The 144,179-nt window shown below is 39.6% G+C and overlaps 2 protein-coding genes across 2 annotated transcripts; both read right to left on the bottom strand.

Annotated features, from left to right (window-relative positions):
* Positions 1 to 31,386: 31,386 nt before the first annotated feature.
* Positions 31,387 to 42,893, bottom strand: LOC132392286 (cytotoxic T-lymphocyte protein 4-like). Its single transcript, XM_059966108.1, has 5 exons — positions 42,754 to 42,893; positions 35,985 to 36,341; positions 33,673 to 33,761; positions 32,309 to 32,370; positions 31,387 to 31,782 (listed from the first exon to the last, which is right to left on the bottom strand). Exons 1-5 carry the CDS (start codon positions 42,818 to 42,820, stop codon positions 31,776 to 31,778), a joined length of 582 nt encoding a protein of 193 aa, XP_059822091.1. The 5' UTR covers positions 42,821 to 42,893; the 3' UTR covers positions 31,387 to 31,775.
* Positions 42,894 to 61,710: 18,817 nt separating this feature from the next.
* LOC132392124 (RNA-binding protein 44-like) lies at positions 61,711 to 142,014 on the bottom strand. Its single transcript, XM_059965973.1, has 14 exons — positions 140,560 to 142,014; positions 137,695 to 137,774; positions 125,433 to 125,633; positions 123,316 to 123,496; positions 122,388 to 122,437; positions 118,392 to 118,485; positions 117,517 to 117,586; positions 94,700 to 94,840; positions 92,782 to 92,867; positions 92,498 to 92,571; positions 80,622 to 80,895; positions 71,545 to 71,690; positions 66,023 to 66,161; positions 61,711 to 62,099 (listed from the first exon to the last, which is right to left on the bottom strand). The coding sequence occupies exons 1-13, from the start codon at positions 142,012 to 142,014 to the stop codon at positions 66,026 to 66,028; spliced, it is 2,988 nt and encodes a 995-aa protein (XP_059821956.1). The 3' UTR covers positions 61,711 to 62,099; positions 66,023 to 66,025.
* Between the last annotated feature and the right edge of the window lie 2,165 nt (positions 142,015 to 144,179).

The raw sequence follows: 144,179 nt of genomic DNA, 5'->3' as shown, positions 1-144,179 counted from the left end.
GATGTTCTTGCATCTTTTTCATCTCATGAGCAGCATAGCAACAGTAATGGCTTGTGATTCTCAGGGGGGGATGGGTAACTCTGAACCCCATTGTCCATCAGATCTGTTCATCACTCATAACAGTTAATTTGCAGGTTGAGTTGGTTAAATTGCCAGTCGAGTCGGTGGTAAGGAGGACAAATGCAATGTTAGCATTCATATCAAGAGGACTAGACTACAACAGCAAGGATATAATGCTGAGGCATTATAAGGCATTATTCAGACCACACTTGGAGTATTATGAGCAGTTTTGGGGCCCCTTATCTAAGAAAAGATGTGCTGACATTGGAGAGCGTACATGAGAACGATTCTGGGAATGAAAGAGTTAATGTATGAGGTGCGTTGATCGCTTTGGGCTTGTACTCACTGGAGTTTAGAAGAATGGGAGTGGGGAATCTCATTAAAATCTATCAAATATTGAAAGGCCTAGAATGAGTGGATATGGAGAGGATGTTTCCTGTAGTAGGTGAATCAAGAACCAGAGGGCACAGCCTCAGAATATAGAGATGTCCTTTTAGGACACAGATGAGATGGAATTTCTTTAGCCAGAGTGTGGTGAATCTGTGGAATTCATTGCCTCATACGGGTGTGGAGACAAAATCATTGGATATATATGAAGTGAAGGTTCTTGATTAGTCAGGGCATGAAAGATGATGGGGAAAAGGCAGGAGAATGAGGTTGAGAGGGATAATACATCAGTCATGATGGAATGACCGAGTAGATTTGATGAGCCAAGTAGCTTAATTCTGCTCTGGTATCTTCACAAATAGCAGTATTTTTGAAGATGTAACATGCGAGAGGAGGTGTATTATTTCAGGAGTTTTGAAAGGCACATGGATTATAGAATAAATGGAAAGTTATGTGGGAGGGAGAGGTTGGATTGATCTTAAAGTAGGATAAGAAGGTTGGTACAACATCCTTGCAACTATATAGGTTTCCTCGAAACGGTCTGGTTTCCTCCAACAATCCAAAGACATACCAATTAACCTTCTTAACTGTCATGTGGGTGGTGGGATGGACATACATCTCTACCAAAGGAGGTGTAAGGAGTTCCTTCACTTTGCTAGCCTGCAGATTGCCCTTGGGAAAGGTGTAACATCTGCTTAGCTACCCAATCAGGGTTACATAAGCCATGTGAGCAGGTGGTAGATGGTTGAAAACAGCTGGTGCATATTTCAAGTCCTTGTTACGCAACCACTGACACCAGGCAGACAATGTCTGAAGAGTATTGATGATGGCTGGGGTCACCTGTCTTGTAACTACACTGCCCAGACGAAGAAGGCAATGACAAACTGCTTCTGTAGAAAAATATACCAAGAACAATCATGGCTCTGAGACCACGATCGCCCATGACATATGATGATGATGATTATGTACATAATGATGATGGGTGTAATTAGGTGGCATGGGCTTGTTGGACCAGAGGAACTCGTTACTGTGCTTTCTCTCTAAATAAATATATAACAGAAATAAACATTGTGGGCCAAAGGGCGTCTACTGTTCTATGTTCTAAAGGGTTCTTGTGTACCTTTCGATAAAGGGGTGTAAACAGCAATGAGGAACAGAGTGGTTTTACCAGGAAAAGGGAACTGAAAACTAGACGGTTCAGGCTTGAGATGAGAAGGAAAAGCTTTAAAATTGATAACTGGTTTATTATTGCCACATGCACCGAGATACAGTGTAAAACTTGGTTTTGCATGCTATCCAGACAGATTAATCCATACATAAGTGTATCATGGTTGTACAAAGGGAAAAAGCAATAGCAGAATGCAGAACATAGTTTTACAGTTACTGTGAAAATGTAGTGCATGTAGACAACTAAGGTACAAGGGACAGGACAATGTAGATTGGGAGATCAAGAGTTCAACTTTATTCTACATGAGGTCCATTCAAGTCATATAAAATTGGGATAGAAGCTGTTGTTGAGCCTGGTGGTGCATGTGGGATTTTCTGCCTGATGGGAGAAAGGGTTCTAGAGGGGATCGGAGGAAGAATTTTTTTCCACCCAGAGAGTGAGTTGGAATCTGAGACACGCTGCTTGAGTGGGTCGTGAAGGAAGAGACATTCTCCACATTTGAGATTTAGACAAGCACTTGAATTGTCATATTGATGAAGGCTACGAACCAAGTACTGGTAAATATTATCAGTACAGGTAAGTTTGATGCCAAGCACAAATATGGTTCAATGATTGACCTGCTTACATGTTGTATGAATCTTTGACTGAACTGGAACATAAAAGGCTGGAAATAACTGCCTCTTCCTGAAATGGAAGGATTCTGCTTACCCTCTGCCATTCACCTACCACCACAATAGGCCCACAGTGGATGCAATTTCCCTGGCTCTCCATTTTGTTTTGGAGCTCTTTGATGACTGCAAGTCATAAATCAGGCTACTGTTCATCAATTACAGATTGGCATTCAATGCCGTCATTCCTTCAGTATAATCACCAAACTCTCTAAACTTGGGCTGCTATAGCTTCTGCAACTGAATGCTCAGCTTTCTTTTTGGGAGGTCACAGTCAGTGCAGATCAGCAATAATATCTCCTTCTCAGTGATAATCAACACCGGTACACCTCAAGGATGCATGCTTAGCCCATTGCTCTACACTCGCTACACCCATCACTGTGCGGCTAAATGAAGCTCAGATGCCATCTATAAACTTGTGGATGGCACCGTTGTTGTGGGCAGAACCTCAGTTGTGACAAGGAGACACACAGGAGTGAGATTGATCAGCTGGTTGAGTGATGTCGTAGCAACAAGCTCGGAGTCAATGTCAGCAAGACCAAGGAACTGATTGTGGATGTCAGCAAGGGGAAGTCAGGAGCTCACATGCCAATCCTCATTGAAGGCCAGAAGTGGAATAGGTGAGCAGCTTAAAGTTCCTGGGTGTCAACATCTCAGAGGATCAATCCTGGGCCCAACATATTAATGCAAACATGAAAAAGGCATGCTAGGAGTTGTTAGAAGTTTGAGGAGATTCAGTGTGCTGCTAAAGACCCATACAAACTTCTAAATGGAGAGCATTTAGCATTTTGACTAGTATGGAACCTCCAATGCACAGAATCACAAGAGGTTGTAGAGGGTTGTACATTTAGCCACCTCCATCACAGGCACAATCCTCCCCACCATCAAGAACATTTCCTAGGGTGGTGGCGCAAGAAATTGGCATCCATCATTAAGGTCTTTCACTATCCAGGACATGACCACTTCTTGTTACTATCATCAGGAAGAGGTACAATAGCTTAAAGATCAACACTCAATGATTTAGGAACATCTTCATCTCTGCCATTAGATTTCTGAATGGTTCATGAACCCATAAACAGTATCTCATTATTCCTCCTTCTTTGCTGTATTTATTTGTTTTTGGAATTTAGAGATTTTTTAATGTCCTGCACCTGTACTGTTGCATCAAAACAACAAATGTCATATCATATGACCCCAGTCTTTCCAACCCTGATCTCCCATGCATCTCACTTCTACATGCCCAGATAGAGACCTTTACTCATTACAAGAACAGATTTCTTTGCCATGGTTTCTCTAAGTTCAAAGTTAAGAGGGAGGAGGAACTCGGTGAATAATTCCCGGTGGATTAGACCCATCTGTTTGGTTGCTTCTTGTGGCTTCTATTCTCCCCTGCTCTACCACACTATCATTTTTGTCTGCTTCAAGTCTTAGTAATGGTTTTGATGTTTCTTCCATCTTCTCCTACCTGGATCATTATAATTGTAGGATCTGTCTCTGGGTCTCACATTTTTGCACTAAACTGCTAATCACCTCAGTGCTCAGAGTTCAGATAATCAAAGTACAAATACACTCAGTGGCCATTTAGCTTGTTAATGCAAAAGCTAATCAGCCAATCAAGTGGCAGCAACTCAATGCATAGAGCATGCAGGCATAGTCAAGAGGTTCAGCTGTTGTTCAGACTAACCATCAGAATGATTGTTTGTGCCAGACAGAGTTGTTTGAGTATCTCAGAAACTGCTGATCACTTGGGATTTTCACACAGAAGTCTCTAGAGTTCACAGAGAATGGTATGAAAAACAGAAACACCCAGTTAGCAGCAGTTCTGTGGGAAAAATGGCCTTGTTAATGAGAGAAGTCAGAGGAGAATGGCCAGACTGGTTTGAGCTGAAAGGAAGGTAAGAGTAATTCAAATAAACAGGTTGTCCTCTACTTCCTTAGGAGTTTGCGATCATTGGCATGACATGTAAAACTTTGACAAACTTCTATCGATATGTAGTGGAGAATATATTGATAGCTGCATCACAGCCTGGTATGGAAACACCAATGCCCTTGAATAGAATATCCTACAAAAAGTAGTAGATATGGCCCAGTCCATCACAGGTAAAGCCCTTCCCATGACTGAGCAAATCTATACGAAGCTTCGTCGCAGGAAAGCAGCATCCATCATCAGGGACTCCCAGCATCCAAATAATGCTCTCTTATTGTTGTTGCCATTAGGGAGAAGGTACAAGAACCTCAGGACTCACACCATCAGGTTCAGGAGTAGTTATTATCCCTCAGTCATCAGGCTTTTGAACCAAAGGGGATAACCACTTCATCATAGAAATGTTCCGACAACCTATGGATTCACTTTCAAGGACTCTTCATCTCATGTTCTCGATATTTATTGCTTATTTATTTATTATTATTTCTTTCTATTTGTAGTTGCAGTTTGTTGTCTTTTGCACACTAGTTGATCACCCAAATTGGGGTGGTCTTTCATTGATTCTATTGTGGTTATTATTCTATTATGGATTTACTGAGTATGCCTGCAAGAAAATATATTTCAGGATTGTATATGGTAACAAATATGTACCTTGATTAACTTTAATTTTCTTGCAGGCATTCACAGTAGAACAAAGAAATACAATAGATCAATGTATTTCTTTGCTCCATTGTGAATGCCTGCAAGAAAATGAATTCCTTCCCTTGCTGTCCAGCTGTCATTGTTCTCTGTCCCAAGTACTCCTGAACTTCAGGTCTGATACTATCAGTCACCTGTGGCCTGTGAGCATGTAAACTGAGGCTTCGAACCATCTGTCCCTTTGGATGTGAGAATCACCTGTCTCCTCCTCATTCATCCAGCAACAGTGACCTCAAGGGTTTCACATGTTATCTACAATCTTTCTCCTGTTTCTTGCCTACCTTCCACCCCTTGGTAACACAGGAATCCTGACAATACCCAGTTGTACTTCATCATCACACTTTCAGGCTCTTTTGCTGTTTTGCTCCCCGTCATCTTCAAGATTCAAGATTGCTTATTGTCATCTTTCAGTGTACAGGTGTAAAGGGGAATGAAATGATTGTTATTCCAGGTCTGATGCAGTGTCAAAAACACAATAACCATAAAAACACAATAAATATAATGTAAAAGCAATTCCGTAAAACACAATGTTCAGGTAATTGTTACATACTGATTGTTATTGCTAAAGACTGTGCAATATATAAAATGATGCTAGGTGATGTGAAAGTAGTGATGGTGGTGGGGGGTTTAATAATAATACTTCATTGATCCTGAGTGTGAAATTATTTTGTTATAGCAGCAACATTTAAAAACACACTTAGCAATAATAATAACTATTTTTATTCATTACTAATTATTAATAATAATAACTAATAATAAAATACAGAATAGTAATATACACAATGGTAATGTGCCTATAATGTGCAATAATAATGTACAAAATAATAAAACAGAGACTACTGTACTATGAAGTGTGTTTTCCTGTCGTACAGAGATGAATTGTTGTATGTGCTTATTGCATTTGGCAGAAAAGAATTTCTGTAACGATCCTGGTGACAGTGGAGCTGAATGAGAGTATTCAAAAGGGTGCTCCACTGCTTATTCAGTAGGTCATGGAAGATGTGCCTGCTTGTCCATAATGGAAACAGTTTGTTTAGTGACACGAACTCAGAAGAGTCCGGGTTGTAGCCAAGGACAGATTCAGCCTTTTTTATTGAGTTTATTTGGTCTTTTTGCATCACCAGCACCGATGCTTCCCCAACATGAAGCCACAAAGAAGACTACACTCGGTACAACAGACTGGGAGAAGATTGCCAACATCTTGCTGCACATATTAATGGGTGGAGGTGTTGATCAGCATGACAGCTTAGGGGAAGTAACTGTGTTTGAGTCTGATGATCTTGATGTGAATGCCGCATAGCCTCTTTCCTGACAGGAATGGGGCAAGCAGACTATTGGCAGGGTGGGTGGATCCTTCATGATATTACTGGCCATTTCCTGCACTTTTCTGTATATACAGTGCCCATAAAAAGTATTCACTCTCCTTGGAGGTTTTCATGTTTTATTGTTTTACAACATTGGATCACAGTGGATTTAATTTAGCTTTTTTGACACTGATCAACAGAAAAATGCTTGTTCATATCAAGGTGGAATCACACCTCTACAAAGTGATCCAAATTGATTACAAATATAAAACTCAAAATAATTGATTGTGCGAGTATTCATCCCCCCCCCCCAAGATGACACACCAAATCATCACAGGTGCAGCCAATTAGTTTTAGTCATAATTAGTTAAATAGAGATCACCTGTGTACAGTCAAGGTGTTTGAATTGATTGCAGTAAAAATACACCTGTATCTGGAAGCTCCAACACTGGTGAGTCAGTATCCTGGCAAAAACTACACCATGAAGACAAAGGAACTTTCCAAAAAGGTTATTGGAAAGCACAAGCCAGGAGATGGATACAAGAAAATTTCCTTTCTTTCTTTCTTTCTTTCTTTCTTTCTTTCTTTCTTTCTTTCTTTCTTTCTTTCTTTCTTTCTTTCTTTCTTTCTTTCTTTCTTTCTTTCTTTCTTTCTTTCTTTCTTTCTCTCTTTCTCTCTTTCTCTCTTTCTCTCTTTCTCTCTTTCTCTCTTTCTTTCTTTCTCTCTTTCTCTCTTTCTTTCTTTCTTTCTTTCTTTCTTTCTTTCTTTCTTTCTTTCTTTCTTTCTTTCTCTCTCTCTCTTTCTTTCTTTCTTTCTTTCTTTCTTTCTCTCTCTCTCTTTCTTTCTTTCTTTCTTAATCTTTTTTATTGAGTTTTGAGTAGATAAACATAACAATAATAATGATACAAAGAGATAGGGATTACATCAATAACGGTTAATGTGTACAGATACTGACTCCAAGTAACATGTTTAATCTAAGCCTCCCAGTCTCTTAGTAACTAAATATGAAAAAGATTCAAAGAAAGAAGTACTTAACAAGAGAAAAAAAGTCCCCCTAAACTAAAGAAAACAAAATAAAAACAAAACAAAACAAAAGCTGGGCTGCCATGTTTCATTGGTTAAAATCATTATTTGTCATTAACTCCGCTCCTATATACATGAACAAAAAGTTATTGAGAAGGATTCGGAGAAGGACAGTTTACATCATATGAAAATGTTGAATAAATGGGGTCCAAGTTTCTTCAAATTTAACTGAAGGGTCAATAGTGCCACTGCTAATTTTTTCCAAGTTTAAACATATTATAGTTTGGGAAAACCATTGAAATGTAGTAGGGGGAGTAGAATATTTCCTTCTAAATAAAATGGATCTTCTGGCTATTAATGTAACAAATGCAATCAAACAGCAAGCTGAAGGGGATAATTGACTAGAGTCCATCACTGGTAATCCAAAAGTTTTAGTAATAGGATGAGGCTGTAAATCAACACACAAAACTGCTGAAATAATATCAAAACTATCTTTCCAATATTTTTCCAAAAGAGGGCAAGACCAGAACATATGTGTCAAGGAAGCTACCTCAGAATTACATCTGTCACAGACAGGATTTATATGGCAATAAAAATGAGCTAACTTATCCTTGGACACATGGGCCCTATGAACCACCTTAAATTGTATCAAAACATGTCTGGCACACATTGAAGAAGCGTTAACTAGTTGGAGAATTTTCTCCCATTTCTCTATAGGTAAAAATACCTGAAGTTCTCTTTGCCATTCATTCTTAATTTTATCAGATGTACCTAGACATATTTTCATAGTTAGATCATAAATAATTGCTATTAAACATCTTCTGATAGTGTTTTAAACCTAAATTTTTTCTATAATTTCAGTTTGATGTGATACCGGAAAAGTAGGTAAAATAATATTCAAGAAGTTTCTAATCTGTAAATATCTGAAAAAATGTGATCTAGGCAAATTATATTTATTAGACAACTGTTCAAAAGACATGAGACAGTTATCCATGAATAAGTCATGCAGACATGTTATTCCCTTCATTTTCCATAAAAGAAAAGCTTGATCAGTTCTAGATGGTTGGAAGAAAAAAATAGATGTAATAGGACTTGATTGGATAAATTTATTCAATCCAAAAATTTACGAAATTGAAACCATATTTGTATTGTATGTTTAGTTATTGGATTAGCTGTTTGTTTATTCCGTTTAGTAAATGCAAAGGGAAGCGAGGCCCCTAAGATGGAAGCCAATGAGAACCCCTGTACGGACTTGCGCTTGAGGTTCACCCATCGTGGACATTGAATTTCATCCCGATCTTGTGTCCAGAACATTAAATATCGAATATTAATTGCCCAATAATAGAATCTTAAATTCAGCAATGCCAAATCGCCATCCTTTTTTAATTTCTGTAAATATTTCTTACTTAACCTAGGAGTTTTATTTTGCCATATATATGAGGAAATTTTAGAATCATTAATATGAAAAAAGGATTTAGAAAAGAAAATTGGTACCACCTGAAATAGATACAGAAATTTAAGTATTAATAGTATTAATTCTACCAATGAACTATAAGGACAATGGGGATCATTGAGTAAGCAGTTGTTTAACATGATCAATTAAGGGTAAAAAGTTAACTTTAAATAGATCCTTATGCTTTTTAGTAATTTTAACACCCAAATAAGTAAAGTAATCAGTAGCCAGTCTGAATGGTGATTTTCTATAGATTGGAACTTGCATATTTAATGGAAAAGCTTATTAAGATTCAATTTATAACCAGAAAAAATACTAAACTGAGCAAGTAGTGATATTATTGCAGGGATAGATTTCTCTGGGTTAGAGATATATAGTAACAGGTCATTTGCATATAGTGCAGATATAGATATAGACATATAGATGCATAACCTTATGCATCTCATTCCTGATGCATACCTTATGCATCCCATTCCCTTGAATAATGCCAAATATATTGGGTGAATCACGACGAGCGATTGCCAAAGGCTCCAAGGCAATATCAAATAGTAAGGGACTTAAAGGACAGCCCTGTTTAGTACTTTGAAAAAGCCTGAAAAATTGGGATCTCTGATTATTGGTAAGTACAGAAGCCAAAGGTATATGATATATCATTTTAATCCAAGATATAAACTTTGGGCTAAAATTAAATATCTCAAGCATGTTAAATAAATATTCCCATTCAACTCTATCAAACACCTTCTCGGCATCAAGCGAAATAACACATTCTGGAATTTTAGATGAAGAAGTATATACAATGTTCATTAACCTCCTAACAATAAAATACGAGTGACACTTTTTAATAAATCCTGTCTGGTCATCAGAGACAATTTGTGGCAATACATTTTCCAAACTAATTGCCAATATTTTGGAAATGATTTTGGAGTCCACATTCAACAAGGATATAGTCTATATGATGCACATTCAGTGGGGTCTTTATCTTTTTTAGGATTTAAAGAAATAGATGCTTTATAAAAGGATTGTGATAATTTACCCACAAATAAGGCATCCTAGAAGATTCTACATAACCAAGGAGAAAGTAGATTAGAAAAAGATTTTTAAAATTCTACTGTATACCCACCCAAAGCAGGTGCTTTACCAGAATTCATCAAAAATTGCTTTCTTTATTTCTTCTTCCATGATGGGTGCATCTAATGCTAAATGTTCATTAAGTGGCAATTTTGGAATGTTCAATTTTCTTAACAATTCATGCATTATGGTAGAATCATCAGGAAATTCTGATTGGTATAAAGAGGTATAGAATTCTTCAAAAGATATATTAATTTTGTCATGGTCAACCATCAAGCTACCATCCAGTTTATGAACTTTAATAATCTTACATTTAGCCGAAGCAATTTTCAATTGGTTGGCCAATAATTTACCCGATTTATCACCATGCATAGAAAATTTACTCTTAGTTTTAAGTAATTGACTTTCAATCGGGGATGTTAATAACAAACTGTGTTACATCTGCAGTTCAACTCTCTTTTTATAAAACTCCAGATTAAAAGCAGCAGAATATTTTTATCAATTTCTTTAATCTTATCAACCCGGCCCGAAACATCGACAGCACTTCTCCCTATAGATGCTGCCTAGCCTGCTGTGTTCTACCAGCATTTTGTGTGTGTTTTTGTTTGAATTTCCAGCATTTGCAGATTTTCTTGTGTTTGCTCTATGTATTTCATTATTAATTTGTTTTTTCAATCCAGCAGAATATGAAATAATTTGCCCATGGATGTATACTTTAAAAGTATCCCATAATATCCCACTGGAAATTTCTTTCGTAAACTTAGTTGAAAAGAAAAAGGCAATCTGTTCTTCAATAAAGTTAACTAAGTTTAAGTCTTGAAGTAGAGTAGAATTGAACCACCATTGTCTAGTGCTAAAAGTTATATCAGTTAATTTGATTGATAGTTTCTAGGGCATATGATCGGAAATGGCGATTGCATCGTACGCACAGGCAGTAACAGATGGAACTAATCTATAGAGTCAATAAAAAAGTAATCAATTCTAGAGTAATTATGATATACATGAGAAAAGAATGAAAATTTTTTGTCATTATGATGTAAAAACCTCCAAATTTCTAAAATTCCGGAGTCAACTAAAAAGGAATTAATATGAATAGTGAATTTGTTTGGAGGTACCTGATTGGATGCAGACCTGTCCATCGAGGGAGTCAGGCAACAGTTAAAATCTCCTCCTATATTCAACATATATTCATTTAAATTAGGAAGAGAAGCAAATAGATGTTTAAAGAATTCAGGATAGTCGGCATTTGGTGCATAGATATTAACCATGACAACTTTTTGGTTATAAAGTAAACCAGTAATTAATAGAAATCTACCATTCAGGTCTGAGATTGTTTCATAGTGAACAAATGAAATCGAGGAGTCTATAAAAATAGATATAGGTTTCCCCCACAATCCAAAGGTAGAGCATTCCTATGAAACAGTTTGTAAGCCGAAATGTCATAAAGCGAAGAAGCAATTGCCATTAATTTATTTGGGAAAAATTTTTGAGCATACCAGACCCAATAAATAACCTAACAAATCATACCAATTACACATGACACCTAAAATAGCACTAACATATAGTAAAAGCAGGAATGATATGATAAATATACACCTTATATAAAGTAGAAATATTGTATGTACAGTGTAGTTTCACTTATCAAAATTGAGAAGACAGCGAGCCAAAGTTGATTTGGAGAAAAAATTCAGCACGTACATGTGTGCACAAACAAATACCTGCACAAAGTTTCATGGTCATTGTAGTCTTTCTCGGGGTAAACACGTATAAAGCGGGCATCTTTTTATCGTAAAAGCGAAACTCCTCTTTGGTTAGCGAAAACAGGTACTAATGTAAGTCTTTCGTAACAGTGAGTTGTCGTAAAGCCAACATTCGAAAAATGGGGGAAACACCTGTACACCTCTCAACTTTGCCTGTGAATTAGAATGAATTTTTTGACCTTTCCAAAACCTAAAAAAATGCTGATTATCCTCCTTCCTCACACGAGTTTCCTGGGCAAAGGTAATCTAAGCATTCTATCTATGAAAAACTTTAAAAATCTTCTTCCATTTAATCAGATGGTTCAAAACAATTTGTATTCCATGAGACAAAGTTAGTAATATTATCCATTTTATTTAAATAAACCATATGGTTTGTAAAGGGTTAATCTTTCAGCATAGGAAACTCATGAATCAGGAAGAGGGAAAAAGGTTTAAAGGGGAGCCAGAAGTTACGACAATTCAGACATATTTGTAGTTTCAGTTCAGCCGAGATGAAAAGAACTAAACTAAGGACAGTCCCACCCCTCACCCACAAAAGCCTGAAAACTGGCTAATAGACAGCCAGAAAGCTAACTAGAAACTCAGTTAACCCCACTCTCTTGAAGGCAAATCTCCAAAATTGAAAAAAAAGTTGCAAAATACCACCCAGTCAAAACACTGAAAGAGGAATGTCATATTTGCAAAACATTTTGCAAAGGACGATCTTGAAAAGTGAAACAGAATGCAATCTTATTAATATTTCAGGAACAAAACAATCAATCACCAAATCAGAAAAAACTTCAAACTTTAACAGTCCAAATCTATAAACTGGTTATTAATTTATAAACTAAATGAATACAGACATGAAAAAAACTGGAAAAAATGCGAACTTCTATCCATAGTCAACACATTGAGAAGGGAATGTTATAAACAACACCAAACCAGTGTTAAAAAAAGATCGGCCATTTGCAAAACATTTTGAAAGATGAGTTCTTGAAAAATGAAAGAGAATACAATCTTATTAATATTTCTGGGAAAAACAGTCAATCACCAGATGAAATTCTTAAGTATTTTCAAAAATGAACAATTGAAAATAATAAAGTAACAAAGGAAAAAAAAGAAACTTAAACACAGAAGCATAATAAACATCCATACTCCGAAACAGAAAATGAGTGTTATCAAACCAATGGCAAAACTCTTCAAACTTCAAAAGTCTAGATCTATGAACTGATTATTAACTTATAAACCAAATGAATACAGACACAAAGAAACAGTAAATTTATTAGACAGCTGGGATGGAACGTTGATCCTCAAGGAATTGTTGAGCTTCTTCCACGGATTTAAACCATTTACATGATTTGTCAGGCAGAACAACCCTTTTACAAGCTGGAAATAACAGAGCTGGTTGAAATTCTTTTTGATAAAACTCAGACATCACTGGTTTAAAAAGCGATCTTTCTCGCATTACCTTGGGACTGTAGTCTTCAACCAGTCAAAACTTGAGGTCCCTGTGTTCAATAACCCCTTTCCAAAGGGCAATTTGAATTAAATGCTCCTTGGTTTGCACATAGTGGAATCAGAGTATAACGGGTTGGGGCTTCAGCACTTTAGGAGACTTGGCTCTTAAAGCCCAATGGGCATGGTCAAGTATAGGAGTTGTAGAGAGAGCTTCAGAGCCAAACACGTCCATTAAAAATTGAGAATAGAATTTAGTAAGGTCACCACTCTCAATGTCTTCATTATTCGCAGGTTCTGTCTACAACTGTGACTTTCCAGGTCAATAATCTTGAGTTTATACTGTTCCAGTGTTTGAGTAGTCAAAGTTAATTTCTTTTCCAGCACATCCAATCTATGATCTCTCTGTCTTCCAGCTTCATCAAGTTCAGACATTTGTCGCTGTTCTTTTTCACTCTCCTGCTTAAGAGCTCCCAGTCTGCTTTCGATCTCCTTTAACAATGCTTCCAAAGTAGAATTTTTTTTAATTGAATTTATCATCCAGGAGCTTCAACATAGCTTCCAAAGTGAGTGGAGACTGCTTAAGTTGTTTAGAATCTCCTTCTCTCCTTCCACTTCCATTACTGGATTCCTTGCCTTTGGCTGATGCCATTTGTCCTCTGGTATTCATTTTGAGTGATTAAAAATCAAAGTTCAGGCATATAAAAGTGTTATAAACACTTTAATATAGATAGTGAAAGGGTGGTAAAAAAATTGAAAAATGAACGGAGCAAAGCCAAAATGCAACTTCCTCCATCTAGTGCCCCAAGAGAACCTCTAGAAAATTTCCTATTCACTGAATATCCCTTGGACTACAGTTAAGTCAATCATCAAAAAATGGAAAGAATATGGCACAGCTGTAAATCTGCCTAGAGCAGGCCATCTTCAGAAACTGAGTGGCCATGCAAGGAGGGGACTAGTGAGGGAGGCCACAAAGAGACTTATGATGGCTCTGGAGGTGTTACAAGCTTCAGCAACTGAGATGGGAGACTGTGCAAACACCAACTGTTGCCCGGGTGCTTCACCAGTCGCAGCTTCATGGGAGAGTGGCAAAGAGAAAGCCATTGTTGGAAAAAAAACTCACATGAAATCTCGGCTAGAGCTTGCCAGAAGGACTCCAGACTCTGGGTCTTCTGGCTGTCCCTTGTCTCATTTGGGGCTTAATCGTCAGCACCTGATTCTTGTCTTGGGGCCGGGAATATAAGTGGCCCTGGGTTCGAGCGTAGGCGCTGGTTCGTCTTGTCAGTATCCTGTCCTTGTCTCTGTGGGGTTCGTCTTGTCAGTCTCCTGTCCTTGCCTCCGTGTGGGTTTCATCCCTTTGGTATCTTTGCCTCTGTAGGGTAATTCAGGCTGTCCTTGCCATTACCCCACAGTGGGATCTGTCCCTCCCGGTCCTTCCCTCCATTGGGTAAGTCAGGCCATCATTGCAGTTACCTTGAGGCTGGACAGTTCCCTTCCTTCCCTGTGCCTGGAGCCCCACCCTGCCTCGCCTCCACCTGGAACCCTGGCCCGCCTCACCTCCGCATGGAGCCCTGCCCCGCCTCTTCTCCACATGGAGCCCTGCCCCGCCTTGCCTCTGCCATGAGCACCACCCCGCCTCGACTGTGTCTGGAGCTTTGCCCTGTTTGGAACTGTTACTTTATGTCCACGCCTCCGCTAGGTAGGTCTGGCCATTTTGTTGTTACTTAGCATTGGGAACTGCCTCTCTGTGTCCACGCCTCCGCTAGGTAGGTCCGGCCATTTTGCCGCTACCTAGTGTTGAGAACTGTCTCATTGTGTTCAGCGTTTTGTGTAATGAGTCCCAGCCCTACATCCTATATCCAAGGAGGGGTCCTGGCTCGGTGTTCTGTGTAATGAGTCCTGGCCCTAGATCCTGTATCCAAGGAGGGGTCCCGGCTCGGTGTTCCATGTTCCGGTCTCTCCCTCAGCTCTGTGTTCTGTGTTCCTGTCTCTTCCTCAACCAAGTCAAGGCTTCGGGGTCTCATACAGTCCCAGTCACGTCCAAGGTTCTTGTCCTGTCCAAGCCACGGCTTTGTGTTCTCGTCTTGTCATGTGCCTCACCCAGCTCAGGAGTACCTTGCCCAGCCCGGTGCTGGGGTTTCCTCGTCCTGTCCAGGAGTCTCACGTCCAGTCTTGTGCCTCTCCTCGTCCTATAGCCACGTCTTGTCCTCGCCTGGTTCTGGAGTCCGAGGCCGAGTCAAGACCCAGGTTCGGGTCCTTGTCCAGTCTCTGGCTCGGAGTCCAAGCCCAGGCTCCTGGTTCCCAGTTATCTGTCCTGGTTCCGCTATCCTCGTCAAGTCCTAGCCCAGGCCCAGAGCCCTTGTCTCATCCAGGCCCTGTATCCTAGTCGAGTCCAGTGTTGTTTCTTCCCCACTTTCCTTGCTTCCTTCTCACGCCTAGTCCTGTTCCTGGTAGTTTAGTGTCTGTGTCTTGCTTTTGGTCCACTCCCAACGCCCACCTTATGACAATGTGAGAGACTCTGAAGTCAGCTGGAAGGAGGTTCTATGCTCTGATGAAACCAAAATTGAGGTTTCTGGCCATCAGACTAAAAGCTTTGTTTAGCGTTACCCAAACACCACATGTCATCAAAAACACCCCATGCCCACTGTGAAGCATGGTGGTGTCTGTATCATGCTGTGGGAATACTTCACTGCAGCAAGCCCCTGGAAGGCTTGCGAAGGTAGAGGGTAAAATGGATACAGCAAAATACAGGGAAATCCTGGAGGAAAACCTGATGCAAGAGAACTGCGACTAGGGAGAAGATTTGTTTTCCAGCAAGACAATGACCCCAAGCGTAAAACCATAGTTACACACAGCTTAAAAACAACAAACTTAATGTCCCACAGTGGCCATATCAGAGTCCAGACCTCAATCCAATTGAGAATGTGTGGCTGGACTTGAAAAGGGCTGTTCAATCATGATCCCCATGCTTGTGCAGATTTGTAATAAAGGACGGGGAAAAATTGCAGTGTCCAGATGTGCAAATCTGCCAGAGACCTATCCATACAGACTCAAGGCTGCAATTGCTGTCAAAGATGCATCTACTAAATACTGACTTGAAGGGCATGAATACTTATGTAATCAATTATTTTCTGTTTTATATTTGTAATTAATTTTCATCACTTTGTAGAGATCTGTTTTCACGTTGACAAGGAAGAGTCTTTTTCTGTTGATCAGTGTCAAAAGAGTCAAATGAAATCCAATGTGATTGAATGCTGTAAAACAACAAAACATGAAAACCGCCAAGGAGTGAATACTTTTGATAGGCACTGGTATGTCCTGGACGCTGGGTAGACTGGTGCCAGTGAAATATTGGGCAGTTTTAACTGTCCGTTGTAGAGTCCTCCTGTCCAATGCGGTGCAGTTTCCATTCCACACAGTGAAGCAACGTGCAAGGATGCTCTCTGCTGCACATCTGTTGAAGCTCGCAAGTATTGATGTAGGCTCTCTTGCTCTGTGAGAAGCTTCATCCTCAATTTTGATTACAATCCTGATGGCCTTATTCAAATCTCCATTGGACTTGCAATGTTCGTCGATTCATTGAGTTGTTCAGCATGGAATCAGGCATTTTTGACCCAACTCATACATGCTGACCAAGATGCCTATCTAAATGAACTAGTTCTATTTTCCTGCATATTCTCCCTCTTTTTCTTTCCAATCCATGTAACTGTGCAAATGTTTTTTTAATATTATTAATGATGCTTAATGCTATTAGCTCTTATATAACCATATAACAATTACAGCATGGAAACAGGCCATCTCGGCCCTTCTAGTCCGTGCCGAATGCTTACTTTCACCTAGTCCCACCAACCTACACTCAGCCCATAACCCTCCATTCCTTTCCTGCCCATATACCTATCCAATTATTTTTTAAATGACAATATCGAACCTGCCTCTACCACTTCTACTGGAAGCTTGTTCCACAAGCTACCACTCTCTGAGTAAAGAAGTTCCCCCTCGTGTTACCCCTAAACTTTTGCCCCTTAACTCTCAACTCATGTTTGAATCTCCCCTACTCTCAATGGAAAAAACCTATCCATGTCAACTCTATCTATCCCCCTCATAATTTTAAATACCTCTATCAAGTCCCCCCTCAACCTTCTGCACTCCAAAGAATAAAGACCTAACTTGTTCAATCTTTCTCTGTAACTTAGGTGCCGAAATCCAGGTAACATTCTAGTAAATCTCCTCTGTACTCTCTCTATTTTGTTGACATCAACAAAATGTTGATTTTGGCAGTTCACCCTCTCTTTTTAGTGTCCCTAAAGTTGTATTAAAAACGTCCCATGGCCTCATTCACTCTTCTACCTTTGTAACGTTCACCACACCTTTAAGTCACCAAGAAGAGATGGAAGCTTTTTAGGAATGTGGAGGGTTTTTAGGAAGCTGCTTAGACTCGAGACCATGTCTTGGGAAGATAGGTTGAGTGAGCTGAGGCTTTTCTCTTTGGAGTGAAAAAGGATGAGAAGTGACTTGATAGAGGTCAAGAGGCATAGATCGAGTGGACAGCCAGAGACATTTTCCCAGGACAGAGATGGCTAATACAAGGGGTGCATAATAATAAAGTCTTTGGAGGAAAGGATCGTAGGATGTTTATACAGAGTGATGGGTGTGTGGAACACCCTGCAATAAGACCATAAGATAATAAGACATAGGAGCAGAATTAAGCAATTTGGCCCATTGAGTCTGCTCCAACATTCCATCATGGTTAACTTATTATTCCTCTCAACCCCATTCTCCGGCCTTCTCCTCGTCATCTTTCACACCCTTGCTAATCAACAACCTCCACTTCATATCTATCCAATGACTTTGACTCCACAACTGTATGAGGCAATGAATCCACAGATTCACCACCCTCTGTGAAAGAAATTCCTCCTCGTATCTGTTCTAACATCATGGTGAAAGGCGGAAATGTAGACATCCCTCTATTCTGAGGTAGTGCCATCTGGTCCTAGACTTCCCTACTACTGGAAACATCCTTTCCACATCCACTCTATCTAAGCCTTTCAATATTCAAAAGGTTTCAATGAGATAACCCCCCCCTGCCTCAACATTCTTCTAAACTCCAGTGAGTACAGGCCCACACACCATCAAATGCTCCTCTTATGTTAACTCTTTCATTCCCGGAATCATTCTTGTGTACCTCCTCGGGACCCTCTCTAATGCCAACACATCTTTTCCCAATCCCAATTCACCTTTGATTTCTGAATGGTCTCCCTGTTTAGAAAACAGTCTATGCCTTTATTCCTTCTAATAAAGAGTATGAACATATACTGTACTTTTCTACACTATATTCCATCTGCCACTTTTTTGCCCATTCTTCTGATCTGTCTAGATCCTTCTTCAACACAACCAGCCCCTCCAACTATCTTCATATCATCCACAAATCTGGCCATGAAGTATTCAATTCCCTTATCCAAATCAATAACATATAACATGAAAAGAAGCAATCCCAACACTGCCTCCTGTGGAACACCTCTAGTCACTGCAGCCAACCAGAAAGGGACCACTTTATTCCCACTCTTTGCCTCCTGCCAGTCAGTCAATCTTCCATCCATGCTACTATCTATCTTGTAATACTATAGGCTCTTATCTTGTTTAGCAGCTTGTCAAAGGACTTCTGGAAATCCAAGTAAACAACACCTACTGCCTTTCCTTTGTCTATCCTGCCTATTATCTCCTCAAAGAATTGAAACAGATTGGCCAAGCAAATTTCCCCTTAAGGAAACCATGCTGACTTGCCCTATTTTATCCTGTGCTTCCAAGTACCCTGAAGCCTCATCCTTAATAATGGACTCTGACATCTTCCCAACTACTGAAGTCAGGCTAACTGATCTATATTTACCTTCCTTTTGCCTTCCTCTCTTCTCAAGTGAGATTGGAGTGAGATTTGCAATCTTCCAGTCCTCTAGAACCATTCCAGAATCTGGTGATTCTTGAAAAATCACTGCCAATGTCATTTTCAGCTCCCACTGTTGGAGCCCTAGGGTATCATCCATGTGGTCCATTAGATTTATCTGCCCTCAAACCTTTCAGCTTCCCAAGCAACTTCTCTTTAAGCAACCATACTCCTGCCCCTGACACTCTCAAATTTCTAGCATACTACTGGTGTCTTCTACAATGAAGACTGATGCAAAATATTTATTGAGTTCAGCCGCCATTTCTTTGACCCTATTACTACCACTTCAGCCTCATTTTCACGCAGTCCGACATCCACTGTCACTTCTCTGTTACTCTCTATATGCATATCTGAAAAAACCTTTGTTACCCTCTTTTATATTATTGGCTAGCTTACCTTCATATCACTCTCCTTATTACTTTTTTAGTTGCCTTCTGTTGGTTTTTAAAAACTTCCAAATTCTCTAACTTTCACTAATTTTTGCTATATCATATGCCCTATCTTTTCTTTTTATGACATCTTTAACTTTCTTTGTGAGCCATGGTTGCCTCATCCTCCCTTTAGGATATTTCTTCTATGGGATGTATCTATCCTGCTCACTCTGATTTACTCTTAGAAACTCCAGCCAACACTGTTCTGTCTTCATCCCTGCTGGTGACCCCTTCCAGTCAGCATTGGCCAGCTCCTTTCTCATACCTCTGTAATTCCCTTTACTAAATAGCAGGATTGATCCATCTGACTTTAGCTTCTCACTCTTAAACTGCAAGGTTAGTTCTGTCATGTTATGATCCCTGGCTCCTAATGGTTCCTTTACCTTAAGCTCCTTAATCAAATCTGGTTCAATAAACAACACCCAATCCAGAATTGCTTTTTCCCTGCTGGCCATGACTAGAAGCTGCTCTAAAAAGCCATCTCATAGGCATTCTACAAATTCTCTGTCTTGGTGTCCAGCACCAACCTGATTTTCCTAATGTACCTGCAGATTGAAATCTCCCATGACTATTGTAACATTGCCATTTTTGCATGCCTTTTCTATCTGCCTTTGCAATTTGCACTCCACATCCTGGCTACTATTTGGAGGTCTGTATAAACTCCCATCAGGGTATTTTTACAATTGTGCTTTCTTAATTCTACCCACAGAGATTCTACATCTTCCAAACATGTGTTACCTTGTTCTAAGAATTTGATTTCATCTTTTTTACCAAGTGGCTTCCCTTCACCTCTGCCTATCTGCCTGCCCTTTTGTCCCTTTTTGCTCAGCCTCTTTGAGTCAAAGCCTGACCACCCTAACACGGGCCCACTCCCACAATGGCTGCTCAGCTCACACCTCCCATCCTTTTATTGGCTTTGCCAAGTGCCTAACGGTTTACTATGATTGAAAGCTGCCAAAAAGTCCTGAAAAGCCCTAATCTCCTTTTAAACCTCACACTACCTCTCCCACAAGTAAGTGCACACAATGATTAAAGGCCACTGAAAAGAACCAAAAGGACCTGAGCTCTTTTTAAACCTCATGCCGCCTCTCCCACAAGTGAGTGTTCGTGATGGTTCAAGGCCACCATGGATAATAGACTATATAGGAGGGAAGGGTTAGATTGATCTTGGAGTAGGTTGGAAGGTAGGTTGGGCTTAAAGGGCCTGTAATGTGCTATAATGTTCAATGTCATAAGTCTGGACTTCACCCTATCCCAGCTCCACTCCTCTACAGCTTTAAGCAGCCTATGCACTTAAGTCCTGGAACTCCATCCCTATGCTTCTCTCACCCTCTCATCCTTGCAAGACCCATCTCAGAACTTAACCTCCACGATGAACCTTTCTGTCACTCTTCCAAATATCTCCCCTGATCATACTCCTGTAAGAACATTGGGATGTTTAAGCTGTTCTATAAAAGGACGTTTTTGCTTCTTCTTTAGAATGTTTTCAGGTGGTGAAGGGATGTTTTTCCAAATATCTCCTTGATGTTTGGCAGCACGACGGTGTAGTGGTTAGTGCACTGCTTTACAGTGCCAGCGATCACAGATTACGGTTCATCTCCTGTCGCTGTCTGTAAGGAGTTTGTACGTTCTCCCCTTGACCATGTGGGTTTCCCCTGGGTGCTTTGGTTTCCACCCTTACATACCAAAAGACATACCACTAGGATTTTGGTTAGTGAGTTGTGGGCATGCTACGTTGGCACTGGAAGCATGGTGACACTTGCAAAGGTTGCACGGAGAAGGCAGGGGAATGGGGTTGAGAAGGAGCACCTCATTCTCCTGCTTTCACCCCATACCATCAGTGCCCTTACTAATCAAGCACCTATCAACTTCTGCTTTAAATATACCCCATGACTTGGCTTCCACAACCATCTGTGGCAATGAATTCCACTGATTCACCACCCTCTGGCTAAAGAAATTCCTCCTTATCTCTGTTCAAAAGGGACATCTTTGTATTCAGAGACTGTGGCCTCTGGTCCTAGACTCCCCCTCTGTAGGAAACATTGTCTCCACGTTCACTCTGTCTAGGCCTTTAATATTTGATAGAATTCAATGAGATCCCCCTCATTCTTCTCAACTGTAGCAAGTACAGGTTCAAAGGCATCAAACGCTCCTCATCTGTTCATTGGAATCATTCTTGTGAACCCACTGGACTCTAATCAATTTCTTTAAGTAAGTTTGGAAACAAGCCAAAGGTTTAAAAAGGAGAGGAATTTTTCAATCATTTTTTAAATTGAAACAAGAGACGGAGAGTGAAGAACTAAAGGCATCTCATAGAGAAGCCATTTTTTTTAACTGATCGGGGAAAAGAGTGCGCAGGTGCACAGGTGCGTGACGTAGTGCACTAAGGGTTTAAGAAAAAGACCGCCATATACAGCGGTCATCGTTGGAGGGGACTGAGTCAGAGTGGGACGGCTTTAGCTCAACAGGCTTCAGTGTGAATAGGCAGGGGTGAGGGTAGGTTCTGGTAAGTTTTGTTTTGTTTTGTTCATTTGGAGTAGAGAGAACGCCAGGCAGGATGTTGGAATGCTCCTCTTGCAGGATGTGGGAAATCGGAGACCTCCGGTGTCCCTGACAACGATACCTGCAAGAAGTGCATCCAGCTGCAGCTCCTAACAAACCACGTTAGGAAACTGGAGCAGGAGCTGGATGACCTCCGGATCATTTGGGAAAAGGAGGAGTTTATAGATAGTAGCTACAGGGAGGCAGTTACGCCAAAGGAGCAGCGCACAGGCAATTGGGTTACCGTCAGGTGAGGGAAAGGGAAAGGGCAGGCAGAGCAGGGCTCCCCTGTGGCCATTCCCCTCAACAACAAGTATACCGATTTGGATACTGTTGGGGCGGGATGGCTTACCTGGGACAAGCTGTGGCAGCCGGATCTCTGGCACTGAGTCTGGCTCTGCAGTGCAGAAGGGAGGGGGGAAGAAGAGGAGAGCGGTAGTGATAGGGGATTCGATAGTTAGAGGTACAGACAGGAGGTTCTGTGGTTGTGACAGAGACTCCCTGATGGTTTGTTGCCTCCCGGGTGCAAGGGTTGGGGATGTCACTGATCGCGTGCACAGCATTCTGAAATGGGAGGGTGAGCAACCAGATGTCATGGTACACATCGGTACCAGTGATGTAGGAAGAAAGAGTGAGGAGGTTCTGAAGAGTGAGTATGGAGAGCTTGGTAGGAAGTTAAAAAGCAGGACCTCGAGGGTGGTAATTTCAGGATTGCTACCTGTGCCACGTGCCAGTGAGGGTAAGTGTAGGATGCTCTGGAGGATGAACACGTGGCTGAGAAACTGGTGTAGGGAACAGGGTTTCAGATTTCAGGATCATTGGGACCTCTTCTAGGGCAGGTGGGACCTGTACAAGAGAGACGGGTTACACCTGAACTACAGAGGGACCAATACCTTTGCAGGGAGGTTTGTTAGTGTTATTGGGGGGGGGGTTTAAACTAGATTTGCAGGGGGATGGGAACCGGAGTGCCAAAGTAGATAGTGGAGCAGGGATGAAAATAAACGATGTTAAAGGTTCATGCAAAGTCACAAATAGAAGGGTTGTGTGTGGTGGTAATAATCTTCTGAGGTGTGTCTATTTCAATGTGAGGAGTATTGTGGGGAAGACTGACGAGCTGAGGGCATAGATTGACACATGGAATTATGACATTGTAGCCATGAGTGAAACTTGGCTACAGGAGGGGCAGGACTGGCAGCTTAATGTTCCAGGGTTCCAATGTTTCAGACGTGACAGAGGCAGAGGAATGAAGTGGTGAGGAGTGGCATTGCTAGTCAGGGAAAATGTTACAGCAGTGTTCAGGCAGGACAGATTAGAGGGCTTGCCTACCGAAGCCATATGGGTGGAGCTGAGAAACAGGAAAGGTATGACCACATTAATGGGGTTGTATTATCCACCACCCAGTGAGAATTGGAGGAGCGAATCTGCAGAGAGATAACAGACAATTGCAAGAAACATAAAGTTGTGATCGTAGGGGATTTTAATTTTCCACATGTTGATTGGGACTGCCATACTGTTAAAGGTCTAGATGGGTTAGAGCTTGTAAAATGTGTTCAGGAAAGTTTTCTAAATCAATATGTAGAGGTAGTGACTAGAGAGGGTACAATATTAGATCTCCTATTAGGAAACGAGTTTGGACAGGTGATGGAAGTGTGTGTGAAACACTTTGGTTTCAGTGATCATAACAGCATTAGTTTCAACTTGATCATGAATAAAGATGACTTCCAAGATGGTGGCATGACGCAGCTTGCAGCGGCCACTCTGGAGCTAATTATCTGTTATTTGTGAAGTGGGGTGCCGTGTGCAATCATAATCGTTTGAAAACGGATGTGGGAGCATGGAGGAACATCGGGAAATCTCCAGGAAGACCTTCTTCGTTGCTGCTGCTGCTGTGAGGTCCGGGACTCTGCTGGGAAGAACAGGCCCCCAGTCCTCGGGGTCGTTGCCAATGGCTGTTGGTGGGGCTGTCTTAATACGCTCGGCAGAGGATGGAGCTTGGAGAAGCTGTGCCGGAGGGGACGGTCGTTGGCTCGGAGGTTCGACGGATTCAGAGTCCTTTCGACGGACTCAGGTTGCTTTCGGTGGGTGTTGTGTCTGCGAGGCTGAGTCAGGCGGCGCCGTGGCAGTCCATAGCGGGGGTATTCCCTTCTGCTGCCAGCGTGGGATGGCGAGTCTGTCGGGACCCTGAGGACTTGTGGAAACTGTGTGGTGATTTCTCTTGAACTTATAGTCCTTTAAAATCTTTGGACTATTTTTACTGTGCCCATGGTCTGTTTTTATCAATTATGCTATTGTTTGCACTGTTGTAACTATATGTTGTAATTATGTGGTTTTGTGCAGGTCTTGTAGCTTTGGTTTTTGGTCTTGTTTTGTCTGGTGGATTTGGAGCTCCTTTCTGGGGAACACACTAAGATGGTAGCGCAATATTAATACGCAGCAGCCTCTCCGGAATATGGATTGGGGATTGGATATGTGGATTTTCTGGTGTAGTCTGTTTTGTCATATGCTTTTGTGATATCATTCTGGAGGAACGTTGTCTCATTTTTTAACTGCATTGCATTTGTGGTTTCTAAATGACAATAAACTGAATCTGAATCTGGTCCTCGGGTTGAGGTTCTAAACTGGAAAAAGGCCAAATTTGAAGATATGAGAAAGGATCTAAAAAGCCACACACACAAAATGCTGGTGGACTAACTGAAAGGAAAGATAGTAAGAGATTTGAAAGTAGGAGGGGGAGGGGAAAACGTGAAATGACAGGAGAAGACTGGAGGGGGTGGGGTGAAGCTGAGAGCCGGAAAGGTGATTGGCAAAAGGGATACAGAGCTGGAGAAGGTAAAGGGTCACTGGACAGGAGGCCTAGGGAGAAAGAAAGGGGGAGGGGAGCACCAGAGGGAGATGAAGAACAGGCAGAGTGATGGGCAGAGAGAGAGAAAAAAAAAACTAAATATATCAGGGAAGGGGTAAGAAGGGGAGGAGGGGCAATAACAGAAGTTAGAGAAGTCAATGTTCATGCCATCAGGTTGGAGGCTACCCAGCTGGTGTTTAAGGTGTTGTTCCTTCCTCCAACCTGAGTGTGGATTCATTTTGACAGTAGAGGAGGCCATGGATAGACATATCAGAATGGGAATGGGGCGTGGAATTAAAATGTGTGGCCACTGGGAGATCCTGCTTTCTCTGGCGGACCGAGCGTAGGTGTTCAGTGAAACAGTCTCCCAGTCTGCATCAGGTCTCACCAATATATAAAAGGCCACACTGGGAGCACCGGATGCAGTATACCACACCAGCCGACTCACAGGTGAAGTGTCGCCTCACCTGGAAGGACTGTCTGGGGCCCTGAATGGTGGTGAGAGAGGAAGTGTAAGGGCAGGTGTAGAATCTAAAAAGCGTGGATTGAGACAGGTTGTTCCCTGGCAAGGATGTCGTTGGTAACTAGGAGGCCTTCAAAGGAGAAATTTTGAGAGTGCAGAGTCTGTATGCTCCTGTCAGGATTAAAGGCAAAGTGAATAAGAATAAGGAACCTTGGTTCTCTAGGGATATTGGAACTCTGATAAAAATGAAGAGAGAGATGTATGACATGTATCGGAAACAGGGAGCAAATAAGGTACTTGAGGAGTATAAAAAGTGCAAAAAAATACTTAAGCAAGAAATCAGGAGGGCTAAAAGAAGACATGAGGTTGCTTTGGCAGTCAAGGTGAAGGATAATCGAAAGAGCTTCTATAGGTATACTAAGAGCAAAAGGATAGTAAAGGATAAAATTAGTCCTCTTGAAGATCAGAGTGGTCAGCTACGTATAGAACCAAAAGAAATAGGGGAGATCTTAAATGGGTTTTTTGCATCTGTATTTACTAAGGAAACTGGCATAGAGTCAATGGAAATAAGGCAAACAAGTAGTGAGGTCATGGAACCTATACACATTGAAGAGGAGGAGGTGCTTGCTATCTTGAGGCAAATCAGAGTAGATAAAACCTCACAACCTGACAGGGTATTCCCTCAGACCTTGAAGGAGACTAATGTTGAAATTGCAGAGGCCCTGGCAGATATACTTAAAATGTCAGTCTCTACAGGTGAGGTGCCAGAGGATTGGAGGATAGCTCATGTTGTTCCGTTGTTTAAAAAAGGCTCTAAAAGTAATCCAGGAAATTACAGGCTGATAAGTTTGACGTTGGTAGTAGGTAAATTATTAGAAGGAGTACTAAGAGATAGGATCTACAAGTATTTAGACAGACAGGGACTTATTAGAGAGAGTCAACATGGCTTTGTGTGTGGTAGGTCATGTTTAACAAATCTATTAGAGTTTTTCGAGGAGGCCACAAGGAAAGTGGATGAAGGGAAGGCAGTGGATGTTGTCCACATGGACTTCAGTAAGGCCTTTGACAAGGTCCCGCATGGGAGGTTAGTTAGGAAGATTCAGTCGCTCGGTATACATGGAGAGGTAGTAAATTGGATTAGACATTGGCTCAGTGGGAGAAGCCAGAGAGTGGTAGTGGAGGATTGCTTCTTTGAGTGAAGACCTGTGACTAGTGGTATGCCACAGGGATCAGTGCTGTGTCCATTATTATTTGTCATCTATATTAATGATCTGGATGATAATGTGGCAAATTGGATCAGCAACTTTACTGATGATACAAAGATTGGAGGTGTAGTGGATAGTGAGGAAGGTTTTCAAAGCTTGCAGAGGGATTTAGACCAGCTGGAAAAATGGGCTGAAAAATGGCAGGTGGAGTTTAATACAGACAAGTGTGAGGTATTGCACTTTGGAAGGACAAACCAAGGTAGAACATACAAGGTAAATGGTGGGGCACTGAGGAGTGCAGTAGAACAGAGGGATCTAGGAATACAGATACAAAATTCCCTAAAAATGGTGTAACAGGTAGGTAGAGTCATTAAGAGAGCTTTTGGTACATTGGCCTTTATAAATCAAAGTATGGAGTATAAGAATTGGAATGTTATGGTGAGGTTGTATAAGGCATTGGTGAGGCTGAATTTGAAGTATTGTGTGCAGTTTTGGTCACCGAATTACAGGAAGGATATTAATAAGGTTGAAAGAGTGCAGAGAAGGTTTACAAGGATGTTGCTGGGACTTGAGAAACTGAGTTACAGAGAAAGGTTGGATAGGTTAGGACTTTTTACCTGGAGCATAGAAGAATGAGGGAGACTTGATAGAGGTATATAAAATTATGATGGATATAGAGAGAGTGAATGCAAGCAGGCTTTTTCCACTGAGGCTAGGGGAGAAAAAAAAACCCAGAGGACATGGGTTAAGGGGGAAGGGGGAAAAGTTTAAAGGGAACAATGGGGGGGCTTCTTCACACAGAGAGTGGTGGGAGTGTGGAATAAGCTGCCAGATGAAGTTATAAATGTGGGCTCACTTTTAACATTAAAGAAAAACTTGGGACAGGTACATGGAGGAGAGGTGTATGGAGGGATATAGGCCAGGTGCAGGTCAGAGGGACTAGGCAGAAAAATGGTTCAGCACAGCCAAGAAGGGCCAAAAGGCCTGTTTCTGTGCTGTAATGTTCTATGGTTCTAAGGGGCCCAAAACTGCTCACAATACTCCATGGGTTCTGACCAGTGCCTGATAAAACTCAACGTGACATCCATGATTCACCACTGATGTGAGAAGAGACTTCTACATGCTTTGGTTTTAAACTGGAGTCTTATCTTCTAGTTTTATCCCTTCATTTAAAACTCTTCCACTAGTGGAAGCACTTCCACACCTACATCACCTCCCTGTCATATTAAATATTTCAGCAAGGTTGCACCTCATTCTTCAAAGAATGCAGGCACAAGCTGTATAACCTTTCTTTCTGGATAACCCTTTCATCCTAGGGCTTAGCATCCTTTGCATTGTTTTCAATGCCACTATAATAGGTAAAGGGACTAAAACTGTGTGCAGTATTCCAGGTGAGACCTCACTGACACCTTGTATAATTATATCAGAAGCTCCCTGGTACAAGCTCCTTTGCAATAAAGGCCAAGATGTCATTTACTCTCATAATTGCTTGCTCTACCTGCGTAACACTCTGTGATTCATGCACAAGCACACCGAGATTTCTCTATGCTTTATTTTGTTCTGGTCTCTCTCCACTTAGATAATGATCAGCCTTTCGTTCTCTTACCAAAGAACATGACGTCCCACTTCCTCACTGCGCTTGCAGAGTTTCCAGCCACTCACTCGGTCAGGGTAGAATTCTTGTTGCAGGAGTGGTGAGGTAACAACTCATCCAGCCGTTCCTCCTCCCCTACAGTCACCCATTTCACAAGATGCAAGGTATCAATAAGATTGAAAGAGTACAGGGAAAATTTACAAGGATGCTGCTGGGACTCAAGGACCTGAATTATAGGAAAAGGTTGAATAGGTTAGGACTTTATTCCCTAGAGTAAACACCAAGTACACTGCAGATGCTGTGGTCAAATCAACACGTACAACAAGCTGGAGGAACTTTGTCAGGATGAATGGTCTCGGCCCGAAATGTTGACTGCTCGTTTCCACGGATGCTGCCTGGCCTGCTGAGTTCCTCCAGCTTGTTGTACGTGTTGATTATTCCCTAGAGCGTAGGAGAAGTATATAAAATTATGACAGAGGTATATAAAATTATGAGGGGTATAGATAAGGTAAATGCAAGCAGGCTTTTTCCACTGAGGTTAAGTGAGACTATACCCAGAAGTCTTGGGTTAATGGTGAAAGGTGAAATGTTTAAGTGGGAGCTTCTTCACTTGGAGGACGGTGAGAATGTGGAACAAGCTGCCAGTGGAAGTGGTGGATGCGGGCTCGATTTGGATAGATACATGGATGGGAGGGGTTTGGAGGACTATAGTCCAGGTGCAGGTCAATAGGACTAGGCAGAACGACAGTCGGACTAGAAGGGCCAGAAGAGTCAGGTGCTGCAGTGCTCCCTGACTCTATGACTTGCTCTCCACGGAGGGTTGGCACTGCACTCGCAGAGCAGAATGATGCTAGTTCTGGAGCCCCACACAATCTTCCTCCCCACTGAACACTCACTGCTTCCAAATCGATTCCTACATACATATCTCTTGAGATTGTAGCAGTCCTTCAGACTTGGGAAATCTGTGCACTGCCCACCTTAGCCCTCCTAGCCTCTGCTTGAACAGGTGGACCATTGAGCCAAACTAAACGCTGCACATCAGTTTCACAAGAGATGAACGGAACTAGACCGTCACACTGTGGCAGCAGAAAGCATAACACACCGTCAGACCTAGAAACCAGAGTAGTGGCGTGTCATCATTTGTTTGATCTAAAATATAGATTAGCAAAGAGGAAAAAATTGAAGTACTTCTCAGAAAAGATAGGCAAAAATTTGCTCTTCTTCTTGCCTTGGTTGCTGGTAGTGACTGGATTAATCTCAGCAACACGTGTCAGTTTTCTGTTAATCTGTTGCTCTGTGCGGGAATTGTTTCTAATGGTCTCTGAACAACCTTGGGTCACTGAACTTCACACCTTAAGTTGTGGAAATCCGGGAATGTCTGAATGCCTCTTGAAATGTCTTAAGCCAAATTGAAAATGTTAAAACAAAATCAGGACTAGTAGTTTAGCCACAAACAGAAAATGCTGGAACTGCTCAGCTGATCGATTCACGTCTGTGGGAAAAGAAAAATGGTTCCAGTCAGAGACCATTCATCAGGTTAAGTAGCTGTATCGGCAATTACAGATGCAAAGGTGAAAATGATCAGCCAGGGTCCAATTGGATGACAAAATTGGTTCAAAGGGCTCAGAATCAGAATTAATATCACTGATCTATGTCGTGACAGTGCAATACACAAAAATACTATAAACTACAGTAAGAACTATATATTGAAACACTTTAAGTTGAATAAGTATTGTGAAAAGTGCATGAGCCAGTGTTCATGGTTCACTGTCTGTTCAGTAATCTGATGGCAGAGGAAAGAAGCAATTGGTAAAATGTCGGGTGTTTTCAGGATCCTGTACCTCCTCTCTGACAGAAGCAAAGTGAAGAAGGCTTTCACTTTGCCCTGGATGATGGGGTTGATCTGTGATGGATGGCACCTTTTAAAGATAGGCCAGACAGCTTCCTCTCATTTCAACAATCCAGTTTAAAGGCAGGGTGACGTGGAGGAACAAAAATCAAGTACCTTGGCTTCAGAGCGTAATTCTGTGACTCTTGTCAGCCCAAGTTTCTGTGTAAGTGTTGCAGGTTTGGTTATAGCTGCTGTCAAATATATTAGTAAGTTTTTAACTTACTTTATCAGACTTTTACTTCAGCTTTGATTCAGAAAGCATCTGTCACCCTTGGGGTCAATGAAGAGCTTTGTAATTCTTTACTGATTATTGTTTGATCTCATAAACACATCTCACAATGACTTGGGGCTCTGAAGTTCATTTAGAAATCTTTTGACAATTTGGAAACAGGAATGATGATTTGCCAACCTGTCTCCGCCTGTACCCGAGTTTGCTCCCAAATTTGGAAAATTAACCCTGATTTCAGATAGGTAGGATCGACATGTTTTAGGTACAATTTACCAAATTATAGGTGCACCTTGGCAATTACATACAGCAAGTTGCATAGCTTTATTGAAAACACACACTCAGTGGCCACATTTTTAGGTACAGGCTGTAGCCCATCCGCTTCTAGGTTTGACGTGTTGTGAGTTCAGAGATGCTATTCTAAACATCACTGTTGTAATGCGTGGCCACCTTCCTGTCAGTTTGAACCAGTCTGGCTATTCTCCGACCTCATTAACAAGATATGTGGTCAACATAACTGCCACTCTCTGAGTTTTTATTTTTGTTTCTCATACGATTCTCTGTAAATTCTTGTGAGCGTGAACATCCCAGGATATCAGCAATTTCTGAGAGGCTCAAACTACCCCATTTAGCACCTACAACCATTTCATGTTCAAAGTCACTTAGATCACATTTCTTCCTCAGACTGTTGGGTGTAGAGGTAAACAGTGCATTTCACTACAGGCTTTGATGTTGCAATGTACATGATGTTTAGTCTGAACACCAACTGAACCTCTTGACCACGTCGACATGCTTTTATGCTTGAATTTCTGCCACGTGATTGACTAATTAGATATTTGCATTGGATTTGCACTTTGGAAAGTTTCCAGGGCGCAAGCCTGGGCAAGGTTTTTTTTTGTGGAAGACTGGAAGTTGCCCAAGCTGCAAGTCTCCCCTCTCCACGCCACCGATGTTGTCCAAGAGAAGGGCATTAGGACCCATACAGCTTGGCACCGGTGTCGTTGCAGAACAGTGTGTGGTTAAGTGCCTTGCTCAAGGGCACACACGCAGCCTCAGCCAAGGCTCAGACTAGCAACTTTCAGATAACTAGACGAATGCCTTAACCACTTGGCCATGCTCCAACACTTATTTGCATTAATGAGCAAGCATATAAGTGTACCTAATGAAGTGGCCACTAAGTGTAATTTTTTTAAGAAATAAGAGAACTTTGAGTTTAACATAATACTTTTTTATTACAAATAGAAACAGGAAAAAACTGCCAACACTTGCACATCAGGCAGCACAATCATGAAAATGTCCCCAAACAAACTCATGGAACGACCTTTAATTATGCATAACCGGAGCATGAAGTATAGTCCTGCTGAACAGACAGCCTGTGATACACCCTACACTCACCTCCCAACTCAAATAAAATCCCATTTGTGTCCTGTACGGTGGTGGCAGCCCTCAGTCGTGTCAGTCTGGTAATTTGTGTGAACTGTAGTTTACACCGTGCACAGTATCAATCGTGAAGATCATCATGTGGTGAAGAGCTGGATCTCACAATCCTCCAATCAATCCCACCAGGTACCCAATCACAGGTAGGATTTGCAATCAAATTCATCATGGAACTGTGGTTGTGTGCTTCCCAGAATTGTTAGCTGTGTACATGTAGGTTGCGTAGTATCGCTTCTTCATCAGCCTGCATCCCACCATTTTATTTTCTGAACACCAAACAAAAATAATACAGTTGAAAGTTATTTTCATCTTATTTTCAATTTCTTGCCTTATTCTCTTTGATAAGGACAGCACGGAAGCAGAGCAATTAGCATAACACTTCAGACTGCAATGAGTCTGCATGTTCTCTGAGTGACTGTGTGGGGTTCCTCCCACATTCCAAACATGGATGGTTAGCGTTTGGGGTGAGTACGTCGTGACCGTGCTATGTTGGAGCTTGAAGCAAGGTGACACTTGTGGGCTGCCCTCACCACATCCTTGGGCTGTGTTGGTTGTAGAGGTAAGCCATGCATTTCACAGTACGCCTTGATGTTGCAATGTACAGTACACGTAGCAAATAAGCTAATGTTTTTATCTTTAAGTTGAGATTTAGCCCGTACTCTTAACATTAATCCTTCGTGAAATGTAATCACTGCCATTTATTTACCCGCTTATCATATTTTTTATTCCGAAGATGTATGAAAGATTAGTGGTTGTTTTGGTATCCATTTTGTCCCATTCTATTGTGCTTACCTCCCTCTAGTGGGCGCCATTTGCTCATACACTGGATTCACGTTGGTTTTCTTCACTTTTTTCTGCAGGAATCAGAAAGACACATTTATTGTAACACACCCAGCAACCGGTTCAAGAAAAACAATGATTTTCATTAAAGTTGTGTCTTCGGATGAGGGGAAGATCTCATTGATGGGGCAAAGAAAATTGAAATGGGGTGTTGGAGGAGATAGATGCATGAAGGCCCACAACTAGAACAAGGTCCTGGAAGGATATTGAAACATCAGTGTGAATATTATTTTACTAGACTCTGTGATTAAGAAGGCATATGGTGCATTGGCCATCATCAATCGTGGGACTGAGTTTAAGAGCAGAGAGGTAATGTTGCAGCTATATAGGACCCTGGTCAGACCCCACTTGGAGTACTATGCTCAGTTCTGGTCGCCTCACTACAGGAAGGACGTGGAAACCATAGAAAGGGTGCAGAAGAGATTTACAAGGATGCTGCATGGATTGGGTAGCATGCCTTATGAGAATAGGTTGAGTGAATTTGGCCTTTTTTCCTTGGAGCGACAGAGGATGAGAGATGACCTGATAGAGGTGTATAGGATGATGAGAGGCATTGATCGTGTGGATAGTCAGAGGCTTTTCCCCAGGGCTGAAATGGCTAGCACGAGAGGACACAGTTTTAAGGTGCTTGGAAGTAAGTACAAAGGAGATGTCAGGGGTAAGTTTTTTACGCAGAGAGTGGTGAGTGCATGGAATGGGGTACTGGCGGCGGTGGTGGAGGTGGATACAATAGGGTCTTTTAAGAGACTCCTGGATGGATACATGGAGCTTAGAAAAATAGACAGCTATGGGTAAAACCTAGGTAGTTCTAAGATAGGGACACATTCAGCACAGCTTTGTGGGCCGAAGGGCCTGTATTGTGCTGTATGTTTCTATAACTATGAGAGGTATAAGCAGGGAAGAGAGTCAGAGTCTTTCTCCCAGCTTGGAAATGTTAAATTATAGAGAGCATAGCTTTAATGGTTTGAGTATTTCCGAAACTGCTGGTCTGTGATTTTCACGCACAGCAGTCTCAAGAGTACCTAATAACGTAGCCACTGAGCGTACAAGGGCCATGGTAAGGTAGGCCGAGAGATCAAGAGTTCATCTTTATCATAAAGGCATTTGTTTAAGAGTCTTATAACGGCAGGATAGAAAGTGTGCTTGATCCCGGTGCTGTGTGTTGTCAAACTTCAATATCTTCTGTCTGATAGGGTTGGAGAGAGGGGAGAATGGCTGCTAACCTGAGGCAGAGGGAAGTATACACAGAATCAATAAAGCACCCTTGGTTCATCTCTGCTTAAGCAAGCAATCAGAATATTTTGATTTCCACTTACTTTGGTTATCACAATGATGGCGGAAACTATGCAGATTAGAAGCAGAAGCAGTAGAATTCCCACAATCAGGAAGAAGGGAAACTGAGAACCTGAAATACAATAAAGCATCATGGATTACAAACACTTTGGAGATCTGGTCATCCCAGCTGTGTCAATCTTATTGGAACCAAGGCAGAAGGATTCTGCCCCTTGCACTACTTTTCCACAAAAACCTCACTCCCTATTAAGGCTCAGAGTTGTCTACAAAAGAGTGCAGTTTCCTACTGAATTAACCAAAGTGGTTAGGGGATTCCTGCAGCCAAGAAGGGAATACTCTTCCTTCAGGTATAAGAATCTAACCTTAGTACTGGAGCCGGGTACAAAATTGGAGAACACTTTTCCTAGCTGATGCATGGTATAAATAATGAACCCTTGCCCATAACTGATCATGGATTCTGGGGAAACTGCTTTTTATAGACGGAGGTTCATGATCACTGGAGAATGGACATCCAGATTTTGGAATAAATATGCTAAGCAAAGAAGAGTTGTAATACTAGCTTGTTCATTTGGCAAGTTAAAGAGTGGTACTTATTTTGTGCATCTCCTTTCTCTCCTTCATCCCATTCTGTGAAGACACTTGAAGCAAACTCGCTGTTGTGGGAAAATAAAATCTAACTTCTTCAGATCAAAGAGCCATTTGATCCTAACGAAGTAATCTCCTTCCTCACTATTATCCCATGGCGTCCAAAATACTGCATCTCCAATTGTGTTTACTTCCTTATTATGCAACAGTGGAAGCCTAGAATTTATAAATTCAAGTCTCTGCAACTGCCTTCAGATCACAGCCTGTTGTCAACTGATGTACATTTGGTTGAAAAATCTCAACCAAATCTCTTTGGCACATTCTAGTTGTATTTTAATTTAAAGACTAGTGTGCGTTTGCAAGTGGCCAAAGATCCACAGGAAAATTTAGAATTATAAATAAAACTACTCAGGATAATCAAGTGTAAATGAAGGAGAACAAGAGGAGAGCCTAAGTGAGTCAATGTTGTTATCAGGAACATCCTATAATATGAATTGACTTATCAAGACAAAGTTATTAATGATTCTGGAATTCACTCTTTTAATGGAAGCTAAAATGTAGAGTTAGAAATCAATCTAGTTCAATCGAATTAATCTTTCTCAATAAATTTAGCCAGAGGATGGTTAATCTGTGGAATTCATTGCAAAGACCAAGTTATTGGGCATCCTTCAAGTGGAGGTTGATAGGTTCTTGATTAGTAAAGGTGTCAAAGGTTATGGGGAGAAGGCAGAAGAATGTGGCTGAGAGGGGTAATAAATCAGCCATGATAGAATGGCAGTGCAGACTCGATGGACCAAATGGCCAAATTCTCCTCCTTTGTCTTATGGTCAAAATTACATTTTAAAGGCCTGACTAAACACCTTAAACTTTATATTGATATCTGCGTCCAGAAACATAAACAACATCTAATTTGGCACAAGCCTTCCAGTCAAAACGACTGAATGGGGAAAGGGATAAACATCACATCTGTACTTCAGGAGGGCATTTCCTGGAGGTGTGGCCGTGGAATATACACTTAGTGGCCACGTTATTAGGTACTTCCTGTACGTAATAAAATGGTCACTGAGTGTATCTTTGGGATTTTCTGTTGCTGTACTCCATCCACTTCAAGGTTCAACATGTTGTGCATTCAGAGATTCTCTACTGCACACCACTGTGGTGACGCTTGGCTATTTGAGTTACTGTGGCCTTCCTGTCAGCTTGAACCAGTCTAGCCGATCTCCTTCGACCTCTCTCATTAACAAGGCATTTTCACCCAACAACTGCCAGTGACTGGATAATATTTTGTTTTTCACCGGAAACTCTAGGGAAGGTTGTGCTTGAAAATCATAGGAGATCAGCAGTTTCTGAGATATTCAAATCACCCCATCTAGCACCAATAATCATTTCATTATCGAAGTAATTTAGATCACTTTTCTTCCCTATTCTGATGTTTTGCCTGAACAGTAACTGGACTTCTTGACCATGTCTGCATCCCTTATGCATTGTGTTGGAGCTGCATTATTTTCTGATTATATATTTGCACTAACAAGCAAGTGTACAGATATACCCAATAAAGTGGCCATTGAGTGCCTTTGGAACAAAAAAAAGCATAGTTCTCTATCTAATTTAATTGTACGCACTCTGATAGTCACTCCAGGAATATTAAATTAAAAGGGTTCAATTGCTCTTCATGTTTGCCTCATGCTGATGAACACCCACATTAACACAAAAAAAAACTAATACTGTATCAATAAGAAAATTTCCTCACATTTCATGTCTTCTGCTTTGATGTAGATGAATGTACCATTTCCAAGTCTGGATTCGTAAGGTGGAGGATACAATTTCTCAATCTTACAATAATAATGATCGACCAATGAAGAGTTCAGTCCAAGTATCATGACGGAGACTTTGTTTGGGATCCGTTCAAAATGACAGCGAAGGGGTTCATTTGATATGAAAGACTGTGAGTTTGCAGTTGTGGTACCAAAGCAAAAAAATGATTTCTGATTCCCCTTAAGAATTGTTAGTTTCAGCTCGGTATTGTTGTCAGAGTTGTGCATGCAGTCCAGAGCAGGCTTGCCTGTGCTTGAAACGCCCAGCCATGCGGGCTGAGAAACATTCAGCTCTGTGAGGAAAGAAAGAAAGGAAAAACATTCACTTGGATGAAATTGTTATGTACATTACAATTGATGTCGCAATGCGTAATCCTGCTGCCTCAACATCCTGAGAGCAGCCAGGATTCGAGGAGTTTGAACACTTCCCCTGCTTCTCAGAGATGTACTGGTAGACTAACCGGCCACTGTAGGATAGCCTGTTAGAGTAGGAAGAGCCAAAAGAATCAAAGGGCTGTTGATGGGCTTGTGAGAGAGAACAAGTTGCAGGGAAATAAGGAGAGGAGGAATGATCTGTCAGGGGCCGGCGAGAACTTAATGGGAAAACAACCTCCTTTTGTGCCATAATGAGTAAGTATCCCATTATCCATTTACAAATGATCATGCCATTTATAGACACAAGAGATTCTGCAGTTGCTGGAAATCCAGAGCAGCATACACAAAATGATTTTGTCAACAAGTCAGGCAGAATCTATGGAGAGAAATAAACAGTCGACGTCTCAGGCTGGGACCTTCATTGGGACTTGCTTCACCAGACAGTGGGGTCCTGATGAAGGGTCTCACCCTGAGACAGCAACTCTTTATTCCTTTCCATAGTTGCTGCCAGGCTTGCTGAGTTCATCCTCCAGGATTTATACCATTTATAAACCGGTTTGAGTTTACACACACTTTCCATGAATCGGAGCAGCCTGTAGATAATGAACACTGAGCTGAATTATACTGAAATGTGCCTGTTAGAACATAGAAACTTAAGCACATAACAGGCCCTTCAGCCCACAATGTTGTGCCGACCGTGTAATCGACTCCAGAAGCTGCCTAGAAACTTCCCTACTACACAGCCCTCTATTTTTCTAAGCTCCATGTACCTATCTAAGAATCTCTTAAAAGACCCTATTGTATCCGCTTCTGCCACCATCACTGGCAGTGCATTCCTCACTTCCACCACTCTCTGTGTGAAAAAATTACCTCTGACATTCCCCTTGTACCTACTTCCAAACACCTTAAAACTATGTCCCCTCCTGTTAGCCATTTCAGCCCTGGGAAAAAGCCTCCACACGATCTTTTGATTTTGTGTTTTATATTCTGTGTTTTTGCTTGCTTTTTTTTTGTTGCTACTTGCACAATTTTTTTGTACGTGAGGGGAGGGGGGTTTGATGTTTGATGTTTTTCTTTGAATGGGTCAGTTGCACGGTTCTTCGTTTCGTGCATGTCTGTGGGGAAGACGAATTTTAGGGTTGTATACTGCATACATGCTTCAACAAAAATGTACTTTGAATCTTTTAATCCAATTAGTGCATTCCTTTCATTAATACAACTAGGTGGTAATAAGGAAAAGCAATAATAGAATGCAGTATTATAGTGTTACAGTTACAGAGGAAGTACAGTGAAGGGAAACAGATGAAGCACAAAGGGCACAATGAAGTAGATTATGAGATCAAGAGTTTAGCTTTATCATACAAGAGGTTTGTTCAAGAACCTTATTTATTCTTATTTTAAAAATACCATTTGGGAAAGGTGGGAGGCTCAAATGAGCCCACTGGGCAGCTGAAGTAGTCTATCCGCTTTTGGAAGTTCTGTATGGGGCACGAGGTGATGGTTGTGAAAACTTAGCATGAAGCAAAAGCAGATGGTTCATACCGAATGTGCCCAAAAAGGGAGAAACTGAAGCTATGAACACCTGGTAGAAAGGAATAGAGAGAGACTGAGTGGGAGGGTGCAGAGGCACATTTCACCTCCAAGCACAGTCTCAATATGAAAAAATGAATCAGGCTTTTGTATAAAGAGAATTCTCAGTAGTTGATGCATGATAAGAAACATATAATCTGTTTTTTTCTAGCTAACAAGTGAGGAGAAAGTAATGAGGAAAATCCCCTGCTTTTCTGAGAAATAACCTCATGAAATCTTTCTTGTCTTGAGACAGCAAACATGGGCTCAGTTTAAAAACTGGGCTCCATTAGAAAGACAGCACCACCAATAAGATAGCATGGAACTAGATTTGTGCATCTAAATACAGCTGTGTGGTGCCCAGTTCCCAGAGCACAGAGCACTATAGCTCAGAAATCCAGGCCATCAGCCCATCTAGTCCATGCCAAACTATCCCCATTGATCTACACAGAACTATAACCCTCTATACCCTCCCCATCCAAATCTCTCATAAATGTTGAAATCAGAAATTGCTGTGGAACCTGTGCCTACCCAAATCCAGAGCAGGGTTGCTACACATTGAGTGAAATTTGTAATTGGCCTCTGGTCTAGGGTGGGCATGGAGAACATACATACCATACGTTTGGTGAAAGCTGACTTTCTGTGTACACCTCACCTGCCACTCAATACTCTGACAGGCAGGGGAATAAACATCGTGAGAACTCACTGAATTCACCCACTCATGCAACCAAGCCTCTGCAGCCACAGATAAAAACAACATCTGTGAGCCAGCAACAAATGAAACAATGAAATCAGAGGTTCCACAGGAGGTGTCCAATGAAAGGGTGCAAAACAAAAAAACAGATTCTGGAAATTCAGAAATAAAAACAGAGACTGCTGGGAACAACAGCAGGTCAGGTAGTATCTGTGGAATGAGAAACAGAATTCACTATTTAAAAAATGCTCACTGTATGCAGAAAGACTCATCATTTATTTTGTGCTGACAGCCCAGGATTGGTCTCTAAACCCTAATTAGGTGAAATTCTTTGACAGTGCATATCCGCTGACTAGTTCAGCATTGGTAACTTACATTAATCATTTCAGAACATATTGTTTATCCAGACAGCAACAATTTTACAGATTACAATCATCAGAACTTTTTCTTTCTTTTGTGAGTTGGAGGTGGGGGCGGAGCAGTAGGCTTGTTTCATAGCTGACTAATTGAGTTTTCTGTTGTAGAGCTGCCTATTCTACAGTCACCATCCTTGGTTCAGAAGTCACAGTGCTTTACTTATTAAAGTTCAAAGTAAATATGAAATTAAGTACCTGTCACCATATACTACCCTGCAACTCATCTTCTTGCAGGGATATACAGTAGAATAGAGAAATACAATAGAGTCAATGAAAAACTACACACAAAGACTGACAAACAGCCAATGTCCAAAAGAAGTCAATCAGCGCAGATACAAAGATAATGAATAAATAAATAATACAGAGAACACGAGTTGCAGAGACCTTGAAAACGTGTCTGTAGGTTGTGCAATCAGTTTAGACTTGAGTTATCCACTCTGGTTCAGGAGCCTGATGGTTGAAGGGTAATAACTGTTTCTGAACCTGGTGGGGTGGGACCTAAGGCTCCTGTACCTCCTTCCCAGTGGCAGCAACAAGAACGCAGGGCTGGATGGTGTGTTCCTTGATAATGGATACTGCTCTCTAAGTAGCAGTGCTCCTTAAAAATGTGCTCAATGGTGGGGAACATTACCTCAAAAACTATACTTCATTTTCTGGTCAGTGCTCAAAGTTTTAAATAATGCCTTTTTAGATTATGATCTTAGTTTGCCCCTCTTGAAATAGGGTTAAACAGTGGGATATTGACATCAAACCAGCAAAACTATTTGTAGGGATTTGTTCATATATTCCCATTAATATGCCCAGTATAGTGTACGTCCCTTCTGCCAATCAACTTTCCAGCTCTTGGCTTCATCCCTCCCCCTCCCCGCCGCCTTCTATCATTTCAGATCTCCCCCTCCCCCTCCCACTTTCAAATCTCTTACTATCTCTTCTTTCAGTTAGTCCTGACGAAGGGTCTCGGCCTGACACGTCGACTGTACTTCTTCCTATAGGTGGTGCCTGGCCTGCTGCGTTCCTCCAGCATTTTGTGTGTGTTGCTTGGATTTCCAGCATCTGCAGATTTCCTCATGATAGCGTATGGACTGGTGGAATCTATTGATCTGCTCAGTCATCTCCCAAACTACCTCATTATGGCCCTTACACTTTATGGTCTAGTAAATTGGAAAAGGTTTAAATGTTAATGCAAATCAAATAATAGTGAATTAATGTTAATTTAATGCAGAAAGATGTGAACCAGTGCTTTTGATCCAGAGAACTGCAAGCTAATACATTTGTGGAGGTGCAGTAAGAAAAGATATGAACAATTAATGAGAGGATGTTGAGAAATGTGGACTTTGTACTTATAAATACATGGAAGACTTCATTCTGGCTTCCCAGCAAGCAGCCCCATTTATCCCATAAACACACTTCTATTTCCCTATAGCTCTGCAACTTATTTTCTTCACAGCCAAAATAATTGAAGATTCCTCCCATCTTGTCATTTACCCTTGGACAAGCTTGAGGACAGGTTCTGTCCTAAACACAAGAGATTCTAGAGATGCTGGAGTCCAGAGTGACGCACACAAAATGCTGCAGATTAGCAGGTTAAGTAGCACCTATGGAAAGGAATAAAGAGTCGATATTTTGGGCTGAGACCCTTCATCAGGATCCTCACCAGTCTCTTTCATGTGTTAGCAGAGGGATGAAACACTAGAGAACATAGGCTGAAAGTAATTATTCAAGGGGAAATAGGGAAGTCCTTATCAGCCAACAGGTTTTAGGGTGCAAAACCTTGTACCTGAAGACAAAAACCCTTTTAAACTGCACATTCACAATAGGCTTACTGTCTCCTTTAGTGTTTTAATTTTTTTTATTCCAGTCACTTCCCATTCTTTGGTTCAATTCCTCCATTTGCCAGTAAAACATGTTTATGTAAAGTAACTTAGGTCTTTCTGATAATTATGTTTCGCTTCTCTAGTTTCATTAACTAAGTTGAGTTTATTGTCATCTGCACAAGTGCATGTTATGCACAAGTGCAATTAAAAACTTACTTGCTGCATCATTACAGGCACATAGCATCTATATGTAGCATTTATGGGAAAATCATAAAGATAATTTATACACATTTTTACAAGAAAGAACCTATTTACAGGAACACAATTAGAACAAAAAAAAGAAACAAAATCTATAATAGTGTAAAATAATCAAAGTGGCCCTAGTGTTGCTGTACTGAGGTAGTGCTGGTTGGTTCGGGAGCCGAATGTTGAGGTGGAGTAGCTCCTCTTGAACCTGATGATGCGGAATGTAACTTCCTGCCTGATGGTAGCTGAGGGAAGATTCCAGACATGCCATCCACTATTGGAAAGCATTTCCCAGCACCCATCCTGCGATCTGGGTGACATGCTTAAAACCCCTGGGGATCCATTCTCACTGGACAAACAACAACCAAAAATAATTATCTGGTCACATTATTTAAAAATAAAGATTAATTTATAGGAGCGTGGATATCACTGACATTGCCAGTATTTAGTGTCAACCCCTACCCATCTGTAAATTGCAGAAGCACATAGTTGGTCTGAAGTCTACATAGACCTGACTGGGTAAGGGTGACAGATCTACTTCACTGAAGTGAAGAAGTGAAGCTGTTGGGTTTTTCCAGAGATTAAGTACTAATCATTTGGTGCTTACTGTTTTCTCACAAACAGAATCAGCATTTTAGAGCCGTACGGCCCAGGAACAGAACCTTCGGCTCACAATGTCCCTGCTGCCTGGTTCTACTCAGCATATTCACTAACATTAGACACGTAGCTTTTTAAGCCTGTACCACCCAAGTACTTTTCTACATGTTTTATAAATGCCAGGAGAGTATCTCCCTCCATCGCCTCCTCAGCAGCACATTCCAGAATTCGACCACCCACTGTGGGGGGAAAAATCTCCTCGGGTCGCCTCAAGAAAAACCTCTCACCTTAAACCTATGCTCTCGTGACATAGGAACCACCATTTTTTTTTTTTACTGTCCTTTCTATTGAGCTCCCTCATAATTTTACGTACATACCTCCAAAATTTCAGCCACCAACCTCCTCCACTTCAGAGAAAACAACCCCAGCCTACCCAGTCTCTCCATGTAACCACAGTGCTCCCTCTAGGCATTAACTACTTGAATATTCCCCAAATGCTGAACCTATGCCACCGTGTCAATGTTCTGGAATACCCGGTAAGTTTACTCCGTTGTTTTCCTGACCCTGCCGTTCAGAACACTGCAAGTGTTCGATCAAAGCAGCACTTAAAGAACGCTAAATCCTGTTTGCGGTTTAGTAGTATTAGGTTTCGAGTCTTCTGTGTGGAATTTTTTTTAAAAAAGCTGCAACTCGGAAATAAGACAGAAAATGCTGCTAACATTCAGCTATGAAGTAGTATCTGTGGAGAGAGAAACAGGCTCCATGTGCCGGGCCGACCGTTTGTTCTTGCTTCCACAGATACTGCCACCTCAATTCCTGTTTGTGTTGAACTCCGACACGGCGCACCTGTCCTCCTATCGTTATCCAAAGGAAAAGCCGGCTTGTCTGCCAGACCAACCGCTCGCGGCAGGGCAGAGTGGCCGTGAATATTAGACTACGGCATTGGGGATAGAATTACCGGCGTGTCCAGGGGTTGAATTCAGTATACTCTTACCACTCGCCCTCCCAGACTTGTGATTCCAGAAGAATACCAAGAAGAGTAGACAGTGGAAACGCTCCATTTAGTCCGAAGATCTCGGTCCCATCCGCTGTTCGCTTCTAGTGACGCGGGCTGTAGTGGAGTCTTTGATTTAGTAAGATGATGCGCAGAAAGGAAATAGCGAGTTTCCGAACTTGCAACCTGTAGAGGAAGTATTGATGCTGAGACTCTCATTTCCCTTACTAACCCATTCACCCGTCACGGTATGTTCTCTTACGCCAGGAGCTTATACTGGAGGGAAGGGTCCCCTCTGCCGAACTGGCCCACAATTAACTCGGCGCTCCTTCGTTCACGCCGCTTGCCAGAATAAAGAACGCGATGAAGAATGGCAGACAGCATTTGATGGAAGACGTATGTGAGAAAGGGGGTGATGGAAAATCAACGCAGGGGTAATATGTGCCAGGCAGTAGCAAGGAAAGGGAACCTAACAGAAAATAATAGATTATAGTTTTATAACTGAGAAACCTAGGACTATTAGAGAGACAGAGGCAGAAAGAGAGAGAGAGAAGAGGAGAGGCGGGGAGAGGGTGGAGAGAGAGAAAATCTGAAAGGGTTTGTAATAGACACTATGGATGGAAAAACTGTGGAAAATAAGAGCAGAAAGAGCTCGTGGCAGATAATAGAAAGCATGAGTGTGATAGACATTGGAAAGGAGAGGGAGAATAACATTCACGGAATGAGAATGTCGTCACGAAAGAGAAAGACACTGGAGGAGGAGGAAATGTGTGTGAGAGAGAGAGAGAGACGGTGGGGGGAAGAACCAAAACGACTATAGTGGAGGAACAGAATACAAATAAATATCACCTATGGAGCCACACAACAAGGAACCAAGCCCTCAGTCAAAACTCAAGGGAAACATATTTAAGGTAACTGTCAGAAGGAGCAGAAGGGAGATGTAGAAAAATATTTTCATTCAATTGGTGGTGGGCGCCCAGAGCCCGCTACATAAAGGGATGATGGAGGTAGACATTCTCGTCACATTTAAGCAGTGCCTGGTTATGCACTTGAAGAGACACCAGGCTCTGAACTTGGTGCAGTAAGGTGGGGCTGGGCTCAGTAGCTCGGCTTTGATCTGCAAAGACATAATTAAATGAATACCCTCCATCTCTGTCATTAGTTCTCCACGATGGCTATGTGGAAAGAAGGGGTCTTAGCTGAGCTTTCCAAGGACAGTAGTTTCATCTCCATAGCATGTACTCAATATTAAAGAGTCAACTTAAACTTTTAGGTGGCTGGTAAAAAGACTCTTAACTGGAAATGGCTATCACAGGAGAGCTCAATTTTAAACGCATCGATGGAAATTACAAAATGGAAAGATAACAGCATTTGTTAATCTTAAGTTGGAACAATTTGATTCATTCTGGGAAAAACAGTTTAATAACATAATACCTCATAGGCCTGATTTTATTCTCACATATCAATGAATATGTTGTAAAAAAAAACACTCCCTACTTGTACATAGTTTTCTCCTTTTGCTTGTTCTTTCTTTCCTCTCTTTCTATAAGTGTGTACCTCAGATAAATATTAAGTGGAGATTTGAGGCAACTATGACTGTGATATATATGTACAGTATCTGAAACACATCTTTTGGAAATGTTTGTTTGATGATGAACTTCAATTAAAAAAAATTACAAACAAAATTGTGTTTCAGGGAAAGAGATGAAGAGACTCTGACCAGCATTTTGCAACCCCTAACCAACCCACCCTCCCCCCCCCCCAGATTGAGCCAGGGTGCTAGTGGCATAAGAGTTTCTTTTAAAGTAGTAGTACTATTACTTATAAAAAGAGACAAAGCTCTTTAGGTAACCACAAGACCAATCAGCTTGACATCAGTGGGAGGGGGGAGGGAAATTATTAGGAAATATATTTGGTGACAGAAAAATAATAATTCACCACCATCTATTCGAGAGCACACACTGTGGATTCATCGACTTAACAAGGACATGGATGCACGTCATTCTTTTGATGTTGCCTTTGCAAGCTGTTCTACCAAGAACCCCACGATGGATCGTGGTGGAGGGGCTTGTGAGTTCCTGAGATCCCGAGAGTGGTGCTCGCTGGAGTTTAGCCAATTGACACTCAGGGTCACCCATGGTGGTAAGGTCAAGGGAGAAGTTCCAAAGAGCAAATTAATCAAGACCTGACAGAAGATGATGGCATATCAAACACCAGTGAAGGCAGAGGAAGGCTATAGCAGTGAGAGATCCCCAATCACCTTGCACTGGACCCTGATCCTGATCTGTCAAGGACTGTGTGGTGGCTGCCCGTGCATCAGGCCCTCCACATTAAACAAAGTCACGCACAGACTGTTAGGACATGCACCCAGCTTCTGGTGTTTTGGAGCCGTAACTCTCCAGCGCAGCCCCTTTAAGGGTTCAGGACTATCCCGCTAAATGGCAATTGTGTTTTGGGCGCCAAGAATCGAGTGTTTAAAGAGAACTTTAAAGAGAACTGAGTTTTGGTGCTTAATAGTGAGTCTAAAAAGAGATATCATTTAGCTTTTGCCCAGTTCTCATTCCAACTTTATACCGTGTCTCAATTCCAGCGTCAGATACTCCAGCACTTTGGTCCAAACCGTCCTCGTCAAGACCTCTTGTCACAGTATGATAGAGCCAACATGGAATCAGCAGTGTATCAAGAGTCTCTTGGCCACTGTTGCCAGCCTCAACCAGCGGATTTTCAGACAGAACTTGGAGATACATGACCTCCAGGACGCCGTGTATCAGCTGTCATGAGGAATATGCCAGATTCACTCGGGTGAGGCTGCCAGTCGCTCTGCGGAGCCAGTACATCTTCCAATCCTGGCAGTGTTTGTGAATTGCAACAATCACTCACTCAACTTGATGGGTGTACATGCAGCCAAGCAGGATACAATGATAGTCACATTTTTTGGAACCATCGAAGCCCTCTACATGTATTTCTCTCGTTCAACACGGTGCTGGGAAAAATCAGGTGGAGTGCAAGGACAGAAGCAGTGAAGTCCATCAAATAGAGGAGATACTTCAAGTTCTCCAGGACATGATAGACAATGAAAACAAGACCAGTGAAACAAGAAGTGATGCAAGGCAGCTGTACAACTGCATATTGAGTTACAATTTTCTGATTTTGCTAGGATTTTGGAACAAAGTACTTATTCGCATTGACTGTATTCAAAAGAGGCTGCAGGATCCTAGCGTGAACTTCCACGATGCTGCCCTGGATTTGAAAGCCCTCCGAGATCATTTTTATGATGAAGGAGAAGTGTTGGTCAGTGAGTCACTCGAAGAAGGGGTCGGTCTCTGTCAAGAATGGAATATTGAAGTTGAAAGATGTCAGAGACGAAAGAAATGAATGGCTAATGAGAACTTGAGAGACACTGGGTTAACAGCTAAGGAGTTGTGAAGGGAACACTTGACCATCTTGACAGAGAAATGGATGAAAGGTTCCTGAAAGCAGTTTGGGTTCTGAAAACGACACTGAAGCCAAGTTTGGGTTCCTTCGCGATGTCGAGGGACTGTGTTACAGCGCCGACAGTAACAACCTAAAGAAGAAGTGCGAAAATTTGGGCAAATTGTACAGCTCTGATGTTGATGGACAGCAGCTATATGAAGACATTTTGGATTGCAGAATGTTGCTATCAAGGTGGGTCAACAAGAAGATAACAAGACCTGAAGAGCTTCTTGAATTTATTGTTCAATATAGACAGGAGAGCTTTTTCCCCAATCTTCACATTGCTATTCAGATAATGCTAACCATTGCAGTTTCCATCGCCAGCTGTGAGAGATCATTTAGAAAGTTAAAAGTAATACTTTCATATTTGAGAGCCTCCATGGGTCAAGGCAGACTCTGTGATCTTGCTCTGCTGAGTGTAGAAAGAGAAGAAACCGAAAAAACTGACTTTGATCACATCATAGACCAATTTGCATCGGTGAAAGCAAGGAACATGCAGTTATAATTTACATGTAGTGCCATAATTTGTTAATTAAAAGATTAATGAGCTTGACCTGTATACTTGAGCTGATAATATGGTAAAGTTACCTAAAAGATGGGTGTCAGATTTTTGGACAGGGGCGCAATTTCAGTGCTTGCCGTAGGTGCTATTTTCCTTAGATATGTCCTTGCAAGGGAGTGGTTGGAACAAGGAAGCCTTGGCCATTCTGTACCGCCATGGACTCCGGGATGAACTCACCTTGAGAGAGCCAACAGGGGACTTGGAGGTCCTCATCAACCAGTCTATCTGCCTTGACAATCGTCAGGCGGAGTGTGGGAGAGGCTACACTATGAGGCCAAAGAGGACTAGCCCGAGCTCGACTTCAATCCATTGCTGTTCCCCACCCCACCCAGAACTTGCACGGTGACCCACTCATCTCCTGCTTCGGACTCTGTCGAGCCCATGCACAACGGTTTCACAAGGCTCTCAGCTCATGTGGTTCCAGAGTCGGAATGAAGGCTGCTACTATTACTGTGGGGAAGTGGGTCACGTGTGAGCTGACTGTCAGTATTGGGTGGACGGTGACATTAACAGCCACTACTCCCAATCCCATTTGTGCCGAAGGCAGAGTTCATCTGGTGTAAGAACTTGAGGCAGGTGAATGCTTTTGTGGACTCTTGGGCAGCAGGTAATTTTCTGGATTTGGGAACTGCCTGTTGGCTTGGCATATCACTGCAAGAGTTGAGCCAGTCCATGCCCACAACTCTTGGATGGTTGTCCACTAAGTTCTGGGCAGATTCAGCAACAGACTGTGGTTTTGCAGATGAGGCTGGGGGATCACATGGGAGATGTTAGTTTTTACGTTATTTACTTGCCACTCACACCCTGATCCTGGATACTCTTGGCTGCCCCAGCACAACTCATCCATGGGATGGAGGAATGGACGGAGTCTAGAGAACCTAGGGAGGAGACTCAGAGATCGGGTGAACCACCTCTGCCACCTAAGAAGCCTCAGGAGTTGTCCTTGAAGGAGGGTTCAGAAGAAATTGCAACACCCAGGCCAGTTGAAGTTCCTTTGTATACAAGGAGTTGGAAGAGGTCTTCAACAAGGGAAAGGCCTTGACTCTTCCACCACACAAATCCTCAGACTTTGCTACAGATCGTCTTCCTGGTACTTATCGATTATACGTGCTCTCAAGTCCAGTGAGCAGTGCAATGTAGGAATATATAAACTTAGTCCTCCACCTCCCCCAGCCAGCGCAGGCTTCTTTATACAGAAGGATGGGAGCCTACGGCTATGTATTGATTAGAGGATTAAACTGCATTAACAGTCAAGAATTGTTACGCCCTTCCTCTCATGAATACTGTCTGTGAGATTCTCCAAGGGGCAAGAGTATTCACTAAACTAGACCTACGGAGTGCATATAATCTGATTCGTATAAGGGAATGCGATGAGTAGAAGACTGCATTCAATACAAGTACCTGGTTATGCCCTTCAGCCTTGTGAACATTCCAGCATTTATATTGATGTGCTCCAGGATATTTTCCATAAGTATGCTTTCTTCTATCTGGATGATGTCATAATTTTCCTGAAGTCCATGGAGGAGCACGTCGCTCACGGCTGTGACCAAATACAAATCGACCTTTATGTCAATTTGGAGAAGTCCAAATTTCACACGACGACCATTTCATTTCCGTGTTTCATCTCCAATGGCAATCTCAAGATGGACCCTACGAAGACCCAGGCAGTCAGAGATTGGCTGCAACCATCCAGTGCCAAACAAGTCCAACGATTCTTGTGAACTGAACTGAAGTTCAGTGCTCAATCATTAACACAATTAGAGAGATCGTCAAGTGTTTTGTTTCTCCAGGTTTTTAGTGTCTCGATTCCACCTGTGGATACTCAAGTACTTGGGTCCAAACTATCCTCAACAAGGTCTCTCATCACACAGGTATTCTTAATTAAGGTAATCCATTCTACCATCCCAGATCGGTATTTTCAGCCATTTGAGGACCCAATAACAGACAACCTCTTTGGAAGACATCATACTCAACTCAAGCGATTACATTACTACTAGATTGATTAGGAAAGTGAAAACCCTTGTGAAAAAAGCAAACTGGATCCAGAACTGGCTCAGTGTCAGAAGGTAATGAAAGATAAGTGTTCCAGTGACTGTGAAACTATCGTGGGTTTCTGCAGAATTGCTGTGGTGAAAAATCAGCAATCTAAACTTAAACCTGAATTCTGTTTGTGTAATAGATACTAGCATTGTCAGGTGGACAATCATGAGAATGAAAGCTGTACATTTCATAAACGTATCAATGATTATTTAGATGGACAGAACCAACAAATAAAATACAATTGAAAATGCATTTGGGCAGTGCAAGCATGATCACACAATACACAGAAATGGTGGGATATAGAGAAATAGAGAGAAGCAATGTGATGCAGAAATGAATGAGTACAAATTCCTGAAAGCAGCATAATGGGTTGATAAGATGGTTGAGGCTAATGGAATATCTGCTTGTATTAGATATGTATAACATATCAGAGCATGGAGATGGTGCTAGAATTGCATAAAATGCCCATTAAGGAATAACTGTATACATTGAATCAAGAGGTTCTCCAGATGCTGGAAATCTAAACAGACAGACATGCACCCCTCCAGAGATGCTGCCTGAACTGCTGAGCTCCTCTGTCATTTTGTGTGTACATTCCTGGTTTTCACAACACAGTAAGAAGCTTTAAGCAGTGACCAATTGGAGAGGTCTGAGCCTGAGGATGTAATTAACACAGGTTGCCTGATTTAGTATTAAAGGCAGTAATTGATTATTACTATTTTTCTTGGTGCTTTGAGCAGTGGCCAAACAGCGGTCAGGATTGATTAGCAAGAACAAATTAAAGTAAGGCAGGGGCAAGCAGAGCAGCTATTGTTGGAATGGACAGCATCAAGAGTGGAGAATTTGAGGCTTTAGCTCTTTGTGGCTTCAGAAGGTTTGGCGCATTTATATTTTCTCATTTCGAACAGTAGAGATACAGACAGGTTAGTGGAATGTTCTTTTTGCAGGATGTGGGAGAGCAGGGAGATCTTCAGTATCCCTGATAACATCTGCAAGAAATGCATCGAGCTGTAACTTCTAACAATCTGCATTAAGGAGTTGGAGCTGGAAATGGATGAACTTCAGATCATTCAGGAGGCTGAGGGTGTGATACTGTGTAGGTAGCACATAACTATTTAGTTACTCCCAATGTGCAGGACACAGGAAACTGGGTGAGTCAGGAAGGGGAAAGGGGTTAAATAGTCAGTGCGGAATATCCCCGTGGCTATCACCTTAGATACTGTTTTTAGTGGGGGGAGGAGAAGACCAAGCAGAGGAAAGTCACAACAGTTTGGTCTCTGGCATAGAGTCTGGCTCTATCACTCAGAAGGGAAGGGGGAGAAGGAGTGAGCTGTGATGATAGGAGATTCGTTAGGGGAACAGAAAGGAGGTTTTGTGGATGAAAATAAGATTACCAGATGGTATGTTGCCTCCCAAGGGTCAGGGTCTTGGACATCTTGGATCAAGTCCTCAGCATTCTTAAGAGGGAGGATGAACAATCAGAAGTTGTGGTCCATGAAGGTATCAATGATATGGGTAGGAAGGGTGATGAGCTTCTGCAAAGTGTTTTCAGGGAGTTAGGTGCCAAGTTAAAGGGCAGGACCTCGGAGGTTCTAATCTCAGGATTGCTAACCTCACTACGTGCTGAGGCCAGAAATAAGAAGATTATACAGCTTAACCCACAGCTAAGGAGTTGGTGTAGGAGAGAACATGTGATTGAAGGATCACTGGGTTCTCTTCCAGGGAAGGTGGGACCTGTATTTAAGAAACAGTTCACACCTCAACTGGAAGGGGACTAATATCTTAGTGGGAAGGTTTGCTAATGCTGCATGGTGGGGTTTAAATTAGATGCAGGGATGGGAACCAGAGTGGCAAAACAGTTATTGGTAGGTTGTGGAGACAGATGTTGGTAAAACCTCAGACAAACTTGGGATTCAAAAGGTTGAACATGTGTCTAGTGTCCTGACCTGCATATATTTCAATGCAAGAAGCATTATAGGAAAGGCAGAAGAGCTCAGGGCATGGATCAACACCTGGAATTATGATATTTTGGCCATTAGTGAGACTTGGTTGCAGGAGGAGTAGGACTAGTAACTCAATATTCTGGGGTTCTAATGAGTCATTGTTGGGGGGGGAACTGAAAAATAAGAAAAGAATGACCATGTTAATGGGGCTATATTACAGACCACCCAACAGTCTAAGGGATTTAGAGGAACAAGCTTGTAAAGAAATCGCAGACCATTGCAAGAAAAAAGTTTGTTATAGTAGGTGATTTTAACTTTCTATATATTAACTTTAATATATTGCACACCCATACTAAAAATTAAGATAATATGGGATAGTTTGTCAAATGTGTTTAGGAAAGTTTCCTTAATCAGTATGCAGAAGTTCTAACAGTAGTGTGCAATACTGGATCTGCTATTAGAGAGACTTCTTCTTCTTCGGCTATCCATCGATTTCGATGTTGACCGAGGCCTGGACAAAGACCGGCAGTTGCCCATACTGCAAGTCTCCTCTCTTGAACACTGATGTTGTGCAAGGGAAGGGCACTAGCCCGATACAGCTTGGCACCGGTGTTGTCACAGGTTAAGTGCCAAGGACACAACATGCTGCCTCAGCTGAGGCTCAAACTAGCGACCTTCAGATTACTAGAGCAACGCCTAAGCCACACACCAACACATAGAGAATGAGACAGGGCAAGTGACAGAAGTTTGTGTAAGGGAACACTTTGCATATAGTGATCACAACACCACTAGTTTCAAAGTAAATATGGAAACAGATAGGTCTGGTCTGCCAGTTGATGTTCTAAACTGGAGAAAAGCCAATTTTGATGGTCCATCCCTCAGAAAAAGTGAATCTCCCAGTGGCCACACATTTTAATTCCACTTCCCATTCTGATATGTCAATCCATGTCCTCTACTGTACTGTTGACATTCAGTTTGGAAGAACAACATCTTGTATTCCGTTTGGGTAGCCTCCAACCTGATGGCATGAACATGGATTTCTCGAACTTCCAGTAGTGCCCCCCACCCCCTTCACCATTCCCTTTTCCCTCTCTCCTTTCCCACACATCTCCTCCCCTTTCTTTCTTCCATGGCCTTCTATCAAACTCTCTCCCTTCTCCAGCCCTGTACCTCTTTCACCAATCAACTTCACAGCTCTTCACTTCATCCCTCCCCCCACCTTTTAAATCTACTCAGATTTTTTTTCCTTCCAGTCTTGCCTGAAATGTCAACTGTTCTCTTTTCCATAGATGCTGCCAGGCCTGGAAAGAATGTAGGAATCACTGAGTAGGAAGTGACAATGTGACAAGATGATCAGTAAACTCTGACAAAAATTAATAAAGAAAGAATAAAGAAACGAGAGTAAAATAAACTGAGCAGCACAGCATGCAGGTTAGCATGATAAATCTCATGTGCCATTCTCTATATTGTTGCCTAGTGTCTGGACCGGATGAACTGAAAACTCTTCAATAAATCGTCAAAGACTGAAATTCCCCAGTCTCTGACTCTATCCCTCACCCTGAGCAGTTTATCAAACTGTGATAAGATTGGTGTTGTATTTGATCCTCAATTGTATTTTCAGCCATTTACTTATTCTGTAAGTCAGGCTGCCTATCCCCACCTCCCAGAAAATCACCTTTCCAAAGGCCTTGCCCATGCCTTTGTTACTTCTAGATCTTACTCTCCCAACAAACATGATGAGCCTGTCATCCATAAGGCTATCTGTCCCGCTTGGCGGCGCAATAATATCAGCGCTGGACTCTGGAGCAAAGATTCCTAAGTTTGAATCCAAGTTGGGTTGAGTGTCGAGCTAGCAACTCAGCCTTGTAAAAACAAGAATAGCTTGCTACGGAAACACCATCATGAAAGTGCCCCAATAACTGCACTGCCGAGTTAAGGGCTATTCTTCTTCTCTTCATAAGGCCATCTATTCTCTGCTTCCCTTATTGTACTTTGCTGATTATAGTAGATGCTGGTCAAATGACACCTCAGTTTTAAAACTTAAGACTAATTTTCAAATCTTACCTCTTCCAATTCTGACACTACCATTTCCCAACCCTACAATCTCCCCTATTCTTCAAAATGTCTGTGCCTGTCTAATTTTGACTTCATGAACATCTCTGGCTTTAGTTTCCCACCACCTGCTATCTGGCCTTCAGTTGACAATGCATAATTCTTCTGAAATCCCTTCATTAACTCTCAACATTTTCATTTTTCTTTCACTTGGCATTTTACTTTCTTCCATGCCTTGGTGGTAAATAGTTTGATAACTATCCAATTAAGTAGCCTTATTACATAATGGTGCTATCTAAATATAAATCATCAATATTGACAATGTAGAAAAACAGCAGATAGACGGAAAATTACCAAATACAACACAAGAAAGAAACTATAGAATAGCTACAGCATAGAAAGAGGACATTAATCTTTTATGTTCGTGTTGGCTCACTATCATACCAACTTCTCAGTTTTAACACCCCGCCCCCACTTCGCCATAACCTTAGCTCATTTTTTTTTAACCATGTATTTATTTCATTCCTTTGTGAAGGTCACAATGGAAACTTTCTCCACACTAGGCAGTATTTTGCAGATTCCAACCAAAGGCAAACTTTGCAGAAATAAATCTGTTGACTAGGGAGAAATAGACAGAGCAAAAATGGTAAATTGTTTATTCACATGGTGCAGATATGTAGTTAAAATTGGAAAAAAAAATCCACTAATATTGAAGAATACTTAACCTATCCTTTAGCACTTTCCAATTCCCAAATGTCCAGTCATTTTCTTCCACTTACCAAAACACTTCCACAGCTATAAACTGCTCAACAGCTTCTTCTCCTTTTCAGCTAAACTTACTCCCATCTAGTTAGTTGCAATTGGTCTACATTTAACTCCACTTGTTGTTCACAGCTTTTACAGTCCTCCCTTTTTGGTCTGTCTAATTCCCCACATTAACCTATCAACCATTAAACTTCATCAACAATGCATCACTGAGGCAATATTGGTATCAACAAGAATGTTACCACTAGCCACCAATATCTAGCAAACCCTAAGAAATATACCAAGATGTTAATATGCATTCTAAGTATCGTACCCACCCTCTTTAAAACTTAAAATTAACTTTTCCCTCCTTCCCTCTTCTGACCAAACATGAAACATCATTTCTTTTCCCTTTCCATGAATGTTGCCTGACCTGATGAGCATTACAACACGTTTTACTTCAGATTTCCAGCAGCTGTAATTTTATTGATTTTCACTTTCTGGTATAATATCTTCGGTTGCTAAATTTCAAATGCTTATGACAGGAGCGGCTTAACACTGTTGATCTTGTTTGTTGACTTAGACCACGTACACTCTTATCTGCTGGAATAATTTACTGTTCTAGGATTGCTAAAACCACATTTTCTCAAAATAGTTTGCTCAACATGCACTTGTATCTCAGAATCACAGAATGATTATATCTGTTAAGTAATCCAGCCAGTTTGCCTTCTTACCCTCTCACTGTAGCCCAACAATTGTTTTTTTTCCCTTTCTAATGTTTGTCAAACTCCTTTCTTTAAATATTATAGTTAAATCTGATTTATTACACTTCGGCAGAGCAATCAAGACTGTAAACACTAGCTGCGTGACTTTCCTTATAGCTATTTTGCCAGTTATTTTCACTTGAGTTAATTTTAAAAACAGCATATCAGAATCAGGTTTAAAATCAATTACAGCATGGAAACAGGCCATCTCAGCCCTTCTAGTCTGTGCTGAATGCTTACTCTCACCTAGTCCCACTAACCTGCACTCAGCCCATAACCCTCCATTCCTTTCCTGTCCATATACCTATCCAATTTTTTTTCACTTGGATATGTTGTGAAATTTGTTTTGTGGGAGCAATACATAATAAAAACTATAAATTACACTATGATATATATTTAAAATAAGTAGCACAAAAAGAGAGCTAAAAAACCCTGTAAGAATGTCACTGAATAAAATAATGACCCACATATATAGTCCCCAGGTTATGCCCAGGCAATGAATGATACATACCTTCAAGTTGTAACAGGTTGAGGTGTTTCAATAATTTTATTTTCTATTAAATAAGGGTTTGGTATTCTATAAAATGGGTATTCTGTTCATGTACTATGAACAGAAGTGACAGGAGAAGCAGCTTCATGAAAGAGCCATTGAGTCTTGTCATCTACATGAATGCAGTAGTTCATCTGTCAATTTTTTTTTACTGCTGAAGCCACTACTCAGGTACCATTGCTTCCATTTTGAGCAGAATTCAGAGAGGAGCAGGCTTTAGTCAACACCCTCAACTTCTGTCAAGGTGTGGTATATTCTAAACATGAGGTTCATTGATGGGGTCAATATACACAGTCATTATTATCATTATGTGCTATGCCTATGATGTAGGCAGTGATGGTCCCATAACCATGAGTGTTCTTGGCAATTTTTTCTAAGGAAGTGGTTTGCCATTTTCCTCTGGCAGTGTCTTTACAAGAGGTGAATTGAGCTGTTACCAACACTCTTCAGAGATTGTCTGCCTGGAATCAGTGGTTGCATAACCAGGACTTGTGATACGCACCAGCTGTTCATACAACCATCTACCACCTGCTGCCATGGCTCCAAGTGATACTGATCAGAGGCTAAGCAGACAAGTGAAGGGAAAGAGCACCTTACAGTTTCTTTGGTGGAGATGCAGCTCCACCCACAAACAGTGAATCCTTCTTATCCTCCTTTCTGCTCCTGGCCTTGCTATACAACCAGTAAACATCCGTGGCAATGAGATATTAATTGTTCTCATTAACAGCTCTGAAATCAAATGCAGCTGGATCTCCAGCTTCTGCAAACATCAAAGGTCATCCTTTAATAAGCACTGTTGTGCATGAGGAGTTAAAATAGTGTCTTCTATGAGAGGTTTAAGTACACTTAATCAGAAAGGTGATAGAATTTGATACAGTGAGGGTGTGTGGTGATTATGCTCACCTTTATACACTCTAATTACTTCATGAGCCTAACTTAAACAGATGGAAGTGCTAATAAGAATTTTGAATGTTCTGCCAAGTTAGCAGTTTTGCTAGTTTTTGGGTGATGCATGTCAACATTGACTTTTGTTTACACATTACCTACATGAGAAAAACAGACTAGAATTTCTAGGGTTTTGTCTTTTGTCACTAACATGGATTCTATATTGCTGAGATCAGTTCTTGATCTGCTTGGTACCTCATTTGCTGTAAACCGATTGATTAATTAATCATCATCTGGGCTAGCTATTCTATCTCTGTAAGACCTTGCTTTGTGTCAAATCAGGTGCCTTATAAATTCCCAGTGTTAAATCCTCCAGCTTTCTCTTGTTGACACTGTTAGTTGTCTTCAAAATTCCTAATTTTTGCCCTCCATAAAACCAGAGATTCGTGATTAATTTAGTTTATAATTATTCTGTTGCAATAATATTATTGCATTTTCTGACAATTGACGGTAGAGGAGCTCTCTTCTAGATTGCCAAGTTCCCAACTGCTCACTTCAATCTACTGGGACTGAACTAAAATCAAGGGAACATACTGGAAGGATCTACTAAACACTGACCAGTTGCAGCCAGATCTTTTAGAGGCTGGGAATGCTAGCCATAATTTAGACCATAAGACATAGGAGCAGAATTAGGCCATTCAGCCCACTGAATCTTTTCTACCATTCCATTATGGCTGATACTATCTGATTCTAATGTCTTCATCCAATAGCTTTTGACACGCTTACTAATCAAGAAACTATGCTTTAACTATACTCATGGAATTGGCCACAGATTCACCACCCTCTGGCTAAAGAAATTCCAACACATCTGTTTTAAAGGAATGTCCTATTTTTAGGCTGTGCCCTCTGGTCCTCGACTCTCTCACTATAGGAAACATCCTCTCCATATCCACTCATTCTAGGCCTTTCAATATTCCATGGGTTTCAGTGAGATCCCCCTTTATTCTTCTGAACTCCAGTGCGTAGAGGCCCAGAGCCATCAAATGCTGCTCACACATTAATCCTTTCAATCCAGGATCATTCTTGTGAATTTCCTCTAGACCCTCTCCAGTGTCAGCATTCATTACCCGTTAGTCATATATTCTTTAATGTCTTCTCTTTCCTTGGGAAAAAAATAACAAGTTCAGAATAATTGAGGGAAAACCAGTGGTGCATTTGGATTTATAAGGTCTCACATAAGAGATTAGCATGCAAAAAGTAAAGCATAGGAGAGTAAGATGCAGATTACAGGAAACAAAAGATTCAGAATAAATGAGTCTTTTTCTAACCAGCAGGTAGTGATTAGTGGGGTACCTTAAGGCTTGTGCTGGCAACTCATCTATTCGTGATATATATCAAAGATTCAGATGAGGAAATTAAATATATTTCCAAGTTTTTGAATGGCACACTTGGGTGGGAGATTAGGCATTGAGGAAAGAGCAGATGTGGTATAATGAGGACAAATGTGAGGTTGTTCACTTGGTAGTAATAACAGAAAAAAAAGTGATCTGAATTATGATAGATTGGGAAAGGAGGAAGTCCAACCAGACTTGGACTCCAGTCATTAAATGCAATCATGACAGCTAAAGCTGGCAATTAAGATGGCAGGTAGAATGCTGACTTTCCAAATGAGGGAAATGAGTATGGGAATCTTGTTGCTATTGTAGTATATGGCCTACTTGAAACCTAGCTCCAGCACTATCTACAGTTTTAGTCTTTTTATCTAAGAAAAGATGTTCTTTCTATATAAGGTGCTCAGTGATGAGAGGTAGGGTCAATTAGGCTTACATTTTTAAGGATTTAGAATAATGAGATACGGTTGTACTGGATCTACAGAATTGTAACAGTACAGGATGATCTAGATGCAGCACATTCCCAATGGTGGGATTCCACGACCTGGGATTGCAGTTTAAAATAAACAGAAAGCCATTTAAGGTTGAAAGTTTGAAATTTCTTCCAGAATCATAAACTTGTAGAATTTCTCTATCACAGCAAAAAGCTGAAGGCAAGTTATTAAAACAAAGTTATTTTTCGTTGGGCTAGATAGATCAAGGATAGGGGAAAATGTATGAACAGGGGACTAAGTTCGTGTGATCAGCCACAGTCACATCAAATGACTTTACAGGCTTTGATGGTCTACTCCCTTTTTAAAAACTTTGTTTCCAACATTAAGTACTCAGGTTCATCGCTACCTTTAAATTATTAGTCCCCCGTCTTTCTCTGGAACACTTTGCCTTCTACAGAGAGTTGCAATAATTGTATATCTCTTCTTCACTATTAATGGATAAATTTACCTGCGCAACTTTAACTTCTCAATTAATTTTACATTTATTGATTTACAAGATCCAATGGTTTGCACTGTTTGTCTATTGTCAAGCATTTTAGTTTAATTTTGCTAATTACTTTGGTCATTGATGGATCAGGGTAAATTTCAACATTTAAGAGAAATTTGGATAGGTACAGTGAGTGTGTAACGAAGGCCTGTCACTGATTACGGACGGCACACAGCACATTCAGTAAAACACTCAAAGGGGCATCCACACACATTATTCCCCTCTATCATTGTGGTGAGTGCACGCATCACAATAAATCAACAGACACAATTTTACACTTACCCCCAGCAGTAATAGGTATGAAAAAAAGAAACACACTATGTCACAGTTTAATTATCTCAGGTCAATTTATTCATATTCATCTTTTCAATAAGTGTTTTGCCGAAGTGTCATGATAATCTGACGTTTCTCTCCTCCACAGTCTCTGGGTCTGAAACAGAGCTGCTGCATAGAGTGTCTAATATAGAGGCAGCAGCAACCTGCACAGGTGTACTGATGGTGGAGGATGCCATCTTTAACTGGGTCAAGGGTCATCTTGTGGTAACATTTTGGGATTTATTTATTTAACTGGGAAATGGTGACTCCTATAATGAGGTATATGTGTTTATTGTGAGAACTGGCAGTAGAATTCCAGATTGTGTGAAATGGAAGATAATTAAGTTAATTAGGGGGAGGGGCTTAGCAGTTATAAGCCTCAGGTAACAAAGGTTTTGGTTTTTTTTCCCTGTTTAGTCTGAGGGTGGCTGATAACCAGGCAGGTGACAATTGCAATCTGTATATTGTTACGTACCTGTGACACGTGACAGTGGTGTACTTGTCACGTGACAGGTGTTGAAGCTATACTGGATGAGGTAATGGTCTGGTGATGGTGGAGTGACATCATTTTCCTGCCAGTGGAGGTCATGTGACAGGTTTTTTTTTTACAGGGTATAAAAGGAGGACCCCTCCCTGTGAGGAGGGGCAGTTCGTAGCTGGATTTGCCATGTTGACTGCGTGATTTAATATCATGACGCAGTGTGGTTGAAAGATGGAGTTTTATTTAATGCCTAAAGTTTAAAAGGTCATTGCCAGCAGTTTCTTTATAATACTGCTAGTTGAGAATCAGTGGAGAGTGAAGATCGGAGTTCGGGAGTTAAAAGATCGAGGAAAGTCTATTTCGATAGTGAAACAGGTTCGACCTTGTTTGATCTTCATCCGGAAGGAATTCATTGACTGTGTTCATGTTAATCCCTGTGAATAGCAGAAAGGATTGAGTACAGTGTTGTAAAGGAAAGGTCAGTGCCTTTAAGCCGTTACATTTCACCTTCCTAAATTCTTCATGGGAAAAGTTCGATTTGGAATCGCAACGAGATGACGTGAAATTTAAATCTTCTTAAAAAGTCTCTCCCTTAAATGGACTGTAAGAATTTTGAACTTTTGCAAGACTACTTTGAAGAACTGTTTTTGCAACATTGCTTTAAGAACTGTTTAAGCTGCTGCACAGCAGCTGATTTCCAGTTACATTAGTGATTTGTTTATTTTTGGGGGTTTGTTTTTCAGTGTTTAATAAATGTTTTATTTGTTATAAAAACCCCTGCCTCACTCATACATTGTTGCTGAATCCGTAACAATCTATGTTGTATTTTTTTTTTCATTCTTTTTCTTGTTTTGATGTGGATGTCCAGGTTTTTGTTTTTCCACTATTTTTGTAAATAAAAGCACCTCAGTCTATTTTTGCGACACAAGCCATCTGGTTATTCCTCTTAGACAGTTGATCCACAGTTATTTGTGACAGAGTGGCATGCAAAAGTTTGGGTCAAAATTTCTGTTATTGTGAATAGTTAAGTGACCAGAAGCTGAACTGATCTCCAAAAGTCATAAAGTTAAAAATAAAACATTCATTTCAACATTTTAATCAAGATTAGTCTAATATTTTTGCTTTGTACAATTTTAAAGTGAGAAAAAGGTAAGGAGTGCCATGCAAAAGTTTGGGCACCCCAAGAGATTTGAGCTCTCAGATAACTTTTACCAAGGCCTCAGACCTTAATTAGCTTGTTAGGGCTATGGCCTGTTCACAGTCATTGTTAGGAAAGGCCAGGTGATGCAAATTTCAAAGCTTTAGAAATACCCTGACTCCTCAAACCTTGTCCCACCAATCAGCAGCCATCGGCTCCTCTAAGCAGCTGCCTAGCACTCTAAAAATTAAAATAAATGATTCCCACAAAGCAGGAGAAGGCTATAAGAAGATAAAGTGTTTTCAGGTAGCCGTTTCCTCAGTTTATAATGTAATTAAGAAATGGCAGATAACAGGAACAGTGGAAGTCAAGTTGAGGTGACAACTGCACAAATATGACCTTCATGGAAGAGTCATCAGAAGAAAACCTTTCCTGCATCCTCACCACAAAATTCAGCATCAGAAGTTTGCAAAGGAACATTTAAACAAGCTTGATGCATTTTGGAAACAAGTCCTGTGTACTGATGAGGTTAAAATAGAACTTTTTGGCCGCAATGAGCAAAGGTATATTTGGAGAAAAAAGGTGCAGAATTTCATGATAAGAACACCTCGCCACCTGTTAAGCACAGGGGTGGATTGATCATGCTTTGGGCTTGTGTTGCAACCAGTGGGACAGGAAACATTTCACTGGTAGAGGGAAGAATGAATTCAATTAAATGTCAGCAGATTCTGGAAGCAAACATCACACCGTCTGTAAAAAAGCTGAAGATGAAAAGAGGATAGCTTCTACAACAGGATAATGATCCTAAACACACCTCAAAATCCACAGTGGACTACCTCAAGAGGCGCAAGCTGAAGGTTTTGCCTTGGCCCTCACAGTCCCCTAACCTAAACCATCAAAAATGTGGATAGACCTGAAAAGAGCAGTGCATGCAAGATGGCCCAAGAATCTCACAGAACTAGAAGCCTTTTGCAAGGAAGAATGGGTGAAAATCCCCCAAACAAGAATTGGAAGACTCTTAGCTGGCTACAGAAAGCATTTACAAGCTGTGATACTTGCCAAAGGGGGTGTTACTAAGTACTGACCATGCAGGGTGCCCAAACTTTTGCTTTGGGCCCTTTTCCTTTTCTGTTATTTTGAAATTGTAAAAGATGGAAATTAAAAAAAGTAATCTTGCTTAAAATATTAAAGTGGTGTGTCATCTTCAACGTTATGCCTTTTGGAAATCAAGTAATCTTTTACTCGCTTAGCTTTTCACAGCAATAGAAATTTTGACCAGGGTGCCCAAACTTTTGCATGCCACTGTACATGGATGGGCGTGATATAGAGGGCTATGGTCCAGGTGCAGGTCGATGGGATGGAGTAAGTTAATGATTGGGCACAGAAAAGATGGCCCGAAGGGCCTGTTTCTGTGCTGCAGTGTTGTATGACACTGACTCATCCTTCACCACCTTTTCTTTTGCTTGTTAGTTATTATTTCCATATATATAGATTATACTCTGTCCTCTTGGTCATCCTTTATTATCTTTACTTTGTAAAAAGGGCCTTGGTGAGACCACACCTGGAGTACTGTGTATAATTTTGTTCTCCTTACCTAAAGAAGCATATACTTCCAATAGGAGGGTAGTGACTAGGAACAGCAGGTCTGACTTATAAAAACAGGTTCAATCTTAAGTTTTTTTTTCTTAATGTAGAATGTAAGTTGAAACTAAATATTATGCAAAGCTCCGATTCAAAGTGATTCTGAGCAAATGCACTTCAGTGGACGTATCATTTATTTCTCATCAATTTATTCAACTTGCTCACAAAACAGGCGGAGCTCAAAAACAATAACAAGTCCAATAATCAACACAATTAGCAGAACAGCATTAAAAAGCATTGTGCCACAAACGTAAAATCCTCCGAGTCTGGATTATTTCTTCAAAGGTAAAATGAAACTGATGAAAAATGAAAGGCAAGGTTACAAACATCTCAAGCTTAACAGAAGTCAGGACTTAGTAGTGGTGTTTGTCTTTCTTCATGAACACTGAAAAGAAATTACAAGAAGCATCAAAGCACAAGTATGTTTATAGTGCAACACATTTCAAATTCTCAAATATCAAGAAAATAACCATACAGTATACCCTCCCCTAATGACCTAGCGAGCTGTGGAAGCTAGAATATATAATGATGCGTAGAGAGTACTTATTCAGCGTAATCACTGATTAATTTTAAATTCACCGACCTGAGCTTAAGCAATGATCGAAATGCCATAATTACCCTCAGCGTTCATAATTTAGTCAAATTAAGCATTCATCTTACCAACTGGAAAGGGCTTGAATGCTCATACTCACTCTATCTGTGCCTATTGTAATATAACCTTATTCTGCTTTTGCTCTTAAGAGGACAAAATTCTATTCACATTTTTGTACTACCCCATTTTACTAGAATCTATAAATATAGTTTAGTGTGCAAACTTAAAGCACACAGTATTGGGGGTATGGTATTGATTTGGATAGAGAATTAGTTGGCAGACAGGAAGCAAAGAGTGGGAGTAAACGGGACCTTTTCAGAATGGCAGGCAGTGACTAGTGGGGTAACGCAAGGCTCACTGCTGGGACCCCAGTTGTTTACAATATATATTAATGATTTAGATGAGGGAATTAAATGCAGCATCTCCAAGTTTGCAGATGATACGAAGCTGGGCAGCGGTGTTAGCTGTGAGGAGGATGCTAAGAGGATGCAAGGTGACTTGGATAGGTTAGGTGAGTGGGCAAATTCATGGCAGATGCAATTTAATGTGGATAAATGTGAGGTTATCCACTTTGGTTGCAAGAACAGGAAAAAAGATTATTATCTGAACAGTGGCCGATTAGGAAAAGGGGAGGTGCAACGAGACCTGGGGGTCATTGTACACCAGTCATTGAAGGTGGGCATGCAGGTACAGCAGGCGGTGAAAAAGGCAAATGGTATGTTGGCATTCATAGCAAAAGGATTTGAGTACAAGAGCAGCGAGGTTCTACTGCAGTTGTACAAGGCCTTGGTGAGACTGCACCTAGAATATTGTGTGCAGTTTTGGTCCCCTAATCTGAGGAAAGACATTCTTGATATAGAGGGAGTACAGGGAAGGTTCACCAGATTGATTCCTGGGATGGCAGGACTTTCATATGAAGAAAGACTGGATTGACTAGGCTTATACTCACTGGAATTTAGAAGATTGAGGGGGGGATCTTGTTGAAACGTATAAAATTCTAAAGGGATTGGACAGGCTAGATGCAGGAAGATTGTTTCCAATGTTGGGGAAGTCCAGAACAAGGGGTCACAGTTTATGGATAAAGGGGAAGCCTTTTAGGACCGAGATGAGGAAAAACCTCTTCATACAGAGAGTGGTGAATCTGTGGAATTCTCTGCCACAGGAAACAGCTGAGACCAGTTCATTGGCTATATTTAAGAGGAAGTTAGATATGGCCCTTGTGGCTAAAGGGATCAGTGGGAGTGAAAGCAGGTACAGGGTTCTGAGTTGGATTATCAGCCATGATCATACTGAATGGCGGTGCAGACTCAAAGGGCCGAATGGCCTACTCCTGCACCTATTTTCTACGTTTATCTAGTTCTTAGCTTCTAATCATTCAGAAAATAATGATTTTATTTTCTTAGGATCAAGGATTCACAGTTGTTCACAATATGATCTATCATTATTTTGTCTATTTAATCCATTATTATTCCCTCTACATCTTTCTGCCCTACTACATTATTGTTGACCCTCTGGTATTTTTCCAGTAAACTGAGGGAAGAGGTGGAATGTAAAATGTGACTAAATTACAAGTTAAATGCCAAGATCTTGCAGTGACTTGAACTTTCAGGATAATAATGCTCGCAGACTTGGTTTTAAAGTATTTGCATAAACTAGTACACTATAACAAATCAGTAAGTACTCTTGTATGGGATCATGGTTTGATGAGCACAGTTGTTCTTTTAAGTACTTGACTACACTAGGTCATTAAACAACTTGATAACATGAAGATCAATTTCTCTAACTTCTGGCTCCCCCTTACCCCTTCTCCTCACCTGCCTATTAATTCCCTCTGGTGCCCTCCTCCTTCCCTTTCTCCCAGTTCACTCTCCTCTCTTATCAGATTGCTTCTTTTTCAGCCCTTTACCTCTTTCACATATCATCTCCCAGCTTCTCACTTCACACTCCGCTCCCACGCACAGACCTAGCCTCTCACCTGGTTTCTTGGTTTCTCCTATCACCTGCTAGCTTATACTTCTTCCCTCCCCGCCTCTTATTCTGGCTTCTTCCCTCTTCCTTTCCAGTCCTGATGAAGAGGTAGGCTCGAAGCACTGGCTGTTTATTTCTCTTCACAGATGTTGCCTGCCCTACTAAGCTCCTCCAGCATTTTGTGTGAGTTATTCTGGATTCACGACATCTGCATAATCTCTTGTGTTTATTAAGCAGTAAGTTGTTTAATTATCTGCCTAATACATAATGGAAGTTAAATTGATTGACATCAGTAGTACAAAATAGGTTCATGGTAATTCAGCGGCCCATATTACAATGCAACCAAATTTCTTCTTAATGTACATTTATCATTAATACTTCTGTCAATAACACTTCACACCCTACACCTAAGATTTCAAAAGGCTCATTAATTTTCATAAACTGTTTCAATTCAACATCAAATAGGCTGTGGTCCTTAAGGGAAAATCTTGCCTGACAAATCTGTTGAAATTCTTTGAAAAAGCAACAAGCATGATCAACAAAGGAAAATCAGTAGATGTTATGTACTTGGATTTTCAGAAGGCCTTTGGCAAGGTACCACACGAGGTACCTTATGAACCCATGGTATTAAAGGAAAGATACCAGCATGGATAAAGCAATGGCTGGTTAGCAGGAGGCAAAGAATGGGAATAAAGGGAACTCTTTCTGGTTGGCTGCAGTGACTAGTGGTGTTCTATAGGGGTCTGTGTTGGGACCATTTCTTTTTACGTTATATGTCAATGACTTGGATGATGGAATTGATGGCTTTGTTGAAAGTTTGTGGACAATACAAACTTAGGTGGAGGAGCAGGTAGCTTTGAGGAAGTAGAGAGGCTACAGAAGGACTTAGATTAGGAGAATGGGCAAAGAGATGGCAGATGGTATACAGTGTTGAGAAGTGTATGGTCATGCAACTTGGTAGAAAAAATAAAAAGGTAGACTATTTTCTAAATGGAGAGAAAATACAAAAAAACTGAGGTGTTAAGGGACTTGGGAATCCTTGTGCAGGATTTCCTAAAGGTTTATTTGCAGGGTGAGTTGGTGCTGTGGAAGGCAAATGCGATGTTAGCAGTTATTTCAAGATGACTAGAATATAAAAGTAAGGTTGTAATGTTGAGGGTTTATGAAGCACTGGTAAAATTTCACAGAGTACTATGAGCAGTTTTGAGCCCCTTATCTAATAAAGGATGTGCTGACAATGAAGAGTGTTCAAAATAAGCTCACAAATATGATTCCAGGATTGAAAGGCTTGTCATATGAAGAGCTTTTGATGGTTCTCGGCCTGTTCTCGTTAGAATTACAGGAATTACAGGTGATCTCATTGAAACATATCAAATGTTAAAAGGCATCAATAGAGCAAATGTGGAGCGGATGTTTCCTATGGTGTGGGAGTCTAAGACTAGAGGACACAACTTCAGAACAGTGGGATGCCTGTTTAGAATGGAGATGAGGAGGAATTTCTTTAGCCAAAAAGTAGTGAATCTGTGGAATTCATTGCCACAGGTGGCTGTGGAGGCCAAGTCATTGGGTATATTTAAGGCTTTTGATTATTCAGAGCATGAAGGGATATGGGGAGAAGGCAGGAGACTGGGCTGAGAGGGAAAATTGATCAGCCATGATGAAATGGTGGAGCACACTTTAATGGCCAAATGGACTAATTCTGCTCTAAGAAAATGTAAGATGAAATTCTGAACACTCTTAATACATACCCTCTATTTTTTGGTATTTGAAGACAGCCGTCGTTTTAAGATAGCAGATGCCAATCTGACAATCGTGGTTAGAGCCAAGCCACTCAGAAAACCCTTGTTATTTGCCTTTACTTCTTTTAATGCTTCAATGATATCATTCCTAAACACAAAACAAATTACAAATTACTTTACCGCTGCAATAACATAGAAATATAAAAGGTTAAACTACATATTGCATGCATGTGTATCATGTAATCTCCAGTAATGCAAGCCAAACCTAATCACCCTTAAGTGTTACAAACCCAATATGTAACTATCAATAATTGAATCAGGTCAATTTAAGATGAGTTAGCTGACCCAATTGTGGCAGTAAGACTGTAAGCTACAATTGGGCTCTGTGTTCTCAAGCTAAAAGAGGGAATACACAAAGATTCTTGTATTTTGCCATTCCTTGTTCAAAGTTAGAATGAAAACCTAACAGACCTAAGCTTGGCTATATCTACCACTTCATTTTTAAATAGCCTGTCAACGAATACTTCTAGCTTCACGTGTGAAAAATACAGAAGCACAGGCTCATTGATCTAACGTCTAGAAGTCAGTAATTTCAAGAGACTGGATACTAAGATGGTTGTGTTGGAAAAGCTGGGAGATAAACAATCGAAAATTGTTGAATCTTTACGACAAAAGACTGTCACCTTGGAGAATAATCAAGAAGGAACAATATATGAATTTTGGGTCTTCCTGAGTTGGTCGAATCGACCTTCAGAATTCTTTGCAAAGCTGTTCGCTTGTTTGTTTTCTGATGTTTTGGATACTCCACCAAGAATAGATCGGGCTCATCGAGCCCCAGTATTTAGATCCTCTTCTCAACAAAAACCTCGACGTGTGAAAATTGTGTTTCATGATTTCCAAACAAAGGTTACTATAATTCGCCAATCTCGTCCATTAGGTATGATTAATTTTGAAGATTATAAGATAAGGTTGGTCAAAGATTATTCCCGAGGTATTAAATGAACGTTTTAAGTATAAAAAGGTCATGGTGGAATTTAATAACAAAGGCTATAAACCTGCACTAAATTACCCTGTGCCCTTCAGGATTATTTTGGAAAATGGATCTCCTAAGTGGTTTCTTTTGATTGAGGAAGTGCGCGATTTTCTTCGGGCCGAATCAAGTCCATAAGATTAATTGTTTAAAACTGTACCATATAAGCTACGCTTCCTTGGAATTTTGTAGTCTAATGGTTTTGTATGTTTTTCTTCTGAACAATTCTCTCTTCTATTCTCGTATACTCCCATAATTAGTTTCTGTTATCATATTTTCTTTGCTGAGTTAATTTTTTTTCAACATGATGTTTTGAACTCTTTTTTAGCTCTTTTGAATATTATTTAGTCTATCAACTCCAGAAGTTTAACTGTTTATTTCTGCTTCATATAACCTTGGTCCCTCAGTTTGGCTGATCAATTTGTTGCAATTTTGCAGTTTATTTGTTTATTACTATGTCTTAGAACAATTTTTTTTCTTTTGATATATTTTCATAAATAATCCTTATTTTTCTTCCTGTATTTTTATTTTTTTCTGTTTAGAAAATTAATAGACTTAACTTCAGTAAGTTTTCTTTGAAATTATTCTTCGCAAACACTATGTTTTGAATTTTATTTAGTTCTTTTTAAGGTTATGTAGTTTAGGTTGGAATTCATTCCGTACTAATCTTTTCTTCTCCTGGAGCTCTGCCTGTAGGATATTGTGGGTGGGATTTATCAATAGAGTAAGCCTTTGCCCTTTCTTGGGCGATTTTTCTTCTTTAGGAGGGGGGAGGATGGGAGTGGATTGTTCTCTTTCTTGTTATCAGCTGTTTGGTTATCCCCACTACATCCATTGCTTGGTTAAGTATTTTGAATTTTAAGGTTAGGATTTTTTGTATATCCAGTGGTTTATATGTCTAACCTCTGTTTTAAACATATTTGAATGGTACACAATATTAATTTACTTAATTTAGATGTGAAATGTTTAAATCACCCTGTGAAAGGCAATAAGATTTTTACCTATATTAAGAAATTTAAGGCCTCAATTATATTTTTTTTACAAGAAACACATTTTCACAGATCTGACTGTGGGTGTTTGTTCAAGCGTTGGAATGGTCTACCTTTTCATTCTTCCTTTCAAGTCAAGGCCAGAGGTACTTCAATTTTGATTTACAATTCAGTTGCCTTTGTTCAATATGATATAATGTCTGACCCCAATGGGCAGTTTGTTATAGTCTCAGGGAAATTAGATAACAAACTAATGGTTTTTGCTAGTCTTTATGCTCCAAATTTAGATGATCCCGGCTTTTTTGAACTTTTTTTTCTTTTTTTACCAGACTTAATATGTACTCTTTAGTCTTGGGAGGTGACTTTAATTGCTGTCTTGACCCTGTTTTAGACTGTTCATCCTAGAAACGATTGAGTATTAGTAGATCTGCCTGCTATATCCAACCTTTTCTAATGAAATGTGACATTATTGATATTTGGTGTTTTTTACACCCAACAAGTAGAGAATATTCCTTTTTCTCTCATTTTCATCATACCTATTCCAGGATTGATTAATTTTTTTGTCGATACTCATTTGTTACTATATTCAATCCCGTGAATATAAAGAAATTGCTGTTTCAGGTCATGCCCCCGTCTTTTTATCTTTAAATCTTACGGATGTTTCTCGTTCAATCAGATTTTATCATTTTAATCCGATTTTACTATCGGATAAGGTTTTATAAAAATTTTTAGAGAGTCACATTACATTTTTCTTTGAAGAGAATACGCTAGCTGGCACACTAACCTTACTATATGGGATGCTTTCAAGGCTTATATTAGAGGTCAAATTATTTCCTATACAGCGTATTAAGACAAACGCTAATAAGGAGAGAATTGATTTAGCCAATCAGCTGAAACATCTAGATCAAAAATATGCTTCCGATGCAGATTCTGTCTTACATAAAAGATGAGTTATAGTTAAAACTAAATATGATTTGTTCTTAACGTACCATTGAAACTTTTAAAAGATAAAAGTCAATTTTACATTTATGGTAATAAAGCGGGCAAACTTTTGGCTCAATAGTTAAATGTCAAATTGAGGAAATCTCCAAAGTGAGTGGTGATATAACTTCTGATCAATTAGAAATAAACGATAATTTTAGAGAATTTTACTCTAAACTGAATAGCTCTGATTCCCCAAAAGCCAATTTTGCTATGAATAATTTTCTAGATTGTTTAAATATTCTCTCACTTTCTGAGGTTAATCGAAAATGGTTAGATCAACCTTTTCCTTCTGAGGAAATTGCCCAGGTTGTCCATTCTCTGAGTTGGGGTAAGGTTCCCGGCCCTGATGGATTTTCTGGAGAGTTCTATAAGGCTTTTGCTCCTTTGCTTATTCCCCACTTACTTTCTGTCCTTTCTGACTCTTTTAAATTAGGCAGGTTGCCACAATCCTTTTATGACACCTCTATTTTGCTTATTCTCAAAAAGAATAAAGATCCAACTGATTGTTCTTCCTACAGACCTATTTCTTCACTTAATGTTGATGCTAAAATTTTAGCTAAACTTTTGACCCATAGGATGGAAAATATTCTACCTTCTATTATCTCTGATGTCCAGACCGGATTTATCAAAAATCGTTCTCATTTTAACATTCATCGTTTACTGAAACTTCTGAATGCATGATTTCTTTAGATGCTGAGAAAGGCTTTGACCAGGTTGAATAGAATGATATATTTAAAATATTAGAAAAATTTAACATCTGGTCCAATTTTATTCAATGGATGAAATTACTTTATTTATCTCCCACTGCACAGGTTCTTACTAACTCTCAGAGTTCTAAGCCATTTAGTCTCCAACGTGGAACCAGACAAGGATGACCTTTGAGTCCCTTGCTTTTTGATTTGGCTTTAGAGCCTTTAGCCATTGCGTTTCGTGAATCTGTTGACACCTCGGGTATTTTAAGGAGGGGTATCACTCATAAGTTGTCGCCTTATGCTGATGACCTTTTGCTCTAATCTCTAATGTGCATCCTCTCTACCCTCAGTATTTTCATTACTTCCTGAATTTAGTCAGTTCTCAGGATATAAACCTAATCTTCATAAGAGTGAACTTTTTCCTTTGAATAATTTGGTATCACTCATCTCTGACCTTACCTTTTAAAATAGTAAGAAATCAATTTACTTATTTGGGTATAATAATTATTAGGAATTAAAAATCTCCTTTTAAAGAAAACTTTATCACTCTTTTGGAGTATGTTAAGAAGATACTGTTAAACTGGTCTCCCCTTTCTTTACTGCTGATTGTACTATCAATTCTATTAAAATGAATATTTTGCCTAAATGTTTATATTTATTTCAAGCCCTACCTGTTTTTATTCCTAAATCCTTTTTTGACTCTTTAAATTCAATTATATCTTATTTATGGAAGAATAAACCCCCCCCCAATTAAACAAAGTTTATCTTCAGAAAACTAAAGCTCTCTAGTTTTTACTCAGATTTTTCTCAATGCTGTAATAGGTGTAATGTCGAAGAGGCCCCTCTAATTCATATGTTTTGGTCCTGCCTGCGGCTTGATAAATTTTGGAAAGAAGTATTTCAAACTTTCTTGGAGCTTTTTAAAGTAATCTTTAAACCCAACCTTCTGACTGCTTGTTTAGCATTGTTGGAGGAAATGATTTTACTCTTAAGCCAAATGATTTGCATATTTTAGGTTTTATTTCTCTTTTAGCTAGAAGAGTTTTGTTGCTTAAGTGGAAAGATGCCACTCTGCGTACTCATGCCCATTGGTTGATTGATGTTATGTCATGTTTAAATTTAGAGAAGATAAGGTGTTCTACTTCTGTACCTAGACAAGATTTTTTCACATTATGGGGAACCTTTTGGAACTACTTTCACAATCTTTGACTTGTTCAGCAATGATGATGGCTATTATATGTTTGAATTAACAACTATGTTCATGATTTTTTTCTTTTCTTTTAACCAAACAGCTGTTTTTTTCCCCTCTTTTTTTTGTTATGGGGTTTTGATTTTGTTTTAGGTTAGAATCAAATACACCTTTTCAATATTACATTTAATTTACCATATACAGATATGGAGCATTTCAACTTTGTTTCTGTTTTCAAAATATCATAATGTATTTGTATTCATCTATGTAAGTAATCAATAAAATATTGAAAAAGAAAGTAATTCCAAGAATGGAGGAAAAATCCGAAGGGATATTCATTACATTTTTAAACAAAAAAAATGGTATGTGTATTGAAGATCTATTTTGTCTGTGCTGGGAATACAAAATACAAAGCAGGATACATTCAAATAAAATTCAAACAGCTAAAGTAAATGTAATGTATAGGAATGCAAATTAAATGTTTTAATAACATTTTAAATTTTAAATATATTTTAGAAACAATGAATTTACAGTAGAGATATAATTGAGAGCAAGTTTAGATAAAAAGTCTTAAGACAAAAAGGTGTTGAGAACAGTACATTCTAGAGCAGATATTTACTCTAATTATTAAAAAATTAGTTCCTGACCTGTTTGCTTCAGGGTGCGATACCAAGAGAATCTTCATTAGTTTGTTGAAACTACTCAAATTAGCAGAATTTGGGGGAATGAATGTTCCTGTTGCTGTGGGGGTGTCTTGTAGAAACTGCATCTGTTTATATGTCCGTCTGCTCATCTAATAACATGAATGCCAATTAGAATAAGTCTTTATTTTGCAGGTTCCTTGTTGTTTGTAACCTTAGATTATACTAAATTGCTTATAATAATTGTTTTAATTGCAATTATTGTTGGAATATTACAGTAGTAACAATTCAGACAACTTCTATAGATGTACCATGGAGAGCATCACTGCATCACTGTCCGGCATGGAGGAGCTACTGCACAGGACCAAAAGAAGCTACATAAAGTCGTACAATTAGTCAGCTCTATCTTGGGTGCTAGCCTCCATAGTACCCAAAACATCTTCAAGGAGTGGTGTCTCAAGAAGGTAACATTCATTATTAAGGACCCTCATCAGCCAGGGCATGCTCTCTTCTCATTGTTACCCTCAGGAAGAAGGTAGAGAACCCTGAAGGCACACATTCAGCAATTCAGGAACAGCTTCTTCCCCTCTGCCATATGATTCCTAAATGGACATTGAACCATGAACACTACCTCACTTTTCTAATATATATTATTTCTGATTGTGCACTATTTAAAAATTATTCAATATACATATGTATACTTACTGTAGTTTATTTATCCTTTCTATATTATCATGTATTACATTGAACTGCTGCTGCTAACCAATTTCATGATACATATTGGTGGTAATAAATCTGATTCTGATTTCAGTTCTGATTAACAGAGTTACAAACATCCAATTTACGAACAACTCGTACTTTTGAATGGCCTGCCATAAAGCGTATTATATTAAAAATCTGTTGGCGTCTGCCATTTTAAGTCAGATCACGTCACCGTTAACACTGTGTTGACTGTATAACTTTGTATTTGGCTAAAATTTTTTCTTAGCAAAATTCACCCCAACTCCCTCCTCCCCTTTTCCAGTCAGCACCATCCCCATTTGTCTCATTGCAGATGGACTTTAGGACACAGGGGAGCTCAGGACCTGCCGCTCACGGCTGCTGCTGAATCCGTAGTGTTTCTTTTCCATTGAGGGAAAACAATCATGTTTGAAAATAAAGTGGAAATAATAAAGGGATTGGGAAGAGGTGAAACACCATTGGTCACTGGAAAAGCCTTAGGCTACAGTCGCTCAACGATCGGAACAATTTTAAAGGATAAAGTGAGAATAATGTAGCATGTGAAAGGCCCTGCCCGATGAAAGCTACAATTATTATTAAACAACAGTGGTTTAATTATTGAAATACATACATTTCTTAAGAGTTTTAGATGTATAGAAAGGTAAAATATATACTATATACTAAGTCAAACGTTTGACTGACGCTAATTAACACCAGATGTACCTGTTAATAGACATAGAAGAGTATGTGCAAATTACAATTAATTTCTAAAAAATACTGCTTTGGATACATTTAGAGTATTGTGTCTTTTTCTATACATCTCACAGATAGGCTTTATAGGGTTTAGATACTGTATTGTGCATTAGAAATTCAGTAAAATTATTAGAGGATGAGGGCCTTTAGTTGTGTGGCAATATTTAAGAAATGAGGTTGGTCTCCTTGGATAGAGAATATGAAGGATTTGACAGAGACATTAAAAAACCCACATAAGGTATCGATTGAATACAAGAGGAAAACTATTACCACTTCAGAGAGATCAAGACTTAGGGGATAAAGAGCAAGATAGCAATGGAGTGTGGTGTCTCTGCAAGCTGCTCTCAGCATGTCTATTCATTAGTGTATGGTAATAGTTCTACTCATTTACATCTCAATTACTCTTAAACAGATTGTGTGTAATAAAGACAAATTCAGTCTACCTCATCGTGGCTCTTGCACCTTATTAATTACCTGCACTGCACTTTCTCTATGACTTCCTTTTTCCTTTGTAATACCTTGATGTACTTACGTTTGAAATTATCTATCTGAATGGGTTGCTAAATAAAACTTCTCAGTGTATCTTGGTACGTGTGAGAATAATTAAAAGGAATGTGGTCAGCAAAAGAACTAAAAAGTGTTTTTTAAATGCATGAATAGATATGAAATTCGAGATCACTTTGTTGAAGATTCAACAGGGGTAATGACTGTTTTAGATTTCACTTTATGCAATGATAAAAGAGTTAATTCCCAGTTTTGTTGTAAGGGGGAATTTTAGGAAAAAGAAACCACAAACAGAAGAATTTCATGGCGAGCTTGAAAAACAATTCAAAAACCTAGGCTCCTAAATGTAAACAAACAAAACTATGAAGATATGAGGGGAGACTTGATTGTGTTTCACTGGAATACATAAAGGAAAGGCATTGCCTAGCAGTTAATTTACAGAAATATATTTCTTTAACGCAACAAGAACCCATTAAGAAAAGTAGCCCATCTACAGTTGATAGGAGAAATTAAAGACAGCATTAGAGGAAAAAAATCTGTTAGATCAATGGATTGGAAGCACCAAAGAATTCTGCAATGGAATAGGAAATTGATTAAAAAAAGAGCAAGAATGAGAAAGTAAACTGGCAAGAAACAAAGAAAACAGATGGAAAGAGCTTCTTGGGTATGTAAAAGGGAAATACCAAGCCATGGCAAGTGTGGGCTTCTTATAGGCAGAGAAGGGAGAATTTATTTTTAGGGATAAAGAAATGGGTGAAGAATTAAACAACTCTGTTCTCACAGGAGAGACAAAACAATGGCTCCAAAGAACAGACCAACAAAAATAAAAATCCAGAGTAAATGCACTGTTGTTGGCCGAATCAAATGTAACAAATTGGCATATAGGAGAAAATTGAAGATCTGGTTGAATGGTGTCACAAGAGCCTCTCACTCAATGTTAGCAAAGCCAAAGAGCTGATTATCGACTACAGTTACAACAGCATCTCTACTTTCTTAGAAGTTTGCATATTTCGGCATGTCATTTAAAATTCTGACAATCTTCTAAGGCTGCACAGTGGAGAATATTCTGACTGGTTACATCACAGCATGGTAATGAGATACCAATGGCCAGGAACAGAAACGTCTATAGAAAGTGGTGGATACAGCCCAGTCCATCACAGGCAAAATCCTCCCTACCAATGAGCACATTTACGATTAGTGCTGCCACAAGGAAGTAGCATCCCTCATCAAACAGCCCTATAATCCGGACCATTCTCTCTTCTCGCCACTACCTCTGGGCAGGAGATACAGGAACCTTAGGTTGCATACCACCAGGTTCAGTAACGGTTATTACCCTACAATCATCAGGCTCCTGAATTGGCATGAATAACTTCACTCCTCTCAACTATGAACTGAAACCACACAAGTGTGTGTGCACATGCACTCGTACCAGAGGTCCTGAGGGCAAGAAGGGTGGGTAGCTGGAGCTGTGAGTGTGGAGTGCTGCCAAAGCTGGGGTACAGAACCATGTAGTGAGGGACATGGGTAGGTTTGTGGCCTCAGAGTGCTCATATACTTTTCTGCTTCTTTTAAAATTGTTGGTTCATTGGAAAAATATACCATTTATGACATGTTTAAAATATGAAACAGAAGTGTGCTAGGGTATATTAGCAGTAAAATCTAGTTCAGCTCTACCAAAGTCCCATGAATGCTGGGTTATTGTAGTTTTAAGGTACAAATGAATTATTTTTCTGCAACACTCATCTGCTGTGTTCCAGAGCATGATCACTTTTAGCATTTTAAAATATCTTACTCATATTGTTTCACTTCATGTCTTTTGCTCAAAATTATAAATTTGTATTCCTTGGTCCTTGAACATTTTGCAATTGAGAACAGCTTCCTGTTATCTATCACGTTCTAAACCAGTCATGATCTTGTCCACCACACTCAAATCTCTTTTCAACCTTTTCTACAAGAACACTTTCAGCTTTCCAGTTCTGATTGCTCACTCCTGGAATCTTCACAGTAAACCTTTATCTGTCTGTTACCTTCAGATCTTTCCAAAGTGTGGTGAGTAGAGTTTTCTATGTATAATCCAGCCATTGTTTTATACTATGTCAATGAAACTTGTCATATTTCATACTTTGTTTCTTTATGAATCTCAAGTCTTCATATACTTTTGCAATCTGCATTTATTCCATATTGTCTCTGCTGAAGTGTATCGAGGCTCTCCACTGGTTGAGGTTGATCATGGATATTGCATCCTAGCTGTCTACGTGATAAGCAAGCCAGGATATGGAGAGCAAGCTATTGCCCATGCAGCAGGCTCTCCTTCTCCACGCAGCTGATGATTCTAAAGGAGTTGCAGAGACTGATACCGTTTGGCACCAGTGGCATTGCAGGAATTGCCCATCAATGTTGAACTCAACGTAGGACTGCGTTAGGGTCTCCAGCTCCAGATTTTTCCTCGGGATTATGCCTGAAGCCTTCACCATGAGTGGGTATAGCTGCAAGATTGTGGAAGTTTGGGATCAGAGTTTTCCTTCTCCTAGGTCGGGGGTCGGCAACCTGCGGCTCCCGAGCCATTTGTGGCTCTTTCACCTCTGTGCTGCGGCTCCCTGTGGCTTTGGGAAATAATTGGTCAGTATTTAATTAAAATGTATTTTATGTTAGTTTGTTAGCTTTTGAAATGTAATTCTAAATTTGAAGATTATGGTGATCTTGTTCAATCTAAGTGTGGCGACACATTTCCTCACAATTAGCCAGCATTCCGGCTAAGGGAGATAGCCTACGGGGGTTTGTGAGTACGCGTCTTTTGCAGCATCTGCGTCCATGGGGGCTGGGTTGAGGGAGGCTTAAAAGCAAGGCTGTTTAGTTCGAATAAAGTTACCTTTGACTGCAGTCTTTATTTTAGCGCTGCGTGTAGCGCTACACCGCTACAACGTGTTTTTTATCGCTATTAATATATATCACCACTGCCAATGCCTGACACCCGCCAGTGCGCGCTTTCTTTTAATTCTTCGATCCAAGGTAGGCTACCTATGTAGTAACCTTCAACCCAACGTCTTTTTTTCGGAGTTCAAAATGTTTTTGTTGCATGCAGAAATGTAATTTCGTTTTCTCTGCAGGAGTTCATCAATTTCAAAAATGCAACACATTATAGTTTGTTTATACATAGCATAAAGGCAAAAAAAACCCGTTGTATGCAGTGTTATTTCATTTTGTGGCTCCCAGTGTTTTCTTTTCTGTGGGAAATGGGTCCATATTGGCTCTTTTAGTGGTAAACGTTGCCGACCCCTGTCCTAGGTGAACTGCCAATCATGGCTGACGAGCCCCATCTGTCCAAAGCGACTGGTTTTAAGGCACCAGTAACCCACCTTCACCCCTTTTTGTATCAGTAGAAGTGGTTCTGCTGGACTTAGTAGCTAAGCTAGATGTGAAGGCCATGAGCTGGACTTAGTTGTCAGAGGCCATTTGAGGTGGAGGCCGTTGAGAGCATTTAATATGTAGTGGGAGCTTATCTCCTCTACCTGCCCCCAGCTATGAAAACCTTATGATTGTATTGCTTTACTCTTTACTGTATTAAATTCCACATGGAACTTGCGTGTCAATTCAATATAATGTTTATCATCACTGATATAAATCATGCAATTTGTTTTGTGGCCACAGTACAGTGTAAGATATAAAGATTACTAAAATACACAAAATAATTAAATGAATAGCACAAAACAGGAGTAACAAAGTAGTGTTGATGAGTTCATAGACCATTTGGAAGTCTAATGACAAAGAGGAAAGAAGCCGTTCCTAAAATGTTGTTTGTGGGTCTTAAGGCTACTGTACTTCCTCCCTGATGTTAGTAATGTGAAGAGTGCATTGTTAACACTCGAACAAGGACTCTTATTTTTCTTTTGTTTAAACAACTTCACTTTCAACGTCTTCCTTCAATACCTGAGGGCCACCACCTTTACATCCCACAATTTCTCTTTCTCCACATGCGTGCACGTACATAACAGGGAGAGTATGCATTTGTACTAAATACTTACATAGTCCAAATGAACAGAACTTGCATGTCCTGGATTAAGGTACTTAATGATGGATGCCACCTTTTTAAGCCACTGCTTCTCGAGCTATTGCTATCCTTGTTTAACACACCTTCAATCTGTAACTTTGGACCTTTACCTGCACGCTCATGTCCAAGCAATTAAAATACATGACAGTGAGGAACATCTCTGTCCACTATACTTTATGAGAAGTAACTATTTACCACTTCTCTGTGTTCTTTTAAGTGTTCTGCTACTAATCATCAAATTCAATTTTGCTAAGCAGTCTTGTGTGGGACTTCAAATACTATCTAAAAATCATGTAGATGATCTTCTGCATTCCCTTTGTCAATATACTCCATTCTAAAAGCTTGCTCACATCAGTCATTGACTTCACTAGCCTGTAGTTTCTGCCATGTCGCTGCACTCCCTTTTGAATAAATGCCATTTTCTAAGAGAAATCTAAAGTAGAACCTGATGAAATCCTGATGAAGGATCTTAGTCTGAATCGTGACTGTTTATTCTTCTCCATTGAGGCCACCTGACTTGCTGAGTTCTATAGTATTTTTTTTTCTGCTTTTCAAGATTTCCAGCATCTGCAGAATCTCTTGTGCTTATAAAGTGGAACTAAGTGGTTCTCCAGATCAAAGTTTGAAGTAAGTTTATTATCAAAGTACATATCAGAATCAGCCTTAACATCGCCGGCATATGTCATGTAATTTGTTGACTTTTGAGGCAGCAGTACAATGCAATATATAATAATGGAGAGAAAAAACTGTGGATTACATTATATTAAATAAGTAGTGCAAAAATAGAGATAAAAACATAGTGGTGTAGTGTTCATGGATTCAGTACCCATTTAGAAATCAGATGGCAGTGGAGATAGCAGATTGCTCAATGACATTCCAAATATAAATATATCAACTCCTATCTGTCTGAAAGGAACCCAGTACATGTCTGGAAGAAATCCAAGGGAATAAATTCCAGGGCACAAAACATAGTGCATCAGGTATATAAGAAAAAAACTTAACCACATCAGCCATTGAGACATGCATGGTCTTATATGGATAATATAGAGTACAACAATTATACTGATACATTCAAGCTAGAAAACAACCTTGTTACTCAGACCATCTTCTGTTTAATCTGGATCTCAGTTTTTATAGATGTGAAACACCTGCAACCCAAATGAGGAGCTGTTCCAGAAATTAAAAAAAGCAGAAATATTAAATAGCATTCCAGATATAATTACAGAAGAGAGCCAAGATCCATAACAGAAACACAAAAGACTGCTGGAATGTGGAGTCACACATATAAAGCTGGAGGAATTCTGCTGGTCAAGCAGTATCTATGGAAGAAAATGGACAGTTGGCATTTCTGGTTGAGTGACTTCATCTGGACTGAAAGATAGAGGAGAGATAGCCAACATAAAAAGGTGGAGGGTGGCAGGCACTAGGTGGATCCAAGTGAGGGAAGGGGGGCAAATGGGGAAATGGAAGATTTGGAATAGTGTCAGAAGCTACTAAGACTATAGGTATGAGACAAAGGGCTGAAGGTCATGGTGTCTGATAGGACAGAAGGAAGAGAATGGAATAAAGGGAGGTGGGGAGGCTAGTCCAGATAAAAAAGTCTGAACCCAAAATGTCAACAGGCCATTCTTCTCCATAGATGCTACCTAACACACTGAATTCCTCCAGCTTGTGTGATGGGCCAGATCCATTTACATTTGCACAGGTGGCCTTGCTAATTGCTTCAGAAATGCAACTACAGAAATGAGTATACCAACTGGGTGGCAGTGGTGTAGCTAATAGTTACCTCTACACAACAACTCAGCTTCATTCTGACCTTTGGTAGGATCTATGGTATCACGTGTTCTCACTGTGAACACACAGGCTTAATCTAGGTACTCTGTTTTCCTGCAACATCTCAAAGAGGGGTATTCATTAGGTTAATTGGCCATTGTAAATAGATCCTAATGCATAGGTGAGTGCTAGAATCTAGATGGATGTATAGGAATGTGGCGTGAATAAAATGCAGTTACCGTAAATGGGTCCTTGATGGTCAGCATGGACTTGGAAAGCCAAAGAGCCCTGTTTCCATGCTAGACCACTCTATTAACGGAACTAACGCTAAACAGTAATTCTGGTACTATATATTTATATATTACAAGACACTGTGGTTAAGCTGAGAACCTGATGCAAATTTATCATTGAATTGTTCCATTGTCAGTGATGTGGAGAAACTGCATGTGAGGATTAGTGCTGGCGGGCTGGAGGCGTGGTATAACCATTCTGCAATGAGATGTTGCAGATGGGTAGCGCCTGCTTTGCATATTGATATACCACCAGGAACTTATGGTCATTCTTATCATGATGGAAACTTCACTACATAGCTCTTGACAGTTGAGAGGTTTGTTTATGCTAGTGCTGAGAGTACCCAGCAATAGAGTGCATTTAGTGTGTTGGCTGGGGTCTACCCTCAAACCTGTCAGTGCTGAGCAGCTATATCACTTGCCTCAAAGAACACCAACTCTCACAGGCATCCTGTCCCCACCTAGTTTTGGGGCTATTCAATGCTAGGGCAGTGCAAGTGGAGGGTAGAGATTTATGCCTGGTTCACAGCACTCAAGTTTCCAGAAAGCAGGGGTTTGTACCAGATTCCCAAAAGAGCAATGCATAACATAAGCAGACCCAGAGTGGATGAGAGGGGGAGGGTACCTACTCATGAGTGTTTGGACTGGAGGACCAAGAATGCTAACATAACAATACTCTACAGGATTGTACATGCAAGGTACCTGCATATTTGCTCATAAAGAACATTTTTACCCCCAAAGCCGTCTCTTAAATACAACCTTTTTTTTCTCTAGTACTGACTTAAGAAGGACAAGTCCTGTGCAGCTTAAAGTTTCCTCCACTTACATCACTCTTGAGTTAGGCAGTATTATTCACATGCTTAGCTGCACCGTACTTCTTTATCCAATGTCAACAGTCTTTCCCCATATATCAATGCACATGCATACATATGGATTTAACATTAAACAAAATATCTAAGTAAAGACAACAGGCATTTTATATATTTTTTCAATACCTTATGAGAAGCTGCATAATGAATCTTTGTTAATTCAGAATAAGAGTCCCATTGACTGTCCACTTTGAATTTGGTATTCTTTGTAGCATGGTCTTGCATCAGGTGGTGTTCCTTCAGTGGAAGCGGTGGATGATTTTTAAGTACAGATAACATGTGATCTCCTGAGATTTTTACCATATGGACTTTAATGGGCATTCCATGATACTCTCTTCCATTCATTTCATCCACTGCTAACTTGGCAAAGTCGGGAGAGTCAACTTTCAGAACTGCACACCTGACAAGAGCATAAGCAAAAATATTTATACCATGTCTCCAATGCAAAAACATGCAGTTCCGTATCAAAAATAAGAAAGTTTAACTAAGTGGTAGATACTGTTAGATTTACTGATGTATCCTTCAGCTCAAAGCATTCTTGCCTTTTCCAACTGCTGAAAGTGTATTCTGATAATAGCAAATCAGAGAAAATAGGACATTTGGGTTTGAATAAATGTGGCAACCAAAATCAATCATTAAGAGTTTTGGGGAGTGAATAGGAATGTGGGATCAAAAGGACAGCGGAGTTGATATTGTATTACATAGATTTTGGTAAGATCTTTGAAAAGGTCTCAGGTGGAAGACTGGTCCAAAAGATGAGGGACCATGAGATTCAGAAGTTGGCAATTGAAACAAGAGGGTGATGATAGACAACTGTTTTAGTGATTGGATGCCATCACTAATGATTCACACGGCTCCATGTGAAACCCTTGCTGTGCATAATATGCTTGAATGATTTGGATATGGAGTATGGTCTTTGGTTACAGCATGACATTGACAGGTGGGTGAAATAGGTTGAGAAATGGCAGGCACAAAATGTTGGGGGAACTCAGCAGGCCACGCAGCATCCATGGAAAAAAGAACAGTTCACGTTTCCACCTGAGACTCTTCAGCAGGACTAGAGAAAAAAACGAGGAGTAGATTTAAAAGATGGGGTGAGGGGAGAGGGAAACATAAAGTGATATGTGAAACTGGGAGGGAGAGGGATGAAGTAAAGAGCTGGGAAGTTGATTGGTGAAAGAGATACAGGGCTGGAGAAAGGGGAGTCTGATAGGAGAGGACAGAAGATCAGAATCAGAATTAGTATCATCGACATGTGACGTGAAATTTGTTAACTTAGCAGCAGCAGTTCAATGCAATACATAATCTAGCAGAGAGAAAATAATTATAAATAAAACAATAATAAACAAACAAGTAAATCAATTACATTAATTGAATAGATTTTTTTTTAATGTGCAAAAACAGAAATACTCTATATTAAAAAAAGTGAGGTAGTGTCCAAAGCTTTAATGTCCATTTCGGAATCGGATGGCAGAGAGAAAGAAGCTGTTCCTGAATCGCTGAGTGTGTGCCTTCAGGCTTCTGTATCTCCTATCTGATGGTAGCAGTGAGAAAAGGGCATACCCTGGGTGCCGGAGGTCCTTAATAACGGACACTGCCTTTCTGAGACACCGCACCCTAAAGATGTCCTGGCTAGTGCCCAAGATGGAGCTGACTAGATTTACAACCTTCTGCAGCTTCTTTTGGTCCTGTGCAGAAGCCCAACAGTGATGCAGCCTGTCAGAATGCTCTCCACAGTACAACTATATTAGTTTTTGAGTGTATTTGTTGACATGCTGAATCTCTTCAAACTCCTAATAAAGTATAGCCGCTGTCTTGCCTTCTTTATGACTACATCGATATATTAGGACCAGGTTGTTGCAATGAGGCTACACTCAGGTTGGAAGTACACCACCTTATATTCCATCTTGGTAGCTTCCAATCTGATGGCATGAACATCGATCGATTTCTTGAACTTCCAGTAATGCCCCCCATTCACCATTCCCCATCCAGATTTCCAGTATCTGCATATTTTCTCGTTTTTGAGAAATAGCAGGTAGAGTTTCATCACGATAAATATGAGATGATGCATTTGTAAGTACTAATGAGGTTGGGAACATAAACCATGAATGAGAAGGTCTTAGTGAACACTGAAGAACAGAAGTACCTTGGCATTCAGGTGCAAAGCTCCTGCAAGATGGCAGCTTAGGTAAATTAAAAATTAAGGCAGCACTGGGGTATTGGACTACATTTGTCAATGCAGTATGACAAAGAGAATGTGGTTATGCTCAGATGTCATAAAACATTGGTCAGACCTCAGCTAGAGTACTGTTTGTAACTCTGGACACAACAATATAGGAAAGATGTGATAATATTGGAAAGGGTGCAAAGAAAATTCACTAGGATAAAGGGATCAGAGATGTCAACATTCTCCTCCCTCCACAGAAGTGTTCCTTTAGCAGACTAGCTATTGCTCCAGATTCCAGCATCTGCAGACCCATGTTTTCACCAGGATATTGCTTTGGGTGGAGTGTTTCAGTTATGAGAGACTGGGGATCTGTTCTTCCTGGAGCCAAGGAGGCTAAGACCAAAGTAAATATAATTATGATACATTTATGTATGGTAACAGCAGGAAATATTCTCCATATCTGAGCTGAATAAAACTAGAGTGACATAGATTTAGGGTAAAGGACAAAGGGTTAGCTGGATCTGAGAGGGATCTTTTCCACACAGAGATTGCTGAGCACCTGGAATTTACTGCCAGAGAAAGTGGTAGTAGTAGTCACTAACAGCATTTAAGTCTAGATGAGTACTTGTCCATTCATTCCTCCCCACTAATCTCCCTCCTGGTACTTAACACTGCAAGCAGTCTAAGGTGTTATTCACCTCCTCCCTCACCTCCATTCAAGACCCCAGGTAGTCCTTCCAGGTGAGACAACACTTCACCTGCAAATCTGCTGGGATTGCCTATTGTGTCCCGTGTTCCCACTGCAGCCTCCTCTACATTGATGAGATCAGTCATAAATTAGGGAATACTTCAATAGGCACCTCTACTTCATCCACCAAAAGTGGAACTTCCCAGTGGCCAAACATTTTAATTCCATTTCCCATTTTGGCATGGCAATCCATGGCCTCCTCTTGTGCCAAGATGAGACTACCCTCAGGGTCGAGGAGCAACAACTATATTCTGTCTGGGTAGCCTCCTAACTGATGGCATGAACATTGATTTCTCCTTCCAGTAAAATTCCTCCCCTCCCCTCTTCTTCAATTTCCCCCTCAGAGTTCTTACCTCTTCTCACCTGCATCCCCTCCTCCTTCCCTTTCTCCTATAGACCACCCTCCTCTCCTATTGATTTCTTCTTCTCCAGCCCTTTATCTTTCCAACACACCTGGCTTCACCTATCAACTTCGAGCCATCCTCCTTCCCCTACCGCCCCACCTTTTTATTCTGGCATCTTCCCTTTTCCTTTTCAGTCCTTAAGGAAGGTCTTGGTATGAAACATCTGACTCTTTATTCATTTCCATAGATGTTGCCTGACCTGCTGAGTTCCTCTAGCATTTTCTGTGTGTTGCTTTGGATTTCCAGCACTGCAGACATTCTCATGTTTATAAGTACTTAAATTGTCTACATTTCAAATTCTGGAAGATGGGGATATGGGGATTAATACATATGATTGCTCACTGGTCAATGAGGACATGGGACCAATCTAAATAAAAATTCATGCTGTATGATTCTACAACTGAGAGAAGGGTGAAAACAGAAGTGAAATTAATATTTCACATACAGAAGGCAACAAAATTCTGATTTCATCAACTTATTGCTAAAGTAGCACCAAATTATTTTTGCTTATCTATATTTAACCATACATCCATCTTCATTTGAAACAGCTATATAATTTATGTAGAAATAGTAGATCACATTATTGAAAGCACTGCTACTCAAGACAATAAAATCTAGTTGAATATCATTATTACTACCTCACTTAACTGTTCTTCTACAAGTATTTACTGAAATGGTTATAATTAAATTACAGCACAGGAGTCCAGAATAACAGTATATGAAATGTGTAAAATGCATTTAAAACTAATTCTTCTGTAACTGTTGTTAGACTAGGGTAGGATGTTAAGTGGAGATCTATAAAATTAGCATTTACTAAATTTAGACAGCAAAAAATAAATTCAAGTTGATTAGATAGACTGATAATACAAATATCAGTACTGCAGAACCCCCAAATTAAAACTAATCTTTTTATATCTTACGCATTCAAGAGATAAGTATATTTAAACATAGTATAAATAATTATTTAGCCTCAAATTGCTGAATTAGTGTTTTTAATAACTAGGTTGTACTTTGAAAAATATTATAAACATTAAGAAAACCTCTGGTATATAAAGAGCAAACATACAAATTATGCTGAGGCTTTGGCTCCGATGTATTACATGAAATTATTAGAAATAAAAATTTAATATCCACTTTAAGAAATACAGCGGTGTAAAGACAGTAATAATGTTACTTTAGTGTAAAGGAAATAAATGGAGGAAAGAACAGAGTAGAAAATTTTCTAATTTAATGGAATAGTTCTTAATTCTCTTTTGTCTTATTTTGTTTCTGTGTCTATATTAACAGTGCAATATGAACACTTTATAGGAACACAGTAATTTTAACAAATTTCTACAGATAAAAACACAAAATGCTGGCAGAACCCAGCTGGCCAGACAGCATCTTTGGGAGGAGGTAGTGATGATGTTTTGGGCCGAAACCCTTCATCAGGAGTGAAGTAACATGGGATGGTCGAGGGGGGATAAGAAGTGGGGGGAGGGATGAAGTAGAGAGCTGGAAAGTGATAGGCTGGAGGGAAATGAGCTAAGGGGAAGGTGGAGAATTATGGGAAATAAAAGAGAAAGAAAGGTAGGGCTGGGGGGAGATTATAGTGAGGGGGGACAAGAGAAAGAGAACCAGACTAAAATTATAGATAGGGATGGGGTGGGGGGGGCAGGGATATCAACAGAGGTCTGTGAGTTGAATGTTCATGCTGGCAGGTAGGAGGCTACCTAGGCGGGAGATAAGGTATTGCTCCATCGACCAGCGTGTGGACTCATCTTGACGGTAGAGGAGGCCATGGACAGACATGTCGGAGTGGGAGTGGTCTGTGGAATTGAAGTGTGTGGCTGCAGGGAGATCCCGCCACTGCTGGAGGACTGAGCGCCGGTGTTCGGTGAAATGGTCTCCAAGTCTGCGGCAGGTCTCCCCAATGTATAAATGGCCACACTGGGAGCACCGGATACTATATCACCCCAGTTGACTCACAGGTGAAGTGGTGCCTCACCTGAAAGGACTGTCTGGGGCCTGGGATGGTGGTGAGGGAAGAAGTGTGGGGGCAGGTGTAGCACTTCTTCTGTTTGCAGGGACAAGTGCCTGGAGGGAGGTCAATGGGGAGGGATTGGGAGGCAGGGATGAATGGACAAGGGAGTCGTGTAGAGAGCGATCCCTGCGGAAAGCCGAGAGTGGAGTGGAGGGGAAGATGTGGCTGGTGGTGGGATCCCATAGGAGGTGATGGAAGTTACGGAGGATTGTACATTGGATCTGTAGGCTGGTAGGGTGATAGGTGAGGACCAGGGGGACTCTATCCCTGGTGGGCTGGGGTGAGGGCAGAGGTGCGTGAAATACAGGAGATGCGATGGAGGGCAGAGATGATAGTGGACGAAGGAAAAAGGAAGACATCTCCTTTGCCCTAGAATGAAAGGCCTCATCCTGAGAGCAGATGCAGCGGAGGCAGAGGAATTGAGAGAAAGGGATAGCTTTTTTGTAGGAGACAGGGTGGGAGGAGGAATAGTCTAGGTAGCTGTGGGAGTTTGTAGGTTTGCAGTAGACATTGGTGGATAGGCTGTCTCCAGAGAAACAGAAAGATCTAGAAAGGGGAGGGAGGTGTCGGAAATATACCAGGTGAATTTGAGGGCAGGGTGAAAGTTGGAGGCGAAGTTAATGAAGTCGACAAGCTCAGCATGTGTGCAGGAAGCAGCGCCAATGCAGTCGTCGATATAACGTAAGAAAAGAGGAGGACAGATACTGGTGTAGGCTTGGAACATAGATTGCTCCACATGGCCGACAGAAAGGCAGCAATGGCTAGGACCCATGCGGATGCCCATGGCTACACCTTTAGGAGAAAGTGGGAGGAGCGAAAGGAGAAATTATTAAGGGTGAGGACTAATTTGGCAAGGCGGAGAAGAGTGATAGTCGAGGACGACTGGCTGGGTCTGGAACCCAGGAAGAAATGGAGAGCTTGGAGACCTTCCTGCTGGGGGATAGAGGTATATAGGGACTGGACGTCCATGGTGAAAATGAGGCGGTGGGGGCCAGGGAACTTGAAATCTTTGAAAAGATGTAAAGCATGGGAAGTATCACGGACATAGATGGGAAGGGATTGAACAAGGGGAGATAAAAGAGTCGAGATAGGCAGAAATGAGTTCAGTGGGGCAGCAGCAGAGACAATGGGTCTGCCTGGACAGGCAGGTTTGTGAATCTTAGGTAGGAGGTAGAAACGGGAAGTGCGGGGTGTGGGAACTATAAGTTTGGTGGCCGTGGATGGGAGATCTTCCGAGCTGATGAGATCGGAAATGGTTTGGGAGACAATGGACTGGTGCTCCCTAGTGGGGTCATGGTCCAGGGGTAGATAAGAGGAGGTGTCAGCGAGTTGTCTATTTCCAACACCTCCCTCCCCTTTCTAGATCTTTCTGTTTCTACCTCTGGAGACAGCCTATCTACTACAAACCTACAGACTCCCACAGCTACCTAGACTATTCCTCCTCCCACCCGGTCTCCTGCAAAAATGCTACCCCTTTCTCTCAATTCCTCTGCCTCCGTCGCATCTGCTCTCAGGATGAGGCCTTTCATTCTAGGACAAAGGAGATATTCCTTTTTTAAAGAAAGGGGCTTCCCTTCATCTACTATCAACTCTGCCCTCCAACGTGTCTCCCGTGTTTCATGCACCTCTGCCCTCACCCCAACCCCCGCCAGCCCACCAGGGATAGAGTCCCCCGGTCCTCACCTATCACCCTACCAGCCTACAGATCCAACGTATAATCCTCTGTAACTTCTACCACCTCCTACGGGATCCCACCACCAGCCACATCTTCCCCTCCCCCCCCCCACTCTCAGCTTTCTGCAGGGATTGCTCCCTACGCGACTCCCTTGTCCATTCTCCCCCCCGCCAATCCCTCCCCACTGACCTCCCTCCAGTCACTTGTCCCTGCAAACGGAAGAAGTGCTACACCTGCCCCCACACTTCTTCCCTCACCACCATCCTAAGCCCCAGACAGTCCTTTCAGTTGAGGCACCACTTCACCTGCAAGTCAACTGGGGTAATATACTGTATCCGGTGCCCCCAATGTGGCCATTTATACATTAGGGAGACCAGCCGCAGACTGGGAGTCTGTTTTGCCGAACACTGGCCCTCAGTCCTCCAGCAGTAGCAGGATCTCCCTGTGGCCACACACTTCAATTCCAGACCACTCCCACTCCGATATGTCTGTCCATGGCCTCCTCTACTGTCAAGATGAGGCCACACGCAGGTCGATGGAGCAATACCTTATCTCCCGCCTGGGTAGCCTCCTACCTGCTGGCATGAACATTCAACTCACAGACCTCTGTTGATACCCCTGCCCCCCCCCCCCACCCCATCCCTAGCTATAATTTTAGTCTGGTTCTCTTTCTCTCTCTTTCCCTCCCCTCACTATAATCTCCCCCCAGCCCTACCTTTCTTTCTCTTTTATTTCCCATAATTCTCCACCTTCCCCCTAGCTGTTTTCCCTCCAGCCTATCACTTCCCAGCTCTCTACTTCATCCCTCCCCCCATTTCTTATCCCCCCCTCGACCATCCCATGTTACTTTACTCCTGATGGGGTTTCGGCCCGAAACGTCGTCACTACCTCCTTCTATAAATGCTGTCTGGCCTGCTGAGCTCTGCCAGCATTTTGTCTTTTTATTTATTTCCAGCATCTGCAGATTCACTCGTGTTGCCTTTAAATTTCTACAGATGTATAGTTGAAAGTATCCTGATTGGCAATTCAAATGCATATGAATGCAAGGAGCTGTAGAGCAGTGAACTCTGCCTAATATCCTGCAGGTACATCTCTCCCCACTATCAGTAGTATCCACACTCCTGTAAGGAGACTCAATAAGACAACAGCCACCATCAAAGATCCCCACCACCTGGGCCACGTCATATTCCTGCAGCTGCTGTGAGGCAGGAGCTACAGAAGACTTAAGTCCCACACCACTAAGTTCAAGGGCAGAAATAGTCAGGGACTAATTATGGATTAGTCAACATGCTTTGTGCATGGTAGTTTGTGTATAATCAATCTCATTGAATTATTTGAGGATAATTTGTTACTTGGAAAGTTGATGAAGGTAAGGCAGTGGATGTTGTATACATGGACTTCAGCAAAGCCTTTGACAAAGTCCTGAGTAGGAGGTTGGTCAAGATGGTTCAGTCGCTTGACATTGAGAATGAGGTAGTAAATTGGATTAGACATTGGCTCTGCAGGAGAAGCCAGAGAGCGGTAGTAGATATTGGCCTCTCTGATGGGAGGCCTCTGACTAGTGGTGGTGCCACAGGGATCAATTTTAGGACCATGTTTTTTGTCATCTACGTACATCTATGATCTGCATGATAATGTGGTAAATTGGATCAGCAAATTTGCAGATGACACCAAAATAGGAGGCATAGAGGATGGTGAGGAAGGCTATCAGAGTTTGCAGCAGGATCTGGACCAGCTGGAACAATGGACTGAGAAATAGCAGATTGAACTTAATACAGACAAGTATGAGGTGTTGCACTTCTGGAGGACAAACCAGGAATAGAAGAGCATTTGAACAGAGAGATCTGGGAATACAGATCTTTAATTCCTTGAAAGATGTGTCACAGGTAGATAGGATCATAAAGACAGCTTTTTGCATATTCATAAATCAGAGTACTGAATACAAGAGTTGGGATGTTATATTGAAGTTGTGTAAGACGTTGGTGAGGCCTGATTTGGAGTACTGTGTGCAGTTCTGCTCACCTACTTACAGAAAAGATATCAATAAGATTCTGTAACTCTCAGTTTGGCTAGGGGATAATAACCTCCAGCCCGGCCAAACTTAAGAAATCCTGTTTGGGTGGATGCTGCTCGATGTGTCCCCTGTTAGAAATCAGTACCACAAAAAAACAAACTGTAAACAATATGTGATTAAATGATTGAGCTTTACAATTCTTAATTTGACTATATGGTTAGTAAAGAAACAAAGAAAAAAGAGAGCCCATTCTCATGAAACAGTCTACTGTGCAACATTGGAGCTCACTGATAAGGCCATTCGTCCACCATCGACATCCTCCGATCATCGCTGACCTTCGGACCCTCGCCCTAGGTCCACTCCGTCCGGCAGTCTACCAACTCCCTCCATTCGTGTCTTCTCTCCTTGTCTCTCCCCAGCAAAAGACATCAAATTCCCGGCTCCCAGTCACACAAGAAAGAACATTCCGCTCATTGGCTAACATGTCTCGTTATCTCTAGTCATAACCCAAACATTGCTGCTACAGAAAAAACCATTACCTTAGCAATGAAACATTACAGAGAGGCCATTACATTAGCAGTGAGAATGTTACTGGGATGTGAGTACCTGAATTACAGGGAAAGGTTGAATAGATTAGGACATTGCCTAGAACATAGAAGATAGAGGGGAGATTTGATAGAAGTATACAAAATTATGAGAGGTACAGACAGGATAAATGCAAGAGGTTGGGTGAGACTAGAACTAGAGGTCATGGGTTAAAGTGAAAGGTGAAATGTTTAAGGGGAACATGAGGGGAAAATTCTTCGCTCAGAGGGTGATGACCGAGTGGAAAGAGTTGACAGTGAAAGTGGTGGACGTGGGTTTGATTTCAACATTTAAGACATTTGGAGAGGTGCAACGTGGAAAGAGTATAGAAGGTCATGGTCCAGGTGTAGATCAATGAGACCACACAGAAGAATAGTTTGGCATGGACTCGATGGGCCAAAGGACCTGTTTCCGTGCTGTAGAGTTCTATCACTCTATAACAGCTACTTATTGGAATAGGTTTATGGTCACATGTACCAAGTTACATTCAAAATGTTTGTTTTGCAGACTGTTTATACAAACCAAATCATTACTGAGGTAAAGCAATTAGGCAGAATAAAATGTAAAACTTTAAAAAAGTGCAGTGGAGGTGGTTTTCGAACAAGCATTATCCTAATCAATATAGTTCAGCAAGATTGGTACTACTTTGTACTAAAATGAACTTGCGGTTTTTTATCTAATTATATTTTTTGTGAAAATTTTGTTTATGTTTTTCTTGTGAATACCGCTTATATAATGCTATGTGCCTATGATGCAAGTGCAAGTAAGCTTTTAATTGCATCTGTACATGTGACAAAAAGCAACTTCAATTTTGAATTTTTTAGGGAAAGGACCTCATTCATTTCTTATAGATACAGTAAAAGACAGAATGCAAACTAAATAAATTAGAACAAAATTTCAAAATCAGAATCAGGTTTACTATCACTGGATTATATTGTGAAATTTGTTGTTTTGTGGCAGCAGTACATTGCAATATACAATAAAAACTATAAATTACAAGTAGTACAGTATTTATGAAATTGATTAAATTAAATAAGTAGTGCAAAAAGAGAGCAAAAAAAGAGAGTTAGTGCTCATGGAGTCATTGTCCAATCAAAAATCTGATGGGAGAGGGAAAGAACTGTCCCTGATAGGTGTGTCTTTTCAGGATCTTGTACCTCCTCTTTGATGGTAGTAATGAGAAGAAGGCAGGTCCTGGGTGATGGGATCCTTAGTGATGGATGGCACTTTTTTTGTGGCATTGCCTTTTGAAGCTGTCCTGATGCTGGGGAGGCTAGTGCCCATGATGTAACTGTCTGAGTGCACAACTTTCTGCAGCTTTTTCCAATCGGGTCTAGTGGCCCCTCCATACCAGGTGCTGATACAACCAGTTAGAATGCTCCCCATGGAACACCAGTAGAAATTGCAAGTGACTAGTGACATACTAAGTCTCCTCAAACACCTGTAGAAATATCGTCACTATCATGCCCTTTTTAGTAATTCCATCAATATGATAGACCTTCAGAGATAATGACACCCAAGAACTTGAAACTGCTCAACCCTTTCCACAGGTAATCCCCTGATGAGAACTGGTGTGTGTTCCCTCAACTTCCTCTTCCTGAAGTCCACAATCAGTTCCTTGGTCCTACCGACTTTGAGCACAAGGTTGTTGCAACACCACTCAACCAGCAGATCTATCTCACTCCTGTATGCCTCCTCATCACCATCTGAAATTCTGCCAACAATAATGTTGACGGGAAATTTATAGATGGTGTTTGAGCTGTGCCTAGCCACAGTGGGCTAAGCATGCATCTTTGAGATACACCAGTGTTAACTGCTAACGAGGAGGAAATGTTAATTCTGATCCACACAGACTGGTCGCCTGGTGAGGAAGTCAAGAATCCAGTTGCAGAGTGAGATACAGAGACCCAGGGTTTGGAGTTTATTGATTAGAATTGAGCGTATGATTGTGTTGAATGCTGAGCTATAATCAATGAATAGCAGCCTGATGTAAGTATTACTATTGTCCAGGTGATCCAAGGCTGAATGAAGAGGCAGTGAGATTGCATCTGCTGTAGCGATAGTAAATCGCAGACCCTTCCTTAGGCAGGAGTTGCCTAATCACCTCCTTTACCTTTAAAAAACTCAACTGCCCTGTCTTTATAGTGAATGGTGAAGCCATTCGGCTGCAATGCTGCATAGAAATGGCGGTGGTGAGCCATGTTTCCATGAAGCAAAGTACACAGCAGTCCCGATGTCCCTCCGGTACCATATGAAATAAATCTCCATTCTGACATCTCTTCAATTCAACACAGGTTCTGATTGTTGTAATGTTCAAACCTAGCCATTATATCCTTCCCAGCTCCTCTCCAATTGCACAGAACAGCACAACCATTTAAGCAATTACCTGTAATCATTGTGCAAGTTACCAAGCCAAACACCTGACACATGGTACTTCTGTAAAAGCCTTTTTAATTCCACCTGGTGAAAGTAGAAGCAAAGTTCATTGTTACTTGATTATCACAATTGCATACAAAGCAATCATCAGCAATATTCTTGTGCAAGTATTCAATAAACTATCAGATTTTTACTTTAACAACTTACATGGGTTAATATTTTTGATAAAGCAGAAAATTTGATGAGTTTACTTACAGATGAAATGTGATTGAATGGTATTTAAAAATACAGTACCTCTGTTACTATTGTGGACAATCCATCTATATAAATATAACTTGTTTGAGCTGTCTCTTTTTCCACAGATTTATCAACATGAACACCTATAAGTACAGGTAAATTATTATCCTTGATAAATAAGCAGACAAGACTTACAACATACTAATCATCAAATTATTACAGAAAATGTGTTAATCTTCCATCAAATGGAAGGGAGATACATAGAACCACCACAGCACAGGCACTTTGGCCACAATATTGTGCCGATCTTTTAACCTACTCTAAGATCAATCTAACACTTCCCTCTCCCACATCTCTATTTTGCTTCCATCCATCTGCCTATCTAAGGGTCTCTCAAATGTCCCCTCACCACTCCCAGCAGTGCTTTCACGAACCCACCACTTTGCTATTTGGATTTATGAGAACAAAGTGTCTGGATGATTGACATATTGAAAGGCAACAAAGACCTGACAGATGTATTCCTCTGAGGAATAAAACTGACAGTTGAGGAAAAAATAGCCATGAAATGTATGAATTCTGCAATTCAACAGCACAGATGGAGCACATGGGAGTCCAGCCATACAAGCAGACCAATATCTTACCCTAAATACCTAGAGATCTGGGAAATTTATGGTAGGTGTCATTGAATGACAAGTGCAGGAAATATAAATGCTGCAATTAAACTAATATAGAGCCCTTTACCTTTTAGACCCTTTACCCACCCACCTTCTCCACAACTGGTTTCATCTATCACCTGCCAGTATGGACACCTTTCCTTCCCCCCCACCTTCTTATTTTGGCTTCTCCTCCCTTACTTTCCAAACCTGATGAAAGGTCTCATCTCAAAATGTTAACTGTTATTTCACCTGCATAGATGCTGCAAGACCTGCTGAGTTCCTCCCTCATTTTGTGTGTGTTGCTCTGGGTTTTCAGCATCTACAGAATCTGTTGTGTTTACAATAACATAATTGATGTGTTGTAATCTCAACTCTGTAGTCCTGCATCCCCTGGAAAACTGCTTATCAACAATCCCTTTACCTCTCTCTTAAAATTATTCAAGGATTTCGCTTTCATCATTCTTTGTGGAATAGTTTCGAAGACTTAAAATCTCAATTTTTTTGCCTGATTTCCTTTAAGTGAGTAACCTTTTAAACATGGTCCTCTGGTTTTGTAAGTAACTATTTCAATTCATAGCTCAGTTAGAAGTTTAGAAACTCTCAGCAAATGGGAGTTCTGCTATAAATTGTGTACACTAGTGAATATGAAGCTGTGTGCATCCATGTAGTTCAAACTTAAAAGAGAGTATCGTGTGTAGAAATGAATGGAATAGAAATGGATGAACATAAGAATTTTCAACACAGGTACAAAACCATAGGTGGCACATGGCAACTTTTGGCTATCAAGGCCTTTGTCAAATCCCAACTCCAAGGATGCCATCCCACACATGGGAGATTTCAGTTAAGTGAATGCAGGATTCTTCAAAGTGCCATCATGGCTAAAAGCAACCTGAGCTAGAATTATACCTTTGAAGCTGGTGCAACTTGAGAATTGAAATATTGGAGTAACACAAGAACAAAGGGAAAATACTTTCTAAGCTGAAATACCTCCCACTCTTTATCCCCAGGCATATGTTCTAATCATCAGCACTAAAACAGATTGATGACTGAGTTACAGAAAGTAAACATGAAACTTCCCGTTCTGCAATATCTTATCAATCCCTAACTTAAACGGTACAATATTCTACACAAACACCTTTACTGACATCACCAAGTAATAGTGAAAAAAAGCTAATTGGGACCGTTTTGACATTTAAAGCAAAGAAACTATCTATTCGATAGACAATGTTTATGGCTGAAGCATTTAAAAAACTGGAACATAACAATAATCAAATCTCTAAACTTCAATGAGTTAATTTGGATATGACTTTTCTTCTTACATTCATTGCTTCTTGGTTCACCTATTGCTGCTACAGCTCCACCTTGATCATTCACCTTCCCTTCTGTTGGTTCAGGGTCACCAGGGGAAACAAAATTCTCTTCTGCATCAAACCAGTCACCAGTTACTTCAAGGTCCTTGGCTGTAGTTCGTTTTCAGAGAAGAAAATTAAAATTTAAATACTTTACTAACAATTTTATCTGAATTAATTAAAATCTTCAGAAGTAGCACAGTGTAAAAGGTTATGTCATAAATTTAATTATCCAAACTGGCCAAGTTGGTTGGAGTTAGAATTAATAGTTATGGCTGAATTCACTTGCACAAATACTGCTCTACAAACACCCTTCTACAAAAAACTATGCCGCTAAATTGAACTTAACTTGAAAGCTAACAACATAATAGTTCATCATTTGAACTTAATGCTACACAAAGGCTCAGGATTTAAAAAGGGTAGGTGATGCTATGTTAGATATTTAATCACAAAGTTCTGAAATACAGTAATGTCCATGAAAAGACCATGAAACTATTTGTTACAAAAGGTCCTAATAGTCAATCACTATCAACTCAATATCAGCCCAAGAGTCCTTGGCAGTCAGCAACATGTAATCTAGAGGAACATATCAGTTAGGCAGCATTTGGAGAGGAAAATATAGTTGACATTTTGGGTTGAGACCTTTCATCTATCCAGACTGAAAGATAGAAGGATGCTAGCTAGTATAAGAAGGTGAAAGGAAGGAGTAGGGGAAGAGCTGGCAGGCAATAGATTAATTCAGCTTGGTGATGGGGGGGGGGGGGGGGTGTTGGATGGAGTGGTATGAAAGGCAGACAGAGGTGGAAAGAGTGGGTGTAGCTCCAGAAGCTGGAAGTGATAGGTGGAAGTGACACAGTGCTGGAGATGATGGAATCTGATAGGAGAGAAGGATGGAATCAAGTCAAGGGGGTGGGGTGGGGTGGGGTAGGATGGATAAATGGGAGTAGTGGAGGAGAGAAGAGAATGAGAATATGTGAATCATAGGAAAATAGAATAGGTGAAGGAGGAGGATGAGACAGTGATGGGGGATAGGTAGATTGGGGAAAGAGAAAAAGGACAGCGGGGGAATAGTTACTAGAAGATAGAGAATTCAAGGTTCATGAAAGGATTGCAGTCTACCCAGATGGTAACCTACATCAAATGCACTACCTTTACCTAATGTATTTTAGACCTCTTTAAAAATACTAGTTAATTTGAAACAATCATTCTTTAATAAATCCATGCTGATGGTCCCCAATTAATTTATGACTTTCTGAACAAAGATATATGCCATTTCTTAGAACTAATTCCAATGATTTTTCCAACATTAAAAATAAATGGCTTACAATTATTCAATTTATTCATCGTTTGAAATAAAACAGACCATATGATATAGAAGTAAAATTAGGTCATTCTATCCATCAAATCTTTTACCACTCAATCACGGCTGATGTTTTTTCAAGGTCGTTGTCCTGCCTTCTTCCCATAACCCTTTAAAATAACCCCTTTAAAATCAAGAATTTATCAAACTCTGCCTTAAATGCACCTAATAACTTGACTTCCAGAGTCCACTGTGGCATAAAAATTCCACAAATTCACCACCCTCTGGCTGATGAAATTCCTCATCTCTTTTAAAAGGATACCCCTTTATTTTGTGCCTTCGAATTAAAGACTCTCCTACTAATGGAAACAACCTTTCTATGTCCAATCTATCTAGGTCAGGGGTCAGCAACCTTTACCACTGAAAGAGCCACTTGGACCCGTTTCCCACAGAAAAGAAAACACTGGGAGCCGCAAAACCCATTTGACATTTAAAATGAAATAACACTGCATACGTTTTTTTTTGCCTTTAAGCTATGTATAAATAAACTATAATGTGTTGCATTTATGAAATTGATGAACTCCTGCAGAGAAAACGAAATTACATTTCTGCATGCAACAAAAACATTTTGAACTCCGAAAAAAGACATTGGGTTGAAGGTTACTTTTAAGTAAAATACTCAATGTCTATTTGAGTCCTTCTTGTATTTATGAAAAACGCCAAACTTAAATTTGCCGCCAGCAGCAAACCAAAAATAACGTCAGCCAGCTGTCAACCTGAAAAATATAAGGACTATTTCACTGAACAATGAAAACATATGAATATATGTAAAATAATAGGCAATTAAAATATTTATCATACTTGGTCAGGTTGACTCACACCTGACAATGCAGTCGTATTCAGTAGGGATGGATCGATGCTTCGGGGAGTGACCGGGAAGGATAATGTGTTTTTTTTTCCTCTCTGAACTCACAGAAGCGTTTCCCAAACGACGTTTGCATTGCGATGATTGCAGAATGTAAATACTCCAAATTTATCACGTCGTGACCTTGTTTGAACTCTCTCAAATTGGGGAAGTGAGACAATGTGCCTTTCTGTAAATCTCTGGCAAGCACTGTGAACTTCCGCTCGAATGCCAAAACATCCTCCAACATGTGCAGGGCTGTACGTCCTTACCCCTGAAGAGCTGTGTTCAGCGTGTTCAGGTGCGCTGTCATGTCTACCATGAAGTGTAGCTTTTCCAGCCACTCTGGCCGTTCCAGCTCAGGAAAGGTGAGCCCTTTGCTGCCCAGGAACGTTTTCACTTCTTCCAGACACGCGGCAAAGCGTTTCAGCGCCTCCCCTCTGGACAGCCAGCGATAAAAACACGTTGTAGCGGTATGCTACACGCAGTCAGTAAACTGCAGTCAAAGATAGCTTTATTCAAACTAAACAGCCTTGCTTTTAAGCCTCCCTCAACCCGCCCCCCATGGGCGCGGATGCTGCAAAAGACACATACTCACAAACCCCCGTAGGCTATCTCCCTTAGCCTGAACACTGGCTAATTGTGAGCCGGTTCCAATGTGCCAGGAAATGGGTCGCCACAATGTCTTATTTAGATTGTACAAGATCACCATAATCTTCAAATTTAGAATTACATTTCAAAAACTAACAAACTAACACAAAATACATTTTAATTAAATACTGACCAATTATTTCCCAAAGCAACAGGGAGCTGCAGCACAGACGTAAAAGAGCCGCATGTGGCTCCGGAGCCGCGGGTTGCCGACCCCCGATCTAGGTCTTTCAATATCCCTTAAGTTTCAATGTAAAATACCAGCAGTGCTTCAATTACCCTGCACTATATTATAACCAGGGATTATTAAAAAGTAGTCAGTCTCTCCTCAATTTCCTCCTCTGTTTTATAACAGCCTAGAGTATATTTCATAAAAAATTAGTAGTTTACTAATTTCCATCAATGCTAAGTCTTCTAATACAGCTCTTATGTTTATCCCATCCAATATTACTCACTCTTCCTCATTAATCATCACACTGGCATTCATCCCTCTTTTAAATATTGATAAAAAAAAAATCCACACTCTCCACCTCCACACCTTTGTATTCACCTCCAGGCCTGACTCTTTCCTTCTTTATTCTTTGCAGGACAGTAAGGATTCTAGGATATCTGACTTACAGAAGAGATAATCAAAATAGGGAAAAAGATGAGTTGCTTCTCCTTGTGCATTAACAGCATGCATTTGCAAACTACAAAGAAATTTAAAGTAGTTTAAAAACATGAGAAAAATGGAAAGAAAACTATTTCCTTTAACAGACGTAATACCTCGGTTAAGGACATATTATATTCCTACTACTGTGCTGTCCAGTATTTTATTTCAGCAGCCTTTCTGCAAAGTGCAGTGGTTTTGCTAATTAAGCTTCATAGATTAGTATTTTGGTTTTTGCTAAGATAATGAGTCATTTGCTCAACTAAGGAATGTTGTGTCAGCCAATCGGATTTGTCTTGGTAACATTCTGTGAAGTGGGATGCATTGGAACATTTGAGAGAGCTGGGCAGGATCAGATTTCTAAAGAACAGTGGGATGGTTTTGGGTATTTTGGCAGGCAGTGGTTGGAGAGAAGGAGATGCGGGGAACAGCACAAGGTCAGATGTTTACAAAAGCCTGCTCAAAGGGGAAAACTGTTTACAAGAAGTGGTTTGTGCAGATGAATGGTTCCAAGAGGAAGTGCCAATACTTCTGAGTTGACCAGTTTGTACATAACATTCTTCAAGGGAAGTTTGAACTGTGGCTGGTTATGTGGGTTCAACGCCTTTAGTAAAGTGATACATTCAACTACTTCAGAAATGAACTCCATTGACTCCAATGTTTATGTGCACACTTAGACTGGTTTAACTGTAATGGGCCTTTTTTTCTTTTTCTATTAACTATTTGTTAAAATTGAAATAACTGTAAATATATTTCCACTTTAATTTTATGCTGTTGTAAGGTCTATTATTTCCTTGCGAATGATAACTTTGCGGGGGACAATATTTACAAAGCACTCGCCACAATTTTGGTTCCGATTGGAACGTTCCAACTTTCCTGTTTGGTTGAACCCAAATCATACCGACCCTAGACCTGTAAAGGCTTATTGAAGGTGGCCTTCTTACTGTTACTCATGAAATACTGAGTCACAAGGCTGTTAGCCAGAGTTAGATAATGAGCCTGGTTTATTATGAGCCATGGTGACAAGGTTACACATAGTGTAAACCTCAACATCTCACAGAAAAATCAAAATGCATTTGACACCATAGTATAAAGATTTGTAAAGGAGATACAAATATTTAATTTAAAAAGGCTTTAAGGAGAAGAGTAAAGATGCAAAGGAATTTTAAGAGGGAATTCCAAAGCTTTGAGATAAGGCTGATGAAAACATGAAAACCAATGGAAAATAAATAACAATAATGCATAAAAAGTCAAGTATGAGCTTGCACAGAGATATTACATCAAGCAGACTTCTAGATGGCTAGGAAATAATGGGAAGGAATAGATTTAAAAACAAAGAACAATAAAACTGAGGTATTTTCATAGCAGTAGCTAACATGTCAATTACAGAAGGGGGTGGATGCGATAAACATGCAAGTTCTACAACCACCAGAATTTTGGACTAACGTAAGTTTTCAGCTGTAGATAGACTAAGCAGGGGTGGGATTAGCCACATTATTGAAGTAGGATTATGTGATCTGTGATAATATGATCAGAAGCTCATCTTAGGATCAAATATATAATCAAGATTCTAATTTGTTTGAAATTACAAGAAAATAGCAGTCATTCAGCCCCTAAAGCTTGTCTCCTTATTCAATATAAAATGGCTGATTTATGCTGTTTTCAACTCCTCCCCTGTGCCAGATTCCCATAACCCTTCATCTTTTAAATATTGATCTAGCTCCACCCTAAATATACAATGCCTATAAAAATTATTACTCCCCCCCCCCCAGAAGTTTTAATGTTTTATTGTTTTACAACATTGAATCAGTGGATTTAATTTGGCTTTTTTGTCACTGATCAACAGAAAAAGACTCGTTTGTGACAAAGTGAAAACAGATCTCTACAAAGTGATCAGCAGAAGTGTAACATGGGGCAAAATCAAAAAGGACAATGAATACAGGACTGAAGGTATTAAATTTGAATGCGTGCAGTATACAGAATAAGGCAGATGATCTTGTAGCACTGTTAGAAATTGGCAGGTATGACATTGTGGGCATCACTGAGTCATGGATGAAAGAAGATCATAGTTGAGAGTTTAACATCCAAGAATGACATTATATTGAAAGTAGGCAGACAGGCAGAGGACACATGGCTCTGTTGGTAAAAAATGAAATCAAATCATTCAAAAGAGTTTATATAGGAAGATGCAGAATCCCTGTGGGTAGAGCTAAAAAACTGCAAGGGTAAAAACAAGACTCTGATAGGAATTGTTAATACAGGCCTCCAAGCAGTAGCCAGGATGTGGGATATAAATTACATGGGAGATAGAAAATGCATGTCAAAAGGGCAATGTTACAACAGTCATGGGGGAATTTCAATGTGCAGGTAGACTGGGAAAATCAGGTGGATGCTGGATCCCAAGAGAGTGAATTTATAGAATCCTAAAAGATGGCTTTTTAGAGCAGCTTGTGGTTGAGGCCACTAGGGAAAAGGCAATTCTGGATTGGGAGTCATGTATTGAACCAGATTTGATTAGGGAGCTTAAAGTAAAGGAACTCTTAGGAGCCAGTGACCATAACTGAATTTACCCTGCAGTTTGGAAGGCAGAAAATAAAGCAATATGTATCAGTATTACAGTGTAGTAAAGGGAATTACAGAGGTATGAGAGTGAAGCTGCCCAAAGTTGATTGGAAGGGGGCACTATCTTTCTTTTTCAATCTTTTTATCATTGTTATTAACATCAACAAAATACAATTGATACATAGATAATGGGATTACAAACATACACATTTCAACTGCACGTGAAAGAGTACATAAGCAATGATTAGAATATAAATGAGTATTCCCAAATCATGGACAATACAATATATAAATAAACAAGGCAAATCTAGGTATATCGTAATATATAATAAAAAAACAGAAAAAAGAAAAAGAAAAAAAATTATGCAAAAAACTAATCTAATAACTAATAAGGAAAAAAAAAACAAAAAAGGAAAAAAAGAAAAACTGGAAAAAGAGGAAAAAAGGGCTGTTTATAATATCTCACAAAAATACAAAATCATCAGTGTCATCAACTCCGATCCTCTCAACATATATAAAATCAAAACTGGAAAATCAAATAGGCTTGAAACAGGGTCATATCACATCAGATGAAAATATTGAATAAATGGTCTCCATATCTTTTCAAATTTAATAGAAGTATCAAATACACCACTTCTATTTTTTTCTAAATTTAAACATAACATAGTTTGAGAAAACTAATGAAATACAGTAGGAGGATTAATTTCCTTCCAATTCAACAAAATAGATCTTCTAGCCATTAGTGTAAGAAACGCAATCATTCGAAAGGAGGAAGAAGATAAATGAAGCGAGTCCATCATTGGTAAACCAAAAAATTGCGGTAATGGGATGGGGTTGTAAATCAATGTTCAATACTGCAGAGATAATATCAAAAATATCTTTCCAATATTTTTTCAAAAGCGGACACAACCAGAACATATGAGTTAAAGAAGCTATTTCAGATTGACATCTATCACAAATAGGATTTATATAGGAATAAAAATGAGCTAATTTATCCTTGGACATATGGGCCCTATGTACGACCTTAAACTGTATTAATGAATGTTTGGCACAAATAGATGATGTATTAGCTAACTGAAGAATTCTATCCCAATTCTCAATAGGAATAATAAGGTTAAGCTCTCTTTCCCAAACATTTTTGTCTTATAAAGGGGCTCTGAACGTATCTTCATAATTATATTATAAAGTTTTGATATAAGCCCTTTTTGAAAGGGGTTTAATTCAAACAAACTCTCCAAAATACCTGAAGACACAAAATTTGGAAAAGTAGGAAGTACAGTATTTTAAAAATTCCTAATCTGTAAATATCTAAAAAAATGAAATCTAGGGAAATTATATTTATTAGATTAATTGCTCAAAAGACATAAAACAATTATCCAAAAATAAATCAGAAAATCATAGTAATCCCTTAGTCTTCCAAGCCGAATAAGCTTGGTCTATAATTGAAGGGTGGAAAAAACAATTGGATACAATAGGAATATTTAAAACAAACTGAGCCAACCCAAAAAGTTTCCGAAATTGAAACCATATACGTAAAATATGTTTAACTATCGGGTTGTCAATTCGTTTCAGCAATTTAGAAAGAGCAAAAGGGAGAGAAATCCCCAAAATAGAACCCAGTGCAAAACCTGGTACCGATTTAATTTCCAGGCTCACCCAATGAGGGCTAAAAGATCCATCCCAATCTTTCAACCAACAAATCAAATATCTAATATTAACTGCCCAATAATAAAATCTAAAATTAGGCAATGCTAATCCATCTTCCTTCTTTGCCTTCTGTAAGTATATTTTAACTGACCTGGGATTTTTATTCTGCCATATATATGAGGAAATTTTTGAATCAACATTAGTAAAAAAAAGATTTTGGAATAAAAATTGGTACCGCTTGAAAAATATATAAAAACTTAGGTAAAATAACCATCTTAATAGCATTAATCCTACCTATCAGAGATAAAGATAATGGTGACCACTTAGTAAACAAGCATTTAATCTGATCAATTAAGGGTACAAAATTAACCTTAAATAAGTCTTTATGGTTTTTTGTGATTTTAATCCCTAAGTAAATAAAAGAGTCATTAACTAATTTCAAAGGTAAGTTTCCATAAATTGGGACCTGTCTATTTAAAGGAAACAATTCCCTCTTATTAAGATTTAATTTATACCCAGAAAAATCACTAAATTGAGCCAACAATGATAAAACTACAGGAATAGATTTCTCAGGATTATAAATAAATAATAATAAATCATCTGCATACAAAGATAACTTATGAGTATCTGTCCCATGATTAATACCAAGAATATCCTGTGATTCTCTGATAGCAATTGCCAAGGGTTCTAAAGCAATATCAAGTAATAGTGGGCTAAGAGGACAGCCTTGTCTGGTGCCCCAAAATAAACGAAAAAAGGGTGATTATTAGTAAACACCGAGGCTACTGGAGTATGATAAATCAGTTTAATCCAGGAAATAAATGTCGGACTAAAATTAAACTTCTCCAACACATTAAATAAGTATGGCCATTCAACTCTGTCAAATGCTTTCTCCGCATCTAATGAAGTAACACATTCTGAAATATTATGTGAAGGAGTATACACAATATTCAATAACCTCCTAACATTAAAAAAAGAATAACGATTTTTAATAAAACCGGTTTGATCTTCCGAGATAATTTGGGGTAATACCTTCTCCAACCTGGATGCAAGTAACTTGGGAAAAATCTTGGAATCTACATTCAATAAGGATATTGGTCTATAGGATGCACAATCAGTAGGGTCTTTATCTTTCTTCAATATTAAGGAGATGGAAGCTCTATAAAAAGATTGTGGCAAATTGCCCGATCCAATTGCTTCTTCAAAAACCTTATATAACCAAGGAGAGTGAGAAGTGGAAAAACATTTAAAAAATTCTGCTGTATACCCATCCGGACCAGGTGCTTTCCCTGAATTCATGGAGGAAATAACCCCTTTGATTTCTGCATCAATCATAGGAGTTTCCAATACTGAAAGATCATCTGGTGATAATTTTGGGAAATTCAATTTCCCAAGAAAATTACACATGGTACCACAATCCTGAGGAAACTCAGAATGGTAAAAGTTAAGTATAAAAATCTTGAAATGATTTATTTAGCTCATCATGGTTAACTGTCAAATCCCCATTTTGCTGACAGATCTTAGTAATTTGACGTTTAACCAAAGCATTCTTCAATTGACTAGCTAGCAGTTTAACCGATTTATCACTATGTATATAAAAATCAGATCTGGACTTCATCAGTTGATTTTCAATCGAAGATGTAAGTAATAAACTATATTCTGTTTGAAGTACAACCCTTTGCTTGTAAAGCTCCTTACTAGGAGTAATCAAATATTTCTTGTCAATCTCTTTGATATTATCAACCAATAAAAGAGCTTCCTTCTTTATATGTTTTCTCAGACCAACAGAGTAAGAGATAATCTATCCACATATATATGCTTTAAAAGTGTTCCATAAGAAATATCTTCCGTGAAGTTGGTTGAAAAGAAGAAGTCAATCTGTTCATTCATAAATTTAATAAAGTCCGGATCTTGCAATAAGGTAGAGTCAAATCACCATTGTCTAGCATTAGGAACTGTATCCATAAATTTAATAGAAAGTTTTAATGGAGCATGGTCAGAAATAGCTATAATATCATAATCACAACCATTTACCGAAGTAATCAAACAAGAGTTCATAAAAAATAATCAATTCTCGAATAAGAATGATAAATATGTGAGAAAAAAGAAAACTCCTTATCCTTAGGAAGCCAAAATCTCCAAATATCAAAAACTCCATTATCAGTCATGAAAGAGTTGATACAAGTGGCCGACTTATTGGGTAAAGTCTGAGTAGATATAGATTTACCCATCAAAGGATTTAAACAACAATTAAAATCACCACCCATTATCAACTTAATATTCATTTAGATTAGGTAAAGAAGTAAATAAGGACTTAAAAAAATCAGGACAATCCACATTTGGAGCGTAAACATTAACCATAGCAACCTTTTTATTACAAAGCAAGCCCGTAATTAACAAAAATCTACCATTCGGATCCAAAAAGATATCATGTTGGACAAATGCAATAGAGGAGTCAATAAAAATTGAAACTCCCCTTACGAATTCAAATTTGAATGGTACTGCTGACCCCGCCAAAACCTAAAAAAGTGATAATTATCCTCCTTCCTCACATGAGTTTCTTGTACAAAAATGATATGAGCATTAAGTCTTTGGAAAACTTTGAAAATCTTCTTTCGTTTAATTGGATGGTTTAAACCATTAGTATTCCAAGACACAAAATTAATGGTCTGAGCCATATTTCTAAAATCAACCCTTTAGTATAAAAAGCGTTAACCAAATTATAAACTCATGCACCCGGAAGAGGAACAAATATAAAGAGTGGACCCGGAAGTGACGACATCGAAGACATATTTGTAGTTCAAAAACAGCCCAAATGAAAAAACTAAAACAAACTGGTAAAGGAAATATAGAGTTAGAAAAAAGACCACCCCCCACCCACTCAAGAAAGAGAAAAAAAACAACAGCCAAAAATAGGCTGGGAAAAGGAAAAAAATGAAACTAATTCTACCCCCATATCAGCGGAAGATCACTCCGTATATAAAGGATATATATAGAAAAAATCCACCCAAACTTTAAAAATTATGATCACTATACTAAAACCAAACTTCTTAATATACTTGGTTGTAAAAAAATGAAAAGAATATAATCACTAAAAACTTATAAATCGGGTTAAAACCCAAACAAACCAAAAAATATTTAAACTGTGATAAGCGATGCATTGTAGGAAAAAGACGAGAGAGAAAAAAAGTAACGACATCTTAAAAAAAACACCAAAAATATTTTTCCAAAAAACCACCATCTTAGTAAAAAAAATTCATCTTCGAAGGGTTAAAAATACAGCTTTGAAGGAACAAAAATAATAGTCAGCAATGTAGTATAATGGTTAAAGTGTATAAAACAAACCAATTAATATGACGAAAGAACACTTTAACTTGAATATAAAGTATAGAGTAAACCTACACCAATAGCCAGAAACAAAATCTGGTTTGAGGAATCAAAAACCATCTTACATGATCAAAATCCATCATTTATTAGGAATGAGAGACCATAGCAGTAGGGAAGTTCTCATTTAGAAAACTTCTCGCTTCAGATATAGAAAGGAAAACCCGAAGTGGAGCGTTCAGTGGCGAGATTTGTTTTAGATTTTTTTCGTAACATTCAGACATCAGTTTAAAAAGAAGCCTTGCCTTCATTACTTCAGTACTAAAATCTTCTACTAAGCAAAAATTGTAATCTTGAAATTTAACCATTCCTACCCCCTGAGCCACACGAATAAGCTGCTCTTTATCATGTACGTAATGAAACCGGACAATTACAACCGAGGGTTTAGCTGAAGCACTCTGTGATAATTCTATGAGTGCGATCAAGTAATGGGGGGCTATCTGGAAATACAGACGGGAACGCATCCTTTAAAAGTTGAGCAAAGTACTTCGAGGTGTCGCCTTGTTCTATGCTATCCGGGAGACCAGGTATACGTAGGTTCTGTCTTCTGGACCGATTCTCAAAGTCGACACTCTTGGCTTTAAGTGTTTCCACCAGTTTAGTGGTCGAAAGTAAACCCTGTTGCAATTTTTCAATTATCAAATCTCGTTTCCAAGCGTCTTCTTGCAGAGATGCGATAAGAACTTGCTGCTGATTAATTACTGAATCCGTCTTATCCATAAAATCTTGAAAAGCCTTTATATCTTGTTTAAAAATTTGTTGTTGTTCATCAAATTTTTTATCCAAAACCTCCAATAACAATTCATAAGTTAATTCAGTGCGTTGTGGATGAGCATGCTTCTATCCATTACCGTTCGGGTTCCACCCAGGTTCTCGTCCTTTAGATCTAAGAGCCATTTCTGAGTACATATCTTCAAAAATTCACAATAAACTCTTAACGATAAGTCCAAAAAAATAGCAAGAATCTTTTGGTGTAGGTAAAAATAAGTTGAATAAGGGTGATCAAAGGTTAAAAAAAGTAAAGGTTTTGGAGCGAATCTAAAACAGTACTCACTCCATGAGCGTCTCCTGCTGACTCAAGGGGACACTATCATGGATGATGGCAGAAGAATAATAGCTAGAGTTTCTGGGGCAATTTGTAAAGTATAGGATGGATACATTCCAATGATGAAGAAGTATCCTAAAAGGAGGATGAGACAACCATGACTGACATTTTCATTATCATTCTGTGCCATGTCATATGATGCAGGCGATCATGGTCTCATGACAGTGATTGTCCTTGGCAAATTTTTCTATTCGTTGTTTGCCGTTGCTTTCTTTTGAGCAGTTTCTTTACAAGACAAGTGGTCTCAGCCACGATCCATAATCTTCAGAGGTTGTCTGCCTGATATTCGCGGCTGCATAACCAGGACTTATGATATGCACCAGCTGCTCATATGACCATCCACGACCTGCAGCCATATGACCTTGATCGAGGAGATAAGCAAGTGCTATACCTTGCCCAAGAGTGAGCTGCGGGCTAACAGAGGAAAATGTATCTCCACCCTGCCACCCTGTGGCTGACAAGGGAAATTAAAGACAGCATAAAAGGAAAAGAAAGGAAATATAATAAAGCAAAACTAAGTGGGAAGTTAGAGGATTGGGAAGCTTTTAAAAAACCAACAGAAGACAGCTAAAAAAGGCATAAGGAGAAAAAAGATGAACTATGAAGGTAAGCTAGCCAATAATTAAAGAGGATACCAAAGGTGTTTTAAAAATATAAAGAGTGAAAGAGAGGTGAGAGTGGTTATCGGACCACTGGAGAGGTAGTAATGGGGGAAAAGGACAATGGGGGAATAAACAAATGGCGGATGAACTTGTTAAGTATTTTGCACCAGTCTTCACTGTGGAAGAGTCTGGCAATGTGCCAGAAATTTGAGTGTCAGGGAGCAGAAATGAGGGTAGTTGCCATCAGTTTGCCAGTAGGAGGTAAGAGTGGGCTCCCTCACCTCTGCCTCCCTACCCAGGTGCCCCTCAGGGCTGTGTCCCAAGCCCCATCCTTTACTCTCTGTATACCCATGACTGTGTCACCACCCACAGCTCCAATCTGCTAATTAAATTTGCTGATGATACTACATTGATAGGCCTAATCTCATGTAAGTCTGGGACAGCTTCTTCTTCCAGGCCATCAGACTGATAAATTCATGCTGATACAATTGTATTTCTATGTTACACTGACTGTCCTGTTGTATATACTATTTATCATAAATTACTATAAATTGCACATTTAGACAGTGACGTAACAAAGATTTTTGCTCCTCATGTGTATGAATGATATAAGTAATAAAATCAATTCAATTCAAAATAAAGCAATGTCAGTTCATCTTACATAGAACATAAAACCGTACAGCACAAGAACAGGCCATTCGGTCCACAATATTGTGCCAAACCAGCTAAAAAGCAAAGCAAAAACAATCAAATACTAATTCCCCTGCCTACACAATGTCTGTACCCCTCCATCACATTCAGATGCCTATCTAAACATCTCTTAAAAGCCTCTAAAATATTTGCTTCTACCACCATACAAGGCAGTACATGCCTGGCATTCTCTGAGTGAAAAACTTACCCCTCACATCTCACTTGAACCTACCCCCCTCATCTTCAATGCATGCCCTCTGGTATCAGTCATTTCAACTCTGGGAAACAGATATTTCTGGTCTACCTTATCGATGCCTCTCATAATCTTATAAACTTCTTTGATCTCCCCCCAGCCTCTGCCGCTCCAGAGAAAACAACCTAAGTTTATCCAGACTCTTATGATAGCACACACCATCTAAAGCAGGTAAACCTCCTCTGCACCGTCCCCAAAGCCTCAACATCCATCCTACAGTGGGGCAACCAGAACTGTGTGCAATACGCCAGATGTGGCATAACCAGAGTTTTATAACGTTGCAACATAATCTCTTCACTTTTGAACTCAGTGCCTCAAATACAAGGTAATAAAAGCAAGCATTCCGTAAGCTTTCTTAACCATCTTATCGACCTGTGCAGCTACTTTCAAGGAACTATGAACTTGGATCCCAAGATCTCTGCTCAGCAACACTATTAACGATCTTGCCCTTAAGAGTGTACTGTCTCCTTGCATTTGCCCTACCAAGGTGCAACTCCTCACATTTATCCAGGTTAAACTCCATCGCCCTCGGCCCATACCTGCAACTGATCGATATTGTGCTTTATTCTATGCCAGTCTTCTACACTATCCACAACTCCACCAATCTTGGTATCATCTGCAAAAATACTAACCCATCCATTCACATTTTCACCTAGATCAGTTTTATACATCACAAACAGCATAAATCCCAGCAGATTTCTGCGGATCACCACTAACTACTGACCTCCAGCTCAAATGCCTTACTAAAATCCATACAGGCAACATCCACTGCCCTACCTTCATCAAGCTCTCATCACCTTGTCAAAAAATTTAATCAAGTTGGTAGGACACATCCTGCCCTGCACAAAACCATACTGGCTCTCCCTAATTAGGCCAAGGGCTTCCAAATGCTCATATATCCTATTCCTAAGAATTTTCTCCAGTAACTTCCCTACAAATGATGTGAGACTCATTGGTCTATAGTTCCCAGAATTTTCTCTTGATACTTTCTTAAATAGAGGTACAACATTAGCCACTCACGAGTCCTCTGGGATCTCATCTGTGCCGAGACAAGACACAAAGATACTGGTCTTGCCACAATAATCTCGTCTCTTGCCTCCTTTAATAACCTGGGGTAAATCCCATCAGTCCCTGGGGACATCCACCTTAATGCTGATTAGGAGGCCAAACACTTCCTCCTCTTTAAATGCCTTAACATATTTATACACTCAGCACAGATGACCTGATCCACCATATCTTTTTCCTAAATACTAAACCAATATACTCATTAAGTACCTCACTCACATTCTCCACATCTAAGCCAATGCTCCCCCTTTTATCCTTGAGTGGTCCTTCCTTCTTCCTAGTGATGACTCTTACATAGAAACATAAAAAAATAGGTGCAGGAGTAGGCCATTTGGCCCTTTGAGCCTGCACCACCATTCAGTATGATCATGGCTGATCATCCAACTCAGAACCCTGTACCTGCTTTCTCTCCATACCCCCTGATCCCTTTAGCCACAAGGGCCATATTTAACTTCTTCTTAAATATAGCCAATGAACCGGCCTCAACTGTTTCCTGTGTCAGAGAATTCCACAGATTCACTACTCTCTGTGTGAAGAAGTTTTCCTCATCTCGGTCCTAAAAGGCTTCCCCTTTATCCTTAAACTGTGACCCCTTGTTCTGGACTTCCCCAGCATCAGGAGCAATCTTCCTGCATCTAGCCTGTCCAATCCCTTTAGAATTTTATACATTTCAATAAGATCCCCCCTCAATCTTCTAAATTCCAGTGAGTATAAGCCTAGTCAATCCAATCTTTCTTCATGTGAAAGTCCTGCCATCCCAGGAATCAATCTGGTGAACCTTCTCTGTACTCCCTTCTATGGCAAGAATGTCTTTCCTCAGATTGGGAGACCAAAACTGCACACAATATTCTAGGTGCGGTCTCACCAAGGCCTTGTACAACTGTAGTAGAACCTCCCTGCTCCTGTACTCAAATCCTTTTGCTATGAATGCCAACATACCATTTGCCTTTTTCACTGTCTGCTGGACCTGCATGCCCACCTTCAATGACTGGTGTATAATGACACCCAGGTCTCGTTGCATCTCCACTTTTCCTAATCGGCCACCATTCAGATAATAATCTGTTTTCCTGTTCTTGCAACCAAAGTGGATAACCTCACATTTATCCACATTAAATTGCATCTGCCATGAATTTGCCCACCCACCTAACCTATCCAAGTCACCCTGCATCCTCCTCACAGCTAACACCGCTGCCCAGCTTCGTGTCATCCGCAAACTTGGAAATGCTGCATTTAATTCCCTCATCTAAATCATTTATATTGTAAACAACTGGGGTCCCAGCACTGAGCCTTGCTGTACCTCACTAGTCACTGCCTGCCATTTTGAAAAGGTCTCATATACTCCCACTCTTTGCTTCTTGTCTGCCAACCAATTCACTATCCACATCAATACCATACCCCCAATACCGTGTGCTTTAAGTTTGCACACTAATCTCCTGTGTGGGACCTTGTCAAAAGCCTTTTGAAAATCTAAATATACCACATCCACTGGCTCTCCCCATCCATTCTACTAGTTAAAACAAAAAATTCTATAAGATTCTTCAGACATGATTTTCCTTTCACAAATCCATGCTGACTTTGTCCGATAATTTCACCTCTTTCCAAATGTGCTGTTATCACATCTTTGATAACCGACTCTAGCATTTTCCCCACCACCGATGTCAGACTAACTGGTCTATAATTCCCTGGTTTCTCTCTCCCTCCTTTTTTAAAAAGTGGAGTTACATTAGCCAACCTCCAATCCTCAGGAACTAATCCAGAATCTAAGGAGTTGTGAAAAACTATCACTAATGCATCCACTATTTCTTGGGCTACTTCCTTGAGCACTCTGGGATGCAGATCATCTGGCCCTGGGGATTTATCTGCCTTTAATCCCTTCAATTTACCTAACACCACTTCCCTACTAACATGTATTTCCCCCAGTTCCTCCATCTCACTAGACCTTCAGTTCCTTACTATTTCTGGAAGATTATTTATGTCCTCCTTAGTGAAGACAGAACCAAAGTAGTTATTCAATTGGTCTGCCATGTCTTTGTTCCCTATCATCAATTCACCTGTTTCTGACTGTAAAGGACCTACATTTGGCTTGACCAATCTTTTTCTTTTCACATATCTATAAAAGCTTTTACAGTCAGTTTTTATGTTCCCTGCCAGCTTTCTCTCATAATCTTTTTTCCCTTTCCTAATTAAGCCCTTTGTCATCCTCTGCTGGTCTCTGAATTTCTCCCAGTCCTCAGGTGTGCTGCTTTTTTTGCTAATTTACATTATTACGAAGGATGAACAACTCTGATGGGCAGAAGGGTGCAGAGTTGCCCATGCCCCCTTTTGGAGAATCGCAAACTGTTACTATTTTGATGCTGCTAACGAGAGAGTAAGAGAGACAAAAGAAAACAGGCCAAGACATCTGTTACTGATAGCAGCCTGAGAGAGAGTTATGTTTATTCACCATGTTATGACTCCCGAAAGACTTATGGCTGCGGAGAGGGCTGTTTATGTGGTACCACCCTGCTCAGTAAAATTCCTCAGTGGACAACCAGAGTGGGCTGGTTTGATGGGTTAAGTCATTCAAACCTGATTGACACCTGAGACCCAGTGAGTGGGGATAAAAATGAGGTCTGGGGTGACACCCCTTGGATGCACCAGGAGACACACTAGTGAGCATTAGATACCCACGAGAAAGTGTGGGGCATCGGGGACCGAATGGATCGGTCAATTTCACTCACAGTGGTTATAGCGAGGCCGGTGGGGGCTTGTGTGTGTGTCCACCCTTGCCTGGGTGACGAGTCCACCACAGAAGAATGGTCTAGCTAAAGGACAGAGGGGTCATACTTGAATGGCCACAACAACACATCGACGGATCAAGATCATAAAGGAAGGTTTGCAAGACATAGGGGTCACTGTTTGATCTCCCTCTCTCTCTCTCCAACAATTACAACACATCGACCAACAACCACCTCAGCCTGCATGAACTGAACTGAACTTTATACTCACATATGACAATTTATTATCCCCTAGACAATGATAGAGTTTGTTTATTATTGATTATTATTATACCCACACTTCTAGGTTTAGTATTGCTAACGTGTATTATCTGTATATTTGCATTGATATTGTTTTGTATATTTTACTAATAAACACTGTTGAAAATAGTACCACCAGACTCCAACAGATACCTCTATTTTTGCTGGTAAGACACCCAGTTATGAGGTACGTAACAGTATGTTTCTTCTTTGGACTTGATACTATCCCTAATTTCCCTTGTCAGCCATGGGTGCACTACCTTCCCTGGTTTATTCTTTTGCCAAACTGGGATGAACAATTGTTGTAGTTCATCCATGCGATCTTTAAATGCTTGCCACTGCATATCAACCGTCAACCCTTTCAGTATCATTTACCAGTCTATCTTAGCTAATTCACGTCTCATACCTTCAAAGTTACCCTTCTTTAAGTTCAGAACCTTTGTTTCTGAATTAACTATGTCACTCTCCATTTTAATGAAGAATCCCACCATATTATGGTCACTCTTACCCAAGGGGACTCGCACGACAAGATTGCTAACTAACCCTTCCTCATTGCTCAATACCCAATCTAGAATGGCCTGCTCTCTAGTTGGTTCCTCGACATGTTGGTTCAGAAAACCATCCTGCATACATTCCAAGAAATCCTCTTCCTCAGCACCCTTACCAATTTGGTTCACCCAATCTATATGTAGATTGAAGCCTCTCATTATAACTACTGTTCCTTTATTGCACGCATCTCTAATTTCCTGTTTAATGCCATCCCCAACCTCAACACTACTGTTAGGTGGCCTGTACACAACTCCCACCAGCGTTTTCTGCTCCTTAGTGTTATGCAGCTCTACCCATATCGATTCCACATCCTCCAAGCTAATGTCCTTCCTTTCTATTGTATTAATCTCCTCTCTAACCTGCAATGCTACCCCACCTCCTTTTCTTTCCTGTCTATCCCTCCTGAATATTGAATATCCCTCGATGTTGAGCTCCCATCCTTGGTCACCCTGGAGCGATGTCTCTGTGATCCCAACTATATCATATTCATTAATAACTATCTGCACACTCAATTCATCCACCTTGTTACGAACGCTCCTCGCATTGACACACAAAGCTTCTACCCTCATTTTACACCCCTCTGTCTCTCTGCACTTGTTTCCATCCCCATCACATTAGTTTAAAGCCTCCTGAACAGCAGTAGCAAACGCTCTCCCTAGGACATTGGTTCCAGTCCAGCCCAGGTCCTGTTTATACCGGTCCCACCTCCCCCAGAACTGGTTCCAATGCCCCAGAAATTTGAATCCCCCCCCCCGCACCATTTTTCAAGCAACGTATTCATCTGAAATATCCTCCTATTTCTACTCTGACTAGCACATGCACTGGTAGTAATCCAGAGATTATTACCTTTGTGGTCCTACTTTTTAGTTTATCTCCCAACTCCCTAAATTCACCTTGTAGGACCTCATCCCATTTTTTTTACCTATATCGTTGGTACCTATGTGCACCACGACCACTGGCTGTTCACCCTCCCATTCCAGAATGTCCTGCAGCCACTCAGACATCCTTGACCCTTGCACCAGGGAGGCAACATACCATCCTGGAGTCTCATTTGCGGCCGCAGAAATGCCTATCTATTCCCCTTACAATCGAATCCCCTATTACTATAGCTCTCCCACTCCTTTTCTTTCCCTCCTGTGCCACAGAGCCACCCATGGTGCAATGAACTCGGCTGCTGCTGCCTTCCCCTGATGAGACATCTCCCCCAACAGTATCCAAAACAGTATATCTTGCTCTTAATATATGTACAGAATGCCTTGGGATTCACCTTAATCTTACTAACTAAGGAATTTTCATCGCCCCTCTTGGTTTTCCTAATCCTCTTCTTTATATCTTTTCTGGCTTCTTTATACTGCTTATGTGCTCCATTTGATCGTAAAATCTGAAATTTTATATACTTTTCCTTTTATTTCATAACTAAGTTCATCACCCCTCTAGACATCCAAGGTTCTCTTACCTTTCCATCTCTGTCTTTCATCCTAACAGAAGCATATCTTTCCTGTACTCTATGCAATTGATCTTTAAAAACCCTCCATATGTCTGATGTGGCCTCGCCAGAAAAAACGGTGTTCCCAATTAACTCCTCTTAGCTCTTTCCCTCGCAGTTTACCATAATTCAATTTAAAACTCTCCCAAAAGGACCATACCTATCCTGAAAGTTAAGGAATTGTGATCACTGTTGTCTCTGTTGCCTCACCCATTGAAAGGTCAGTCACCTGGCCAGGCTTATTACCCAACAGCAGATCCAGTACACCCTCTTCTCTTGTTGGATCTTGCACATATTGAGTTAAGAAATTCTTTTGGATACACTTAACACATTCTGCCCCATCTAAGTCATTTGCACTAAGAAGATCTTAGTTTATATTAGGAAAGTTGAAATCCCCCATGACAACTACTCTTATTATTTTTACATATTTCCTTAATCTGATTATGTGTCTGTTCTTGAATATCCAGGTGGCTACTAGGGAGTCTATGGTACAATTGTAATCAGTGTGACTGCACCCTTCCTATTCCTGAGGTCCAACCCAAATGGACTCAGTGTCTGAACCCTCCATCATGCCTCCCGAGTGTAGAGGTGATTTTGTCCCTGATTAGCAATACAACTGTGCCTCCCCCTCACTTTTACTTCCTTCTCTATCTTTTCTAAAGCTTCAAAAACCTGGTACATTAATCACCCATTCCTGTCCCTCTCTCAACCAAGTTTCAGTAATTCCATCATAGTTCCATGTACTTATCCATGGTCTAGGTTCATCACCTTTACCCATAATACTCCCAGCATTAAAGTATACACATTTCAAACTATCTGACCCATCATACCTGTTATTTTGGTTTTGCCTTTCAATACTTTTCTTGACATCTACCTTCCTGACCTGATGCTTTGGTTCCCAGCTCCTTGCAAAACTAGTTTAAACTCTCCCATGCAGCATTAGTAAACCTCCCAGCCAGGATATCAAGTCCCCTCCACTTCACGTAAAACTCATCCCTCTTATACTGGTCATCCCTTCTCTAGATAAGGCACAAATGATCCAAGAACTTGAAACTCTGTCCCCTGCATCATCTCCACAGCCACTCATTCATCCATCCCATCACCCCTTTTGTACCTGCACTAGCCTTTAGCATTGGGAGTAATCTGGAGATTACTACCTTGGAGGTTCTTCACTTGAGCCTCTTCCCTAACTCTATTATATAATCACTGCAAAGGACCTCTTCCCCTTTTCTGCCTATGTAATTGGTGCCAATATGCACCACGATCTCTGGTTGTTCACCTTCCTCCTTGAGAATATCCTGCATCTGCTCTGATAAATCCTGGCCCCTAGCACCTGAGAGGCAACACACCATCCTGGTGCCTCTTTTGTAGCCATAGAATCTCTTTTCTGTGCCTCTTTCAACTCTCCTATAATTACTGCACTGCCTCACTTTGTCCTTCCCTGTTGAGCCTCAGAGCTGGCCACAGTGGCACCAGCCTGGCTGCTGCTGCCCTGCCCTGATGGGTCGCCCTGCCCAGCAGTATCCAAACAGGTATACTTGATGCTGTGGGGAATGGCCACAGGGGAACCATATACTGATTTCTTAAACCCCTTACCTCTCCTGGCGGTCACCCATCTATCGTCTGAAGCTTGTTCTCTGGGCCTGACCACCTCTTCAAAAGTTAACATCTTATGATATAATACGGGCCAATATCTTCAGAATGCAACTCTAATTATGCTTAATTAGCTACTTCTGTCATGTTGTTTGTGTGTATGACATCAAGTTCCAAAAATAAACATTTTATTCTGAGTTGTGTTGTGTGTGTGAGGAGTTTACCAGGCAGACAGAAACAAAGATTCAAAGTTCTATTCAGAACTTCCTTGGTGCTGCAGCACTTTCGAGTGGTCATTGGCTAGTTGTTCCCATCAACTCCCAGAACTGCTGGCCCACAACTGCTTAAAAAGTTGAGAGAGCATTTGGAATGGTATCAAGAAAATGGGGGCTGCATATTGGAAGTACACAAAAGTCCTGCTTAAGCAGCAGAATGGGTATACAGCTCTTCAACCACTCATTCACCTGTCCCAACTGCTACCATCGATCTCAACTGGTTCCTTCATTGGTCTTGGTAGCCAACTCAGAACCCATAAAACTCAAGTAGAAGCAAATCATTCTTGAGGACAGTAGACTGCTTTAGAAAAAGAATGTTGCTTCCCTCCAAGTAATTAAGCTTCTAATTAGGATTTAAGGACACAGCCATACAGAAAGATTATTTTATCATTTTTTCTATATCGAAATAACGCTCTATAGAACTTTCTATTAAGAACTGCTCTGAAAGCCAGTGTAGGCTTGGTTAACTAAATGAGTTGCTTCTATGTTGTAAATTAAAACTGTCTAAGTCATAACAATCTATAACTTAGAAGGGTTCTTGCAGGTGGTGCAGTTTACATGCTGCTCCAGCCATTGATATCCTGGTTATAGAGGTTGCAGGCTTATGATGTGCCACTGCAAAACAAAAATGGTAAATTGATGTCATTTGTAGGTGGTGTAGATGGTATGCATAATGTGGAAATGTATGTTTAACATGGCAAGTCAGGTAGCAATGAGGTCAATTACTTTGTTCTGTTGAATAAAACTGACATACTTGTGTGCTCCTGGAGCTGCACTCATCAGGAATATGAGGCATGTTCTGACAAATAATAAATGAAGACATGTCATTTAATGCAGAGTACCAAACTATTGACCTGTTATTTTCACTAATGTTTATCTAGCTTGTCCAATTTCTGATCTATAGTGAACCACAGGATGTCAATGGTGAGGATAAGGGTGATGTCAATGGGATCACTTGGACATGTTACTGTGCTGTATGTTTCCATGCTACTATTTTACCTTTGAGTTAAATATTCTATTGTTTATACATTTTTAAGAAAAATAATGCTTCCCACCTTGATTTACTGATTCTTCACAAACGCTGTCGGCTTTATCTGACACATGTTGATTAAGATCACAATAAAGCTGTAGAAGAACACAAAATTTTAATTAAAAAGTTTCCAAGTTGGAAAACTGCTAAGGAAATAAATATTCTATACTGAACATTCACTGAAATATTCTGTATTATTAAAAGCTGTGTAATAAATTTTGCAAACTAATCATGCAGGTCAAAGATCAATTGTAATTAATTAAAATATAAATAACAGCAATTAATGGAAATATGAGATAAAACAGAATGCTGCAACAGTATGTCAGGAAGCAGCTCTGGTAGGAGAAATTAAGTCAATGCTGCAGATTGTTGACTCACGATAACTGGGAAAGAGAGAGAACAAGTTAGTTTTAAATTGACACACACAAATTACTGGTGGAACACAGTAGGCCAGGCAGCATCTATAGGAAGAAGCACTGTCGACATTTCGGGCCGAGACCCTTCGACAGGACGAAGGGTCTCAGCCTGAAACGTCGACAGTGCTTCTTCCTATAAATGCTGCCTGGCCTGCTGTGTTCCACCAGCATTTTGTGTGAGTTGTTTGAATATCCAGCATCTGCAGATTTCCTCGTGTTAGTTTTAAATTGAAGTGAGTCTGAAGGAAGGATGAGGATGAAGCCAAGTTAACATCGAAGGGGGGGTAGGGAGGGGGTTGGAGAGAGAAAATCAGTTGCCGAACAAGTTATCTGGTTGGTAGGTTAATCAAACTGACAGAGATGGGCATTGCAGAGAAAGCACTCAGGTACTCAGCGAATCAGTCACCTAATCTACACTTGGTCTTACCATCACCTTTCATAATGCAGTTACACCACTATTTTAATATTTAAATTAATTATTTACTTCCTTAGGTTGCTCTCCAGGCTTATCATCTTCTCCACAATTTTTTCTAGCTAGGTCTTCACAAGGTAGTTCTTCAATCAAAGCCACTTCATTTCTAGAAATAACAGGAATATCAAGTTGGATTTTTAATACAATTTGAAATTCATATTAGTAATCAAATGCCCAACTAAACCTACCCTTTTGCATACATAACGTCCATATTCTTCCATTTCCTTTGCAAATTTTATACTGCACATGAGGGAATGGATGAATCAATGGTAACACAGTTCAAGTGAAAGACTTTATTAAACCAAGGACAGTGAAATTACCAGAAAAATAACCTTAGTCTCTTATTCCACACATCTGGGACTAAACCAACTAGTTGTCAATGAGGCTTAACAAGACTAAAGAAAACTGTTTGCCAAAATCATCAAAAAGAGTCAACAGGGAGTGCAGGGGAATGCTTTATAAAACATGATAGTCTTTATTTAGGCATGCACCAACCAAGAAATTATGCTTCTTGCCTTAAGATGACTAAAAATAAAATGTAAAGAAAACATTGTGAAGGTGTCATTAAGAACTTGTTTAAGAAACTGTGCACTAAAGGTCTTGTAAGATTTTAAAGGCACTATGAAATTTTGAAGCAAAGTAATTTCTTGAGTAAATGCCACAAAGTTTTGGTTTAAATTTATTTATTGTGGAACATGAAAACCGGGGCTGTAAGTTATGTATTCAATGAATTCTGAATTTTCCAGTGTCAGGTAACCCGTAGCATATGTTCCACTACATCAGCCTGTCTTCCAAATGGAACCTCGGCAATGGCCTTATTGAAGTCCATGTAGAGCTCATAAATACCTCTTCAAAAAACTTAGTGAAATGCAGATGTCCTACCAACACATCTATGGTATCAATGATCAATCCCTGCACATCAGGTGTAGACTAATCCTGTACCTCAGGAATTTTTCCAATTTAATTTCTCTACCAATGGCATTAGACTCACTGGCCTACAATAACCAGGCTTACCGCTGCTGCCCTTCTTGAGTAAGGCTCCACATTGTATTTCTATTTAAGAAGAGAACAAGGGAAAATCCTGGGAACAATAGACTGGTGAATCTCAGCACAGTTGTAGGGAAATTGCTGGAGGCAATTCTTAAAGATAGGATATATGTGCATTTGGAAACCCATGGGCTAATTCGGGAGAGCTAATACAGCTTTGTGTAGGGCAGGTTATGCCTTACCAACTTGATTGAGTTTTGTGACAAGGTGATGAGAGAGATTGATGAAAGTAGGGAAGTGGATGTTGTCTAAATGGATTTTAGTTAGGCATTTGACAGACTCTCATGGGAGGCTAATCCAGAAGATTAGGATGTATGCTGTCTGCAGCAAATTGGCTGTTTGGATTCAGAACTGGCTTGTGGGTAGAAGATAGAGGGTAGTGGTTGAAGAGACTTATGCAAGCTGGAGGTCTATAGTTGTGGTGTTCCGCAGGAATCTCTACTGGGACCTCTACTGTTTGTGATTTATAAAAGTAACCTCGATGAAAATATGGATGGGTGGGTTAGTAAATTTACAGGTGATACCAAGATTGGTGGAGCTGTGGATAGTTTAGAAGAATGGCAAAGAATAAAGTAGCCACTCATTGTATCTATGTGGTCTTTTGCTGCTGTAGCCCATCCATTTCAAGGTTTAGCATGTTATGTATTCCGAGATGCTCCTCTGCACACTACTGTTGTAACGTATGGTTATTTGAACTACTGCTGCCTTCCTCTCAGTTTGAACCAGTTTGGCCATTCTCTGTTGACACCTCTCATTAACAAGCCATTTTTACCCACAGATTTGTGGCTTACTGGATGTTTTTTGCATCATTTTGTGCACCATTTCAGGAGATCAGCAGTTTCTAAGATACTCAAACCACCCTGCTGGCACCAACAATCATCCACAGTCAGTCACTTAGATCACATTTCTTCTTCATTCTAATGTTTGGTCTGAACAACAACTGAACCTCTTGACCATGTTGATGTTTTTATACACTGATTTTCTGCTTCATGATTAGCTGATTAGATATTTGCATTATCAAGCAGGTGTACTTAATAAGTGGCCACTGAGCATATATTCATCCACAATTTGTATTTTAATTTCCTGTTTCTGTACTAACACATGATGTGACATGAGTAATAATATAAAAATTACTGCCTTTGAAATCTTGCTCAACCAATTTTTGCTTTTTAAACTTGGCCTACACAATTTTATCCCCTCTTTTACCTTCCATGTCATTGATACCAATATTGACTATAACCTCTAAACATTTGCTCTTCCCTTTCTAAATATTCTGCAGTTATTCAGTGACATCATTAATATTTATGAAATTCTAACCCAAAAATAACCCAATCCTCTTAAAGCCATATAAAGTTAAAGACTGGTAGATTCCATGAGTCAAAGGATGAAATCATCAGCTCTGGGGTCTTGGATTTCAGCATGGACTAGAAGAGCCCAGATGGCCTGTTTCCGTGCTGTAATTGTTATATGGTTATATGGCTATATGAGTCCACTTTAAATTCTATTATTTCCTCCATTGTTTCTTGTCTTGATCAGTTTATGTACTAGGAAACAGCAATTTAATATCAAGCTTTCCCCTTGGAGATACTTTATTATCTCCTACACCTGCCCTCAATAGAATAATAGATAAAACAAGTAACAGTTAAAAAGCCCAGACAGAAGTATAGTTTCCAATAAGACTTCGAAGTTCCTGAGTTTATATGCAGATCTGGAGCGAATTGGCTGGCTTCCACTCAGGTGGCAGATGCACAATTGACTTCAGCATCCAAAGGCTTCTTAAAGGCAAAGGAAAATGCAGCATCTCCAAGTTTGCGGATGACACGAAGCTGGGTGGCGGTGTTAGCTGTGAGGAGGATGCTAAGAGGATGCAGGGTGACTTGGATAGATTAGGTGAGTGGGCAGATTCATGGCAGATGCAATTTAATGTGGCTACATGTGAGGTTATCCACTTTGGTTGCAAGAACAGGAAAACAGATTATTATCTGAATGGTGGACAATTAGGAAAAGGGGAGGTGCAATGAGACCTGGGTGTCATTGTACACCAGTTATTGAAAGTGGGCATGCAGGTACAGCAGACGGTGAAAAAGGCAAATGGTATGTTGGCATTCATAGCAAGAGGATTCGAGTACAGGAGCAGGGAGGTTCTACTGCAGTTGTACAAGGCACCTAGAATATTGTGTGCAGTTTTGGTCCCCTAATCTGAGGAAAGACATTCTTGCCATAGAAGGAGTACAAAGAAGGCTCAACAGATTGATTCTTGGGATGGTAGGACTTTCACATGAAGAAAGACTGGATCAACTAGGCTTATACTCGCTGGAATTTAGAAGATTGAGGGGGGATCTTATTGAAACGTATAAAATTCTAAAGGGATTGGACAGGCTAGATGCAGGAAGATTGTTCCTGATGCTGGGGAAGTCCAGAACTAGGGGTCACAGTTTAAGGATAAAGGGGAAGCCTTTTAGACCAAGATGAGGAAAAACTTCGTCACACAGAGAGTGGTGAATCTGTGGAATTTTCTGCCACAGGAAACAGTTGAGGCCGGTTCATTGGCTATATTTAAGAGGGAGTTAGATATGGCCCTTGTGGCTAAAGGGATCAGGGGATATGGAGAGAAAGCAGGTACAGGGTTCTGAGTTGGATGATCAGTCATGATCATACTGAATGGCATTGCAGACTCGAAGGGCCAAATGGCCTACTCCTGCACCTATTTTCTATGTTTCTATGAAACAGCTAGCATCTCTACTTTTGATCAGCCTAGTAATTCCTACTACAAAATGAATTTAATAAAGGCCTGGATGTCATTATCAACCAATAATACACTGAGCCTTAAGTATAGAATAGCACATGACATAAAGCTGCTTGGATAAAGTACCTAACTGGCACAACACTATTATTACCTCCCAAAACAGACTTTGAGAAGAAGTAAAATGAATGATTAGCCATATACAAATTGAAAGTTACCTATAATTCAAACAGCTTTGATCCTGAGAAGATGGTGATTTCTCTCCCAACTGAATAACAGAAAAGGAAAAAGGTTATAATCAACTATCAAAACAATTCTAATCTGCAAATCCTCTCCTTTATTCTTTCACAAAGTAAATGTTTACATGCCTTCACTGTAGTTGGTCTTGCTGAAATCTCACCCCACTCATGACTGTGGAAACTAATTGTTAAATCAGCTAACTTGGGGGTGAACTGGGATCCCTTTTGCCTTTATTTTAGTCAGCTTAAGAAACCATATGTACTTTATGGTGAAAATGTCTCCCATTTTGCTAGAGATATGTGTCTCTTTTTTCCAAGGTTTCATTATGAACTGATCTAATGCCTAATCATTTACAGAAATGACAGTTATACAGTGCAATAGACTTGTTAAGATTTGTAGATGACATAACTGAATAGTTCTAGCTGGAAACTCAAAATTTTGCAAAGGATTCATTAACCTGATACTTCAATATGGTAAATGTATAAGACTCTTGGGATCTGAAGACCAAAGTAATTTTAAGAGAGGTCTCTGGGCTTTGAAATTCTATTCACTCAGTTCCAGATAACCAATGCCCCACAATCTGGATTGTGCTGAGTTACTAAACTACAGGAAACTAAAGTGTGTAACATAAATAAACAACATGGTTTTTAGTTGGTTATAATCAAACAACATGTAACATCTCTATGTTACTGAGACTAGACTTGTCCTGAATGCAATTAGTTGCAATTGCTAAGGAAAGAAGGATACATTCCAAAATAAGCAAATAGAAATTCCAGGAACATGGATAGATGTAAAGAATAATAAAAGTGGTGTGGTTTTTCAGACATTAAATATCTGGCTATTCAAGAAAAAGGTAAAATCTACCTGGCATCAGCAGTACAGACAATTCTCTAAATCGTTTCATACCATAGCCGGAACAAATGTAGCATGTGGCAGACTCCTTAACTCAACAGATAGCAAAGGGAGACTGTCCAAAGATATTCCTTCTAGCACTTTCTTCCTTATGCTCTCATAGTTATCTTTAAGCTCTTGTAAAGCAGAGGATAATGCAGTTGCATTGTCAGTGTCTACTTCAAATCCTGGGAACCTTTATAATAGTTAAGTGAAAAAAAAAGTTCTCAGACAAAAATACAAAACAGGAATTTACACAATTTTATCTTAACAAGGAGCTAGAAAATTTTGGACTGAACTCTTCTTCAAAGTGATTTGTTACCAAATTTAACACTGAAAACTTGAACAAGTAGATTGTATAGCTGACAACCTAAATAATTATAAATTACCATGGCACGAAACTTCTTATCTTAAAATACTTGATCTGATTAGTTCATTTGTTGAACTAGTCGGCCAACTTTTGGACATTACTATTCCCCAATAAAGTAACAAATAAAAAAGGCAGAGTAACTGTGATTACCTTAACACTACAACCAGTTTATTTTTTAGGAAGCTCTTATATACTTTGTGAAACTATGATATACGTGACAGAACAACAGAATCCATAAGACCCTAGTTTTAGACAAGCTGACATTGTCTGCATGTTGAAATTGTGGGGTCTGAATTTGAACTAATTTAAGATGAGTTAGGTTGCCAAAAAATAGCTACTTATTTCTATATATTTAGAAACATCAGTTTCTCAATACTCTTAAGAGTTTTTGTTAGTATAGCTGAACAGAACTAGACAATAGATGAAAAGGAGGGAATGTCAAAATGAATTAAGTTATTATACATGACATCTGTTAAGTTCCAAACTAAAAAGGAACCTGCCAATACTTAAATACTCTACCACCTTGCTTCCCCCATCTCAGTTTGAAAAATAGATAGCTAAGTATTGGACAACTGTTGGTGCCAGGCAAATATTGTGAACTGAGGTTCAGCACTTTGATCTTGGTTGTGATGTTATAAATGTTGGTGAAATGGTTTCCGTTGTGAGCAACATGAACAATTCATATTGAATATGCCTATTAAGCTTCCAAGGGGTTTCACAGAAAGGTCAAACGAGAAATAAAAATCACTCAAGGAGATAATTGGACACATGATTAAAAGCTGGATTAAGGAGATACATTTTAAAGAGGGTCTTGGAAAAAAAAAAGGCAATTTTTTTTTGGATGGAATGAACTACAATTTTGGTAGCTGAAGATGGTGAAATAATTCAGAGTGGAGATAACTTTCAAAAATATAGAGCAAATTACAGAGATAGGGAGGAAAGAGAAGGTTAGATATTTTTAAGCAGATTTTCTTCTGCATGACTATGATCGGGATCAGTTGGGACATTCTGTGTACCTGAGATAGCAAGGAACCATTGAATTGTGCATTGTGGGAGTGAGATTTGAAAAAGCAAGTGGGGCAAATTAAGATTGTCATGTAATTAGGCACTTGGCAAAGGGCAATAAAAAGTTAGGTTTAAGCAGAGCAGCTATTATTGGAGTGAGATAGTGGGGAAGTTGACACTTTGGCTTGAGAGGCTTCAGCAAGAAGAGGCTGATGCTGTAGGTAGGTTTTGGGTCATTTTTCTTTCCTTTTTTCTTACTGCACAATTACAGCAGTGGAAATGCCAGACAGGACAGTGGAATACTCTTGTTTCAGGATCTGGGAAGATGTACCTGCTCCTTAACCAGGGCTATGACTTGATCTGAGATGTCCCTAGCTCTAGCACCTGGGAGGCAAAACTTCCTGTCTGTTCCCCTAACTGATGAGTCCCTTATCACTAAAGCTTGTCTCTTCTTCCTTCTTCCCTTCTGAGCCACAGAGCCAAACTCATTGGCAGAGACCTGACCACTGTGGTTTCCTCTTTTAAAAAGAGGCTGCAAAGCAATTGTTCAATTAAATGTCACAATTGTGCTGAACTTAAAAGTTTTTGAATAAAAGATTCGGAGTCATCAATATTAGGAAAGAATTATGCATGATTTTTTAAAATAATTGGAACCTTTAAGTTGATCTCTTACCCTGAGGCATATCACTTATGAAGAACTATTATTAGATATGACAAATACATGACGTTCACAATTTTACCATCTCTATACACCTACCCCAGGTCTCCAAAAATGCTCTGTTCAATATCCACATTGTGAATTCTCCAGCAATGCTGTCGACACATCCAGTATTGCATTTTTAAAAGCTGTAACTCTGCCTTCATCATTCGTTGTTTCATACAGCAACAGCAGTCTGATGAATGATTTTCATCTTTGGTGACAGAATGGTAAACTGAACCCTGATGTTTTAGCCCTACACTTTAAAAAAAATGTAAAAGCTGATATTTAGAAAAACTTCTCGGTACAACTTAAAGTTTTGGAGCACCACTAATTGAAATTTAGTCAGTTATGTTCCTACCAGATTTCTACAGATTGAGCTTCCACTTCTAAAACATTACATCCTTTATCACCTCCTACCAAGATTCCAAGAAATACAAAAGAATCAATGAAAAACTAAACACAAAGACTGAGAAACAACCAATGTGTAAAAGACAACTGCGCAAGTACAAAAATAAATAAATAAATAATGCCAAGAACAAGAATTGTAAAGTCCTTGAAATCAAGTCTATAGGTTGTGGTTTCAGTTCAGTACTGAGGTGAATGAATTTATCTGCAATGGTTCAGCAGCCTATTAGTTGAAGGGCAATAACTGTTCCTGAACCTGGTGGTATGAGACCCAAGGCTCAATAGGTAACATTTAATACAGAGCAGCATTGATATCTATACTGCTTATTGCACAAATTATTTCCTTAATGCAACAGTGAAAACTATTAATTCCTTTGAATTAACCAACATTAAGTTGTACTTAATTAGTACAATATGAGTATCACTGGCAATGCTTTCTACCCATTCAAAATACCCTCATAGTTAGACATTAGTCATTTTCCTCAGGTAAAGTTCCAGGAACATGACCCAGCAATGAATCTGTAGTTTATTTTTAAACCAGGAAGCTGAAGCAGAGGTTTTTCTGTATTTTTGAATAATTTGGAGGCATTGCTGAAGAAAACCGAGAGAATTGCTACAGTATAGATAGAGTTTACTGCAGCCAGACTGTATTAAGTGGTGGAGGTGAGGGCATGCTAAGGAAGATGAATTGGTGCAAGTCAAGGAGTTTGTTTCCTGGATATGTAGAACTTCCTGAGCATTATTAGAATTACATCTATTCAGTGAAGCAGGAAGAAATCCATAATGGAGTAAGATGCTTCATTTGTTGCTGGATACTTAACACATTGTTAGTTCATAAATGAAATATCCTACTGCTTATTGTATACAACACAGTGGCAAGATAGACAAACAACTGAAGGGTATATCTAGAGGAAGAATTTGAATAAGGGAACCTTCAAGTTGAAGCCTTAAACTTTTGGAATCAGACTATTGGTGAAAGTGATGTGAAATAACAAGACTTAAGTATCATCTTAGGTCCCCTCCCACCTAAGACCTCTCACTGATCTGATGAGAACGTCATCAGAAGAATAAGAACTTAATTTTCACAAACATCTTCATAACCTGCAAAATTAATGGTAATGTCTAGTTTGTGGTAGTATTGCTACCTTAATTAGATAGCAGTACAATGCTGGTCCCCTGACAGCTAGTAATTCAGTGATCAAAAAGTGTAACTCTGAAGGCACTTGGGATCTAAAATATTCCACAGATAAGGCAGCATCTGGTAACAATGTAACGGAGTTAATGTTTTTTTATCAAAGACCTTTTACCAGAATTGGAAATGTTGTAAGTGAAATAAATATTGAATTGCAAATATTGAAAAGGAGTGGAAGAAATAAATGGAAACATCTGTGGAGTAGAGACCAAGAGCACAACAACAAACACTCCATTCATTTCCTATCTACACTTCCTCTAAAAATAATCTTTTGTAATTCATTAACTTCTGTCATCCTCTGGACACCACCAATCTCTCCTGGTTTTCATCTATTCAAAACCTTCCCTTTCCTTTCTTTCATCTTCTCTGCCACCTACTGATTCAGATTTATTTATTTACTAGACAACTGGGTGACCCGTTGGGGCACCCTTTGTGAGAAAGGTAGTGCAGTCTGATGAGACCTTCTATCCTCTGTCTCTTCCTCTCTCCTACTTCTGTGTCAGTTGTTGTCATCCTGGAGGCACGCAGCCCTTTCATCCTTCGTCTCCTCTACCATTTGTTCTTTCTCTCTGATCCTGGAGTTGTGCAGCCCTGGCCTGATCCAATTCTTGTTCTCTCCTCCTTCTGTGCCTATTGTTGTCATTTTGTTGACGTGCATGCCTCTCTTCCTCTGTCTCTTCTTCTCTCATCATTTTTGTCCTGACTCTTTGATCCTGGAGTCGTGTGGCCCTGGACTCACCCGATTCTTTTTCTCTCCCTCTCCTTGCCTCTTCCTGACATTTGGCATCATCTCTTGACCACAATGTCCCCCTTCTCTTTCCAAGCGGCTTAATTAGGCTGACAATATTTTTTTCCCTTAATGCTGGATAGAAGATACAAAGCAGTAACACCAAATACTCCGGGATGCTGATTTCTCTTGATGACGTGGTTGGTGCTCTCCTAGATGATTGTGATGTAGTCACCACTGACTGCAGCAAAGGGTTTGATGGGTGTTTTGAAGTACTCCATTATAGTAAGATTTAATTATCTTTTATTGATGGGTCACAGGTTGATCTGTCCCAATCCTGCACATGCTGATTGTGATTAGCAGAATGTAACCACTCGAAATAGAGCTGCCCTGTCCTTTTGCTGCATTTGGTGTCGCTGCTGTGAGCATCAAGAGGCGCTGCTGAGGCTGGTTGCGTCGTGGTTTCCATTACAGCTGGAATTGGCTTGGGTTGTGGAAAGCGAGGCCTGTTGATTCACGAGTGAGCAATTATATACGAATATATAACCCCAAACTTTGCATGCATTCTGTAAGTTAGCTAATTTTAAGTCACTTTAGTAAAAAAAAATGCCGCTGTAATGCACAGTTTGGGCTAACTGGAGGTCACAAACAGACAAACGGAGCATGAGAATTTTAGTAGTATATAGATTACATCTACTTTGAAACATACAGCAAAATACGTTGTTTCCATTAACAACCAACACAACATACTTTTTAAAATATTAATGAAAGATCATGAAACTGAACCAAAAACATGGTTCCACAGATGCTGCCTTATAGACAAATATTTCAAGCATTTTGGTTTTAGCACTAATTCAGTTATTAACTACTCTAAGATCACTTGCCTTGAATATACTTATTCTTAATGTGCCCTGTCCATTTCTTTAATTGGTACCAAAATAACTGTCCTTCAAAATTTCAGCTAGCTATGTTGTTTTATATGATAGAATTAAACTTCTAATAGTCTATTATTCTGGTAGGATCTGAAGATTCTTTAACAGTACCAAGCAATAGCTAGACTCTAGATCAAGGTATCAAACTGTAATTAAAGGCATTGTATCTGCAAATGTTCTCAATTTAAAATGGAAATTAATTATTGAATAGCAGTATTTCACTATACTTTGCTAAATCAAAATGAAATAATATGTATTTGTCTATCAGATTAAAATATTTTCAAGAGATATTAGACAAATACATTTTATTTCATAAGTTCAAAATCACAATCAGGTTTAATATCACTGGCGTAAGCCATGAAACTTGTTCTGTGGCAACAGTGCAATGCCTAATATTAAAAAATATAAATTATATTCGTAAAGATGATATTTCACGTTCTTTCAAAGGATGGAAGGGTAACATTTTCACTCACCCTCTCAATCCAGATCGAGAGGCGTCTCTATCCTGTTTGATCAGAATGTATCCTTTATTCAAGATAATGTAATTTCTGATACAAATGGGCATTTTGTTATTGTTTTGGGTAGTCTTGAGAATAAACTAATGGTATTTGTGAATGTATACGCTCCAAATACAGATGACTCCTTGTTCTTTGAACGACTTTTCTCTTTTCTGGCTGATTTGAATCGGTATTCCTTAGCGATGGGTGGAGATTTTAATTTTTGGCTTGACCCTAGATTAGACTGCTCTTCAAGTAAAACCCGTCACTAATAAATCAATCCTACTTTTTAAATCTTTTCTATTTCAATGTGGTATTCTCGACATGTGGCGTTTTTTCCACCCCCAAGAAAAGGAATATTCATATTTCTCTCAGGTTCATCATATGTACTCTCGGATTGACTACGTTTTTATAGATAGAAACTTGCTTCCACTGGTACAATCCTGTGATTATAAGGAGATTGCTTTGTCTGGTCATGCACCTGTGCTTCTGACTTTAAAATTACCTGTTTACTCTGTACCAAATAGAAGTTGGAGTTTTAACTTATCATTGTTATCTGATAAAAATTTTCTAAAGTTTTTGGAAAACCATATTACTTTTTTCTTTAAAGAAAATTTTAAAGGAGATACTGCTGGTATTATAGTCTGAGATACTTTTAAAGCCTATATTCGTGGAGAAATTATCTCGTACTCTACCTATATGAAGAAAAAAGCTGACAAAGAAAGGTCTGACTTAGCAGCGATATTAAAAGATCTTGATCGAAAGTATGCCCTATCTCCAGATCCAAGTATATATAATAAGCGGATTGAAATCCAATCCAAGTATAAACTTCTGCTGACTTACCCAATTGAACGACAGCGGTTGAGAGATAAAACTCAATTTTACATTCACGGGGATAGAACAGGTAGAATATTAGCCAATCGCTTAAAAACTTTTACAGTTAATCATCAAATCACAGAAATTTTTGAAGATAATGGTACTAAGATATCCGACCATTCTGAAATTAACAACGTATTTAAAGACTTCTACCTTAAGTTGTATCAGTCTGACTCTTCTTCAGATGATATCTATATGAATGCTTTTTTCAGTAATATCAACATTCCTACATTGTCTGCTGATAGCCTAACACAGTTAGATCAACCTATTTCCAATGAACAAGTGGCTGAGATTATACGTGCTTTACATTCTGGTAAGACCCCAGGACCTGATGGCTTTCCTGGGGAGTTTTATAAAACTTTCACTATGTTACTTACACCTTATTTATCCTCTGTTTTATCAGAGTCCTTTAAATCAGGTAAACTCCCTCAATCTTTTTATGAAGCATTTATTTCTCCGATTCTTAAAAAAAAAATAAAAATCCAGCTGAATGTTCTTCATACAGACCGATTTCTTTATTAAATGTTGATGCAAAAATTTTATCCAAAATCTTAGCTCAAAGACTTGAAAATACTTTACCATCTATTATACCACATGACCAGACAGGATTTATTAAAAATCGTTACTCACATGTTAATATACGTTGGTTATTGAATGTGATATATTCCCCATCCAAAAAAAATTAGAGTGTACACTATCCTTAGATGCAGAAAAAGCCTTTGATAGGATTGAGTGGAATTATCTTTTAAGACCTTAGAAAAGTTTAATTTTGGGCCTAATTTTATTCATTGGGTTAAATTAATTTACTTGTCTCCTACCGCTTAGGTTATTACTAACTCTCAAATTTCTAAGCCCTTTAAATTACAGTGGGGAACTAGACAAGGTTGTCCTCTTAGTCGTTTACTTTTTGCTTTAGCTAAAGAACCCTTAGCAATAGCATTTCGAAAATCTAAGGACATTACTGGTATACTAAGGAAAGGTATGACTCATAAAATTTCATTCTATGAAATTCTGATGATATTCTACTTTTTATCTCTAACACTGAAAGTTCTTTACCTTCGGTTCTTCCTTTAATTTCCCAGTCTTTTTTTTTCAGGATATAAGCTGAACTTACATAAAAGTGAGCTAGTTCCTTTAAATGACCTAATGTCATCAAATGCCAAATTTCCATTCCAGGTTGTTACAAGTCAATTTACATATCTAGGTGTAACAATTACTAAAAACTTCAAGAATTTATTTAAAGAAAACTTAAATCCCTTATTGAATTATGTGAAAAAGACACTTTCTAAATGGTCTCCTCTTTCTTTATCCCTAATTGGCCAAATTAATTTGAGTAAAATGAAGGTTCTTCCTAAATTTTTAGATCTTTTTCAGGCTTTACCTACTTTTATTTCTAAGACTTACTTTGATTCTTTAGATTCAATTTTAATATCTTATATTTGGAATAATAAACAAGCTCATTTAAGTAAAGTTTACCTACAAAGAAATAAAGAGATGAGTGTATTAGCCCTACCCAATTTTAGGTTTTACTACTGGGCTGCCAATATAAGGAATATTACTTTCTGGTCCTATTATATTTATTGTAAAAATTGCCCATCATGGGTCTCCTTAGAAGTTAATTCTGTAAGAAATTCCTCTATTGTCTCTTCTTGGATCATACTCTTCTTTTTCAGCAAATAAAACAACAGATAACATAATTGTTAAGCAAACTTTAAGGATTTGGTCTCAATTTAGAAAATTTTTTGGTTTAGCAAATTTTTCATTATCATCTCCCATCCTCCTTTTTTTTTATCCCTTCCATAACTGACAAAGTCTTTAAGGATTGGGATGAACTAGGTATTAAGTGTTTTTGGGACCTGTTTATCTCAGGATCTCTTGCTTCATTTGACAAATTGTCAACTAAATTTGCACTCCCAAAAATACTTTTTTACAGATACCTTCAAATTAGAGATTTCTTATGTTTCCAATTAACTACTTTTCCTATAGGTCCTGATAAAAATTTACTGGACTATCTTTTAAATTTAAAACTTTTTGTTAATGGTTCTATTACTGGTATCTATAACTTGTTGATTGATTCTAGACAAGACTTTTTAGATAAATAAAAAAAAGCTAGGGAGGATGACCTAAATTGTCAGATTTCTGATGAAAGATGGAATAAAATTCTTAAATGGGTTAATAAATCATCTTTCTGTGCTCGTCATTCTCTTCTACAATTTAAAGTAGTTCATAGAGCTTACATTTCTAAACAAAAGCTGTCCAGTTTTTATCCGAATGTTTCTCCACTTTGTAATAAATGCAACTCTGCTGATGCTTCTTTAATTCATATGTTTTGGTTTTGCCCTAAAATTGAGAAGTTTTGGCAGGAAGTATTCCATACCTTCTCACAACTTTTTAGGGTCCAATTTGACCCAAATCCCCTTACTGCCTTGTTTGGCATTATTGCAAATGAAGATATAACTTTAAATACTCCTAACCCACAGGTTTTAGTTTTTACCTCTCTTTTAGCAAGGAGAACAATCTTGCTTAAATGGAAGGAGTCTACCCCTCCTACACATCTTCAATGGCTAAGTGATATTATGTCTTATTTAAATTTAGGAAAGATCCGCTGCTCAGTCTTAAATTCAAAACAATCTTTTTATGATATCTGGGGACCTTTCCTAAATTACTTATCCAATTTATAAAGTTTAACAGTGCACAGACTTTTATGTATATTTTTATCTTCTCTTCTTAAGCGAATACGTTTTTTTTCTAATTATCCATTATCATCCATCAGCTTTTTTCTTTGGTAGTTGGTAGGGGGTTGACTTTTTTTAAAATATAAAAAATTTCTTTCATGATATATGACCTATCTTTAAATTTTTGATTACAGAGTAGTATACCTTTATGTGTTATGCTATAACATTTTGATCAATTTTATTACAATATATGAATGTACACAAGTTATGTTGAGATGTATCTATGTTTTGCACTCTGTAAATCGTTTTTTCTTCTGAATAAAAATATTGTAAAAAAATATAAATTACTATATATATATATACTGTATATACATAGACACACATACATACAGCACACACATTAAAATAGTGCAAATAGAGAGCAAAAATGAAGTGAGGTAGTCTATGTGGATTCATTGTCCATTCAGAAATCTGATGGCAGACAGGAAGAAACTATTCCAAAAACTTTGAGTGTGTATATTTAGGTTCCTGTAACTCTTCCTTGATGGTAGCAATTAGAAGCGGGCATGTCCTGGGTGATGAGGGTCACTAATGATTGATGCTGCCTTTTTGAGGCATCGCATTTTGAAGATGTCCCCAATGCTGGAGATGCTCGTGTTCATGATGGAGCTGACTGCATTTGCCACTTTCTGCAGCTTTTTCCCATTTTGTGCAGTGCCCCTTCCCATACCAGATGATGATGCAATCAGTTGGAATGCTCTCCATGCTATATCTGCAAAAAGCTGCGGGAGTCTTTGGTGACTTACCCAATCTCTTCAAACTCCTAATGAAATATAGCCACCGTAGTGCCTTTTTCATAATTGAATCAATATGTTGGGCCCAGGATAAATCTCCAGAGATGTTAACACCCAGGAACTTAAATTGCTCACTTTTTCCACTGCTGATCCCTCAATAAAGATTGGTGTGTGTTCCCCCAACTTCCTCTTCCTGAAGTTCACAATCAAATTTTTGGTCTTACTTACACTGTGCAACTAGCTGATCTGTCTCACTCCTGTATACCTCCTTACACCATCTGAAATTCTGCCAGTCACAGCTGAGTCATTGGCAACTTTATAGATGGCATTTGAGCTGTGCCTAGCTTCACAGTCATCGGTGTAAAGAAAGTAGAGCAGTGGGCTAAGCCGGTTAGTGAGGAGGTGTTACATTGGATCCGCACTGAAAGTGGTCTCCCAATGAGGAAGGATCCAATTATAGAGGCAGGCAAAGAGGCCCAGGCTTTGGAACTTGTTGATTACTTCAGAGAAGCCTTGGATCAATTAATTATCTATGATACACAGGGATTAAGTTTCTATAGTTTCAGAAAACCAAATAAATAACCAACCGATCTGGTAAAAAGGACCAACAGTTCAAATTTGCCTTTTATATACTAGAAATAAACATGAATGAATAGTGTAACATTATTCATTTGAACAAATTGAAATTGAAAGTAAATACTTCTCACTTTCACGACTTTCAAATCGTCATGATTTGTCGTATCTTGTAAATATTTCACTAGCACATGTTGAAAAAAAATCTCCACTGGAGGAGGGTGGAAATGGAGCATTGATTTTCACACTGAAGGCATATAAGCAGATGCATGCTGCAGGAATTGGTGCTGGGTCCTTTGTTGGTTGTCATATATATTAAAAGATTTGGAAGATAATGTGGGTGGCATGATTAATAAGTCTGCATATGATACCAAAATTAGTGGTATAAAAGATTATCTCAGGTCACAACAAGATCCAGATCAACTGGGAAAGTGGACAAGGGAATGGCTAATAAAATTTAACTCAGACAAGGGCAATGCTTGGGAAATTAAACCCTATCAGGACTTAAGCAATAAGCAGCTGTGGCAAATATCTTTGAATAGTGAGACCTAAGCGTATAAGAACACAGTTCCCCAAAACTGGAGACACAGGTAGATAGAGTAATGAAGACATTCGGTATGCCTCTCTTTATCAGCAAGGCATTGACAAAATGAGTTAAAACGGTATATTACAGTTGTTTAGGTCTCAGAGTTCTGATTGCAATTCTCATTACCACACTACAAGAAAGATGGTTCAAGCTTGAGAGGGTTCAGAAAAGACTCATTGGAAAGTTGTCTAGATTTAATGGCTTGAGTTATAAGGAATCTGAATAGGTTGGGACAGTCTCCTCTGGTGTGAAGAATGCTGAGGGGTAGTACTCATTGTCCTAGGGTTTAATAAGATTGAGAGGAATAGTCACAGCCTTTTTCCAAGAGTAGGGGAGCCAAAAACTAGAAGGCATAAGTTCAAGGTGAAGGGGGAAACATTTAAAGGGCATCTGAGGGGCAAGCTTTTCAAACAGAAGGTGGTGGAATATGGAACAAGCTGCCAGAGAAGGTGGTTGAGGTAGGTACAATTACAACATTTGGTCAGGCACATGAATTGGCAAGGTTTCAAGGGATTTGAACTAATTGCAGATAAATGTAAACATAATAGTACAGCACACGAACAGGCCCATTCTCACACAATGTTTGCGGAAAAACCTAGATTAAGTTGGGCTAAAGGTGTTGTTTTCATACGGTGTTACATTATAAATCTATGACAGTGAGGTTTTCAAATTCTCTGACCAAGATGGTTGTGGAGATTTGGTTGCTGAGTCCAGTTAAGACAGAGAGAAACAGGGAAGAATGGGATATGGAATAATGCAGGAAAATGGCACTGTGATGAAACTTCACACTCCAGAGCGTTTCTGTGGAATATACTTAATGACTGCTTCTCATCTTATTGTTTTAAAGAATAATATACACTCGGTGACTAACAAGAGAAAATCTGCAGGTGTTGAAAATCCAAGCAACACACACAAAATGCTAGAGGAACTCAGTAGGCCAGGCAGCATCTATGGAAAAGAGTAGAGTCAATGTTTCAGGCTGAGACCCTTCAGCAGGACTCAGTGACCACTTTATTAGGTACACCTGCTTGTTAATGTGAATCATGTGGCAGCAACTCAATGTATAAAAGCATACAGAGAAGGTCAAGAGATTCAGTTGTTCAGACCAAATATCAGAATGGGGAAGTAATGTGATCTAAATGACTTTGACGTGGAATGATTCTTGGTGCCAGTTGGGGTGGTTTCTGTATTTCAGCAAGAGTTGCTCGCCTGGGATTTTTATGCACAACAATTTCTAGAGTTTACAGAGGACGGTATGGAAAAACATCCCATGAGTGGCAGTTCTGTGGATGAAAATGCTTTGTCAATGGGAAAAGTCAGAGAATGACAGGACTGGTTCAAGCTGACAGGAAGGTGACAGTAACTCAAATAACCACGTGTTACAACAGCAGTGTGCAGACGAGTGTGCACCACATATTGAACCTTGAAGTGGATGAGCTCCCCTACACTCAGTCACCAGTTTATTAGATACAGGAGGTACCTGATAAAGTGACCACTTTGTGTATATGTGATGGTGTTCCAGGTTCATAAACTGAGGAAGCAACTAGAGAGGCAGCTAATTTATACTTGTATATTGATAAGGTGTTAATTGATTTTATGTTGTGCATTGGATGAACAGGCTGCATTGGTCACCTACTGGTATCTGCCAAAGTGCAGAATGCATAAACGTGGAGAGCATCATTCACTATAGCTTCCTCAGTTCACCTGGAAAACCCACTGGCTCCAGAAGGTAAAAGGAGAGCAGTGTCATATGTTCTTAACTGCCTGCAAGATTGTCTACATGTAGCTATACACCTGCTCATTAATTCAAATATCTAATCAGCCAGTTTTGTAGAAGCAACACCATGCACAAAAATATGCAAACATGGTCAAAAGGTTCAGTTGCTGTTCAGCCCAAATATCAGAATGAGGAAAAAATAAGATCTAAGTGACTGACCATGGAGTGAATGTTGGTGACAGGCACAGTGGTTTGAGTATCTCAGAAACTGCTAATTCCCTGGGATTTTCACACACAAGTCTCTGGAGTTTACAGAGAATGGTGCAAGAAACAAAAATAGACATCCATTGAGTGACAGTTCTGAAGACAAGAGCACCTTGTCAATGAGAGTTCAGAGGAGAATGGTCAGACTGGTTCAAGCTGACAGTACTACGCGTTGAACCTTGAGGTGGATGGGCTACAGCAGCAGGAGACCACACTAAGTTCCACTCCCGTACCTTATAAACTGGACACTGAGTCTATGTAATTGATTAAAGAATTATCCATTCAAAATGTTATTACTTTTATTTAGAAAAATCTTTTTTACTCAACTTAAGGAACCTGCTGACATTTCTTCTGCACCAAATCTTTGTTATTCACTCAATTACTATCTACAGATCCATGCAGGCATTCATGAAATCGGCTTTGTATTTCTTGGAATGCTGGTACCAAATTATTCCCTTATCAAACCAGTTGTGAGAAAAAAAAAACAGTTGTGGAGACCTAGTTGATATGATCTATAGTTATTAAGGGAATGAAGGGAAAGAGTAAGCCCAAGAAAGTGTCATTGCCAGCAGCCTTAATGGCATTCATGAAAATCCATGGCATGAACAAGCAATTGAAGAATATAGTATTAATTAAATGTCAATAATCTTTTCTACATGCTCAATAAATACCCCACCACCCAGTGCCAAAAAGCAATGACACCTGTTTCAGTGTCAAAGTTTGTACATGTTTCAAATTAACATTTTAGTTACAACTCTAAGATATGAACTGAAGAGATATCTTACTCAGTTTGGCTTTACTGATTTTAAATGACAATTCCTTAATGTACAAGGGTAATATTCTAAACATTGTGTGCTATCCAGTCATACAGAAGGGTTATCAAATAGACTATCTTTCTGACAAAAACAATGTGACCATAATGTGTAGCCAGTTTAAGATTGTTTATTATTTTCAGCATCCAATTGTAAAGGAGAATGAAATAATTGTTACTCCATTCTCATTTTCTAGACTAAAAAAGGAATTAAAGTTTCAGGTCAAAGTAGGGACTTCTGGATTAATTTAGAACTGGATCTAGAATTACCTTTTACTTAATTTCTTTAACTCTTTAAGTTCACCCGGAACTTTCTTCAGTTTGGTTTTACATCTGTTATTGACCAATTCCTGCAAGAAAAATATAATTTCGGTTGCAGTAAGCATTCAAATATTGCATCTGCTGTATTGAAGTTTTTCCTTGACATGGATAAACATAAGATGGTTATATCAAGATCAACGAACATGCTTGGTAAAAATAAGCTGTGTGGTGGTAGATTACAATATATCATGCATGGAAAGCATTTGGACTAAAGGCTTATTAAAGCTAGTACAAAATGAGCAGTGAAAATATTGTATCTTACAGTATTTCAAAGGAATGAAAGGTGATCCAGGGATGATGGTAAACCTGGAGCCCTAGGAATACCACAACGTTGCAGGGAAGTAAAATGATAAATGAGTTTAGGACCGTGGAAAGATAAAATAAAGTGTACAAGATATGGAACACAGCAATTGCTGGAAATCTGGAAGTTAATAGGTCAGACAGATCTGTAGAAAGAAGACAACTAAAAGTAAATTAATATTATAGAATGATGACCTTTAATATATCTGACAGGTTTTGATACAAATTCAAAAGAATGGTTAATTAGAAATTGTCACATTCAATGTTCAGTTCTGAAGACTGTAATATGCTTAGTTAGATAACCAAATACTGTTACTCGAGTTTAAGATAGGTTTCACTGGAACAGTGTAAGACCATAAAGACTGCAAGACCATAAGACATAGGAGCAGAATTAACCCATTCAGCCTATCAAGTCTGCTCTGCCATTCTATCGTGGTTGATCCCGGATCCCACTCAAACACACCCACCTGCCTTCTCGCCATATTCTTTAATGCCCCGACTGATCAGGAAACTATCAACTTCTGCCTTAAATATACCCACGGACTTGGCTTCATTGCAGTCTGTAGCAGAACATTCAACGGATTCACTACTCTTTGGCTAAAAAAATTCCTCCTTACTTCAGCTCTAAAAGGTCACTCCTCAATTTTGAGGCTATGCCCTCTAGTACTGGATAGCCCCATCATAGAGACAGGCATAGGTGGGTTGCAAACTCAAAGTGACAGGCAATAGAAGCCCAACGGGTATTTTATCAGATGAAACTGAGGTGTTCCATTAAGTAGTCACCTGATCTGCACTTGGTTTCTGGATCATGAGCAACACATGCAGCACACTAACTTGGAAGCAGTACGAGTGAATTATTCCTTCACCCACAAGCTATGTACTGGATCCCTGTATGATATAAAGAGAAAAGCAGAAACATAGATATAGGACAAGGAGTAAGTAGACTACTCAAGCCTACTCTGCCATTCAATGTGATCATGGCTGACCATCCAAATATTTCTGCCCACCTCTTTTGATTCCTCTAACCCCAAGAACCATAACTAATTCCTTGCAGAAAATATTTGTTCATTTGGCTTCAACTGTTTTCTGTGGGAGAAAATTCTAGAAGAAACTTCTCATATCAGATTTAACTGCCTTCCTTTTATTCCTTAGACTGTCCTGCCTGGTCTTGGTTACCTACACCATTGTGATCATCTTTGCTGCATCTGTACAGCGCTGAATTTGGTATGCTTTTTAGAGTTCCAAATATATGCTTAATTGACCATGCTGGTTTTGGTATATTTTATCATGTGCCTCCAAGTATCCTGCAACCGCATCCTTAGTAATGAACTTCAACATCTTCTCAGCCAGAGGTACCTTTCTTCTGCTTCCCTCCCTTCTTAAAGAGTAGAATGACGTTTGCAATTTTCCAGTCCTCTTGAACCATTCCAGAATCTAGTAATTCCTGAAAAGTGACTTCTAATGCCTCCATAATCTCTTCAGCTAGCACTTTCAGAACTTTGAGGTTCTGAAAGTGGTCCAACTTGCCGACTATCTACTTTCAGACCTTTCAGCTTCCCAAGACCTTCTCCTTAACAATAGCAACTACACTCACTTCTGCCCTGACACTTTCGAATTTCTGGGATATTGCGAAGGTCTTTTGCAGTGATGAATGACGAAAAATACTTAAATTTTTCCTCCATTTCTTTGTCCCCCATTACTACCTCTCCAGTGTCATTTTCCAGCAGTCCAATATTACCTCTTACTACTCCTTTATATATTGAAAAAAATGCTGGTACCCTCTTTTATATTATTGGCTAGCATTCTTCCTATTTTATCCTGAAGTTCATACCTGCAATTAATCTGACTATCCCATGTGCCCTTACGAATTTTTTAGACAGTGATATCATATTTACTACTACTTATGCTTCTGGTGTCTCTCCTACACCGAGAGGACTGGTTGACTATGGCAAGCCTTTCTGCATATTAGTCCTATAATTCATTTGGCAACTTTGGATGCCTCCATCTGGACCTGTAATTTGTTTATTTAGGAACAGCCAGCACCTCTAGTTTGTTCTACTAATTAATTTTCACTCTTTCTATTATGTTTATTTTCTCTACTACTGAGATTTTGAAAGCAAACTCTTGGTAAATAAACAATATACAGTTATACCGCATATTTTGTGAAGGTCAGTGTCCAACCTATGTACTGCACTGTTTCTGTTTCTCATGCCGTTTATAACCTGACAATAAACTTGAACTTGAACCTGAGTCTGGAATAAAACAATGATGCTTTCTATATAAAAATTAACTCAATTATAATTAATTCAAGACCTGCAGCATGTAGATACAAGTTTAGGTGACCACAAAATATAGGGTACCAATAGTTAAAAAAAATGACTACACTCCAATGTAATGCCATGGCTATGAAAATGATTTTTTCTTCATTTCAGCTCTCAAAACTTTGGCTTCATCTGTTACTTAATTTTATCTATGGTATCTTAAACAAAAGTATTTAGTTGATGAAAAACATACCTTTTCGCTTATATTAAACTCTGTTATTTGTGAGACAGTATTGGTGCATTTCTCCTCTGTATTGACCATAACCGTCTGGGTGCTTTGATGTTTCATAATTGATTCACCAGTGGACCATTTGGTATTACAAGCTACAGTTCCATGTGTTTTATTTTGACCTAGAGTTGGTCTATTTTTGCTCATCAAAATTATGTCTGTGTTGTTAGCTCGGTCAACAACAGAGATCGTAGCTGTTGTGGCTTTATCCATAGTGAAATCAGCTCTGAAATCAGTGCCAGCATCAACAGTTTGATCAACCTTCATAATTAAATCACTCGTGTCTTTGCCGAATGTGCAATCACATTTCATTTGGGTTTCAATGCAAGTACTTTGAAACATGGTAGTACTTCTTGAAGGTGTCATATCTGGTGAATGGTGGACACATTTTGTAGATTTATTATTGTCCCCAGCCATCCTTAATGATCCAAAAGCATCATTCATTCGGACAGTTCTATCAGGGCAACACTCTCCCACCATCATACTTGCAATACTATCACCTACAGCTGATACAAAGGAGTCCTCCAATAAATTCAGCTGATCTGAACTGTCCAAAAGTTCACAGGATTTTTCCCATCTTCGATTTGAATCCACACATATGGATACTGTATTATTTTGTCTTTGGTCACCTTGATTCTGTAAGGTATCCTGAGTTCTGGAAACTGCATTAACAGAAATTCCAGACATCACATTAAGTAACTCCAATGGTACTTGACTGTCAGTTTCAAGTTTTGTTGATATACTACAGACAGGTTGATCACTTCCAATTTCTGCTGTTTGGAAAGGGAAACATTGTGCATTTTGATGTGCTGTTTCCAATAATACTTCATTCTTCAGGTCTCTATTATTTCTACTGTTTACTGGTTCAGATTTGCTCCCAATAGAATCTTCAATATTGCTATCGCCAAATACACTATCACTATTTTGCGCTGGGATCCCAGTAGATTGACATTCTACAAGCAACACTCTATTTTCTACAGGTTGGGAAGCAGATGTCTCATTATTTTCAAGTACAAATGATTGCTGCGTTGAAGTAACAGCAGAAAGGAATGAAGTCTCATCTACATCTTCAGCTGGATCAGAGCAATGTGCTAATTGAAATGATTCTAATGGATAGCCTGTTGGACTTTGTACTTCTGGGGAAATTTCTCCATGGCTTAAATAATCAAAATCAAAAAAGTAATGGCTTTCTGTGCTATTTGTACTGTGATAACCAGCAGATGGTTCCATATCTAAGGTATCAGATGTTGCAGAATACTTATATTCAGGAATGTACTGATGCTGAGTTTTCTGGTCAAATTCTTGGAAGCAGTCACTAGAGGCTTCTTGTAAAGGTATTTCGCTCAGCTTCCTGTACATCTCAAATTCTGTGTCCAAGGACAGATTGGAGACATCTCCGTTCTCTTTCATCAAATCCATTTTGAGAATTTAATTTTCCTGCCCAAGAGCAGTTAGTGAAGCAGCTACTGTCGGATTGGTAAATAAATTCTTAATGCATGAACTTTCATGGAAAGGCCTGAATTCATCTGCTGAATTCAAAGTAGTTGAAGGCTGAGATTTTACAACAAAAACTTCTTCACCACATTGAATCTGTAATCCCCTACACAGGGCATCAAGTTTTATTGTAAATTCCAAGAGTTCAATTATTTTAGCACACACAGCTTTGTCATTTGCCTTCTTGCTTACAAGATGAGATCCATAAGCAGTCCTTAAGTACCATGTCCTTTTCCAGTAGTTGAACAAGTTGCAAGAATTCTCTGGTGTTGCACATGAAGTAATTTATCTATAAAATGAATAACAATTAGTGTAAAATTAATATTTTACAACCCCATTAAAATAGTCCCAATATCTCTAGCAATACCAAATTATTCAATCAGAACTGGGAGAGCAATTTAGGAACTGCAGGAGCATTGGATAGGAGAAATGGTCAGTACTGTACCTCATTATTACCACTGGTAGATAGACAGATGGACCTGAAATGAGAACAACTTCAAGCTTTTTATGCCATCTTCACCCTTTACTATGCCTACATGAAATCCATATCATAAGTTTACCAATTTGGTATTTGAAAATAGCAAGGTGCGAAACAAAAGAGTTCTAGAAAATAAAGTATAACAGGATTGAGGATTTTGTCATTGAAACAAAAGGCTGAGTGAGGAAGCTACTCGCAAGGACTGCACAAATTGGGAAATATGGCTTGAGAAATGGTAAATATAGTTTTACCCATCACCTACTGTCTCACTTTTACTTGTTTACCCTGGCTAACTTCACTCTATATATTCAGTACTAATAATAGGGTTTGACCCAGAACATTAGTCATTCCTCTGCCTCTGCAGATATTAAACAACACACACAGTTCTTCCAGCAGTTTGTCCTTTTTTGTTTAGATTCCAGCATCTGTAGTCCTTGTGTATGCAATCTGCAAGGTCTGCTGAGAAAGCATCTGTGGAACACTGTACCTAAGGACAGAACAACAGCTTCAATATTGAGGTGAAGGAAATCAGTGTTGTTCATTGAAGACTTTTCATTTAATTATTAGCCTTCCTAGTTTTAAAAGATACAAATGTTAGACTTCCCTTTTTCTTTCCACAGAAACTGAACCTGAATCTCAAAATTCTACAGGTAATGATAATTTCAACAGGTAACAATAAAGAAAATCAAACCGAAAGGGGTATTTTAAAAGCTTAAAATAGTCAGATAATTATTGGATGGAAATACTAGCAAAAAATGTTTAAATGGCTCACTTGTCCACTCATTTTAAATGCTTATTTTTCAAAGAAGCCTGGAGGCCTCAATGATTCAGGAACAGTTACTTCTCCTCTGCCATGAGATTTCTGAATAGTCTATGAACTCATGAACACTAGCTCTTTACTCCACCTTTTGCACTACTTATTTACTTCGCAGTTTACAGTGTAAAGATTGGTATTCACCCAACCTTTGGAAGTTTTCATGTTTTATTGTTTTACAACATTGAATCACAGTAGATTTAATTTAACAATTTTTTGACAATGATCAAGGGAAAAAGACTCTTTTGTGACAAAGTGAAAACAGATCTCTACAAAATAATCTAAATGAATTACCAACATAAAATAATTTGACTGCAAAAGTATTCACCCACTTTAATATGGCACACCAAATCATCAATGGTGCAGCCAATTAGTTAGAGAAGTCATGATTAGTTCAATAGAGATCACCTGTGTGCAGTCAAGGTGTTTCAATTGATTACAGTAAAAATACACCTGTATCTTAAGCTCCAACACTGGTGAGACAGTATCCTGGCAAAAACTACACCATGAAGACAAATGAACTTTCCGAAAGTTACTGAAAAGCACAAATCAGGAGATGAGTACAAGAAAATTTCTGAGTCACTAAATATCTCTCGGAGTACAGTTAAGTTAATCATCAGAAAGAGTATGGCACAGCTGTAAATCTGCCTAGAGTAGGCCATCCTCAAAAACAGATGATTATGCAAGAACAGGACTAGTGATGGAGGTCACCAGGAGACCCATGACAACTCTGGAGGAGTTACAAGCTTCAGTGCTGAGATGGGAGAGACTGTGCATACAACAACTGTTGCCCAGATG

Source organism: Hypanus sabinus, chromosome 4 (assembly GCF_030144855.1).
Source record: "Hypanus sabinus isolate sHypSab1 chromosome 4, sHypSab1.hap1, whole genome shotgun sequence".
Taxonomy (NCBI): Eukaryota; Metazoa; Chordata; class Chondrichthyes; order Myliobatiformes; family Dasyatidae; genus Hypanus; species Hypanus sabinus.
The sequence above is the reverse complement of the archived record's forward strand: the minus strand, read 5'-3'. Positions and strand labels throughout refer to the sequence as shown.

Coding starts and splice junctions, on each gene's coding strand:
- LOC132392286 (XM_059966108.1), bottom strand. CDS start 42,820: ATGGAGCGTTTCCACTGTCTACTCTTCTTGGTATTCTTCTGGAATCAC. Junction 36,342..42,753: donor CAAGTCTGGGAGGGCGAGTG/GTAAGAGTATAC, acceptor CTTTCCTCACAG/AGCTGAATGTTTCTCAGCCC. Junction 32,371..33,672: donor CCATCATTGTGATAACCAAA/GTAAGTGGAAAT, acceptor TGATTCCTGCAG/AAAAAAGTGAAGAAAACCAA.
- LOC132392124 (XM_059965973.1), bottom strand. CDS start 142,014: ATGGATTTGATGAAAGAGAACGGAGATGTCTCCAATCTGTCCTTGGAC. Junction 92,868..94,699: donor TGAACCAAGAAGCAATGAAT/GTAAGAAGAAAA, acceptor CTGTACTTATAG/GTGTTCATGTTGATAAATCT. Junction 71,691..80,621: donor ATTATGCAGCTTCTCATAAG/GTATTGAAAAAA, acceptor TCATGTTATTAG/ATGAGCAGACGGACATATAA.